This window comes from Protomyctophum parallelum (assembly GCF_964188405.1).
Source record: "Protomyctophum parallelum genome assembly, chromosome: 11".
NCBI classification, from domain to species: domain Eukaryota; kingdom Metazoa; phylum Chordata; class Actinopteri; order Myctophiformes; family Myctophidae; genus Protomyctophum; species Protomyctophum parallelum.
The window spans coordinates 43,996,832-44,141,010 of NC_139707.1; the positions used below are offsets into that span (position 1 = coordinate 43,996,832).

Below are 144,179 nucleotides of genomic sequence, written 5' to 3' on the forward strand. Positions count from 1 at the left end.
ATACCTTTCATCACATATCAATGATTTATTTTTCTTTGAAAAACTAAAAAGGGATCTAGAATATATCTACATCGATAAAACTGTATTTCTTATATAGATAGAAACTTGAACCATACTTAATAATACTAGGTGTTTATATGCATAAAGTAGGTAGGTAGCAAATAGTTACACCTAATAATTATACATTTCAAACGTTCCTTCACAGATATACTGAGATTTGACAGTTTACAGCGGTCGAAAGTACTTGCGCGCTCTGCTTGCGCACTAGTTGGCCATTTATGGCCTACTAGTGTGCAACAAGCAAGTATGCACTCGACAGAGTGCAGTTCTAGTTTATAATCTACATCTAGCCAGTAGCCACAGTTAAATTTATTTTATTTTATAAAAAAAATAAAAAAGTATGGCACTCAATACCCAGCACTCAATACCCAATACTCATGTATGGCTGAATGGCATGAATCTCTGAGCGAACACTGCACAGCCAAGATTTGGCTCATGTGACTCCTGTTGCTATTCTCCATGCATTCATCAGGGCTGGTCGCACAGGAAACTGGCTGCTATCTACAAGCTCTTAAGGAGATGTTACCTTTTCTGGCTGCTTCAGGACATCACAATGTATTTTGAACAAGTTTGAATGAGGAACATTAAGGCGGTTGGTTGTCTGACAAGAGGTCGGGTTGTTTGAACAGTCGATAAGTCTTATATGGTTGCTGTCCATCCCAGCATGTGGAGAATTCAACATTGCCATGAGAGAAGTGACCTGCACAGCCTTCAAGACATCAAGCAAGCAGTGGTCCATAAGGACAGGTCAGCTGCTAGGATGGACCAGATATGCCAAGAATGTGCAGATCATCCTGAACTACTCTTCTGAACGAAAACCCTCCCGGGATTTGAGGGAACTGCATAGTCTGTTATATGGAGTCATAGCTGACAAGTCTGAATGTAGAAAGAGCAGTCAGTTGGTCATGCCATAACCTATGCAGGGCAAATCGATAGCAGAGCACACATTCCGCAAGATAGATCAGGTCACCACACTTGCTGCCTCAACTTACATTGCCATTGAAGGAGAACGTCTGGAGATTGACCCTAAACAGTTGTTCCAGCGCCTTGTTGTGGCAGGAACAGGGACTGTTAACACAAAAACCTTGTTCACATCAGGGGGGCAGTCAGACCTTAGAGTATATATATATTTACTCTATGAGTCAGACAGATATTTTGTGAAGCCATAAGGAAATCGGCATTTCCTGAAAATTCATATAATGGCCTGTTAGCTCCATAGGCATGTATTTGGGCCCAACTTCCGACCCGACTGTATTACCTTAATAAACATGGTCATGAATACTTTCTGCTTCCAGTCACTAGTTTAAAGTCTAATTTCTAATGTCATAATTTTCTTTTGGGAAAATTATGGTCCCATTTATTAAAAAAAATACCATAAAGTCGGGTATGTTCTGAGGGGCGTGGCTACCGTTACAATCTATGGGGATCCCCCACCCACTCTAGTCAAAATAAAAACCAACGAAGAAGAAGGGGGGAAGTCCCACCTCGTTGTCTGGGCCAGCATGGCTCAGCTGGGCCCAAACGGATCTAGAAAGATGGCGACTTACAATTCAAGGACTGACAGGCTTCATTTTACGTCCATATCAGACCCGGAGAACGCTTTGTCCATATTTTTTTTTACAGTCTATGGTTCACATACGAGTTGTCAGCTTACCCCACAGCTCTGTTTAATAAGTCAATGTCCAGATGATGTTGTCTACGCATGGTTGTCTACGCATGGTCCCTGATGGTGGTGCACACAGGTGGTGTCCAGGTTGGTCTATCTGCCTCCTGAAAGTCTCCCACCTTACCACCTACTAGGCAATTTTCTTGATCCAACCAAGTGGGACTGGTTGCTCCACAAAGGCCAGCATGTGGAGAATCTCAAGCCAGTGAGGATGCAGAGGGATGCTGCTTCAGCATCCTTACTGAAGGTATTCAGATGCAACTGCCACGGCAAGTGCGACAAAAACACCTGTTCCTGTCGCAAGAATGGACTGCTGTGCACCCTTGCTTGTGGTCACACTTTGACACGCTCTTGAATGGCTGGACAGAGTAATCACACAAACAGAAAGCCTCGCCAGTGGCCACAACGTTGGCTGGACAATCTGGAAGTCACTCAATAGACTGCGTGTGGAACAGGGGAGGTGCAAAGCACTGATGAAAGCCTGGAACTACACAACAGAAGACCCTTGCGGATGTCGACCAGTAGGCCTACAGAGTACAGACAATGTCCCACCTACTGGAATGTGCCGATGCCCCCCGGTGCAGTCCAGAAGACCTGGCAGAACCCACATCAGCTGTGGCCTGTGCCCGATATTGGCAGAACGACATCTGAGATTGCTACGGACTCGAAGAAGACCAAAATTAATAAATGGCCAAAATGTCAATACAATTAAAGTAAAAAAATGCTATAAATCAATTATTGGACTAATTCTACTGTAGGCTATGTCAAGCATATTCCTATGCTACTTAGTTTCAGTCCAAGCACATACTGCATTTCATAGTAGTTAAAGCATTGCAACAGTTAATTGAACTTATCGATTGAATAATTAATTTTATTTTAACTCACAACACATAGCAATGTGATGTGTTGTTAACTTGCTTGTTGTTAACAGGCTATGCTATTTTTCTTAAACATTGTGCAACACAGAAGAGAGCCTATGGGCCATATTTTGCGTGTCTTAAGTACCAGGTCTTATTACTTAACTTAAGACCTGGAGGCGTGGTAAATGCCATTTGGCTATTCTGAGTGGCCAAACAGCATTGACCATGCCTCCAGCCAGGTCTAAAGTTAAGTAATAAGACCTGGTAATCAGACTAATTAATTCAGCTTCTAAAAAACAATTTGTAAATGTTTCATGTTAATTTGTTGATACTAATATAAGAAATAAAAAATAGTAATAGTAAAATAGTAAATTTTAATAATAAAAAAAGGAACAATAAAATAATCACAACGAATAATCAATAGATATGCCCCCCTAGAACTGCTCAAAGGCTACAAGAAGCATGCTGGGTTTCTAAGATGTCTTCACATGGTATGAGTTATTTGGCCAAAAATGTTTTCCTGCCTTAATGCCTGCTCATGCAGTAACAGAGATTTCATTCATTACATATAAAAGTCACCAATATTACAAGCCTTACAAAAATATTTTTAATGACAGGTTTTATCCAATAGATGGCAGCATAAGCCTGGATATTTAAGTAATTTCAAATTGTTCAAGGACCATAATTTCTTTCAATTTTGTTATGTTCATATTTTGTGTTCTACTCCATGTGATATGGACAGGCCTGTACCAAATGACAGGCCTGTACCAAATTCATATGGTGATATGAAATAATAATAATAAAAGAATAGTTTAATGGAAAATATGAAGGTAAATAAAAAATGTTTTATATCCCAAATGTCCTACAGGGGGAGCAATATTAAAATAAATCTGAGATCCCCGGTCTACAAATGTGGAATTTCACACCACAGCAGACAAAGCAAGTCACATCACTGTTCACAATATGTAATTACATGATTTAAACCAGCTTTGGGGATGCACCCACACAACTCACCAGTCACTGAATCTTTCAATTTGTTGGTTACTTCTTTGGTCTTTCTCTGTAGGCTATGTCACTATATGGCCTACTTGTAATCCTATTTCAGATATTATGTAATCTTGACATATATACAGTAGGTACTGTAGGTCATCCAATTGCAAGAATCCGTATGAATTAGTGACGTCAACATCACAAATGGAAGGAAGAGGGGTAGCCTATCCATCTATAGGTTTGTATACTGTAGCCTAGTTTAATCACTTATAACAGGATTAACAGTAAGGTTTTCAACAACAAGAGCAAATCACAGCAATGTGACATTGTGATGATTTCTATGACTTACAAAACTTTTGTGAGAGTTAAGTCACAAAACGCTCTAGGTTGTCCAGAAATACAGAACTGACCGATATGCCCATATATGGGGATATACAGGGTATGGGCATATGACATCAGGGATCTACTTAAATAGTATTCAACAGGCCCTAGGCCTATTGAATAACTTGGCCTAATTCATGCAGTTGGCATGGTGAGAGCAACCATCTGAGGGCAGCACACCCTGGTGTCATATGCATGGAAGTGTGTTTTTATGCCAACAAAGAGGCCTGGTGGTGTGCAAGCTGCTGACACAAACATGGACAAAACCTCCCATTCTCCTCATATTGTCTCCGTGTCCGGACCTGGGAACTAGTTTACACAAAACATTTACATCACAATGACATGTTAATCCACCAACAAAAAAAAAAGCTGTCACAGCTTCCGTCCATAGCGTGTTTACTGCAGTCAATGTTAATTAGTCAATAATGTGCAATAAATTGGCTTGATTTTAATTCTGACAAGGTGTTGACATGGTGTGGGGTCTGACACTGCATGATTGATATGTAAGTAACAATGAGGATTGCATGCTGGTTGAACATGTGTTGCAACGTACGAACAATACAAGGCAGCTCAGAGAGTACAACAGAGAGAGTATTGAAAAAATAAAGATTTTGTCATTGATGTTCTTATTGAGTGATAAATAAAACAATTGTCAAATGGAATTTCCCTCTCAAGATTGAAAAGCATAATACAGTGAGCATTCCACTGTTGCCAAACATGTCAGTGACGAGTGCGACGACTGTGTCAGTTATTGACTTTCCCTTACACACATCGAAATGGGGGGTGGATGGATCCAAAAGGCAAATTGTAGTGTGGTGCTACTTTTTGCTTTGCGTGTCGTTTTCCATTTCACTGAGGTAAACGGTAAAGTGACATAATGCTGACTCAGCATTGCTGAGACAGCAGCAGAGAACAAATTAAGTAGGCTACACACAAAAAAGTAAGGAAACAAGAGGGAGGACATGAAACTAAAAAATATATACCAAAAAGGAGGAATTAAAAGTAAAAATAAATAAACCTTTGACGTGAGAAAAGATTTTCATATGGGTTTGAGGACATGGCCCTAGATGGGAAAAGAAAAGGAAGTAAAACCTTCAAATGACTTTATGCACAGTGATATAGGCCTACTGTATACAGTATAGTAGGCCTAGCTATTTTTCAGAAACCGAATTATTTTAATTGCCAGGAATGTTTGCACATAATGAGTGTTGTGCGTATTAAACTGAATCAACTGTATAGAACCATTTTCAATGATTTACAACTATTTAATAAAAATATAAGTGTTCGGGGGGAAATGAAAATGTTGAAAAACACAAGGGCCATTTAAACATATGAACAGTAAACCGAGATGTGGTAGGTGTATTCTACCTACATCCCTCGATCTCCATCATCCCTTGAGTTTGTTGGGTCACTCAATGACAGCTAATTAATGCATTGATTGTGTTAATGAGGACCAGGTCTTCTCTCTAGTCTCTACACTGGAGATTACGTTTGATCAACATTATGCCTACAGCGTTTATTTCTTCCCCTCTGTTCAATAATGTCTGCACCATGTCCCTGGAGGGCACAGAGCGCTGAGAGAAAGACAGACCGACAGTCACACCCTATGCGTGACTTCACTGAGCTGGCAGTGCTCCGTGTATCCTGCCCATTCCAAAAGGGAGGGAGGGGTTAAGAGATTTATGAGCTCACTCCAGGCAGGAATAACAACCCTTACAGTCTCATAGACGTGTTCCACATCACACCAGTCGTTTCCCCCAAGTTGCCCGAAGTTGATTTTATCCTCCAAACACGGCAGCTGGAAGCAGTAGAGAGCAAACACACTGCAGATCATCAATGCAAGCAATTAGCTAGGAATATACTGTATGTAGTTGAACTTAAGTGTGGTTAAACTTTGGTCACTTTGTAGGTCAATTTAGTCTTCAAGACACCTAAAAAGCCAACCATAAATAACATAGAATTAATCAGTTTTGGTCCTAAAATGCTATAGAATTTGTCTTATAGAATGCTGCTATAATTTCTCCCTATTAATGCATAACAATTTGGAAACGCAAAGTACCAGATGTAGACAGGATCATTTTCAACGGGATAGTGGCTACCAAGGAGGGAGGTGTAAATTAGTACATCAGAGAGGGAAACAACAGACCACCCTTCCTGTCTGTGTATGCGTGCAAGTTGTGTGTGTGTGTGTGTGTGTGTGTGTGTGTGTGCGCGCGAGTGAGAGAGAGACCATACATCTTCAGAGGTTCAAACATGGTGTGTATGTTGGGGTAAGGGGTGCATGGTTACTGGGAGCTAGAACCAGCAAAAACAGATGTTTTCCGATACTTTAAAGTGAATGCACACACACACACACACACACACACACACACACACACACACACACACACACACACACACACACACACACACACACACACACACACACACACACACACACACACAGTGTCAGTCATAGGGCAGAAACAGACCACCAATTCATGCCACCTGTCCTCTCCCTTCTCTCAAACAATCTAGGCCCTGTAGGCGTTAAAGAGAATTGGCTAAAGAAAGACATTAATTTGCTTTAAAGTCAATCAGTTTATTGCTCTTTTGCATATCCGTCACGTGTGCAGTATTGTATAAATGTTGTGGTCCATGTCCATGTGAACACTGTACAGAACTGTTGGCTTTACTTTGTAACAGACATGCTAGGTCTGGGTCAAAGCATTTCCCTATACTGTGCCAAGATAAAGAAGGAAGTCAAGTAAACAGGCGATTGTGAGAGTTTGAAGTGATGGATACTGCATTTAGCACGCCTACATACACTATTTCTACTTATACCCATTAATGCATGCTTACGTGCACACCACACACACACACACACACACACACACACACACACACACACACCAAGACCATCACAAAAAGACAACAGAAAACCCTTCACACCACCACAAAGTTGATCCCTCCCACCATTTTCAGGCCCCTCCTCTTCCTGTGGGAACAGTTGTGTTAGGATTTATGACCCTGGTTACCACCCCTAGAAACCTCTCAGTGTCTTTGCTCCTCCCTGGGTGGACAGGCCATCATGTTATCTGCACACTTCCCAGTGAACCCAAAAGCCTTTATATTATAGTTACTTCTCGAGATCTCAAAGAACAGGGTGGATAGTGTATATTCCACATTAGATGTGCTCCATCTATGCCATAGATAGAGCACATCTAATATGGAATATACGCTATAATAGATTCTACCATGGTGTCTGGGAATGCGATGCCAGGCAGTCAACCATATTAGGGCTTAAACAGCATCTAACCTGTACATTTTATTTCTGTTCACTGAGGATTACTAAGAGAAGAGTGTAAAAGGTCCTGCAATAAGTGAAGGCAGTGCAAGTGCTGTTGTACAAAAAAAAAAAGGAATGATTATTTTAAGTCACTTTATGACTGATTCCTAGTATTCTCTGTGCAAAACATGGGTAAGAGGGGTTAAGTCTATTACTCATTTAATGTTAGTAGTACCACAATATCATCATAAATCATAATCAACTTCAAAAATATGTATCTTTCCTTTGAATTAACTTGTGAAAGTAGAATCCTCTGATGCCGTATGAATGTCCATTTGCTGAGAGGGTAGCACTGTAGGATGCATAGTTGGTCGTGAGAAAGGCATTTGTCAGCGTTTAAAAAAATATACATACAAATATAGGTCAATGCCTTGCCTGCTCTGTACAATACAAACTGCATTTTTATGTGAGCTATCATTTAATGCAAAAGTTGACAAACGCACTCAAGCTGTCAGTTTCCTCCTCTTATATAACATCGATGGGGCTCATCGTTACTGGGGTATACTTGGGAGCCTGTCCGCTCTGCCTATAAACAGGCCGCAGTGGTCCATGCTTCATTGCTCCGAAATGCAGAGTTCGGTCGCCATTATCAGACTAAAACAGAAGTCAGGTCACATCTCCGCAATCAGCTGGATTCTGCTCCAGACAAGAAAAAAATAATTAAGGCAGCAACTTCCCCTCCAACACAGTCGAGAGCTGGGCTTGTTTCACTCCTGCTATCAGGTCCTGGAAGTGCAGAGGAATGGGCTTTCACTATCTACCTCCATGCCACATCTCCAGAGTTTAGTCAGTTGGACCGGTCCTGCCGTGCCCTGACCCTCTGGCTGAGAGATCAGTGGACCGCCCCGTTGTAGGACTTGCCGTACATGTTAAAGTCTGTCTCTACTGAGTGGGTAGAGATGGGCTGCTTGTAGAGAGGGTTGGAGGCCTGGGGAAAAGTGAGACATACAGTATAATGTTAGATGACACTTAGTGAAAATGAAAAAAAAATATATAGCAGTTCTACGAGCTGTTGTGAGATTGTAGATCAGCTATTTTTGGCAAAGAGAAAGAAAAAAGGAGGGGACAATGTATAGAGTCCTGAAGAACCAGGTCAATGAACTACAGGTAAGTGATTAAGTAGTTAAACCCTAGCCTCGATACCCAGGCTTTCATTTCGTCTGCGCGAAAGATGAAAGCCTGGAAAAAGCCGTGGGCTGAACCAGTCTAAAAGTGGGAGTCAACCCTTCCGGGTGGGCGTCGCTCTAAATGATGTGACGTAGCGCTGCACTAGGGGGGAGAGGAGGGGCCGGGGGTGACGGACAGATCGATGAGATCCAATCAGGGTGCGCGCATTTCTGAGGCGCGACCCGCCCCTCTAGACCAGAAATGTCTCTGTTTACGTCAGGCTAGTTAAACCCTATACTTCGTAGTGTGACAATTAGCAAAAACAGCTGATCTACAAGCTCAGTGCGTGTTGCAAAAATTCTGGATTGCAGTTTTAATACAATCCATGATGACAATCCATGATCCACTAAATCCCTTTGTCAGAAATAGACGATGTACAAGCTGTTGCATTGTGAGCTTGTAGATCTGCTGTTTTCACCAACTATTTGCCCCAGAGTAAGGACAGTATGGTTCGTGTGGCTACAATTATATTCAATTTCATCATCGTTCCGGCTTGCCGCTTTAAAAAACAAACGGAAACAAAACAACAACTGACAGCTCTAGCAGTCCAAGGGGCCTGATGCTTTCAATCAACGCATGGTGTTTACGGATGTGTCAACGGATGTGTCACATATTATGTTCTGTTCTCACTGATAATTATTTACAGCCATAGACCGCACATCAGATTCTGCTGCTGTCCCAATCCACAGAGAGCCATGGATGTGAGGGATGTGGTCCACATGTGCCTTAGTTTTAGACCGCAATGTAATGTATGCCCTTAAGTCAAAGTTGCACAGTTTTACAAAGACACAGACTTATTTGATCATAACACATCGTAAAATATCATACTCGTGTGTCTCATTTTAAGCGGTGTGTACCTCGCAATTGGAGCTGGTACGTTTCGCTGCAAATGCAGCTTACTAGAAGAGCATTGCATATAAACCTAAGTAGCAGCACCCGAGATGAGGGCAGAAATGTTTCAGATGTCGAGATTAGCAGGAGGGACATCCTCACCATCTCGTATCTCGCGCGGGAACGTGCGCTCTGGAAGCGCGCAAACTCTCGTCGGTCGTGGATGGTGATGACCAGCTTCCAGGCTGCCAACAATACGATGCCCACCAGCAAGATGCTGCCCACCACCGCTAGCAGTACGGTCATGGCATCAGGTGCTCCGCCACACTCTGTGAGAAGGTGGGCAGACAGGATGTTAGCCCATTCTGACCTGAGATCAGATTCATACGAGGTTTCCACTGGACACACACTGGTCTGATTAACCAATTCTGACCTGAGATCAGATTCTAAAAATGTCAGTCGCTCTTCGATTTTTCAAAAATAGCAGACCTACAAGCTCGTATCGCGCCACTCGGTGGCGCGATATGAGCTTGTAGATCTGCTATTTTTCAATAGCTAAAGCATAACATGATGCTAACACCAAAATGGGTGCCCGTTCAGAATGGGTTAGAAATCAGGAGTGGGCAATGTATCATTATAATCATATCAATATCGTGATACGAGACTAGATACAGTATCATCTGGGATCTTGGATGTCACGATATCATGATACCTATGGGTGACATGCACGGACAGATTTGGCACCTTTGGGTGCTTGGACTTGGACCTCAATGGAAATAAGCCACTGACTTTTTTTGCATCTATCCTTTTGATAGTGGTGTGACAATGGTGTATGTCAGACTCATTTTACGAGTGTTATATGTTTTTAACTTTTTATTATCAATAAAGAGCTCAAAGTCAACAGTGTGTTTTCTCCTGATTTTAATACGGTAATTAAGCCTTGTTTTATAATTTCAAAGAATTTGTGAAATAGACGATCTGCTATTTGCAAAACAAATTCAGACATTACATTTTTTTATATTTTCACCATATGATTTGACCAAACTATCAGTATATTAGATTTTTTCCATATTGCCCAGCCCTGTTAGAAATATTAGCCATAAATGAAACTGGGATAGCCTATTTAGTACAAATCAGCCAAAGGAATGTTTCAACTAATTTCACAGGGTCTTCTGTTCACCCCCTCTCTCCTTGTTGTGAGAACTAACAGTATTGGGAGCTCTGACCTGGCTCTTTGAGAGCTGTGAGGACGGACTGTCCATTGGCGTGCTCAGAGTACGTGAACTTCATGACACAGTCGTTCTCCGTCTTGTACAGACAGAGCACAGCGCCGGGGTCCTCGGATTCTGAAAGGAGACAGTATGGGAGAAAGAGAGTTTCAATCACGGCTGCTTTGACGAGAGGGAGAAATAGAGGGACAGAAGAGAGAAAAAGGAGAGAACAAGAGGGAGAGGATGGAGAGAAATTGGGAGGGGGCAAGCCAGCTCTGATTTGAGAAAAAGGAAAACACTTTATGGAGTGTCCACATTTCTTTCTTGTGAAGTCACTATTGGGAAGTGAATGCCTTCCCTGGTAGGGAAACCGAGGCTTTCAGTTCTATCTAAATCAAATATAATATCTGAAGCCCATTAGGGATTGTGAGGTCAGCAGACTCAGCCTGGCCTGACCCCCCCCCCCCCCCCCCCCCCTCTCCCCCCTCTAGTCTATTTTGTGCACGATGTTTCCGGAATGTACATGTGGAGACCATTAAGGGCAGTCAGATGTCTGAATGGGGAATGCAGTGAAAAGCTCATATCTGGGCCAGGGGCTGGCGGGGGCAACACGGAACTGTCTGAAAATAGTTTTAACTGGACTAACATTCACCAGCACCACGGTCTCTTCTGTGCTCGACTGCATCACAGTGCATTTACATAATTTAGTACTATACATTCCCAGACATTAGTCGAGTGTTCTCTGCTGGGCTGGGAGCAAAGTAGATTTTTTTAGGAGATGCCAGGACTTATAGAAAAATTGTTTACAGTCTGGACTCTGAGAAGTCTGACACTCTGGAAAATTTGAACATTTAAGGGCGTATTAAGCAAAGGAAAGGAAACGGTGAGACATACCACCCCTGAGAAGGTGGATTGAGGTATTCATTAAATTGCCGCTGCAGCCAAATTTTTGCATTTCATTGCAGTTTTCAGCTGTTCCATTTAACTTATTTATCATGCATAGTACATTAGGGGACACATTTTTATCAATATAATTTGTTCTTGTACAATAATGTGACACTGTATAATGCAATTGTTTATTTGTGTTGCTGTAATTAACACTTCTTTCACCAATGATGTTTGCACAGCATTCCGCAGACAATTTAGATCATTCATCACCAGTGTGAATAAAGCTTGCTACATGATCTTCAGAAATAGTATAGTAATAATAATAAATTAAACGCTGCTAGTGTATGGGATAGGACATTAAATACAAAATAATGCTGTATGTTGGGAATCCAGCTGTTGAGATGAAGCCTTCTGCCGTGCTGTGCACCCTCCTCATCTCTTCACTTAGTTATCGAGCAGTGCTCATATATTGTACTGCCCAAGTAGTTAGTATAATCATATTATAACTATTGTTATTCCTGTCCATAGAGAATGCGCCAGCCATTGTTTTCGTCAAATTATTATTTGATTGCAAAAGAGGACCCTTAATTAGTTCCAAGTAAAAACAACAACTTTGCAGTAATAAAACGTAACGAAAAGGCCTACTTAAGCAGTTGAGGGCAAATACTTCAATGGTGATGGCCAGTGAGCACCCAAATTGTACCCATGACAACCCAGCTCAGCTCAGGACTCCAATAATAGATTTATTCTGGTGGTGGTGGTGGTGTTGTTTTCTAGTTTTTTCTCAATGCAAGTGCAACCAGGTTTTTAAAAGTGGCACTTGGGGGACAAAGCTTAATAGCAGCAGGTAGAGTTCGCTGTTTGTTTAGTGGGTGGGGCATACCACCTATAGAGGGGAAACGAGGGAGGAGGGGGAGCGCACATAGAATTTCATACTTTAATGGGCTGCGTTCTTTGAACCAAATGAGGGGTTTGGCCTACACTGCCTGTTATTGCACCCTATCTCTGGGAGTGAAGATGTCCTTGGTGCCATAGACCAAAACCCACCACATAATAACATAAACATGAGGACAACCGCCCACTGTGCACAGGGTGTACCCTCATAACTAATTATAGAGATGTGTGTGACACGTTTCAATGTCTTCATGGCTGCCAATAGACAGGCCTTATAGTAGAGGCAATCTAAGAAAAAGAAAAAGGGGGTCAACCGAAAAGTAATTGCAACACAAAGTCTTTCAGGTTTTTTCTGTTTCATAAATATGTTAGTAATAACAAAGTCCTAAAAAGTCCAAATAGGTGACACAATTTCTCATTGACGCCCATGTTAAACAATGATTTAAACATGTTTTCTTGTATAATTTTCACACAAAAGGTTCAATACTGTCCACAATCAAACATAAACTGTGTTGGATGTAGTGCAGCTCTCAAAAAACTTAACCCTTCAGTGCCATTTCTGTATATTATGCATGTTTATGCACTCCGTTTTCATATTAATTTCATTATGTGAAACACTTTATGCTGGATTTTCTGTATGAAAGTGAAATATATAATAATAATAATAATAATAATTATTATTATTATTATGTATTCTCTTCAAAATGTTTTTATTGAAGCTATTTCAAGAATTTCCCCCTTCATATCCCAATTTGATAAGTGAGCCAATTCCCCGTTCCCCAGCCTCTCTACTCCATTTCTAATAACGTTCCCAATAAGTAATTGTGTGAAGATGGCCTCGGGTCTCTGAAACTCAGGCCGTCAATCTTCTTTTCACCTGACAGTGAAGGTTCTCACTAGAGAGGGTGTAACCGTGTAACAGGCGCCCTGACCATGTGTGGGGGTCATCACTGCATTATTATTATATTTAAAAAAATGTAATAGGCTATACTAATTCTAAACCCCAAAACAGTATATGCTTTATTCATTAACTGTCAAGTACATTTTTATTGTGGACCACATCTTAAGTTGCTGAGGACAATGAAAATCCCTGATCTGCATTATGCTTATCTTCATCGTGGAGATGCTGTCAAACTGCAGCTTCACTCTACAGACCAGCACAGCAGGCTCAGAAGTCTGCAGAATAGTGTTCCCTTCTCTCCCCAATGATCTGTTTAACATCTACATGACCTATACGGGATACAACATCTATGTCTGTATCTGGTTACGTGGACAACCTAGCCATCATGAAAGTGAGGACGCTGGCGTCGACTGTTCGCCGCTTCACCTCCCAATGTATGAATGAATGAACCATTGTAAGCGCTTTGAGTAGGCACATAGTGCATAGAAAAGCGCCATAAAAATGCAATTCATCATGCTGTGATGACATGTTGGTCATCACAGCATGATGGCTAGGTCGCTAGGTTTGGAAGCAAAGACAACAGAGTGGCTGTAGCTGAATGGGCAAAGAGCTTGCCTCGGAAGCAGAAGGTTTGATTCCCGGACCTGGTTTAGACCTTTAGCTAAGCCCCGCCCTCTCCTCATGGGTTGGACACTTTCAAGTCCATGATGTTTACACTTTAAATACTGGTTCATTTTTGGAAACAGACCTTCAAAATCTCTTCCAAATCCGTCAACAAGGCCTGCCGTATGCACTGGAAAATTATGTGCGCGACATTTTATTTGGTGGAGAGGTTTGTTTAACCCATTTTATGCTAATATGCTTAGCTGTGATTGGACCATAGCAGTTTGGGGAGGGGCTTAGCTAAAGGTCTGAGGGGTCCCTATGCAATACACTTCTAACAGGATCTAACAGGTTTCATTATTATTGAAGGTGGTAGCCTACCTCCGGAGGTTGAATCTGTAGCTCAGCATTGGAAAAATCAAACATGTTTGTTGACAACAAGTGCCTGGAATTCGAGTAAGCCCCACCTCAGCGTACATCTAGATAGGACACTGTCCTTCAAGCAAGAAGAAGTTAAGACACTGGATTTACAAATATCCACGCAAGCCCTGGATCTTCTCTGCAGCCAAATGCTACGCTAGCCAAATGCAGCACCCCACTCAAGTGCCGAAGACCACATGTCAAAAATGTTGAGGTTGCCATCAAAAACTCCCTCCACATCATAGCTGGTTGCCTGTAGCCCACCCTGTGTTCAACCTGCCAGTCCTCATGGGATGACACCAGGCACCGACAGGAGGCTGCTACCCTCGCCCTGGCAAGGAAAGCCCAGAAACATGACTGGAACATCCTGCATGCTACCACAACGACAACAGCACTTCCATGCAGACTCAAGCCCTGCAATGCCTTCAACGAGGCAGCATAAGAGATGCTCCGTTCTATCCCTGAGGACCTGTCTATCAATGCATGGCTGACGAGATCTTGGAAGCAGGAGTGGGAGACGGCTGGGTCCACACAAAGCCATCATTACTACCCAGGGGATGCCATCACAGTTGAAGGCAATGGACCCTCCTGAACCACTGGGGCTGAATGTTTCAAATCATCAATGAAGTGGGGCTTGGCATAAGCCTGCCTCTTCGACGTATATAGGACCAGAGGGCTATTTGATGTTAAACTGGACATCTGACAATACATCAGATCCCCTTGAGTAGCTTGAGTGGTGGTGCCACTATTGGACATATTGGATGTGGTCCACAGTACATTTATAACACAGTTAAAGTTAAGTTCCCATTTGCATTTTGTGGTTTAGTGATACAAAAATCACACCCGTGTGAAGTGAGGGGCGCTAATATGTTAAAGTCTAATGTTGATTAGGTGATGTAATGGTGATGTAAAACAAACGGTGCCAACACAAACTAACTGAACATAATATAGCCAACAGAAAGGGTCTTGAATGTTTTTAGTTTTTCTCTCCCACAAACGGCATCTAACACAGTTTCTGGTTGATTGTGGAAAGTTCTGAACCTTTTGTGTGGAAATTAGACAAGAAAACATGTTTAACATATAATTCAGCTGGTGCATGTGGACACAATAGTGGCGTATACTTAGCAGCTCAGTGTGTGAGTCTGTGTGTGTGTGTGTGTGTGTGTGTGTGTGTGTGTGTGTGTGTGTGTGTGTGCAGTGCACGCAAGCAGGGATTACTGTAACACATCAAAGGCGTGAAATGTCCTCACGTTCACTGAAATTCCTGAACGCCATACTGAATTTTGGCAGGGCAGAACCACAATAATGGTGAAATGGCTAATAAAAAGTGACAGTGGAAGAGCTATGTAATGCTTGGAGTGAAACTGTTACAGATGCCACAGATGTGAACACTCTTCTCTGCCTGCCTGCCAGCCAGCTGCTGCAGTGTGTGTGTGTGTGTGTGTGTGTGTGTGTGTGTGTGTGTGTGACACACGCATGCACACATGTAAGAGTTCTACTCACTGAGGGTTTCCACAGTGATGATTTCATCCTTGCACAGGCGCTGGCAGGTCTGATTGTCAGCGAGACGCCCAGAGTTGAAAATCCTGCATTCGATACACTCCCTAGAGGGCAGATATTAAATAATAATAACCATGTTCATCTTTCATTAAAAGTTTAAGAAATAACTCCACATTTAATTCAATTTAATCCACACATGCACACCATTTGAAGCCGAAAATCAAAAGCAGAATTTACATATGCGCTTCTGCTGCCAGAAGACATTTTACCAGGGTTCAGGTCACGCTTCATTCTGTGTCGTCTACTATCCGCCAGGTTAACAAATGTGATGTTCAGAGGAGGGAGGGCGGTGAAGACCCCATCTTGAAGGTTAAGGTCAGGTCAAGGGTTAGAGATCATTCCTTACAGATAGCCGTCTACCATGGAAAACCAGAGCCATGTGTGTCTATGGGATGGATTGAATACATAGAAGCCATTTCTCTTAGGCTTGATTCCTGAGAGGCACTGCAGCCCAACCTCAAAAGATTGTCTGGATGAGTGATGAGTTAACACGAGAATGCGACCTTTCATTTCTCTGTCACAAATGGCAGGCAAATGCATCTTAACATCTCTCTCTTAAGGGCTCCTTCTCTTCAAAGTAGAGATAGTTCTATCAGTGAGTTGTTTTGGCTTCATCCTTGACCCCGGAACTGCGGGTGACGGTTTGACTTTTGTGATAGTCATTCCACGTTCCAATAGTTCTGCCTTCTTTCAAATGCTATGAACCTTTTGACCCATCTGCCAATAATATGAATAAGCATGACTCTCTATTATAAACCTGAAAAAGCTTAAGACTCTCCTCCGGCCAATGTTTTGTTACCGTTACTCGCGTAATGTTCGCACCAAACTGCACACGGTTGACATTTTTGAACCATAGGTCATGTTGCTAGGGTTCCAGTCATGGCAATGTAAAATGAAAGTAACATGTAAGAGCATAGGGGCATGGGGTTGTAGCTTGGGCCATCTGTTAATGTTGAAGGTCACCGGTTCACCTCCCGGTCTCGTTTGTTGTAGTGACCCCGAGCAAGACACTCTGGGACACGACCCAACTGCTTCCCCAAAGCACTCGTAACCATCTGAGCAGACATCAGCTAGGTGAAGCTGAAACTCAATTTCCTCCATGGGAAAATCATAAGCCCTGTTTTCCCACATACTTTGCTCCCACCCCTCTCCCTCTTAAACATTTTAGTAATATTACAGCTGTTTTAATGAGATGGTTGGGCCCGGTTCTGGAACCCAACAAGTGGATTCAATCTTGGTTTCATTGGGATACACACAGCAACACCATATGCTTTGTATTTGCTTTTGACTATAGACCGATTCACAGAGGGGTGCCCTGGGCGCAGCCATTACTGAGGTGTAATACATGGAGCAGGTGCTCTGTAGACCAGGTGTAGCTAATCAGTGCTGCTGCACTTAATGGTACACCTCAGTAATGGCCGCACCCAGGAAACCCTCTGTGAATCGGTCTATAGATTCAAAACAAAAGTAGAAAGTATATTCTGAAGAAAAAAAAATGTGTTAGTTAAGTAAAAAAACAAACAAACATGCACATTCAGAAAATATTAATTAATTTGGCGACCACTCGAGGGGTTGGCGTCGCGACCCACATGTCGAGAACCCCTGCTGTATATGCGTTCATACGAGGAATCGGGACTTGAGCTCCATTACCTTTTAGTGCCACAGGCGTCGGGGCAGGTGGGGCATTTTTCGCAGGTTTCTCCGAAGGCCCCCGGCTCCGTGCACTGGCAGTGCCCGCACACACACCTGCCTCGCCCGCTGCAGATCTGACCGTCGTCTGAAATGCAGTACGACGTCTCCGTGGAACAGTTGCAGTTGTCACCAATGTAGCCGGCGTGGCACTTACACTCCCCACAGTGGCACTCTCCGTGGCCTGGGAAAGGAAGGAAGGAAAAAAAAACCCTTCAAACGTTACTCTGCCTCCGACCGTCTCTTCGAGCCAACTGTTAGCTGTCTGTTTATCTGTGTACATCATACCTCAGTGAGAACAGAACAACACTCCTTACAGTTTCAGATGTCCTATACACATCCTACCTTGTAATAGAACTGACTCAACATATATTATTCCGAAAATAAAACCCTAGGTGGACACATAACACATACACACATAGTTTACTTCAGGGATTCCTCTTGCCCGACCACAGGATCTGCCATGAGTTATTATTACCACCGTCATAATGACCATCCTATTTTCTCAAGACTTCCTGTCTGAGGAAGAGCCTGTTAGTTGCTATTTTTTTATTTGAATCCTGAAAGTTGTGGACAGACGATATATACTTGTTTGTACCATGAGAAATAACAAAATGATGTGTCGTGATATTGCAGAATGTAGATCTGCTATTTTCAGCGAACGTTTGCCTATTACATGTCCAGAATAGGGATGCTAGGGTTCATGTGGTTATAATAGAGGCAATGCTTCAGGCGGGGCGTGAGCCGTGTAGCCCTTATTGATACATCGATTCGTTTCAGTTGTCTATGTGGTTGTTCGTCGCACTGCACACGCTCTAGGACAAGAGGAAGCCTTGACAGATAAGACGGCAGCTGTAATCGGGGGAAGCATTGCTGGACAAGCGCTTTTCCACGCCAGTTGCTTCCCAAGACCCTCCACAAAGAACGCATTCATTAAGACATTATCACAGCTGGCAAAAGTGTAGATTGCGGGGAAATGGGGCACGCGACATGAACATCAAGACAAACACAAAGAATCGCAAGCTAGAAAACGTGTGAGAATTCAAGGTCTATATGTGGAGGAGAAGCGATTTTGCAGCTTGCAACAGGTAGGGAAAAAGCCTTAACATTGCCCTTATGTTCACATGAAGCTGTGAGATGATCAACCTGTAGCAATAGGACTGTCACATCCTAACCAAATAAACCCTGTATTCTATACTTCGTCCTCTCCGTTTTCCCCCTCTACAACAAATATCTCCGGTGAAAAGTTTGTAGATCTGCTATTTCCATCACATTTTCACCAATTATGAAATTCAGAATATAGGAAAAACTCTATTGCGACCTGAAAAAGTTCAGAGAGAGCCCCCGCATCCTCAGAGCGTTCTACAGCAGCACCAAAAGAGAGTGTTCTGACAAGTGGCACCACCGCCTGGTTCGGAAACTGCACCGCTGTTGAACGTAGAGCACTGCTGAGGGTGGTGCGAAGTTGCGAACAGTGCAGTGCATCGTGGGAGGGGAGCTCCCCCCCCCCACCCCTCCAGGAAATACATGAGACGTTCCGTGGCTATTGGCTAAGGCTACAAGTATCATCAGGGACATTCACCACCCCCAGCCGCAGCCTGTTCATCCCGTTACAGGAACATCGGGAGCAGTACTTTGAACGGTTTTTAGTTATCAGCAATTAGACTGCTGCACAAGAGCTAACTCTGATGCACAGACTGAACTGATTCACGTGTGTGTGTGTGTGTGTGTGTGTGTGTGTGTGTGTGTGTGTGTGTGTGTGTGTTGACAATAAAGATTGATTCTTCTGATTCTCATTCCGATAGGATTGCTAGGGTTCATGTGGTGGTCATATATACTTGGCAGTAAAAAAAACACACTCAGGTCAGATCAGATCACAGTATTCCCAGGAGCTGCTGTTAAAGTACAGGAAATGTCTCCTTTATAGAGGTTAACACCTCTGCGTAACGGTCATCTCACTAAAAGGTGCATACACAGCACTGCAAAGGTGGATGGTCTAACCTTCTGGAGGGTGCTAATGAAATCCAGGTGTTAGCCTGCCTTCAAGTTTACGGTAATAATGGACAGCGAATTCTGCGTGTGTAAGGGAGGAGACTTGGGTCACTTGGGTTAGCGTAAGCAACAGGGGGGCGGTGCCGACTGCAGCATTCTTCCCACAGCGGCATGTGTTTCATTCATTGTCTGTTCGTTGTTGATACAAATAGGCATACACTGACCGCATGGAGCCAGTATGAGTAATTTGTCTGAAATAGGACATAAAACATCACATACAGCGTAAAAATGCATTACAGCAATGCCAATAGTTTTATATCGTGATATATTGAAAAGAGAAGAATTTGGCACCGACAGAGAAGAATTTGGGTCGGTCACAAACTCCATCACCATTGTGAGTAAATGTTCTTTTTGTTCATCGGACAACAAACAGATTGTGGTGACACTGTCAGCCAAGCTGATAAAGAGTCAGATGATTTGTTTTATAATAAATACAGCTTTCAGTGATGTATAATAATAATGTTTTTAGACAATAATGTATTTTTTGTTGTTTTGGTGAGGGCTGCTTAAAACAGTTTGACTGCTGAAAACGATTTACCAGACTTTTAATCAACCCCCCTTCACTGCCGAGATTGTTGTATTACCTTTAGAGCATACGCTGAATTATTTGGGCTTTTAATCCGCGAAAATCGAGCGAAAAAAGCTTCCTCTGTTTGTTATGAACGACCGCACCACCCGCCATCTTGGTACACCCGGAAGACGCAGCACAGGACCCTCCTCCATGAGGCGTTGAACCCCATTCGTTTGCATTGGCCTCAATTTCCCAGAAGCCCTAGCAGCCCACAGCATGTGACGATTTCCGGTTTCATCGTCAAAACAAATGCATCTACTCTCTATCTCCGTGGCGAAGACGGATTTTCTATTTATTTTTTACATTACGGCGGATTAAACACATAAAACAAAAGGCGCGTATGTCCGATATGGCAGCGACATTAACCTGGAGTAATCCATTCCCGGCACGGAAACTGTTTAAGGCCTTAACTTCCCCTCGGGGATGAATAAATACCTACCTTCTTTTTTTAAAGATTAGTTTTCTTTGGCCTTTTGCCTTTGATTGATAGTTACAAGTGAAGATAGACAGGAAAGAGGGAGAGAATGCAGCAAAGGTCGTCATGAACGGGACTCGAACACGCAACCTGCTGTCAGGCCAGAGCCTATGTGGCATGCGCCTGGACCACTAGGCCAGCGGGCGCCCAATAAATACCTGCCTAACTAAATTTAAACTAAGCAGTATGTTTGCAAGGGAGATATACCATTGCAGACATTTTAAGACTGTTGACCAGGGTCCACCACGAGTCTATACTACTGATAGGCCCCTTACTGTCCCACCCGCAACACCACATCGCTTTGTTGAAAATAGTGAATCTACAAGTGGCATGCACAGATAGACAATTAGACACTAGGGGGTACTAGAGCACCCCCTGCCCTTTTGGCAATGTGCCCTTTTGAAAGAAAAAGAAAAAAAACCTTCTAATATATTATTTAGGCCCCAAAATCTCATAATAAATAAATTAAGGCAACTGGCTGGTTCCACGCGCTGCACAAGGTGCCCTTTTTTTCTTCACTTGAGCACCTGCCCCTCTAAATGTCTGTGCACGCCACTGCACAACACATGACACTGCAATGAGCTTGTAGATCTGTCATTTTTGTGACAGCTGTTAAAATATCCTTTATCATTCGACATTACTTCTTGTGGTAGTGCAAAAGAAGCAGTGCGGTAATGGTGGAGAGCCTTCTTCCAGGTGCAGTTCCAGAATGTTCAGTGTTCAACAGGGCTGAAACCTGAGTCACAAGAGGGCCACAGATCATCTGTACTCATGGGTCACAGATCATCTGTATACTCATGGGTCACAGATCCTTCTTTCTTTACTCATTTCAGGTCCAGCGAACCGTCATTCAGTGAGCACTGAAATCATGGATAAAAGCATTTTTATTGGGAGGATAAAAATTGAGAGAGAAATGCGAGATTCAAACGTCTGTTTTACCCTCTGTGTGGCTCAGCGGTAAACGTATCAGGAAAATGCTCATCAGGACTTAACCACGCCACAATCTTGCGTTCAATGTACTTTGCACCGTTTGCTGGATTTTTTTTATAAACTACCCATTATTTATCCTTGAGGGTGAACTTTTTGGAGGCTAAAGAAATACATTGTGCTGTCTTTGTGGCCTATACAGTATATAACATCTAAAACGTACAATTTATGTAAGAAGATTGCGCAAGATAATGACCAAAGATACAGTATACGCTCTGTTGGTGAGCGGGTATTTACAGGTTAAAGACAGCTGACCTGGCAGTTGGGTCATTGTTCAGAGCTCCGATGGCCTGAGGGAAAAGGCGCTTTATGTGTCTCTCTGTATAGTGGCTTTGTGACAACGAGTGGCATGCGTGGCATTAGGGCCTCAGTCAGTCACACAACCAGGCCTGAGAATGTGTCCTGAACAGGGGGCACTGCTGCTGGGATATCCACTGGTTGGGATGCAGGCAAGTTTTGTCTTGACAGTTTGGAGGATAAAAGAAGTTCAAGTGCTGCTTCTTTGTCAGATGCTCACTGTCAAACAAGTCATGACGAGCTGTTAACATACCTACACATTCTGCTCATATTGTCGCTGTGTGTGTGTGTGTGTGTGTGTGTGTGTGTGTGTGTGTGTGCGTGTGCAAGTGTGCATGTGGATATTGTTAAGGTTGCCACCCTTGACAGCCAGAACACTAGGCTGTTTTTCGCAACATGGATCATGTAGTCATTGTGATAACCATAACAAAATTTAACTGTTTGACTTTGAGTTGTATTGCTGAAGGTTTTCCAACCATGATGTGTGTGTGAATGTAACAGAGGAGAAATAGACTGTGTATGATTTAAATTTCAGGCAGCTATCTCTATTTACATTTATCCACTACACCTTTACTGTACATGCTGATTCAGCAGAGATATTTCCATACAAATAGATAGAACCATTCCCCCCATTCACTCGCCTATACACTACACTACAGTATGGCCCTGTTGTATTCAATTATGGTAAATAACCGGAAAGCATGATCCCATGTCCTATAGTACAGAATAGTACTGTAATTTGATCTTCTCACAGCAAAAAAACCTCATTCACAACATTGAGAGACTGGCACCTCGCCAAGAGAGAATTCGCAGCACTGAAGCATGCAAAAGTCTGACAGGAATCTAAAGCTCACATTCCGTAATCATCACAACATCTTGAAACAGATGTTTTGTACAAAGTAGTGCAAAACATATTTTCTTAGTGAGCTCTATAAGTCAGCTAATTTCTTTGTGGGTTATTGTCTGGTCATCATGACATGGCGCGATGGTGAGGACAAACACGGTGGATGGATGGTAAACACAGCTGTTTGAGGGGTGGAATGTGTTCCTTCCCCTATTCCCCCTGTTCGTCTGTCATAATGACGTTGCTCACAGGCCTCTGGGGAGCATTGTCCAGTAGCCTAGCCAAGCAACAAATTATTGTAACACGTCATTGTACGGCCGTGGAAAACGTGTTATTTTCGCGATACGCTCATACGACAAGGTATAACAACAGCAACAGCTTTGCACATAAACATCCAACAATGATGTCAGAAAAGTAAGAGGGAGTGACCGAGGGCACAAGGGAATGAAATACTCAACAGAATGGAATCAAGCCATGAAAAGAGACTTGGCCTGCGCTGTTTGTTGTGTGTTCTCCTGTGCTGCGGTAGGCAGGCTCTCCCTCTATTCAGTAGATATAGGTCACTGAGTTAATTCATACCTCGCATCAGTGCTGCTGCACCATGTAAACATCAGCGTTGAAAGAGAGAGAGAGAGAACACTGAAAAGGACTGACAGGGCTATCATAACTCAGAGCCTAAACTCCAGATGGCCTCAGACCAAGTCCAACCCATCCAGACACAAATGTATAGTATGGTCTAATGGCATTGCCCTGCTTTCAGTTCTTCAAACACATGTACCTAAACTATTGTCTTCATACAAGCACACGGCAAAAAGCACACACATTATGCTCGGAGGAGTTTTACTTGGCTAGTGATGAGCATTCCCAGGCCGCAATGCACTGGCCCCCAGAATGTGTAAGACCGAGTGAATTATAGGCTCTCTGTATGTTTGAGTACGTCTCGTCGTCTGGCATTATGTAAGGATAAATATGGAATCTAGAGCAGAGTTCAGCTTTCTGAGCCAAAGCAAGCCAGAACATATATATTTACACATTATCATCATCATCATCATCGTTGCCCAGTGCCCACAGTTTTAAAACCAATTGTACAGTACACTGAGCAAAGTGACAGGCCCATGTTTAGAAGACAAGAAGCCAGGCCATTAGTAGAAGCGACTGACAATGGCATATCAATGAGCAATGAGAAGAAAGTGGCTTCAGAATAAACAGGAGAAAGTAAACCCACGCAGCATGTTTTACAACAAGCCCACAAAATAAACTATAGTCCAATCCAACCACACTCTTACATTTCCAAATATGTCCTGCTTGCCACTTCAGAATGTCTAAAGAGTACTTGACTCATCATAAACTCATCTCGTATGGAAAGAGAGAGAGAGTGAGAAAGAAAGAAAGAAAGAGAGAGAACTGTCTAGTAGTTCAAAGCATAATGCTGATGCTTAATTTTTAGACACCATCTTACAACTACAGGCTTCACCCTCTTGATTGAAGATAATTCACTCAACTCTCCAGTTGTACCGTTCATTGTTCATTGGTAACAACATCAGCCATTGGGAGGGTGTTTGTCGCATCCACATTTTAGTCTACAACTGAAAAAGTTACATAATACCAGAACAATAATGGTAGTGAGATTATCTACATACAGTGTTTACACACAGACCAATGGCCTCTCAATCTAAACACATTCCAAGAAGACACAGTTTTCCTATATTTACATTAAGACTGAATTCTTTCTCTGGACTGGTTGACCCCCACAGAGCTGCAGGTCACCGGGCTGCCCTGAAGAACTCGGCAAACCCTCTTCCTGAATTCTTGTGTGACGCTGTGAGTGAGACTACATGCAGATGAGGGAATGTTGGTGTGATGCAGTTGGGCGACATGCAGGGGGAAGTGTTGGTGTGATGCTGTGAGGTTAAATGCAGAAGGACTGGCACGCTCTGTTATGTGAATAGAAGCTCCCCTCTCCCTCTCAATGTTGACAGAGAGAGAGAGAGAGAGAGAGAGAGAGAAAAAAATACTTCCTCGCTGGCAGCCACAGAGCCAACTATGTCCCAGAGGTGTGTGTGTGTGTGTGTGTGTGTGTGTGTGTGTGTGTGTGTGTGTGTGTGTGTGTGTGTGTGTGTGTGTGTGTGTCTCCCTCAGGTCTCTGTCATAAGAAGCATACTGTAGCTGTGCTTCCTGCTGTCAGCGGGGTTGGAGGAGAAGAAACAAAACAAAACAAAACAGTACTTTGAATATTTGGAATATTTGTGGTGTGCTTGAATTAGGCTAGCAGGGTTCACATGTGGAATTTGGAAGGAAATCTACTGCCCAACCAACATCTCCTGATTTTGATTTGACTGCCAGGTCCTAAAATATCATACCATGGTTAGAATTAGTCCTTGAGGTTGCATCGGAAAAAATAAAATAAAATAAAAAATAATAATGATTATATATATAAAAACTTTGAGAGATCATAATCATGTCTGAACTATATACATAATATTTTTCTTTTTGAACCACATCACAAAGAGTTGTTGTATACCAGACTATAAATATACCATTTAAGTAGTCTGGGTGTAGTTGGTTCTGGTCTGAAATTTAATAAAAAGGAACAAAATGAGAACTGGTGGGGTTCTTTGAACATTAATTTCAGGCAGGCTAGGCCTAGATATATCTATTGTAGCAGAGCCGGAGCGTCCCTCCCAGAGCCTGGGAAGACTTGAGTTTAATGAAGGCTGTGACAACAGAACACAATGTCACCAAAAACCACATGGCTTAATTATACAGTAGGCTGCGGGATTAGATTATATGTGTCGTCAAGACTCTTTGGTCATAACCTCAAAGTGTTAGCTCAGACAACTTCGTGTTGTACTAGTCTGACAGAGAACAAAGGTAATAAACAACAGACCCCCATCATGCTTTGCGGGAAAAAACGTGATCTGTGGTCCGTGCTATGCTAAAGTGGCTAGCAGTTTACATTGGCAGGGTCTCCTTTTAAGGGTTACAGTCTTTGTTGTGGGCGCGCGCCACACACACACACACACACACACACACACACACACACACACACACACACACACACACACACACACACACACACACACACACACACACACACAGAGATAATTCAGATAAGACTGCCAATTGAGGGATGGAAAAGCAAAGCGATGCATTCAAAACAAAGATAAAACCTCAAAAACAACTGACGGAGGCTTTTAGCCTTGACAAATCTCAGAGTGTAAACAAGCACTCCTCAGCTGCTTTTTACTTCAGCTCAACACTTAATGGCACCCAAAGCGCCACACTGACAACACAAGGAAAATGCATTTTCGTAATGTTACAGACGTCTAGATACTTGTTTTGGGACATGAATAAAACATACATGTAATTTATTTTGTTTTCCTTTTAGGCTTTGTAAATAAAAATTGCATAGGGCAGATATGACGCATAACTGAAATCTATAAAGTAATCAAAATAAACAATGTATTATGACCAAAATAGGCCATATCCTTAATAATTTAACACTTAAAATACCAAAAATAGCCGATCTACAAGCCCGGAAGCCCCACAACGCATTGCGATGCAACGCCTCTTCTCTGTTGTCACTCATGTACTGCCTCTGTTTGGCTCAAACATGGAACTAATCCTCTTTCAGTCCAAAAGGCCATCAACACATACTCACATTCAGGAGATAAGAAGAGAGACACAACAAAACAGAATCTTCTGTCCGTCTCAAAACGCCCAAGGTCATCCCCAGTCTGATGCTACTCTGCTGCATTGGAGGGAAATATGCTAGTAACGTGGAGGACGTGGGAGTGGTAATAAATGTCATTCAGTTTTAGTATTCCTATTTAGTGGACTAACCCTAACCCTTTAGGGAGGGTCAAACAAAAGAAGTGCAGTCAGACATAGTCAGTCAGTCAGTCAGTCACTTTTATGATTAAAAGTGGATGATACAATGTGGAACAGTGCCATCCGTTTTGGAGGCAAAAAGAATGCTGCAGCAACAACATCTGCTCAGATCATCCAGGCCAGATGTAGCAAAGCTGGAGCTTCCAGCAGCTCACAGGAAAACAGAGAAGCAAAGTGACGAGCTGATACACGGACTACTTCCATGAGCTCCTGTAAAGTTCATCTGAAACGCAAACGACACTAGCTGTCTCGCCTGTGCACACGCAGACACGCAAATGCACACACATTTCTACAACCTAATTGACCACTGCCCTTTCGGTTCCTTACCCTCACCTTAACCACACCACACCCATGCATAAATGTACCATTGTATCAATCTTTTCATCATTGTGCTCCATCACACCTAGGCCCACTTGGGGATTTCCTCGAAGAGTTGGATACTATGATCAGCTCATTCACGGAAGATGGCACTCCTCATTCTACACGGTGACTTCAACCTACTCATGGACAAGTATCTTCACGTTTCTTCTCTCCTGGCCTCATTAAACCTTTCCTTATCTGCAGGGGCGGACTTACCATTGGGCTAGGGTGGGCTACAGCCTGGGGGTCCCCGACAGGGGAAGGCCCTCGAAAAAAATAAATATATATATATATATTTTACGATTTGAAATTGTAAAGTATTGCAATCCAATTCAAGTGAGATTTATGTTTAGTTATTGTACATTTAATAGTATGGTTAAAACATTGAGAGCTTCTGCTCTGCTGTCTGCACTGCAGACAGTGAAGCTGTGTTGTGGAAAACCCTGCCAATGTCGCTGTGCATGGCAGCCTGCATTCAGCGACTAGTCTGTCTGTCTGTCTGCCTGCCTTTCTCTTTTGGGGGGGCTGGGTACCCCAAAATGACAGCGAAATTAGAACAAAATACGTCAATTTCCTTCGTACCTTCAAAATGCACCGCGCAGCTCAGGGGAGCCCTGAATATTTGTCTAGCCCGGGGGCCCTTGGGAGGGTAAATCTGGCCCTGCTTATCTGCTCCTATTCACACAGCTGGGAAAGGACTTCTCTACATCATGTCTAAACTCTCTATAACACCCCTTCGTTGGTCGCTGACCAACACTTTGTAAACTTCTCGATCTCTCTCGCCACACCTGTGTCCTTCACCTCCTTGGTTATCCAATATAAATTCTTTATTGGAAGCCCTCAGAGCTGAGCCAACACGTCTCCGAGCAGCTGACAGGAAGAGGCCCAAAACAGGCCAATGAGATTACCTCTTCCACATACATCCTCATCTCTGCCTTCTCCATTTCCTTATCCACTTCTATTGAAGTCTTTGTTCTACTGCACTAAGATTCATTCCTCTGCCTCTATCCCAAGGAAGCTCTTCTTAACGATGTCTTCCTTCCTAACCCCCTCCACTGGTTCACTTATCCTGCTCTAATGAAGCTTTCACCAAATTTTTGAAATGTGCTAGCTACTCCTATACGCAAAAATGTGTGACCCTCTGTATGTCGGTGGTGAAAAGAATTGTATTTACATGCACAAAGTGTCACTCTTGTGCAGCCCCACACACACACAAACACCCCCCAGACGGGTCTGATTTTAATAAGGTATTTGAAGCTCTTTCTACCTACTAACCAATCATTTGAACTCACCTGAGCTAACGCTAATCCTAACCCCCCCCCTCCCCCAACATACCAGACTGTTTTTCCTCCAAAATCAAGCATTATTATATACACCAGTACAACTTGCTTTCCTTTCTTTCCAAAACCGTTTAACGTGTCGTTTCTAACCAGCTCTCTCCACCTCTCACAGAACAACGTCCTGACTAGTCAGGATACTCAGGAATCAAACATGCCACTCCACTGAAATAGCACTTGCAGTCAAAGAGGCATGACATACATACAATATCTTGTTTGAGACAGACATTACCATCCCTGCTAGCATCGCTAAAAACACTGACCTGGGCACTTCTATATATCTGATGGGATCCCACACTTATAAATGTAAATGTCTGTGTAAGCTCATTAAATAAAACCACACATACGTAGGATTGTTACAGTATATTGAGCTGTTGTGGAATGAAGAAGAGATCAATTAATCAAGAGTTTTTCTATTACAAGGGGTCACCTGTGAGTGTGACACAATTCTATGGTAGAAATTAATTGAACATGTACAGTACAATATACACATACTGTACATAACATCACTGTCGGGTGGAAACCTTGTATGCCCAAAACCTAAAATAAAAAAATAAAAGTTACCGGTATATTAAAGTCTATATTTAAAAAAAAGTTGAAATATAGATATAAACGGTATCTGCCCGGCAATGATAAGTAAGTAACCTATTTCATATTTCTCTATTAACCAACTCCATATGCTTCAGTTCACCCCAACAGAGCCAACCATGTAGCCTATTCAAGTTTGCTCCGTTGTGTGTGTTCTGTAGTGCTCATAGATGTGGCTGGTATGCTCCCAATGCCAAGCTGTTCACAACAACTATATTACTGCCCAATGTGTGTGTGCGTGCATGTAAATATGCAGGCACAACAAGCTCTCTTTTGTAGGCTAAGTTAAACTGTTAGTGATCAGAAATGCATACACAGTCAATATGTAGGCTATAAGAAATGTAGGACAGTGGGGCAAAACCTCAAAATAGCCACAACCACAATGGTAAGGATGGGTTCTCTTTGCGAGCCAGCACAATAATATTATTTCACTGATAGCAGGCCACTGCTGACCTTCGAAATAAGCAGCCAGGAGATCTTATTAAAACTAAAAGAACATAGCGCAAGACGGTCAAGGTTGTGTAATTATGGACATCGGTGGCACTGACAGACATGTGATTTTGCGAGGCTCACATCGTATGACTGACAGACAATAGTTATTACTGACCAGGAGAATAATGTTTACTTCGGCATTCTCTTCAATCACTTGATGTCTGAACACCCTCCTTCTGTATGCAACTTGTAGTAAAGTGTAGGGTAAAAGACTATATAAAATAATGAGCCAAGGGTCAAATACACCTCTGAGCTCCAGTGATTACCTCTGTGACCCGACGTTAGGGCCAGTACATACCGAAAACAACCTACTATTTGGCACTGACGTTGATGATGCACTTAAAAGTAGCTGAGTTTGCATGTTGACAGAGACACACTGAGGCATCTGAATGAGATTTTTAGGGAGTGTGTGTGTGCATGTGTGTGTGTGTGTGTGTGTGTGTGTGTGTGGACAGTGATGGTTGCGATGTTTGTGTGCGAGTTAGACATGGTGGAACCGTGGAAGTGGATCTATGGTGGTGACTGGTGACCTGTTCTTAAGCCTGTGATTTACACTTTTGCACGTGCACCGACAACAGCAGATCTACAAGCTCACACTGCATCGCACAACAAATATATATATATATATATCATTCATTATTTATACGGCCAAACTTGTGTCCAACCACAAAGGCAGAAGAAATGCCAGATACACACGCAATGCCTCTTTTCACTTCACCTTCAGTGTCTAACCAAAACAGAAACTGTATTCTTTCAACCACGCGTTATTTGAACAAGTTCCTCTGAGGCCTCAACACATCAGTGCCAAGATGATCTCTATTGGTCTACCTTGAAGATCATGATCAGACATGCAGGACCGACATATTTCAATGCATGCAGAACACTAGCTAGCAAGCTGACAAAGCTGCTTGGCTCATTTATGGAGATTATAGCGTATGCGTTAGTGGATGTGGTGAAACAACATGACAAAGTGTGCTGGCAAACAGGTTATTAGTCCTGGGTACCTCTGTCCCAGTATCTATGCCAGTACAATCCAAGAACGTAAATTAGATACTGTAGGTGGCTCTGTCTCTAGTACCCATTCCACACAGAGAAAGAGCCAGAAGCTAGTTCACATAGCCTAATATTTATTTCTTCAACAACAGCAGCAGTGCACCCTGGGTTCCGCACACCATGCTTCCAAGCAAACAAAGATTTACACAGCTGTTCAACATTATCTAAACGTTAAAACAATTATTGGTTGCTGTTATATGGTGAAAATAACCAAACGCAGGAGCAGCACCCTCTAGAAGAGGAGTACTAATGCTTTAGAACCACCCAGAACTTTGCACTGTCCATAAGCTGGCTTGACTTCCCAGTAAGTTCTTCAAACAGATGCAGAGCGCACAAAATGAAAACCAAACACCAGTCCTTCTCACCTGATGCCATAAGCTGCCCACTTTTCTCAGGCACAGATACACGCATTGTGGGGGCGAATTTTAATTTGGCACTCAGATGTCAGTGTTTTTCCAGTGTCAGTGTTTTTCCGATATGATATCAATATATATCTCAATGCGATGTGATGACATTATTTAAGCATTCTTCTTGTTGGTTTTGGAAATAACTGTTTGAATATTGTGTTAATCTCCATTTACTGTACAACGGAAGTCCATGGGAGTGCTGTGTAGGGTAGTCTATTGGCCATATAGAACAGAAACAGAAAAGTCCCTAGGGTCCTCCTGAAGGATTCCGCTCAAGTGGTTAACGTTACATCAAACTACTAAATATTTATTTGTTTGGTATGTGCAAGGAAACATCTGTGACAAAAACATGGAAGATCATCTGTCTTAATAATGATCTCGCATACAAAGATAGATAGCCCTGTGTAGCCCATACGTAAAGTTCTCTGGCTGGAGGCTGTCTAAAGAGCCACTGTGATTCCATAACACCTGTCAACCTCAAAGACACCAGGGGCTCCATTTTCATTACCGCTTAAACCTCTTATCCCTAAACTTCTTTGCCTTTTATTTTTTTACTATTTTGAAAAACATTTTGAATAGTTCAACTAGCCAATCTACATTGACACATTGTAGATAGGCCATTTTAACTAGTCAAAAATGTTTAGCAAAATAGCTGTGACGAAAATAGAGCCCCAGATTTCTTATTATGAATAAAAGAGAAAAAAAGAAAGGTGAGCGCAATACAAATTCACCACCGCTGCTAGAACTTCAAAATATGGGAAAACACTGCATGTTGACACAAAACAATCCTCTATGAGCAGCACCAATGCATCATTTGGTTACCCCAAGTAGCCTGCCTGGTTATGGCTCATCCCAAACTATGGGAGACCTGCCCAACCACTGTGACCTAATGGCTGATGCACAAGCAACCACAAAGGCATAAATACAACTATTGCTGTCATATGTACAGTATATCTATATCCCACATAAAAGAAGAGTACGCCAAGTCAAATTATAACTGTATACACGAGTCCTGCCTTGGGGCTGCAGTAACCTCAGATTTGCGTGATATGGAGGCAGAATGTCTCTGTGCCCCGATGTGTTTGAAGTGTAAAGAGGTGCCCTGCAGCTGTAATGTGGTACGTTAATCCTTTCTTTCACACACAACCGTCCATGGGCCAGGTTCCCTTTACTCCCAATTCCTTGTCCTGTTTCAGTTCAATCTTTCACATTGCCAGCTCATTTGTAACTCACGCAAACAAACACACAAATGTCCTGAAGTGGAACCCACATCAAGTGTACCCAGATGGTACAATGAAAGCAAGAGCAGGAATCAGTGTGGTAGGGAAAGAGAAAGGGAGTGTGAAAGAGATTCAGCACACTACAATTTTAGTGCAACGTAACACCTGCAAGGCTCCAAGGTGCCTTATTGCCCGAACGATAGGGCTTGAGGAGGGGTGCATTTAATGTGGGAAAGAACTGAGAAAATGGTACCATTCAGAGCGAGCTCGGTGGGGCTTTTGTCTGCGACGGTCAGGTTCAGTCAAGTCCACAAAAGTGGAAAGGGGGGTGGATGGAGTGTAGGAGTATAGAGTGGAGGTGACATGCAGTGTTTGTTTTATCTCAGAGCCAAGGGACTGTTCACTACAGTAGTTGAACAGGTGGCGCTCACGTACAGTAGCTGCTACTACATCACAGGTGGGACTTCAAATAAACCCCACCACCATGCCTAATCGTTCCATGCATGTGTAACCATCTGAAAGAGTTGGTAGATCTTAGCAGGGTATCTGTGGAGTTTCATTATGAAAACAATAACAGGCATCAAGGCTTAACAGTCAAAGTCAAAGGGTTGAAAAGTTTAGTTTGAAAGCTGAATCCCACTTGAACTAATCTGCATTTCATCCTCTGCTGACAGTTGCAAGCATTTATTTGTGAAATACTGCTTACAATAGCCTGCTTATTGTGGCAGGGCTTGATCCTTTCTGGTAATTTGTTGATTTGAGATGGCATGGCCAGAAAAGGTTGGCTTTAACATTTATTTAAAGACCGACGTGGCCTATTTAATCGTTGATTAACTTTATCTATGCACAAGAGGAAATGAGTGGCACATGTTTTAAATGTTTCTAACTCCCTGTCTAAACCATATAGCATATACAGTAAAATCGTCAGTGTTTATTGTTCCAGATTTTACATTTAGCAAAATACAGATAAATAGTTTAATATACTGTACAGTATGAGCAAATTCATTTCTATAGTCTCACCTGCATTGCTCTATGCCTGCTGCTATACTTGGCCAAAGGCATGAGCTGATGATCTTTAATGTATGCGTTTTATAAAGGCCAAATACGCTTTGTTTATGACCAGAGTTTAAGTATGAGTTTTAAGTCCCTGTTTAAGTCCAAGGTAGGACTAAATCTCTCCACACTATGGGCTCCATTTTCGTCACCGCTATAAACCCCTTATCCCTAAACTTCTTTGCCTTTTTTTACTATTTTGAAAAACTTTTTTGAATAGTTCAACAAGCCAATCTACATTAACACGTTGTGAGCTTGTAGACTGGCCATTTTAACTATTCAAAAATGTTTTGCAAAATAGTAAAAAAAGGCAAAGAAGTTTAGGGATAAGGGGTTTAGTGGTGACGAAAATGGAGCCCCATATGTGCAATACACTGTATGCAACTGCTGATACAGTACTGTACATGTTAATGCTTCAACTACTGTACTGTATTAGTGAGTAACCAGTCAATCAATCAATTGTACACATCATCTCCACTCAAGTGTGGTTGATTGATACACACATGGCAGCCTATTATGCAACCTCGGGGAGGTCTAACAACTATAGGGTAACAATAAATCTAACAATTTAAACACAATTTAATTATTGCTGCATTTGCTACTAACAACAAATAAAACACTGATGTTCACCACTGCCACTGAAACCAAGGCACTTGATGAACTTCATCGGAACATTGGATTCAAACTGGCAGCTCGATGACGACCAGGCATACTTCCACAAAATGCTTTGCACATTTAGAACACAAATCTTGAATGTTCTCTCATGGGGTCGCTAGCACAAATTATTTTCAAATGTGGGGCTGTGGTCAAATACATTATGAAATTGGTGTCCTTTCCCTGAAAATTAGTCTTTAGTTTAGTAGCTCACAACTACAACTAAGCGAAGAAGCAGGAGCTAGACATACTTGCACAGTGTCGAATGTTTGACAATATGAGTATTACTTTGTGTTTCAACATGTCCGTGCTCTGGCTAGACCAACAACTTGGAACATCCCTACTAATCCGCCTGGAATCGAGAGTAGACTGCTGTGAAACTTGATTTTCAGATGTACGCTGACAAAATGCAGAATCAATGAGTAAATTATCTATATTATTGCAGTCACGGTCAAAACAACAACAATAATGATGACAAAGACACTGCTACCCTGACGACAGCTCCTACTTGCACAAAGCACAGTCACGCTAGGCCTAAACATGAATAAACACATATGTTCCCATTTATCCTCCAAATGAGCACACGTCACACACATACACACACACACACACACACACACACACACACACACACACACACACACACACACACACACACACACACACACACACACACACACACACACACACACACACACACACACACACACACACACACACACACACACACACACACACACACACAGAATCTCTGAGACAGCACATTTATTTATGGGTTAAAAGAGGGTTTGCGGGTAAATGTGCCAGTCTGAAAAATAAGGCCATGCTATTTCTGGCAATTGGAGACTGTTGAGCACTTAGATCATTATTTAGAACCAGCTGCAAAGCTCGCTGTGGGGATGTCAGGGGGGGGCAGGAGGACTACAAAGTCAAGATTTACTGAGGCCTTGTAAAACTCTACAGGCAAATGGAGCACGCGACTTATCCTGCATGTCTTGACTGGAGTATATTCTAATATATATACACGTATAATAAAGTATTGGAAGCGAGCGCACACTTGAAAATGACCTTGAATTGTATTATAACACATTACACACCAAGCATTCAGGGCTGCCCACAGAAAGACTGAGATACGAACGCTGACAGAAAGACCTGAAGGCTACTGGGGATAAGATTACCATGGTATAGATTAGAGACAGGCAGTCTCCCGAGTCCCGGTACAGGTCAGCTGACCCAGCACTCCCCCCACCCCTACTACACTTCCAGCCTCATGTCATACCTTCCCTCCCTCTCAGACACTGACACTGCATCTCCAACCTGTCAAGACTGCGGCTAACTTTAGAGACTGATTCATGGTTCTGAGGACCGGCCAGTAAATAGATGACAGTAAATGCAGGGCTCACAAAGGACAAATCCAGAGAGATCCTCCATGCACAAGAATGGACGTTTATCTTGCATCCTCAGATTCCTCACATCACCTTCCTCCACCATTTGGTTGTGTTCCCAACTTCCTAGATGTCTTTACTAGTCAGCCTGCCCTGCGTATAGTGCATATAATAGGGATTCTCAAACTGTGGTGTCCAAGTTGTGTGGCATTAATAGTTTGGGGTAGCTGGTGTTATTATAATTATGAAAAGAAAATACAAAACTAATATATATTTATTTTAGTTTTTTTAATTACCGTATATAAAATAAATAAATATAAGAAAAGACTTTGTAAACTTATATGTTTTAAATGTAAATGTACCAAAATGACTTGACTTAGGCCAGCAGCCTAACTACCTGGAGTGTAGCTTGTCATTGATACAATTATGCAGAACTGGTTAAAATCAGGGAAACTGTCCGGCAGTGAGACAATCACGAAAGAGGAGTTGCAATATCATTTAAAGTATTTTTTAAGGTGTCTGGCATTGGGGACGTAGAAGGGGGTGCACAACCCATTTAGGCCTGAGGCCGATTCTAAAAACGCCTCTAAATCCGAAGTTTTCCGAAAAACTTCAAATATTTATATAGCAGCATCAACATTTTTACATTTTTGAATACTGTACATACTGTACAGAACCCAAAAATGGGTTCCCGGCCTGAGGGGGTAAAACACCAAAAGGGGTTCCCGCCCAGAATGGGTTAAACATTTGGGAACGACAATCCTCTTGGTCTGATGTACAGATGACGACTAACATAACACAGTCAGCAAGCAACTGTGCAACACAGCAGAAACTGCATACAGTTCTCCAGCTCAATGACAACTTACTAAAGAGTAAAAAAAAAAAAACACAGCTATCTCCTACATTCATCGACTAGCATACATAATGGCTGAGTTGCGAATGATAAGAATGGTGAGTTTACCTAAGATGGCACAAAGATAGCTTGTCAAGATTGACCATCACAAAAACAAAGTTGAAGAAAAGTTGACGAGGATGGATGAGAGTAGCCTGGGCTAGGATGACAGGACTAATATAAATGTTGAGTTCGTCACAACTCCTGCCCAGTGGCCATAATAACAAGTTTTAAATACCGGTATGTTGGTATTTGAGAGTGTAGTTTAAAACGAAACACATGACATAAATATGAATTACTGTAGCCTATTCTTGCCCTCAGGTTTCTGCAAACTAGGTTCCATCTGATAAGAGTTTGCAGTTAAGTTAATGGGAATGCACTTTCCATTGCAGTCAGAACTGCAGCATCACTTCTAATCTTCCGCCGTAGTCTGAAAACCCACCTTTTCAGACTCCATCATGGCCCATAGCACTTACCCTACCCCCTTAGATACCATTTCTGTAGACCTAGATAGCATTTGATACAGACTTATACCATGTTATGTAGACAGCACTATAATTGCATTGTACTGTATGTAGTCATAGCACGTCATAGTACATATGTATAGCATAGTATAGTATATATGTATAGTTTATATGTATAGTTTCATTATATAGATATTCCACTGTTACTTTCTTAGCTTACGCATGTTTCATGATAAATGCTTTTTATGTGATGTATCCCATGCTTTTTTTTTGTTCTTGCTTATTGTAAGTCGCTCTGGATTAAGAGCGTCTGCTAAATGCCTAAATTGTAAAAATTGTAAATTGTTTCAGACAGTATCGTATTGGTGGCGACAAATTCCCTGGTCTATAAAGACACTCTTGAAGGCTGCAGGGTGTTACTGAGGTTTCGGCTGGCCACTACCTCATATCAACCACAATGCCTTTACAGCTCAGCCCAACAGCGAGCCAGCCAGGCCGTCAGATGTGAGCCACAACTGGGTGTGGAGTGTGGCCTGCTTCCTCTGTTGTGTGTCCTCACATTCAACCCTGACCAGGCCTGGGTAGAGCTTGCACAGCTGCTAAAGGCATCAAAAGAGTCTAGCCTGGGAGATAGAAGGAAAAGGACTCTTCCACAAACATAACACCACAATAAAGTAAACACAAACCAATATAGGACTGTATACTACAAAATAACCGACTCAATATGGCTCAATGCAAGTCATTATCTTATGACCTAAATGGCCATATGCTATGTGACTAAACGCAACATAAAGATAAAACATTTCACAGACATTTCAGAGGGGACAAACTAAGTGTTGTTAATAGGCACAAGTATTATATCTGTGTTTTACAAATCACACCTGTGTGAAGTGAGGGGCACATCATCATCTCATTCCTCCATCAGAATTTGCGTCCTCATCTTCGTCTTCAATGTTTGCATTACGCAATGTTTGCGTTTACACAAACACTCAAATTGTCCATTCATTGTGAATGGCATTTAATGTTTGTGTAGGACAAATTGAACCACCCTGAAGTAGCTTTAGGAAGAGTCCAGGCATGCTCCTGTGTAACCAGATGTCTTTTGTTTGTAAACCAGGATCCAATCACCTTGCAGTAGTCTGTGCCTGACTTTTGGCCCACTGACACAGCAAACTAATCAGACAGGATGATCTACAGAAGTAAATCGAAGGCCCTTCTGAGGAGGAACTGCCACAGCAGTGAGACTATTCAGGAAACATCCATGTATCCATGGGTACATTTTCTACTAGCCTCAATCTCTCCAAAACCCTGGACATTTTCATCACAACTGGCAACCCACCTATCCATTTATCAGTGTGAGACGCAATATCAGTTTCAGATAGAAGGGATGTTAGCTTGCCTTTCTGCCAAAGTTAACATGATGCACAGGGAAAAAAACTACAGCTCCTTTCAGGTTTTCTAGGGACAATCTATGCTGCCCTTCAAAGCCAAAGTGCAGTAACTGCATTTTCGGACACACCAACTTATTTGTGTATCTCAAAAGTCAAATTAGCCTTTGTGATTTTGTGGGATAAACAATTACCTCAAGAACATACAATTACAACAATGTAATATCAATTATATGCCAATATCTAATTTGGCTGACCAGTTGAAACACCTTTTTACTTTTTAATTGTTCGTATACTGCACTTCACTGGGAGAAAAGAAAATCACAGAGATCACAGTGCCCGCTGACTTCCTTTTTAATAAAACCTGCTGTGCCTTTAAGCCATTTATCGGACTGAACACCCAACCACCTCCAGCACTTTTCCCAGACACACTGCAAGTGAGCTGCTCTCAGCGGAGCGTGACCAATCCAGGTGGTGCACAATTCCATTTACAAGACATTTTAACAGGGCACAGGGACACAGAGCAGGCCTTCCCATTAAAACCTGTGGGCTTTTTTTGTTTTGTTCCTTTGAGTCACGCAAACACTGAATTGATTTTACAACACTGTTTATACAAGACACTTTGTGACAATTAACTAACTGATTCAGGGAATTGAGAGGAGCACAGTCAGAGGAGGGAGGCGTTTCCCTTCATTAGGAACTCATTATAGCTCCATGTTGAGCCAGCCGTGCTGAGGTAAGAGGTGCGTTCAGAGAGTACTGGAGTGTTAACATTTAATGACTGATTATGTATGATCAGCGGACAAAAATCGTCTCATCTGCCATTTCCAATGTTGCCGCTGACTAAACGAAAGGCGGCTGGGTATTTCTACTGGGTATAGATAAATAGAGCCATGCATTGTGCTGAGGGAGAGAGGACCAAAGCTGGCCCCACTCTGACAAAGCACTCTCTGTGGGTTCAGAGGAACAGCCATTGGCTTGGGGATGAGCCAGTGGGCCTCCATCCAGCTAGTGGATCTCACCCCAGAACTCACAGAGGCCGGGACCCAATGTTCTGGGAAGTGGAAACCCGACTGTTTAGTATGGCTGAGCAGATACGCAGAGCCAACCTGCCTGCTCGCATCAAGTCCCAGAGCTATGCGGAGCAGCGGACAGAATCAGGGACATCGACTCGAGATGGGAGAAATGTGGTCATCAGTGAGCGCATGCATTTGTTCATTAATAAAGCATGCAATAGTTGACTCGGTGTGAAAACATGGAGATCATAATTAATAAAGATAAAGGGGAATAATAGAAGTTTGGGAAGTTACTCCCACCAGAGTCTCTGGTTCTAGTGGTGCTGGATGTTGACTTTCACAAAGCATCTCTGTACAAAAAAACATCCTGAGCTAAGTCCAAGTTTCCTGCACAAAGATGATTGCAACTCTCAGGTCCTAGACGACCACCATATTACCAAAGAAGAAGACAATAAAATGCAAGCCGTAGCTTTAGAAACAGCCCACTCCAGCTGCTTTTCTAAGCCTCTTCATAGGAACTTGGCCAAAAGTCAAGCAGGTGAGCACTCAGAAGACAAAAATTACTCATGGGAGTGCCTGAAAAACAAAGACACACCTAAGGCAGGTATGGCTGTCTATATGTGAACATGACAAACATTTTGTTTCAAACCAAAACATAAGTGGCACTGAAAGATTTGCAGCCAACTTATTATGGCATTTGAAAGGTGCATTTTAACCTTCATTACCTCGACTGATCAGACTGATGTGGTGAACCAATACAAGCATTTATTAAATAAAACCTTCATTGTGCTAAAAGCCTAGGTGAGGACCAAGAATACCTCTTGCACAGTACCATTTAGTGTGGAAATAAATCAAAACAAGACAAGTGCTCCTCGTGTGTTACTACAGTTACAAATGGATACAAAAATGCAGAGGATTGTGCAAAGAGTGTACAAATAGGTCCCAAATTGTATAATCTAGTGCCGTTCTTCTTACCTGAGCAAAGGACGCCCTTGTGTCGGGCACAGGAGAAGTCATCGCACTCGCAGAAGCTACCATAGATCTTGCCGAACTCTGACTCGTAGCACAGGCATTGGTTGCAGCTGCACTCCCCTCTGCCACTGCAGACCTGCTTGCCCTCTGCCTCGCGGCAGGCGCTCAGGTGGCGGCTGCCCGCCTCGCCGTCCTGGCACTCACAGCGGGCCCCCAGGTATCCCGGCTCACAGCGACATGTTCCACAGTTGTAGGTACCTGTGTAGGTGGAGGTTTGGCAGATTAGATTAGAATATACAAGGACAGCAGGCCTACTTGGTGCCACGCATTCACTTTGGTTTGAGCCCAGTTACCGGTGGAGCTGCAAATGCTGCTGTTGGCCTGCGCTGTGCGGCTGCAACCACAGGCACATTGGTAATCCACGGTCAACTCCAGGCGGTCTTTGAATCCCACTGGCTTGATGGTGAAGCTCTGGTCGGTGCCAGGCGGAGGGCAGCTCCTGGCCTCCACTTTCACGTTGAAGGATACCTGGGGGGAAAGCGAGCCAACGGCGTGACAGTCAACAAATGGCCTACTCATGTTTCTGATAGTCTGACCAGAAATGGTACTGTATGACACCGAGTGAATTATAAGTGAAAGGGGATGAGTCGTGAAAGAGTTGTTCCGATACTGGTATCGGATACTGGTATCGGATACCCTTGACTCAGCATTTACATTTACTTGGAACCTTACACCACTTCTATAAAGCCCTTGGCAGCTCGACTACAGATGTGTTGTGAACTGTGTGCGACCCTGTGTTTGTGTTTACATGTGTAGCCATGACTCGTTGAAAAGGAAAGCTCACAGCGCAACACTCACAGATGATGTGACTCCCGACTTTGTAGATGAATCACAGCCAATCGAGGAAGACGACACAGGCCCTACACCCATTTGATTGCTCAGAGGAAGGAAAGGCGTTGGAGAAACCCAACCCTTGTGGTTTCTAGCCTGTCCCGGCATAAACAAGTGTTTTCGTCCCTGCTCTTCACTAAGATAGTGATACCACCACAGTCCTCCTCAAAACTGTCTGTCCCAACTATGGCGCGGGTGTTTTTCTTGGCTCGTCGGTATGCCCTCCCTACATATAAAAACGATGCGGCTATAAATCTGAACCACCGACGGTAATTCACACGTGTCAGCTTCACTCCGACACGTCTTATAAAACCTTATTCCAAAGTGCCAAAGGCCAAAAAAAGAACACAAGATATAAAACTTTTATCTGTAACTAAAGCATTTAAGCTTTATGGACTCCCCCACAGAATACAGAATAATAAAAAACAATATACATATCACTACTATTACAGCAGATATTGCAAAGACCAAGGGGACAAACAGTTTCTAGAAATATTTCTGTGGAGGTCAACTGTCTCATTTATCTACTTCGACAGTAAGAAGTCCAAGGGGCTGCTGGAGAGGTGACACGCTGTGCTTTGAAGCTTCCAACAGTTCTAGATCCCAGAGAGCCGTAGAACCTCTTGCTTTAGACTCAGACCCAAACCAAACACCCGGGACCTCATAGCCACAGTCAGACCTGTTGATGTTGGCAACATACAAATTAGTTCATAGATCTGTTCTCTTCCATGGAGAGAGCATCCACTTGTTATTCTGTGAATGGAAGAGCTCACGATTTCTAAACTCGCCTACTGTGATGTCTGATCTCATATTCCCTTGTGCTGTCCTCTCGGTGCAGCTGAGACACAGGGGAGAGGGAAGCGGTCACGCGGATGGTCGAGGTTACAACAAGCTCTTGCTGGGAGAGAAGCAGCGTGAGGAGTTGATACCAGTCTGCACTTCAAAAGGAAAGCTGTGCTCAATAATCAACCATAATATTATTATGCAGTAAACTTATGGACAAAACTAGCTAAAGTGCCCCTCGGGACGCAGGTCTCCACCAGGGCAAGTCAGGTTTAGATTAGATTAGATTCAATTTATTGTCACTGCACATAGTATACAAATACTTTGACAATGAAATGAATAGTGGCGTCCAACCAGAGTGCAATACAGTAATGCAATTGGTTGTGGCCTCCTGGTGGCACTATAATAGGCCAATGTGAAAAGGGTGCCATTTCTTCTTACGCCTTGGATGGCAATTGGCTGATTTGAGGCATTTTGTTCAAAGAAATGTGTTTTGCAAAAATCCACCTGCGTTAGAACAGGTCAATGTGAAAAGGGTGGGATATATTCCTCAGCCTAGTAGGAAAGTCTGTGAAAGATTTCATGTAAATTGCACGGACGGAGTGCAAAACATACTCTCCCCATGCCTTCGCCCTGGTGGAGACAATAAGCAGTGTTGAATAGTAATTTCAACGATATTCAAATCAATTCAAATTGTCATAGTGTCTTAGTGCACTGCACACTCCATCCAAAGGACTACCCTTGTTGGCAGCAACGGTCAAAAAGGCTTTACTCACAAATATTCAGTTAAGTTGTTGCATGCTATTTTTACCTTTTTATTGTTACCTACAGTAGTCCATAACCGAGTAGTCCTGCTGGGTGCTATATCCCCTAGCCTCTAGTTTCTGGAAGGCAACTGTCTGAAGGACATGACATACAAAACCAGAGTTGTCTTCTTTTCCATCGATATTGGGATATTTTGTGTGGCTGGCAGGAATATATGTTTAATTGAACAATAAAATGTGCACTTTTTTTTTACTCACAGTATTTTTACTGGCTTGTAACTAAATATTGTCCCATTACAAAAGTATTTTTATAAGTAGTTTGAACTATGCACTATAAGTAGTATAACAAAGTATTTTTCTAATGAGGGATAGCTAGCTAATGCTATACTGTTATTAAACACCTTCCAGTGTGAAGTAATTGGCAGCCCATTGCATTCAAAGTAGCTTCCCCAACACTGAAAATAAGTACCAATTCTACCAAAACACACTCATTATTGTGCGAGTATTCAGGCATTACAGCACAAAATATGTGTTGGGAGTTTCCTCTGACCAACATATATAGACAAACACAAGCCCTTTCAGGAGGACACTACGTAACGTGCGATTGAGGCAGCCAGAGGCCCCATCCTGTCCCTTCCGCATTCCTCCACTACATCGCGAGCAACTTAATGAACTAACAAGGGACACAATTTGATTCACGGGACATGTGAGTCACGAGCAAGCCACTACGCCCAATCAGGCGGCACGTCGTAGAGCAACGGAGGGCGCCCAAAACTAGTGGTGAAGGGATGGGAGGGAAAACGTCAGGAACGGAGGAGAAACGAGGGTGGGGGGGGGGGGGGGGGGGGGGTGGGCACTGATGATACACCTCAGCTGAACTCTGTGGAGGAAATTCCTGGTGGCTGAGCTGGCAGGCTCAGGAAGCAATGTGATTGAGATGATATTCAGGAACTGATAGGTTGACCTGCCAAATGTGCCAGAGATTAGACGATGAAGGGAGGAAGGCAGACAGTTGAAAGACTGTAGTGGTGTGATGCAATGTGAAATGGAGTAGGCTGGAACACAGAAGAATCACACAAATCGCAAGCTTAAAGCTCTATTCCTCACATATGCCCAAACGCTTGTATACCAGCATACAGTACAAGTGACTTCTACATAGAAGTGAAATGTTGGCATTCCGAATCCACACACGTATTTCCTGGTTCTTGAATCCCCAGAACATCCAGACCCCCAGGAACGCGCCCAGGGGGCCGGGCCGGTTTTTGGCGAGCCGCCCCGCGTCCGAAATGATTGAGAAATGACAGAGTTACCGTGTGGGGGTCCCCAAGGGGTCCCTCTAATGTACTGTACTCTGTACTGTACTGTCACTGTACTGTACTGTCACACCCGAAATCATCATATATACAGTTAATGTGTGTGTGTGTGTGTGTGTGTGTGTTAAGCTGCGCAACAGTGACACTTGGTTGTGAAAATCAACCAAACGCTATGTTCGTGCTCAGACCCAGCCAGCCAGCCAGCCAGGGACAGACCCAGGGAGCCAGAGACACACAAAGCTCCTTAATGAAGTGGTTGCACCACTTAAAAATTGGCCTACGTTTGGAGGTAAGCCGGAAGGGTAATAATTTTCATTGCACGTATTCCTACACTGGGCGACACCTGTCAGCAGGTAGTGTTTGGCGGGAGGAGCAGGACAAAGGCTCTAAGTCCTCCTGGTGTGGAGAAGTAATAATGTCAACTCCTTAACTCAAAAATCATGGCACTGTGCCTTTAAGACAAATGTCTCTCGAAATCAAATGAGAATCTCATGACCTGAGGATGGAGTCTGTCCAAATGGCTATCATTGTAACAGTGGAGAAATAATTCTGATGATGGCATTCTCATGACTGCCTGGCATTCATGTGAAACGAAAACAAAACCACAAGCTACAATCTAATTCAAAAGCTTCTCGTTATTTTTTTCGACAAAATTTCTCTATAGAGATTACGTGGAGCGTTAGCATAGACCCAACACCATCCACATGCAAGGTTCTATTCAGTAGTCCTATGGCTCTGAGAGTGTCGCAGTGAAAAGGATGCTGAATACGCTTTTTCCTTGCTGGGCTCTTTTGTGTGTTTCAAGGCAGTGTTTGTATCACAAACCCCCTTCTGCCCACTTTTGTCTGAGGTCATTGAGATGCAGCGTCAGGCTCGGTGGGGCACAGTGACTGACACCTGGGCTTTTGGCCACTTCCTCCATACGGAGCAGGAAGATTTGGCAAAGCAATAGCCTGCACCATAACCCTTGCCTCCCCCCCCCCCCCCCCCCCCCCAACCTCACTTCCCTAGATGAAAAAAGAAGAGCAGGGCCCCTCCGCCACCAAAGCTCTGGAGATGGTCTCTCACCCCTTTATTTTGTATACAACACCCACTGCCTACTCCCACGCCCTAGCCTCACATAACATTCTAGCAAATAAATGAAGAAGCTGCGGAACAAGTACGGGAGCACTCAATACAAAGCTCCATTGAGACCCGTGTGGAAAATAAAAAAAGGGCCTGCAGAAGGATTTGGACCGTACAAAATTCGAACGTGATTAAGACGTGCAATGATTTAGCGACATCCGACCTTTCTTTGTTTTCTTCCGTCACTTCAGTGAGACAAAATGAGGAAAGGGTGTTCCAACGTGGTGAATGCTCCCGTCATGTTGGACACAGGCCCGAGTAACAGCCGTGGAAAAAGACACTGGTCTTCTGCTATTCAATTTATCATTCCCCTTCCACGAAACAAACTCTGACTGAAGGCCTTCTTTGCATACCACTGCTCCTCATGTCCTCAGTCTCTACACCCCATTCATCCCAAGCACAAATTCCAAAATAGCTACTCCGCAGGAATGAAAAGCATAACTCGTGCCCTTGCCCAGGTCCAGTGCCCCGGAGAAGCACGGTTAATCATTATGGGTTCAACTCCCACTGTTCTCCTGGCCCCCTTCCTGTGGTCCCCTGTGGTTCTGGCCTCTTCTACAACCTTCTCCCTGAAAATAACCAACGACTGCCTCCGTCATCCTCCATTCAATGATGCACAATCACATTCCCAGACAGAGACCGCGGCTGCAGCAGGACCTGCAGAGAGCAGAGGCAGCACCAAGGAAATCCCAGAGATCCTTCTGGGGGGACCAATGAGTGAAACTTGGCCAGCCTCCCTTAGATGTGTTCACTGTTGATTGATTCCAGCCGAGACGCGCCGCAGCAGCGAATGTTCCCTTAGGAATGAGCAGCATCTGCCAATATAGCTGTGTGGTGGGGACAAATGGTCATTCCTTCTTTCAGATAGGAAAGAGGCTTTATCTGCATTGAATATCAGCACGTGTTGGCCTGGGCCGTGGCTCAGCGGTCCAGGCACCTTGGCCGGTAGTCCGAGTCTGGCAGTGTGCCGCAGGCTCGACTCCCGATCCCGACGGCCTTTACTGCATGTCACTCCCCCATCTCTCCCACCCCATCTCCCCCACCCCATTTCCTGTCAGCTTACTGTCTGTCCCTCTATAAAAATATAAAATAAAAGGCGAAAGCCGCAAAAGAAAACCCAGAAAAAAACAAAAAGAATATCAGCACGTGGCAAAGATAACCAAGAAGGCAGTTGTTTGAACCTAGACTAGAACAGCACAGGTCTCCACCAGGGCAGGTCAGGTTGTTGTGGCAATTTGTACAAAACGGGTACAAAGCGAGCTACTCCTGAAAAGTGTAAAAGTCAATCGCAGGCAATGAAGGTGGATTATGAGAAATCAAACAAACCTTGATTACATGACTATGGAGAGCATGTCTACCGATTTGCGTGAAATTTGGATAAAATCCGAAGGAGTAATATTAGAAAATGTGTTTTACATATGTCGGCCTCCTGGTGGCGCTATAAAGAGCAGATGTGAAAAGGCAAAGGTTTTTCCTTGGCCTCTAGGGAGTTGGCATTCAAATTATCCACAGATCTGTGCAGTTAGAGGTAAAAACACTTTTCGGCCAGTTATAGCGCCACCATGAGACTGAGTTGAAAATGTTCATGTGGCATTTCTTCCTCGGCCTAGTGGGAATGTGCGTGCACAATTTCACGGAAATCACACGATGTGTTCATGATTTGCAGCATTTTGTTTGAAACTGAGCACTCCTGCGAACTTAGCCAATCAGGATGGAGTCTGAGAAATCTGAAAGACCAGTTTCGTTGAATGGCTCTAGAGAGACTGTGTACCAACTTGCGTGATGTTTGGACAAAATCTGTAGGTGTACGTTCCAAAAACTTGTTTTTGCACAAAGAGGCCTCCTGGTGGCGCTATAACAGGCCGTTCTGGAAATGTTGGGGCAGAGGTTCATCGTTGGCATCCAGGGAGTGTGTGTGCAAAATTTGGTATCGACCGGGTTAACGGTGCCGGAGATTAGCTGTTCACAGACGGACGGACACACACACGGACGGACACACGGACGGACGGACGGAGTGCAAAACATACTCTCTCCCCATGCCTTCGGCCTGGTGGAGACAAAAATGTGTTTTTCAAAAGTCGGCCTGCACTATAACAGGCAGTTCTGTAAAACTTGGGGCAGAGGTTCATCGTTGTCATCCAGGGAGTGTGAATGCAAAATGTGTCAGCGACCGGGTTAACGGTGCCGGAGATGCAAAACATACCCTCTCCCCATGCCTTCGGCCTGGTGGAGACAAAAATAAACCTCAGCTACAATTTTAAGGTCGTTCATAGAGATGAGCACAAGAATGCAAGCCATGTCCTGCAGTGAACTGTCTGGCCAAGACAACTTAATACACTTGTTAGTCAAGTCAGGGTGATTTTCATTAAGCTGCGGTTAAAGATCTACACACAGGGCACATGTTGCCTCATTGGAAATGGTGGAGGACAACAATATATACACCTCATTCTCACTCCTCTCTCAGCCACCGCAGTTTGATCTCATGAGACAGGTGCTGCACTTCAAAGACATAAAGGTCACTCAGCGTTCGCTGCAGACTACCAAGTCGCAACTGGATGTCTTTGGTAGCTGCAGGATGCTTGGATGGGTATCTTTGGTAGCTGGATGCTTGGATGGGTATCCCACTCCCAGCAGAGGACAGTCCAGGTATACCCCCCGTACTGGTCGTAGTCAATCTGTCCACACAATACCCTTGGGGGGCATTATTCATTGTCTCCACCAGGCTGAAGGCATGGGGAGAGAGTATGTTTTGCACTCCCTCCGTGTGTGTGTGTGTGTGTGTGTGTGTGTGTGTGTGTGTGTGTGTGTGTGTGTGTGTGTGTGTGTGTTTTTGCACACACACTCCCTGGATGCCAACGATGAACCTTTGCCCCAAATTTGCCCCAAATAACGACCTGTTATAGCGTCACCAGGAGGCCGACTTTTGTAAAACACGTTTGTTTTATATTACAGATTCTGTCCAAAAATCCCGCAAATCGTTACACAGCATCTCTATAGACAAATCCACAGAGGGTTGCCTGGGTGCGGCCATTACTGAGGTGTACCATTAAGCACAGCAGCACTGATTAGCTACACCTGGCCTACGGAGCACCTGCTCCATGGATTACACCTCAGTAATGGCCGCGCCCAGGGCACCCCTCTGTGGATTTGTCTATAGTCATGTGTTCAAGACAGATCTGTCCGATATTTCATATTCCATCCCAATTGGCTAACATTGGCTTTCAAAGTTTGCAGGATTGGCCTGTTTTGAACAAAAAGCCAGAATATGATCAAATCATCAAGATGGCGGAAGATGGGTCATACATTTGAACTGAATGCCCAGAGGAGTTTGACAGAACGTTACAGTGAAAAGGGCGCCTGAGAGAGACTCACAGTATCTCCTATCTTCAGGTCAGAACACTTCCGGAGGCCCGGCAGTGGCTGTCCGTCCTGGCAGGTGGCCGTGAAGGACAGACTGATGTCCTCCGGGTGGTCCCACACGGTCAGCTCCACTTTGGAACGGATGTTCTGAGGAGAAAGGAGAGAGGACAGGACAGGATGTGAGGAAGACACAGGCAATGTTTGATGGCAGAACAGCGGAGGCCAAGGTTAGCATAGCAGAAGCCCTTTGAATTGTTTTAACCACTTAAAGGGATAGTTCAGATTTTTTTATGAAATATGTATGAAATACTACTAAATATGCAACTATATTAATTGATTGCCCGAGTCCCGTGGTGGGAGTTCTGCTCTGGTTTTGGTGAAATATTAAGTAGCTGTGTTTTTCTCCCAGAGCGCAGCAGACTCGGTGGCAAGGCTAGCTAGTTTCTTGGGACATTTGTGGTCGTAGTGACTACAGCATACCCATTTACACGCACCTCGACAGTGGGTGCAGAGCCAATAAGGCAATTATGGAAGGATTATTTTGGTAAAGAATTACTTTATTGAATAAACAAACGACAACGTTTCGATCTTGATAGATCTTCGTCAGGTCAGTAAGACCTGATGAAGATCTATCAAGATCGAAACGTGCATTAATGACGATAAAGAACACCCTCTTGTGTAATATCGCTTAATTATGACATGCCTATAATACGGACGATAAGGTTCATGTGATTATTGTGCCAGTAGTTTGTGTTGTAACCATTGAATCACTCTAAACCGCATATGGATGTAAAATGTTTCAAATGCCCTGAAACTGTGGAGCACAGTAATATGGTACCACACAACAATTTATAATGAAACCACCACCATCTGCCTGGTCATGATGGTTACTCAAATCTGTTTGCAGGCAGTGTGGAGAAAAAAAAGCGAAACACAGGGAATGTGAGAGAATCATTTGCCTTGGTTAGGCAGATTTATACAGCCAAGTCTGGCTTGTCTAGTCTTAAGCCAAAGCCACAAAGGACAAGCACTGCTCGAAACCGTACGGGCATATGTGCATGAGATGCTACAGCTGTGCTGTGTGCCAGCTTGATTTGCATCTGTGAAGCATATGCAGACCCAACCGTGTGTTCATTCATGTGCACTCCTCTTACCAGCTACATGATTGTGCCTAAATCAAAACAATACCTGATGTCACAGATAAACATGTTTGCTTGTGCAGGTTCACTCTCTCTTCTCTGACCATCACTTAAATGCAATCCAAGCAAACGGACAGTATTATTCTGCTCTAACAACAATTTATCAAGAAACAAAACAAAAAAAGGTTATGCAACACAACCTCACAACACTTGGCAAAGTCAGTGTAGCTAACAAATGTCAGTGTGGTGAATCTAATGTTGCACAGGGAATGTTAATGAGGTCCTGACTCACAACACTTCATTCTAACTCAGTCTCACACATTGAATATTGTGAGTCTTTGTTTCATACGTTTCAGTTACAGAGTTAACAGTGTGTCCTGATTCTTCATGGCTAAAGTTGCCGTACTTACTAGCCAAGCCAAGGGATTTTAGTGGGAACACTCCCACTAAGTTAGGAAAACATTTAGGGAAAGGCTTACGAAATGTAGAAAAGTTGTTTTTGGAAATTCTTTCCTTCTTCACTCAACAAACTAAATGTCAGCCTCAGTGTAGAAGTAACTAGAACATACGGTTTAGAGTGATTGCCAGCAAGACAAAGTAATTAACAGCGGGCAGATGTTGAGACAAAGGAGAGAGGGGAGACAAATGAGCGATCATGATTTACATTTAAATCGATTTATTTTAATCGAGTCCATTGAAAAGAATTGCAGTTTTCAACTGGGCCCAGTGTTAAGCAAGGACTGATTATATTTGTTTAATATTATTATTTACATTTCTACTGTTGTCCAAATGGACCTCAGAGTAGCACTGTTTTAAATCCTCTCTTCCCATAAATCCGTTTCTACTGAGGAATAATAATAATAATTACACATCTAAACATGTATTTCCCAATTGTTCTTGCATAAAACAGAGTTGTCAAAATAAATATTTGGCAAACTTATTCCAAATAAACATGTCTTTTGGATTAGATTATAATCATATGTTTACAATTCAGAGGAGGAATGTTAGCACCCCCAAAACAGAAGTGACCCTGCTGGAATACATTTCCTGTAAGACAATGAGCAGCAGGCGACTAAATAGAGACGATAAAACCATTACCATGACATGGACTGTCATGGTAATGGTTTTATCGTTTTATCGTAAAATGTCATTAGCACATTGTGATTTCCCCTGGTAGTTAATGGCAGACTACCTCACCCTTAAAAGGATGGTTAAAATAGCCATTTCATTACCTGGGTCTTACATGTATTAACATAGTGTTTGTACTATAAATAGAAAGGTTTTTTAACTTTTTTTGTAAATGTGAATATACAAATTTAACCAAATGAACTTGTTTCCTGGGATTTAAACCAGCCTACTGCTCAGCCAAGAGGCAATCCCTGTGGGACCAGGGGAGATATTGTACAGTTCGGGGCTCGGGCAGTACCACCTGTCAGCCAGGCCTATAACTGACACCAGAGTCTACAGTTCTCAATGGAAGAGTAGGAAACCCAACTCCAACCATTGCAGATGTGCTATCTATATTGTATTGTAACATACTCTACCATTACAGATTGGTTAAAACCATAGAGTATTAAAAGGATAGAGACTAAACTGGCGCGAAGCTCCGCCCCCTCCGCTATTCATGTCAGTGGAAGTTGCTCAGTGGCTTTTTGAAGCACCCGGAAGGCTGCTGGAAGTACCGTCTATTTCCGCATTTTTTCGCTGATTCAGCATTTGGGCACCAAATTTTGGTGCCCAAATGCGGAAGTGCAGCTGGGCTTTGACATTGAGCGCTCGGTTGCACGGGGTTTCCTCGTCAAGAATCCACGGGTCCGCCTGCAGTCCTTCCTCTTACCACTAGGGCCCAGCGCTTCAACATTGGAGTGCCTAGCTGCCCCCTTGGTTAAAAGTTAAAATAAGTTTCTAGGAATGCAGCTTCAACATTGCTCAGTTCCGCTTCCAGAGCCGTCTTTTTCTGCTTTCTAGAATGGCCTCCATGACCTTCTCACTACTTTACAGACAAACGACACAGTAGTTTTCCACTGTCACTGTTATGCCGTGGCCCCAGCCCCACGGGGGGAAAATAAACATCGTATTACAACACACAGACACGCCAAACCTTTTTCCTAGAAAGTGTTTAAATCTGCTTTCCTCTCCTGGATTTGGCTTTCTTTCTCTGTACTCTCTTTTGAATGTCACCCTTCACTATTTATTGCGTGCGCATGCACACACACCTGAAGTGACAAAGACATTGGTATTGTTTGTGTTTACTTACATTGTAGGCATTGATGATGAGCTGAATTATATTCTTAGAATCCTGGTCCAAAATCTCTACAGTAGTGCCAGGTATCAGCGCAGTAAAATTCTACATTTAGACAAAATATGATTAGTATGTTTGGAAATGTATGGAAGGTTTGATCAATAACAACAATATGTACATAAAAGAAAAGAAAATACCTTATATATGACATATAGGCGCTTGGTAACTGCGAATATGAGATAAATGTTATTTTCTGCCAGTTTCTCCCCCAGGAGAGCCAGAGAGGGATAATCCTAAACACAAGAGAAAGAGAGCAAAAAAGAGAGAGAGAGCCAGACAGACATGAGAGACATGCACTTCCTCTCGCAATAAAGATTCCCGTCAGGAAATTAGTAAAAGGAAGTCATTGGTCTTCCAATTTCGATGCCGAGTTTAAATTAGACTCCCCAGCCATGTCCTCTTTTTACGGTAAACAAAAAAACTATATCCCCAAAAAAGTGCGGAGAATTGAATTGTCATCCAAAACCAGTAATTAACAATCTTTACGTTTCAGTATTTTTGTCAATTGTGTTTTTTATCAATAGTGTGTCCAACTGTCCACACTGCATGTGGATTTTAATTAGAAACGGACAACGTTGTTCAGTAATAACCTACCGGTAATTCATTCATTTAGACTTAATTCTATGCATTATGGTACAGCTCAATCAGCCGCTCCAGAGAACCTGCTCAGAAGCCACTGGAACTGTTAAGAGTTAAATATACAGTTAATTTACAACATAACTAACAGTCCCTCCTTCTGCAAATCACTGACTGCACCTAGCTATCGCTGTAATAGGCAAACAAGCCATATTTGACTGTATAGCTATGTAATGTTTAAAATTAACTGTTCATTTAATTTTAGGTCAGTCAAATTAGGTCAGCCTTTTCTGAAAACTCATTTGATTAGGTAGGTTAATTCTACCTAATCAAATTGGCCATGAGTAAAGTTCCCAAATTAGTTATTTGGGCTTGGCTCAGAGCCAAGTAGAGTCTCGTAAACTCAGGATACTTCCATAACTCCTGGCTGTCTGTTAAAGGGGAGTGGCAACTGGCAAGGTCAAGATATTATGTTTAAGTAATCACACAAAGCAAAACCTGCCTAATTCCAAAGTCCACTCATATACAGATTCATCCTGAACAATGCTAGGGTGGCATAGCTGCTCCCGGCATAAAAAGTGTGCTTTGAAAAGAGCCACGGTTTCAGATTTCTCTGTGTGACTGTGTGTGTTGCAGGGTGTATTTGCTGCAAGAAAACCTGCTGTAATTTCTCTTAAAGGTGTAATTTGAAGAGTGAGTGGATAGCATAATAATTATTCACATTCATCGTTACGTAAATCACATCACTTTTGGATCAATATTTTTGCTTTTTATCTCTGCCAAACAGCAGGATCAAAAAGACAAGCTCAATCTTCTCCAGCCTTACCATCTTAGTCGAAGCACTGTACTCATTCTTGTCATCGAGGTGGCAATATCCGTCATGGGGCTGGACCAGGCCACCAAGCTTGCCATCCAAAGCAAGGTGAGGCACATCGTCTGTGGCGAACACCAGCAAGTGGAAGGCCTCTTTCCTCCAACCTATTCTGTCCTGATCAGGCAGAGGACACAATATATAGCATGATTATGATGACTCAGTAATTCTTTGTTAATTTAGAGTTGCTTTAGCATGCAGGAACACACACCAGTGACACCACATACTATACAGATGAAATATCACGTGGAAAGTCAGTTTATAAAAAGACCACACATCCAATAAGTAAGCCTTGCCGAGCCATGAGGCCCATAGGGCATGAGCCTATCTCCTGTTTCTGTAGTGTGAGGCAGCTTGATGTACAAGTACACCCCCTGGACATGACGCTATTATGTCACAGGGACTTACCCCAATCCAACCCTTGAAGTTGAGTGCCAAGCAAGGAGGCACTATGTCCTGTTTTTCAAACGTACGTTTTCTCATTCCAATAAAGCTCCTTTGAATTGAATTGTGTTCTATTTTTCAGAATCTTTGGTTTGACCTGGCCAGGGATCGAACTCCGACCTCCCAGTCTCAAGAATGAGACTCATGTGTATTTAGATAAGTGCCTGTGATGTCACAGGCACTGGTCTCACTTCCTTCTACATGTTGGACTACATGTTGACTACATGTTGTCTCAGAAATACAGCGCACCAATGCAGTGCACCAAAGCATTATGGTCATTATGGCTCAATTGAGCAATCCAGTCAAACACACAGACTACATTATTCTTCTCGACATGGGGTGCAATTTTCAAATTGTGCTACTGTTATCTACTACAAATACTATTATTCACCTGGTGCAACTCTTTCACTCATACTATTATTAAAAAGATGGCATTAACATTGAGTGACTGCGGTTTCTTCCAGCGGTGAAATGTCCCTTTAATAAAATGATAAACACAATACACTGAATAATCACTCCATAGTTCAGAGATACCCCATAACTTTTCACCATCTTGAGGACCAGCCAAACAACAGCAGCCAGAGTTTAACCCATCAGGCCCGGCCAGGCCATAATCAATGTGAAACAGTGGGGGACAATAGGCAGTGACAGAGCATTAGAGTGCTGACTATTGGCATGGCACTGAACAAACCTAACCTTTCAGCCAGCAGCAGAGGCATAAAGGCAGACATTTGTCATGGGATCGGACATTGTGTGCCAACATCATTGTACAATAGAAATGTGGGCTTTCCCGTTACACAGAAGCCTCTTTGATGAAGAACTATAGTCATGATTGTATTACTCAGCCTGGGCAGTTCAGTGTATGTTGTGCGAGAAGCTTTTAGTTTGATATCTAGACTAGGCCTGTCACTGAACCATGAACATTTCCTGTTGTTGAACATCTTTGCAGGGACATTTGTTTTTTCCCTAAGGAAACAAATACCACTGATAGTTCTTTGACTGCTACATTTTTCTGTTATCAAAGCATACGTGGGAGCCAATTTCTGCAACAGAGTAAAAATTTATCTTGCAATTATGACAAAAGAAAAAAATAGAATCCTGAGAAAATTGTGAGGGGGAACAAAAAACCTTTAGGTTTACTCAGTGGTGGAAATGGTCTTCCATAACATAGTCTTTCACAGTTACGTCCAAATAAATTATGGTTACAACAACTTCTGTCAAGTATTTTCCTGAACTACAATTGAAATAAGAATAGGCAACTTCAATTAAGCCTTTGGACTGCCCCCAGCCCAGCCTCCTAACCAGCCAATGTTTGAAATGTGTCAGTGGCAGTAAATTACAAGGCACGACCTACTTGGAGGGAGTCTTTCTCTTCCTGTAGAAAACAATTAAACTTGGAGCGGAAAACAAGGATATGACTGGGCCTGCCAATGATGACTCGTCCTCATGTTTAACCAGCTGCACCAGACTCCACTCCACTTCCTATCTAGTCTACCCCCCTGCAAGTTATTATAATTAACAGAGCAAATAGGACAGCAGTTCATAATGGGTGCATCTCAGTAGTCTAACAGCAGCTTCCTCACCATCTAACCTACAAAGTAACATCCTCTGTATTAATTTCACTCATAGTTACAAATGGATAAATTATCACTTAAGAATGTTGTGTGCTGCTGTGCACATACTGTATGGTTGGGCTATTGTACTACAATCAAGAGACATTTAATTTAAACTGTGTGAGGTACGGTACCCCATGCATATTTAAGCCAGGAAGTTCTGTCACCTTTCGGAAACACAACCTGCCTGACTGACAGCTAACCTTACAAACGGCAGCCTGCAGTATGGCGTCGAATCCGCCCTCGGGTGCATCTCGGTTGCGAGATACCATCTGCTTCTGCACCTCCTTGTTGAAGCTGTCCACCTCATCAGTCAGCGAGAGGATGTGGCGAAAACCGAAGGAAGGGACACAGTTGGGGAAAAGCTTGTATCTGTTTTGAAAAAAAAACAGAAAATATTCTTTACTTTGACAGTCATTAAAGGCAGTAAACATTTTTTTTTTATATTCTTTTCACCTTGACTACAGGCTGTTTTCCTGTAATGTTCTTTGTGCAAATTCAGATTTCTTCTATTGTCATATGTACAAACAAAACTACACACTGTCATGATTTGCTCTACAATAGTGCTGTTGTTCAGTCAAGGACATTATTCAGATGCCTGAAGGTCCTTGACAACATTGGGCTATTAAACCTTAGCCTTTATTGAGCAAGTGACGACAGTGTGCAGGTGTTTTGGATACTTTTTTCTGTAAGTGAATCAACTCCAACAACACACCTGTCACATTTTAAGTAGGCGCAAGTAACTTTTGATTGCCTATTATGTTCATTTAATGAAAACAATACGCATTGATAATAGATTCCATGTGATGCAAGCTTGTAGATCTGCCATTTTTGCCAAAATGATGTTAGCCTATTTTCACCTATTATGACATGTGCAGAATATGGACGGTACGCTAGATTTTATGTGGTTAAGAATCACATCAGTATTTTTGATTGGATTGGATAATGGATTGATTACCATCCACAATGATTCCCGTTCTATTTCCAGCTTAAGCCATTGCCTAAATGTAGACCATTCCATTTGGTGGGGTGTAGCAATGACAGAGGTGAGGAAAGAGAGAGATGTGATTGTGAAGTCCACATGGCATTCTGTGCCTTTAAATGCTTCCCTGCAGTGTTGCAATGTCTGTGTGACACAAACACACAATCCAATAACCTAGTTAGGAAGTGATGCGCGAGGCTGGCCGGCACGTTAGTGTGTGGAGTAATCTCACCTCCAGGGCAAATGTGGTATGCGGCTGCCTTTCAGCCTGCTCTCATCAACAACGCTTAGCATCAACGACACACACACACACACATGGCGTGGGTGGTCAGTAGCCACTTTTGAGAGCTGCTCTTCACTGCATCTTAGTCCGAATAACTACAAGCTACAGCTGTAAAATCTCTCACTATGCATCTTTCACGAATGGCTAAAAATAGAACTTGGGAATAAATTATTCATTTTCATACTCCAAACTGTCAAGAGAAAGAATGCGTGAGCAGCCCGCCAAGCAGTCTCAAGCTGATGCTTATTAACAGTGTATGACTGTATGTCCAACACGGTTATATGCCGAATTTAAATAAAAATAAAGAAATTCAAGTGACTGGGCCCTTTCCAAGCATGCTGCTAAATGTCCTGCTGTGCTTCCTCACCCATTGCATGGATTCTGTTGGTACTTGGGTGCTGTGTACGAGAAGGGGGACATGTTCTTATCCACAAAGGAGCCAAAGCCCAGCCTGAAGTTGCTGGTGAGTTTGCCCATTTCCTGAGCAAGCTTTGTGCCCAGGTTGCGGATGGTGTCCAGGTCATCTTTCATGGAGAGGGAGAGGTCCATCAAGTAGTAGAGATCCACTGGATAGTCCTCCACCTGCCGCACTTGCACCTCGAACTCTGTCGGGTCTCCTAGATAGGTGGATAGAAGGCGATATAAATGATTTCCAACACGTTAACGTCAGGTTTATGCTCAAATGACAAGTTTACAGGTAAGGAGCGGGTGACATTATTTTCCAATACAAGCTCCCGAGTCCCAAGGTTATGCAATTACGAAAACAGTCATACAAATGGAGAAGGAAAACAGTTTGTGAATACATAAATGATAACATGCATTCTCAAAATGAACAGTGAGTGTATATGTAAGTGCCATAAGTGATAGTGCCAGCGCACGCACGCACGCACGCACGCACACACACACGCACACACGCGCACACACACACACACACACACACACACACACAGTGAATAAGGCCATTCTAGATATTACTGAGTAGGCAGTTACAGATCCTACATAATGATGACTGTTACTTGATACCTGGCCGCAGGCTGAGGGAGATCTTCTGAGGCATAATCTGGATGACATCGTACTGGGTCGGCCCAGACCCTTTAGAGCTGAGGGGTGCATTCTTCAGTATGGAACTGGAGCTGCTGGGATACTCAATGAAACCTACTTCGCAGCCTCTTTTCTGAAGGTTCTCACTAAGGTCACATCGTGAGGTCAGTGTCCGCACCCTCCCAAAATCCTGTAGGACAGAAACCCACAAATCTGTCAACACAACAAGTAGTGATCATTATCGAAGAGTGAGTGGCAGAGAATGGCCAAAGGGGCCAAGTAGATGTTGTTCATTTGTTGCAGTGCGGCATGCTGGCTACATTCATCTTTCATTTGGGACTGTAAAGCTATTTAAGGTTTGGCAGGACATTGTTATGGACACTGCACGCAGTAACCTCGCATGTCATTGTTGTTGTTGAGTCTCTCTCGTTTTGAAAAGGGTTATGCCGAGTGCGTTCAAGTCAACAAGTGTCATCCATCATGCTAGTTTGCAACAAGATGCACAATTTTAAACATTTTCACTTGGTACCTCTTTTGCGCACCAGGCGCAACTGGGGTGAATGAGAAGGCATTCTTCACAAGATGTAGCGCTGCCACTCATACAGACGTTCAGACCTGAGCGCAGAAGAAAAATCAAAGTAGCCTACAAATGACAAAACCAAACAAAAGCCAAGGCAACAAGAAGTATGTGACATATATTGCTCCTGCAGCCATTCTACTCCACAGAGACAACTATGTGAAACCAATTGTTTATGGAGTTTGGTACAGATACAGTATGTATTATAACTATGAGCTCAGACTAGCCTTAGATCAAGACTATTATACATCTACGGCTAAGATAGTCTTGATCTAAAGCCCAAACCACACCAAAGGGTCGGGTTGGGACAAAACTGTTTAAGGTAAACCACACCAACCGTTTTGTTCCAACCCGACCCTTTGGTGTGGTTTGGGCTTAAGGCTAAACATGGACCAGTGTTGCCTGCTCATTGCTACAGCTAGACTGACAGTTTCAGCAAATGATTCTACAATATCTTGCTTAGCAAAACTGGCTCTGGCGTTAAATGGCTAACGCTAAATAGACCAGAGGTAATGGAAAAACATAGGCACATGGTTTTAATAATCGTACCTTGACCACTGTGTATAAATAATTCCAGAAGCATGCAGCACATAGTGATCCGCCACATCAACATCCCCGGAGTCCACATGTTGCCACTTGGCGTGTTGTTATTTTTTAAAATGTGTCAGCTCTCAGTGAATTTGTCGCCGATACCGTTCAGTAGTTCTTCAGTCGCCAGTCGGATCCCTTACAGATACAAGAGTGAATTGCACGTTGACCTTTTCAACTCTACTAAAGTGCTTGTTCTTTTCTGAAGATGAAGGCGCCATGCAAACAAGCATTAATATCCATTCTTCTACAATATTCCGCAAGTGAATTAGACGACACAATCCATGAACTGCCTCCTTGAAACCAAGTCAACTGATTTATGCTCGCTGGGCGCCTCTGCAGTCTTCCACGTCCATGGGTCACCCATAGTTGGTTAGAAGTTGAACTCAAGTCATTTCTCAACTGCACAAATATCTGATCACAGCCCGATACGCTGAAAAGCCTCCTGAATAATGATATAAAAAAACAAATCCACTCTAAACCCAGGCGTCTTGCTTTCACCCACAAAGTTTTGTTGTTCGTTCTCTCCCGGTTCGTATCCCAGTTCGAGTCTCCGCCCACTCCTAGCTGGGGGGTGGTGGGGGGCAAAGAATCACCATTAACTCTTTAATTACTCCAGTAGTGCTGTCTTGACATACACTTTACCAATGGCAATAGCAATAATTATAATGTACTTTAATCTTCCGATTCTAATCTGAAACAAAAATAAATCTCAGGACAAATTATTAATCAAGTTTAAGAGCAGAAAATCCATTAGACGTCGTGTTTACGACTTTGAATGCTGCAGTAAAATAAATGGCTATAAAAAAATAAAATCAATTATATGAAATTTATAGTAATTCTGACTAGGCATTCTGATCATATGAACAGTGATGAGATCTTGCATCATCTCTCTCTAAAGTCCAATGGGACCCGTCGCCACCTAGTGGAGAAACTGAGGAATGGTCAACACTCGGCCATAAACCTCCTTCATGTAAGCTCCCTGCAGTGTCTTGTTCTACTTATAGCAACACATCCTAGACCAGCGTTGACAATCCAATTAGGACTTGCTGACTAGTGACACATTTGTGCTGGTTCATACACACAGGACATCAATAAGAAAGTGCTGCTGAAACCACATTCAAGATTCAACTTAAAGTCAATTTATTCCTCACAAGGAAATAGAACACGGCATTGCTTGAAAGCCATTTACAATTTGCCGTCAACAAAAAATTGTTTTTTTTTCATTCCAATTTAAAAAAATATATAAAACAAAAAACTAATAAATCTGCAATGCAATTTTATGCAACAAGTCTAATAAAATAAAGCATAATTCTGATGCATGCAGTGTATACAAATGACAGCCAATGTTTTTTTTTACTCTTTGGCTTTTCCAATGTTTTTATATTAAACAAAACAAATAAATCTGCAATGCGATTTACGCAACAAGTCTAACAAAAATAAAATAAAACTGCATCTTTCTGATGCATGTATACAAACAACAGCCTGCATGAACAGAAGTCATCTAATTGTATTAAATTATGATAAACTCAGACTATATAACATCTGTATGGAAAGATCGGGTTATCCTTTGTCTCTGTCAAGTCTTAACACAATAAACGTCAATAAACTCAATAAACTGTCAGGATTTCTTTCAATGTATTAGAGTTTGGAAGCGCTCGTTGTAAATCCCAAACAAGTTGGGAATTACACATAGGCCTAAGGTATGTAGGAAATGGATTTAAGTGCTTCAGTGCTTCCAAACTTAATACAGAAAAATCATGACCGCACAAGTTTGACAGAAAGTTGCTCATAACGTGCCAACAATGGAAATCTGATAACCCACGCTATCCGCACAGCTGCAACGCGAGTTAATCGTAATTTATTACAATCAGGAGGGTTTTGCAACTTGGGACGCAGATGGCATCCAGCAGGTTGCCTATGCCACCTCATGGTGGTGCGGTGCGCGCCGTCAATAATTCGGAAGCCATGTTCTCAATTTCCCTGAGAGGTAAGCCACTGAGGACACCCCGATGTTTGACCCGTAGCTCCTTCAAAGCACCCACTATCGCCTGTCTCCCAACTCCTGGATGGCGCTCTTTCAGACGTGCCATCAAGGTATCGAAGCTGCCCATGGTGCCATAGTGTTGGGGCACAAATGTGCATCTGGCTGTGGGCAAGACGCACACTACCTTCACCTTCGGGCTGGAACGCAGCAACTGTTGGGGAATCATCTGGAGATTAGCGAGCGGATGAACAACATTAGAGACTGCAACACTATAGTGACATTGACGTCCCGATACTATTCATCTTACACATTATGTACACTATTGTGTACACTTTATACAATGAAGCATAATTCAGGTTTTTAGGTTGAGGTCAGCTGAACTCATTTCATCAAAACGTAGGCACTGGATTCGATTAGCAATGCCTGGAGAGCGCAAGCTGGTGATGCATTAAGAAGGGCACGGTTGCTGTGTCTCTGTACAGACTAGTGCGTGTGAAACGCAATAAACTAGAGATGCTATAATCGGTAGCCTATGGCCATTTCATGGTATAGAATCGGTCTCCCAATTAGTTTCACCGATATTGATGATGTGACCGTCAATGGCTTTGTACTTGCAGAGCAGCCAGTCTTGTCTCCGTCTTGCGTCAGCTGTTAGTGGGGGGCTTACCATTGACTTTCACCAGCTCTTAAATTAAGAGTGAAAATTCAGCAATCAGTTCAATATAAATATAATATATAGGAATCGGTTGTAATAGGAGTTTTAAGATAAAAATACTATCCACCTGTTGGTTGTCTGTCAGAGGACCTATTCTTACATGAGACCCATGTTTGACCACTACTGAACACACCTCCAATGTATTCTCTGCTCTCATCTGTGTATAAGAGAGAGCAATGTAAAGGGCTCATGAGGCTTGCATAGTTCTCCTCCCTGGGCTGGTGAAGACCACCCTTGTAATAAAAGGATCATTGTTTCAGTCCACTCTGTACCCTGTTTATTTCTTAAAGACTCTGATGTGAGTTCTAATTAATCTACGACAATTATGGTACCGCCCCTGGATATAATCCGATATCAGATATCGGTTATAATTTCAATATATTGCATCTCACTATTCACTGTATTCTTGTATCAGTAGAGGATATGCTGCTCTGTTATTTTTGTAACTACAGAACTAAGTGTAGATCTGTTCTTTTTAGGAGGTTTGGATGGTGTAGTTACCTCATCATGATGCAACTAGTCCAATTAGGGAGATCTATCGCTCTATTAGCTGTCCAGACCGCCTTCCATCCTTCTCCCACAGAAAAAGGCTACCGGTAAGTGATGTTACATATTATCAGCTTTGTTTTTGTAGCCCCCAGCCAAGACCCAGACCGCAACAGCCCTGCCAATCGGGCTCAGCCCTATTGGCACGACAGGTTGCGCGTTGGTCTGGCGAGTGGGAGGCCTTGGGTTCAATCCCCGCTTCTGCGCAATACATTTGCATTCGTTCATGTGCTAAAAGAGTGACTTTGACAGTAATTTCACCATGCAATGGAAGACAATGAGAAGCTATATTTGAATGATTCATTTCTAATCAACTGTGCAACAGAGCGATATATCTCGCCAATTGGACTAGTTACATCATGTCAAGATAAATACACAACCCAAACCTCTATCAATGTATCCCAACTTCATATACACAAGGCCCACAACTCAAGTGGGTTCTGATTCAGATATGATTGGGAACCCTGAAGGAGAGGATCATCTAATCACCTTAACTGCAGCGTTACTGGAATCAGTCTTTGAAGTTTTAGGTTTCAGGGGAACCTCTGATGGCCCAGGACTGCTGCTGCTGCTGACCACATCAGCCTGGAAAAACAAACGTTTTAGATTAACGCTCCTGCTGTCCTCTGGTGGCCATTTAAAGCATGACCGTCAACATTCATTTATCCAGATACAGTAAAGTCAAAATCTGCAGATCAGATGCCATTTTGGAGTATCAAAATGTATGGAGATGACATAAAAGGGTTCAGACTTGCCTCTGTCACAGTACAGCGTAGGTTGGAAGCCTGGAGGAACAAGCCTCTCTCCTTCTCTTCCCCTGTAGGAAATGTAAAGGACCATTATGGTATTACGGTAGTACACGTCTATTCACATCTTGTACAATAAGCCATTTGTGCTTTTCCTTAGTTGTTACCATTGCACAAAGTTATTAAAACAAACTTAATTGAGTACCAAACAATTCATTTCTCTCCTAAATCTTTTCTTTTCAAGTCAATCAGCACTTTAAAATATACAAAGATGTTCCCGACTTGCATCGGGAATGATTTTTATTATATTTTTTTAGCAATCCGCCAATCTGACGTACTTTCTCTGGTGACACACTCACGCATGCACAAAGGGATTCCGTGAATTTATAGAATAAAATTGAGTTGAGATTATGCATCAAACTAGTTTCAAGTTGTTGTTTTTACATCCGGAAACTCCTTTCCAGGACAGGCTTCAGACTCGCCTCCTCAGGAGATTAATTTGGCGTTCGGAACCAGTTGCGACCGCATGCCCTTGTGACCCCAGGCAGGCTTCAAAACCACAACCTTCAAGTAATCCCTGTAAATCCATTTTCGTACTGTACTGAAATGGATCCAATGTTTTGAAAAATTCAAGCAACCCACAGTATGCTTTGGGAAATGGCATTTGGGAAATGGTGGGCAGTAATATCAATAATAAGTAATATCAACTAATCATGGCAGAAGAATTACATCCTTTTGACCAAACTATGTTTTTGCAGTTGCAATAGACGCAGGTGTCCCGAAGGTGGAATATAAATTTTCCATAGCTTAGCTTGATTGTCCCGCAGTAGATTTAACCATAAACCCATCACACCTACATGAATGTCTGGTCATATCTGCTGCTGTGCTAGTCGAGCGAAGCTATATGAAATGGAAACAGGTATGTCACCTTTGGGAAACCTGGGAATACAGTTAGCGCCAATATAGTGTTTACCATCTTTTTTCTCTTTGGTTGTCTCTGCAGAAACCCCTTTGCGTTCAGCAGAAGAATCTAGGTCTTCCTCAGCGTCATACCATGCCTCACTTGTATTCATCCCTTGGAATTCACCTAGTGTTTATAAGGAAAGGACAAATTACAACATAGTAAACCAAACTCTACCAGTATCCTGACTGAGGACTAGGGGGGGGGGGGAGAGATCTTTTGGCATACATGTCTGTTCATCTCCTGGTCCACTGCTAGTTCCACTCTGCTTGGGAAGAGTTTCCACGCTCCCTCCTGTTCTGCGGTCCAACTTGATCTGGGGAGCTGGGTCTTTCTTTTCCTGTACAAGGTATCAGCCATTGGCACCGTTCAAACTAATGCACTGTTCAAACTAATGCAAGCCATTCTATGACTTCAAATCGATGATTTCAAACCTTTGACACGATTACGATTAATGAACAATTATTTGTTTTAAAAATTGTGAAACCATCAGATCTACATGCTCACATGTCACATTGATTCGAACTTGTAAATCGGCCATTTGCAATTGTTTGGCCATTGCACACAAAGTATAATACAGGGTGAGTTGTTAATCAGACAAATCAATTTAGTAGATAGTAAGACTATTTGAAGATTATATCTTGCTTATGTCAAATATTCCACACATCGCCCGTCTGGAAGCGAGTCGAAATGAATGATGGATCATCTGAATGTAATGCTCAGCTCTATATGAGAATAAGAAGTTTACAAAGTTTAACCCCACCACCATATAATTGGCAGGTAAATAAAACAACAACAAAAGGTATTTTCTACTGAAGATTGGTCACTTTTACAGTGGTAAAAAGGTTATGCTAGAAATTAGAATCCAGCAGGGCATACGGTATAGATTATGATTGGATAGATTATAGATAGAGCTTTGATTAATCATGTATGTACATGTATATCACAGTCTGTCGAATGAGGAATGTATTTATTCTGGACACATGCTGAATTTCATCAACCATCAGATGGTAGATGGACCTGGGATACAATCCAAAAGGGAAGCACGCACATCTCAGACAATTTAAAGGGTGCTGAACAAAACAATATACATACACAGAAAGAAGGTAGGATGTCCGCACATTTCTTTAAAGGGACATTCCACCGCTGGAAGAAACTCCAGTCACTCAATGTTAAAAACACAAGGTGCCCGAATCCCCTGCCGGCATGTTTTCGGACACCTCTGTAGCCCTTGCCACGTGAAAACTACAAGAAACTACAAATCGCGGGTCCTGTGACCGGCCATCTTAAACCAGAAGTAAGAGCCACATCCTGTCCGTCGCTCAATCGGCTTGATAAGTAACCTACTGGGAATTATCGGTTGATTTTCACTAAAATCCGTTAAATACAAGCAGATCGCAAAAAAATAAATCTAGTGTTGCAACTTAAGCAGAAAACATGTTTTTTATTATCTCACTAGCTTATCCACATGAACCCTAGCATCCCTATTCTGGGTATTTCCTAATAAAAATGCCTAGCGTGGAGCACAGGATTTACTGCTCTGGTGTCGTACACACACAGAAAGAAAATCAACCACACTCAGATTCAGTCCCGAGTAAAATACTGTATTGTGAATGTGGCCTTAAGAGTGTGGATTGTGCGACATACCTGAGAGCTTTTGAAGATCCCTACATGAACATTTCCATTTCCTCCAACTACTTTACAATCTTGCCTCTGTGGCTGCTGGGAGCTGTTATCATTCACATGGTAGGCCAACACACAACATAGTAAGTAGAGTAGACATTACAAAATGTCTGCTATTCCATGATGGAAACGATAGTTTTAGTTGAAACTATAGTGCCAACATACCTTGATGTAGGAACACTTCCCAATGTATCACCAATGATCTAGACAAAAATAATAATAAGATTAGACCAGTACAACAACCTGCGCAATTGTTTTGAATATTTGATACCACTGAGCTATCTGGCTGGGGCTGACCTGAGCAGGAACATAGCAGGACTCTGTACCAAGTGTGGAGGAGACAGACAAGGGTTTAAGCTGGTCCAGAGTTGCTCCTGCCTGGATCTTACATCTCATCTCATTGTAATCAGAGTCTAGTGTCTGCAGGACACTCGCAAGTTTTGCAGGGAGACTCCCCGACCTGCAGAGCACAGCAAGTAATGTAAAAAAGATTATTCACACTTTTCATACAGCCCATAATGCATTGTGATTGTGTGTGCGGCAGTTCCGGTTGCACACGGGGAGGGGTCGCGGGAGGTGACGAGGAGGGAAGCCTCGCCCCCACGGGGGAGAGGCTTCCCTCCCGTCCCATCCCACATTCCCGGCTGCTGTTAGTCTGTTCTCAACTCTATGGTTCCAACAGGGTGGTAAAATACTAAAAGGCTTGATGCTCCTGCACTCTTCACATTTGCCTTGTGTTTATCTGTCAGTGCATGCCGTTCAATGGAGCCTTTACCTTTGCTGCTGATGTCAATATCCGTTCTACACAAAGTGCAAAATTCATGGAAACTGTCAATCCGACTTTTCTTTATGAACTCTAGTTCATTGATCCATTCCTCATTAAATTAAGTCTTTCTTTTCGGCATATTTGTTTTTTTAATCTATCTCTGCACAAGCACATGGGAAAATAACGTTTATTATATTTGATTTCATTCATTCAAGTCATGATGAAGGAATGAGTTGAATGCGTGCTGCGTATATGCTGTGGCCCCGATGGTATATGGTCTTCGCTCGTAGCATTTTATTGAAGAAGACTTGAATCGGGTGTGATACAGCGTATGAAAGCAAACTTCCCAAGGATTATGGAGATGTTTTTATTTGTTTTTAAAGGTTGAGAAATTAAATAATTATGGCCGTTTCTAATCTCAACATTTTATTAAGAAAGCAGCAGTGAAGAGCGCTGTTGCCATGTCTCATAGAAACAAGTAAATAGGTATATAAAAATAATCCCAAAAGAAGAGCATATAACAGGGGTCTGTAACCTATTTTAAATAAAGTGCCATGTTTTTATTTTCTAGATAGTGAGTCTGCCATATCCAGATTAATTTTAATGACACCACAATAAAATAAAATAACATATTTTGATTGTCCACAAATATAAAGTTCTTCCTTCTTTTTAAATAATTTCTTGCTCATTGTTATAATGATCATTATATCATTAGAAAAGCCCAAATAACCACTTTAGAAACAAGAAAAGCAACCACAACTAGTACAACTACCAATATTTACAAGCAACTTTACAGAAAAAGAAGCCGCTTATAATAAACAGACATGGCAAGCCTCCCAGAGCCACTCGAGTGTAAAATCAAACAGTGCTTTTTGCATTTAAGAGGTGGTCAGACCTGTACGTCTTATCGTTATGCGCTGAGTGTCTGGCCACCCTAGGTCAGTGTTGTTTACTATTCGTTATTGTGAATGTGGGTGGGACAGTGGGAGGCGACAGTCTGGCCATGCAAGCGTGTAAAGTGTAAACAGTGTGACGCTACATCCGTGGTAGCATCCCACCGGATGGGCCGACTCTGTCCCCAGTGCGTTGGCGGGGAAAAGTGTGAATAGACAGTTCAAGTAGTACTGCATCCACATCTTAGCCAAACACTAGCATCCACCCTCTCCCATTTCTTATCAGACATATTCATGTACATTGTATTTCTAATTAATTGACTTTTGTTTCCAATGGTTTTTTTTAACTTATATACAGTTATATCAGATATATAATTAGCTGAGAAATTACAGTATTATCCATCAAGTTGTTTAATATGTGTCCGGATGAAGAAAACCGACAAATAACTGCCATTATCTGCATGAATACCAAACGAGTCACCCATTTATCCGGCGGAACTGCAGTGCTCAGCCTGGAATTCCTAAAGTAAGTACGGTAGTAGTAAATTATGCTTTAACAGCTAAAACTAACCTTATTCCTAACTTTAACCTCAGTAAAACTATGCCTTCCTAAACTTAACCCCAGTAAAACTATGCCTAACCCTACATGTATTTCTAACCTTATTCTCAGGAATAGACTGTGACAACCAGGTATAGTCTGGTGACCACCGGAGACACGGGTGACAGCCGGAATGTAGACGGCACCCGGGTGAGCAGTATGGGTTAGCGCCCCAGCCTGTGTCCTCCGTGAGGAGGAAGCCCAACAACCCTCGGTGAGGCCTTTGGGAGGGCCATGCAAGCAGCAAGCGGAACCGCAGCACCATGACGCTGCGGAACCATTGCCCACCACTCCTGAATGAACTGTCTGGTGCTGGGACTCTGGTGCAACGCACAGGTCCTCGCTCTACTCTTGGTGAGAGCAGGAGTGGACCTCAGGAGTCCAAGGAGTCTTGCTCTCGTTCACGGCAATGCAATTTGCAAAACAATATTGCGCTGAGTAGCGATTATCAAACGTGTTTGCAATGCCATACGTTGAAAGATCTGTTGCCCGTGGACAAGGCCTCCGTAAGTTAGATATTATCAGCATAGATGTTTGTCCGTATGTGATTAAGGATTGGACCAAGTTGCATTGGCAGCCATAGAAAATTCTTACCCTGGGCTAAAACCGGATGTGACATTTGTGGGCGTTCCTGTCTAGCGTGGTGTCAGTCTATTTCAAGGGGGAGTGGTTAAACCAGGCTAAGAAAACACCAGGTCTGTACAATTTAGTGCCGTGCTATATCCTACATTTTGTGAAAGGAATTAAGAACATCAACTAGGGTCCTAGAAATTTCATTTGCAAGTGCAGCCAATGCAATGTTTCTTAAAGATTTTTTATCACCCGATAAAACATACTGCTGTATGTTTGGGGGCCTTTTGATAGTTTGAATCTTTTTAAACCAACCAACCACCCAACACTCATGTGTGGTCTTTTCACTTCTGACCTCGATGGCTTGAGGAATAGACAGTTGCCGGCCACTTTATCAGATTTCTTACTGAGAGAGCACACAGTAGTGGTTCACACCATCTCCTATAGTTCTCTGCAGTGTTTAGAGGCAAGTTCTTCCCTCTAAACTAAGCACACAAAATGAAATGACATGAAATGACAATTTAACAAACTATGAAGATGAAATATGTGTGCCCGACAGTGAGGAAATGTGTAAGATTAGGGTATATTTTGACCTGTACTTATCCATTTCCTCTGGCCCCGGGTTGAACCAGTCTCTCTCAGCTGTATTATAGTAGCATCTCCAGCAGTGCTGCTGGCACATCCGATACTGCAGGGCCAGCAGGGACAGCTCTGCCTGCTTGGTACGGTCAGCACAGGCACAGCACCTCATGGCATCAGCGTCCGCTTTCATCAGTTCACCTGATCTGGAAGAGAAAATAACATTCAACCACTTAAACAATATACCCGGTACTTTGTTTACTAGAGTCCACAGGGGGTCTATAGTTGGTTTTTCCCGTCTAGAATCAAATCGTCATTGAAACAAGACTATTTACAAGCTCAATGTTGCAACCTGTAGTGTAGTGAGCTTGTAGAGCTGTATTTTTGTTGCCCAGTGTTCACCTTGATGACGTGTGATAAGTTACTGAAGAGAAATAATAAGACTAAGAAACGGCAGTGGTTTTCAGACTTTTTTTCACCCAACACACCAATGGGCAAGTCAAGTCTCAAGGTACACCTGGATATGATTCCCAGCCCTAGCAATGACACTGAACCCCCAACTAAAATCAATAATAATAAAATAAAATAAATTAATTAATTTGTTTTATACACAGTATATTGCAATAAAAATGTGTGGTTGTTACACCTGGCTTGTCTCACGGCACACACTGTGCACTAACCCACTGCACAACAGAAGCTTTCATGAGTACCTTGTCATTTTGGCCTTCAGTTCCTTAAATTCGACTTCAACAGATTTGAGTCGGGTGAAGACCTGCAAGGTTAAATGTTAGTAGTTAAATGTTTTTAGTTGGTTATGGATATGACCACCAACAGCAATTTCATTTCTACAATCTTCTCTACTACCTCCATCAGATAGTCCAGATCTGACATGTAGACTGCGGTATTGACTGATTTGTCAGCGGTGTCTGGGCCCATGGTCTCGGTGGCAACTGACTGACACGACGCCATGTTGGATTCTGTCATGACACAGGTATCACAGGTAGCAGTGGGTGTCAAAGGGGAAGTGGACTTCTCCACAGTGCTGCATTTGACTTCTGCAGACTTCTCAGGAGATGTTTTACCCATAAGAGCGTCAATGCTGACCACCACTTTACGGCTGTCTTGAGCCGAGTTAACTCCACTGACACGGGGGTTCATTTTACACTCAAGAATGCTCTCATCTTCCTCCATAATGCTGTGGAAATGGTCTGTCTCACTCTCACACACAGAAGTAGCCTCCTCCCCACTGGTTGCATTTGCAGTGTCGTCCTCCCCATTGTTTGTCCAGCTGGAATGAAAAAATGAGGAGGCAAAGATCACAGAATTTCTTTGTTTGACTTCATCGCCTTGCATGGTGCCCAAGTAGGCCAGTGCCAACAAGATATGCATACAAGTTGTCAAAGTGAGCGCATAGGACAAATTGTACATGAATTTGAACAGAGAAACTTACCTTAATGTACTGGTTTCACCATATTGACAGTAGCCACTCTGGGCTTGGGTCATGGTAGGTCTGTTCACCAACTCAAGCTTTGCTGTGCGACTGTCAAGTTCCACATCCAGAGAGAAGCTAGCCTTGGCAGATGGATCCTTGTATGCATTCACAAAGCTACAATTGCTGCTGTCCTTCTGAGACGCTTCATCCCAGAGCTGGGACAGTAGCTGGACCTACCAATTAGCACAGTTCTATTTATATTATTTTCACCAAAATGGGAATGGTCTGTCAACATTCATGTAGTACTACATCATTCCCCGCTTAAAGTTGGCATATACCTACCTTAGATGCATGCGCCTCCATGTCCGAGAGTCTTGGTTCCTTTACGAGATGACTGCTGTTGTAGACTGTCCAGAGGCTGTCCTGCGAGTTGATTGCAGCATCAGTGGGGTGCTGCCCTGGTCCAAGCTGATATCTTTGATATTGGCAGAGGGCTGTTGGGAAGCTGTCCTGTACATATGCTGGGGCATCAGTGGGGTGCTGCTCTCGTCCCAGCTGACAACTTGCTCCTTCGCTGCCGTTGCCACCACAGTATTCCAGCCTTCTCAAGTTATCAGTCACAGTGTTGGGAAGCAGATCAGACTCTCGATCTGTAGGAGTTAGAGTTGTCACTTGAACAAAAATGAACAAAAATAATGCTGTGTTCAGTGGCGAAAACACATGCTGGTTTGCTTGCAAGCTAGTCTAGTCGCAAGCAAATCTTGACTTAAATTCTTAAATCTACTTTCTGTGAAATTCTGTGCAGATGATAATTTCTTCAAAGTGTTGGAGTTTCAATAACTTCCTGCTGCATTATGTGCAATTTTGAAACAGGTGGTACTCAGCAGGACCATTCAGTGATTTCCAACAAGCACTTCCAAACTTAAACGCTTAGAAAGATTATCAACTGAACAGAATTTATTGACAGAAGCAGCTCATAACATGTCTATGGTGGAGTTTTATTAAACAAAAAATTCAAGCTTTCCACACAGCTGCAATGTTGGTGAGTTTAACGACGTCGTTTAATATAATGAGATTTTCTGTTTGGATAAGGGTTGGTACCGTATTGCAACTCTAGATTCCAGATATAAAAAATAGAATCTAAGAGTTGCTTGCGGCTAGTGCTAGTCTGTTTTCTTAAGCCAAATAAAATAGTGATCTTTAGAAATACTTGTTCTCATACATATGAGAACAAAAATGCTTCACACCAACAATGTTGGTGTCTGCAGTGCAGACGGACTTGAGGTGGTTCTGTTTGCACAGCATGAGCTGTATTTGGTTTTGAACGGAAAGCAGACAAACCATGTTCTAGGTGTCTTGGCCTTCAGCCACACGCTCAATGGAAATTACTCAAATACCAAACAGCAAAAGTGGAGAGGAAATTTGACTTCTGGGTCTTTGACTTGTCGCACCTTCAATTTAGAACAATCAGTGATGCAAAATGCACATCCTTAAGCCCTAACCACACCAAAGGGTCGAGGCGGTTTTAGTTTTGTCCCACACACGTCGTCCCACGTTGTCCCAAGTGACTCAATGCATGGAATTAAATTGGCCCAAACCACACTAAAGGGTCACCATGCAACTCCTTGCAACCGTTTGGACCCAAGGAGTTGCATGGCGACTTTTGGTGTGGTTAGGGCTTTAGACTCACTAAAATTGAGAAAGGACGCAATCATGTCACCCTCCGGGGATCCTGGGATGCAATACTGTACTCAGTACTGTACTCTAACGTTGTTTAAGTAATACTCATAAAGCCCTAACCACACCAAAGGGTTGAGATGGTTTTAGCGTTGTCCCTGCGGAGTGATATGTCTTGTTGCATGTTGACCCACGTTGACCCTAGTGATTCAACGCATGGAATTCAATGGCCCAAACCACACCAAAGGGTTGAGACGGTTTTAGCGTTAAATCCTTGCAACCGTTTTGACCCAAGGAGTTACATGGTGACCCTTTGGTGTGGTTAGGGCTTAAAATGTCCCTGGGACCCTTGTAAAAGACCACCCCTGGGTCCCGGGACCCATTACATTGAAAACCTATTTACATCACTGACAATATTAATGGAATACAGCACATCACCTGGTAAGCTTGTTGTCTCCTTTTGAATAGGTGTAGTACATTGTCTGCACTTCTCTCCTGGCCAGAGCTTCTCTCCACATGTCATACATGCATACACTTCATTCAATGTTGGCCTTCTGTACCAGAAAAAAAAAGTATAGTACAAGTAGCATACAGTTCACAACATATGAAAACATTCATCATTAGTCATTAGAAACATTGGCTTGGTACATACGTGTTGGATGAATTTGCTGAGTGGGAAGCATAGTAATCTCCAGCATCAACTGCAGAAGCAAATGTTACTCAATGTTATCCTTTGCCCAACCTTAAGAAAATGTGTGAAATGTGAAAATGTGTTTAAGATAATATGTTGGCTTGTGTTTGGTTCCCTATTTCACACACTCACGATTGACACAAGTGTATTCCCTGACCCTGCCTTCTAAAGCAGGATGTCTTTGCAGAAATTGTTGGAGGCCTCCTTCATCTAAGACAAGAGACAGGATATAACTTCAACTAAAGCACAACAAACACATGATTTGCTATATATGTCAATTAAGTCAACTTTTTCAACAGTCAACAAATTATGCAGTTTTTGCACATGCACTCTGACTGCAAACAACCTTGTATGAGTGTCCTGTCACTTGTAGACAAAGAGAGATACCAGCAAAGCAGTTTTGGGTCCGTTGACTCAAGGTATTGCGACGTTTTAACCAAATCATACAAAGACCTGTAAAATAAGAGAATAATAACACCTGCTCCTTTTATCATGGTAAATGCTGATTGTTATTCATCTAAAGTGGATACGACTACTTGTATACATTACATACTAGGGATGTCAGGGATGATATAATTTGCATAATAATAAATGCGTGTTCTGATCTTAAATCCCTTTATTTTAGATTGTTTTTAGTAATAGTACAACAAACATTACAGAGACTGTAGTTGTCACTGTACAATACTTTAAAACAGTTGTCATGTTGCACACATGCCTAAAATTGCTCTTATTTGCGCCGCCCAGCTTGTCACACTCCAGGCACGTTCTTGAGTTTAGTCCAGTTACCCTGGGTAAACATAGTACCTTTCCTTTCCTTTCATGAACAGCGCGCTCGGGCTCTGTTTTCTGTCGCAAAGTTCTCTGTTAATGGCTAGTTGGCTACAAGCCTACAACAGTAGCTTTGCGGTAGTCAAAATGTAAGCGAGTGACAGGCTGACAGCGAGACGAGATTAACACATGTCGACCGTATCAATGCAGAGACTAGCCCTCCAAGCAGAACCCAAATGCTACTGAAGTTTCTGACTTTTTGACGACACAGAGCATTGCGTCCTGTTGCAGCAGTACCATGCCACCTGGTACGCAGACTACATAAAACATAAACAACGTGTTTATGGCCTGTCTGCGCTCTTTTACGACATTTTTTCGTGTGAGGGTTTCTGACTATGTGAAGTACCCATACATGCTGCTGCGAATATCTCCTGTGGCGCGGAAGCCGTTAAGTATTTTTAATCTTTGTTTGACCGATTTGGTCGCTTTGATTCTTCTCTTCCTTCCTTGTTTATTGACACCTCATTGTACCGCCTATCTGGCTAGCTAGTGGCGCTATAGCTATGACAGAGCAGATCAGAGGCAGGGACGTAGCCGGCACAAGCCAACTGCACACCGGGAGGCGGTACAATAAACGGTAAACAAACAAGAAGAAATAAAGCGACCAAATCGGTCAAACAAAGATTAAAAATACTTAACGGCTTCCGCGCCACAGGAGATATTCGCAGCGGGATGTATAGGTACTTAAAGTTCACGAATTCAGAATAACACAAACAAAAAAAGAATGTCAAACGCCACAGATTCGATCTCAGAGAGAATATTTACGTCCGCGTTCTAGAATTCCCATACGAAAATATAGTCATGAACAGGGACCCTACATAAAACTCTTCCAAATTTCAGAAAAGCTTTATGGAGGGTCCCGAAAGGGGCTATGCAGAGACCTACGTTAGGAGCCACTGCCGCTTCCTCCTCCTCCTCCTCCCATCCGTCTTCCGAGTCTTCCTTAATAATAATAATAATAATAAAAGGCTTAGCCCATGCGTCCAGTGGCTTTATAGCTAGGTATAGGTTGCTCAGATCTGGACTGGATTTATTTATGTTTTGGACTAGAACCGGCGGGCCTCTGTACTGTAGACGCAGATGCATGCATCATGCAGATGCGATGCGTTGTTTATTAAGCCTACAACAATTTATTTATATTGTTAAATGTTGCTTTTTTTGTTTGTCTTTTAAAAAGGAGCATAAATAAATGTATAGCCTACCATTCGTCTACCAACTTTAATTATGTAGCCTTACCTGTCCAGAAAGAATCTCCTGCTGCCCAAGTCTAGTGAGAGGACAAAGAACCATAGTTACTAATTATTGCATTGACAAAAACTGTAGCAGTACAAAAAGAACAATCCATACACATTCCCCACATTTTGCTTGCAAGCAAAAACACTATTTTACAGAAAATTGCTACTGTATCACAGGGGTAGACCGACAGCTCACTTGAGAGTTCTATCGGGACTATCGGGAGTTGGGACTTACTTTGAAGTTGAATGTTCGTTCTTCCATTGTCATGATACAGAGGCTGCACAGCCATATTATATGGTGCCATTTGTGGCACAACCATGCCAGCAGAAGCATATGTGCTTGCATGTGCATGATGACTGTAGTTGACCGGCGGCATATAGGAATTATATGGAACCGGACACGACCACATGTTCTTGACGATCCGAATTTCCGAAATTGTTTCTATTTTAGCAGTAGCACTTCACACTAGATCACTATGGGGCACTTAGACCAAACTACTACTTTAAAGAATGCATAGAAAAGGATGGATTGTAAACTCACTATTCCGCAAAATAAAGAAAAAATATAATATATAGGACTACACCGGATAATAAACAACTGTTAATATTTAGCCAAACGATTCGTAAAGTATGCTCAGCTGAACTCCACGTGTGTTCGACTCAGGGTTCAACTGAAAGGGGGGTTACCGGGCTGATACCACTTCCTGGAGAATCACCTGTGGTTCTCAAAATGGGGTCCGGTGAGCGGGGACCCCGAATGGTCCTTGAGGAGGTTCCAGGGGGTCCCCAGACACAGCGAAATTACTTTATCAAGGCAAAAACACAATTCAAAACCGAATAACGCCATGTTATTTATTATGTAACTTCAGTCTACTCCCTGGCCTGGGTGGAATTTGAAAGATTGATGGTGGAACTCTTAAGTTGTACAGTTCTATTAACCTCTGGTTTAGCATAAATAGCATTAATTTCTCACCGACACTGTAAGAATAGCATTGCTGCATGGAACACACTCATTGACGTGTAGCCTATAGGCTAATTGTTGCTAGCCTAAACTATATCGTATCGTATGTCATCATTCATCACCGTCATTTAATTATTACCATTTACCATTACATTACCGCCTCTAAAACAATTGAAGTTAAGATCTCTAGTCTTGTTGTCACATTCAGCAAAGTTTAATATCAATCTGACAAAACTGTTTGCAACAAGTGGTAAATAAATGCGGTTAGTGTCGAGGATCGTAGATACTTTAATAGCCATTAATTTACCTCACTCAACTCGACCAAGTAAACCCGGCCGTGGCAGTGAATGAATGAATGTTTCATCGTATCAGGTCGATGTAGCGCACGCGCGCCGAAAACATCGAGCTTGTAGTCTGCATGAATTGATTGATTTAAGTATTTATTAACAGTTTTCTGAATTACAGTACATTTCAAGCACAACTCAATACAAAAACTGTCAACTGTGAGTGGAGGACCAATAAAGCACTACACGTGTTTACAAAAGAGGGTCCACCATGTTCAATTCATCATAGGAAGAATTTAAGAAGCATCCCGTTTGTTTGGTTTAGGCCAGAATAAAAAGTAGGCTATTCAAATGCATAATGATAATGTATGCTGGCCTATTGTCATAATGTTTAATGTTGGGGTGTCATACCTTTAGTTGGTTGTTGGTTGCTCTTGGTACCTACAGTCTATGGTTGGGGTAACAAATAATTTGAAGGCGTAGAAACACCATTCATCCACTGGAGGGCAGCAATGGTTTATTAGAGATACAATATAAAATATAATTCAGAATGACTTTCATGCAATTGACCACATCCAGAGCCATGTATATCGGCTCTGACCACATCGTATGTACTGTAGTCTGAAGAAAAACGGCATCTTGATTCAGGCAATAGATTATTGAACTCTACAAATGTTGTCTTCTCTTAAGTCTTAATACTGTGTGGATTTGGCTCATTTGGCTGGGTCCGACTCCGGTCAGGCCTCAAAGAGATCTGTACCACTACTAGTGTATCTGAATAATGTACACTTTAGAGAGAGTCTGCTAAATGCCTAAATTGAAAATTGTACATGGCTGAACATTTCCATTCCTTCACAGTAGGGGATTATCCTACAAAAGGCACTATATATTTGCACTTCATATGAACTCCACACTATTTCCTTTGGTGTGACCTAGGGTGGCCAGACGTCCGGTTTCACGCCGGACAGTCCGGTTTTAGACCCACCTGTCCTCCTCCCACCTCAACCTCTGGCCGGACACATAATTGTCCGGTTTTTTGTGATATACAGTGCTTGTGTCATTTACGTCGTCTGCCTGGGTATTAAAATCTCCGCAGCGCTGCTCAGCTCCGCCTCCGCAGCGAGCCGGCCACACTGTCTTAAAAAGAGAGAGGCTAGTGGAGACGTTAAGAGTGTTGCCATGTCCGCTTAATTATAAGCGACTTTAGGCTTGTTTTATATAATAGGCTACTAAGCCTAGTCAGGCTTCTTTTGGGCTTGTTTTCATAGACATGGTTGCTTGGTTCTCTTCCAAAACTGGGCAACACTGCCAGTGGGATGGTCGGTTTGTTTGTTGTGCTCTCACAATCACTTTAGTATAGAGCGCCGAAGTCCTGACGTAACTCGCTCATCCCGACGATTCCCCTGGTTCACGGAAGTAGTTTCTCTATGGAGAATAACATGGGGTGATCTTAATATCGTCTACTATAAGCGTTGTGGTCCAAAAATAAACAAGCTGTCTCGGCGTTATTGTCAGGGAGGTGTCTCTGTATCGTTTGCAACAGTCAGTCACTCATATATGATACAGTCTGCTTCTAGCGAAAATCTAACTAATTCAGCAGCAGTAACATTAGCGTTTTCTCTCAGTCAGTTGATTCTTCATATCCATGTGAGTGAAGCGGCCGGGATGACATGTTTATTTTTCAAACACAGTTCTTATATGAATCAATCTAAAACTCCTCCTATGGTGATTTCAATGCAACTAAACAAATACATGAACCTGGGGACTGACGCCCTCTACTGAAAGTGACGTCAGACTTCGGTGCTCTATAGTTAATGCAGAGACAAACAAACCAAATATGCCGAAATGAAAAACTACATTTAATGAGCAATGGAGCAAGGAACTCGACATCATAAAGACAGGGAGGCTGTGTGAACATATAGGCTACTGGCATCATTCTATGTCCCACACCGATGACCATAAAACTGTATAAAAAAACCCACAAGAAAGAGATTAAACATGAAACATATCTAAACATGAAATAAAATAAATGTATTCTAAAATGAATGGCCTTTGTGGTACCCTATAATTTAAAAAGGTTAATTTAATTAGCAAATATATGTTGTCTGTGGACATAATGCTGGAGATGATGGTGGTGAAAATCAGGTGCAATAGTAGTAGTAATAATATGAATATATGGGGGGGGGGGGGGGGGGGGGGGTCTGGGAGGGGGGGGGGGGTCGGGGGAGCGAGCCCCGCAAAAGTGTCCTCCTTTCTGAGGTCTTGCAGGTGGCCACCCTAGTGTGACCTGTATTTCACACCAAAGTAAAATATGTAGCCTAGTGGGTTTTAACCCAGAAATCAAAAAGCGTCAGATCGCATACACCTATGAGTGACTATGAATTATTAATAGGCAAAGTCTTGCTTTAGCACAGCCTACACTCCTACAGCCAGGTGAGCTGTGTTGTTTAGTCTTGAATTCCCAAGACTCTTCACAGAGACTCAATGCATACAAGGACTTTAAATAAAGATCAGTTATGAGTGATGACAGGAGACATCAAGAGAAATATACACATATATTGTATGTATGTCTCTCTCGCACGCACATATGCACACATGCACACACACACACACACACACACACGAGAGAGAGAGAGAGAGAGAGAGATGAACCAAACTTACCGGTAAGTCAAATAATAAAGTTAAGCAATTATACATCTGTGAATTATACTACTGTGTGTGTGTGTGTGTGTGTGTGTGTGTGTGTGTGTGTGTGTGTGTGTGTGTGTGTGTGTGTGTGTGTGTGTGTGTGTGTGTGTGTGTGTGTGTGTGCGTGTGCGTGCATGCATTGCATACACGTGTATACTTCATTTATTTACGTAAATCTATGCTTATAGCATAGGCTACCGGTATATATGTTCCTGTTCTAATTTTTGAGACACATTAAAAGAGTTTGTTTCAGATGAGGTCACTATTAGCTCCATGCTGGAATGTGACTATAAAAGTCATTTAACAACCCAGAAACCCACTGAAGTAATGTTTATCGTTTTATTATTGATTCACATTTGCTCCATGCTGTTGTATGATTCTTAACAACACAGTAAAGTAAAGTCAAGACCCCCCTTATTCAGATTAAGCATCTACTCCAAACCTATATCAAATAAATATTCAACTGATGTTCCTTTTCACATATCTTCACCTGTATTGTCAATGTCAAAGGTACCACTGCATTTGCAAAATTTGGAGATCTAAACATTTAAATATTTGATGTTAAATATTTGATCTGATATTTTCAATGAGGAAGAACATCTTAAGGCCTGCTCTAAATATACTGTACATTTATATGGACCTGAAATACCCATGCTTGTACATTCTTAAATGTCAAACAGGTTAAAGGTATATTCAGTGATTTCACTTAATTCAAATATCACTTATTTTTGTTTTATTGTGATAATCCTCTCTACTATAGAGTGTGCTGACCATATAAGGAGTTCCTCCCTGTCCCCAGTTAACCCCTGGGGGTCAAAAAACCTTAGGTTTCGTTTTTGGCTCTCTATCCTGATTGGATGAAAGGCTTAGGTCCCAGCCAAAAACGAAACCTAAGGTTTTTTGAGTGAAATCACTGAATATACCTTTAAAGTGTAGGTTATGCAAGGAGAAAGTCCATATTCAACATGGTTTAAAGTATGCCCTATTAATAAGTTAATGAATAGTTAAACTACTGCTGAAAGAAAATACATAAGATACACTGATATAGGCCTACATACAGCTATACCTTTGATTCATTTGGTTGAACTTAAGTGTTTGTGGGTGATGGGGTAATTATAAACAAAGAAAAGCATTAGTTTTACAAAAAGGCATGTGACTGGGGGAGGTCAAGAACAGTGACCGGCAGACCATCAGCTGACTTACTGCGTGGCGGCGGGGGAGAATGACGAAACACGCTAAGACCGCCGTCAATGAAGCGTAAAGGACAGTTTATTGTACCCAGTACAGATGATCATAAACTCTGCAGTGTAAGATACACATTGTGAGGAGAGGAAACTGAAGCCTATACAAGTGGCAGACAGTATCTGTGGTTGGGCAAGATATTTCCTCACCGTGGCCTTTGCTGGAGCCCTATCATTTACAGTGCAAACTTCACAGCCGAGATAATAACATCCTTTCATCCATTCTACAGCAAAACAGTGGCCTCTTAAAGAAACAGTCTGCAGTTACAGCCATCATAGGGACCCAGATTTTAGGTATGTTTGTTAGAGGCAAAACTATACAGCTTATACATTAAAATCAAATGGATGCAGCCTTATAGCAAAAATATATACTTTATATAAGTTTGACTTCCCCCCCCCCCCCCCCCCCATTAAGAAAAACAACAGAACTTTGAGAGGGGAAAATGCAGAGAACATCACAAATGTCTTCTTTGTCCAGAGAGAATAAAGCGATATGTTATTGGACAGTCTTTATTTGAGTAACACCATGCAAAGGAAAGCAGAAGTCTTATGTTGACAACCTGTGATTGGCAGAAAGGAGTCCAAGGACAAAGGTGTCACATTTCACCCTTCCTTTGTGCATGCAAAACGTCCTGATGCTCCTGCCATCCTGGTGCATCAGAGGAACTAGTACACTGCCAAGGAAACATTAAGCACCCAGATAGAATTAAAAAAGTAACAATGCATGATCATACATAATAAATTCTGAGGCATGTATAAATCTTCCAAAGCTTCTGGGACAATGTGTTCGTGTGTATCCCTTTTGAACAGTGGAGGCAGTGGAGTGATGAATTGGTTGTAGACTTCAGGCAATAAAGAAGGTAAGAGCTAATGAACAGGGTGTGTGTGTGTGTGTGTGTGTGTGTGTGTGTGTGTGTGTGTGTGTGTCTCTATCTCAGGTGCAGTCAGGGAGGTGAAATGGATGCAATGGCTCAATCCCTCATGGGTCAGTTCAGCAGAGGGAGAATATACTATTCTGGAATCTGGATCAAAGTCCCAGTGCAGTGGCTAGCAGGACTTACATCTCCAAGTTCTAAACCAAATTGTAGAAAAGCTGGCATACAAAAAAAAATCTTTACAGAAAGTAGCTCTGTGGGTTACAGTATCTAGTTTTTTTTGCAAATTAAAAGCCCTTTCATAGACCTTTTAGTTCAGAGATGGTTTCAGGAAAATAATAGAACCCCAAAAAAGGCAACTATAGAATAGTGCTGCATTCAGATTATCTTATCAGAATTAAAACTTTTTCCCCCTCCGTTATTTGACTTGGTACGAAACATGGATTGTCACAAAAATCTGAACTGCAACTACTCTTGCAGTCTTGCACACAAGGGAGTGTCCGTCAGGTCCTTCTCAAAGTTCATGTGGCCTCCGGCCTCGCTTCCTTTTGGTCTCCGTAGTAACAGCAGCCCCCCGCCTTACTTTGGGAGTCACTAAGGTGGGAAGAGCCACTGGAGTCCAATCTACCCTTATTCCTTTCACAACCCTCTCTCTCTCACACACACTAGACGACGGTGCAGCAGAAAAGCTGGCAGTTGGGTGCAGACGTTTGTCCTTGTTCATTCTTTATCTGGGGAGTTTGGAGTTTGAAACTGTATGTGGGCAGTCCGAAGAGGAGAAGGAACCATGAGAGGGGATAGGGCAGAGTATTTTCTTTCTTTTTTTTGTCACAGGCTGCTCAGCAGTTCCAGCTCTGGGCTTTAGAGTGGGTTTCTCGAGACCGTACATGTGTGTACGTTGTCAGCGATCCACTGTGCTTGTCAATAGCTATAGCCATCTGTGAAAGGCAGGCCTGCCACACACTGCTCCCCGGCCTCAAGCAGGTAAGGAGTGGTGTCATCATAGTGGGTGAGGGGCATCGTGTCATCGTCCACCGCTGCCAGGCTGTCTGGGTCAACCTTCAGGTTGGGCCTTTGGTTGTCTGGAAAGGCCATGGAGAACAGAGCCTCGGGATCGCACACAAACTTGTACACATACCGCTCACCAGCCACCTGAGGAGTGAAGTCATTGGGAGATGTTAACGAAGATTTTACTTTTACTACAGAATTTTCTAATGCATGCATCATTTTGTATGTTACACAAACTGTTCCAGGTTTTGTATTGCATTTCACATCATGTTAACTTAAACCAAAACAGACAACAACAAAAAAAAGGTCTCAGATTCTAAGTTCTCGACCAAAGACAATTTAGGCATTTAGCAGACACTCTTTCAGTAAGCAAGGCAAACACAAGCTAATACATTACAATGAAATACTGATGATCTTAGACTTTGTTTAATCGGTTGAAACCTGAGATGCCACGAGAGCACCCGGCCAATTAGAGACATTAATACAGTGGAGTAGTAACTGCTGCCTGCATAGACTGACAGTGAAACCACAAGACCTTGCAGTTTTGGCCTCCAAGGTTGTATTCAAATGTGTCCATTTCTGCTTTTATAGCTCCATGCAGCATGTTGTTGCCAAGGATAAATGAGAGGATGTGGGAAGGGGTTGGGCATCGTAGAAGACAAGAAAAGGGTGAACCTGCCTTTACCTTCTGCATAATTCCCTTCTCGTAGTAATAACGCAGTGAGCGGCTCAGCTTATCGTAGTTCATGGCCGGTCTGTTCTTCTGGATGCCCCAGCGACGAGCCACCTGAGACAATGAAGGACAATGCTTGGTCATTAAGTAGTTTACGTGGCGCACAATGAAAATATGTCTGCCTTTTAAATTCCACAAATTCTCCCATAGAGCAGCAGTCTTAAATTATATTGTGATTCATGTCTTGATTATGGTTAGAACTGGAAAGAATGACAGATTTCCCAAGCAGATTCTCTGCCAGAAGGAGGAGAGTGGTACACTGTAGTAGTTATACCTGTGCTGTATAATGCTAAATTAACTAACTGATAAAAGAGAGGATAAGAGTCCACAACATCAACATTTATAGTCTAAACCAGGTCTATCTACTAGACTAGAGAGTGGGTAGACTCACCTCTTCAGGCTCTATGAGTTTGAACTCCATGCCACGGCCAGTCCAGGCAATGAAGTGTCCATTGGCTGGGTCGTCCAGGAGGGTGACCAAGAACTGCCAGAGCTGTAAGGAGCCACGGCGCTGGTAAGGAGGGCCGTCACGATAAACTGAAGGCTCCTGCTTTACTTTGCCTACAGAGAGGGTACCGAATAGCCAAGATGGATGGGGGAGAAAAAGTGAGAAACAGGGAGGAGAAAGAGACGAGTGTCAATGAGTGTTGCACTCCGTCACTGCCACAGTGCTGTGAGGCATTCCTGGCAGTTGGTGGCTGTGAAGTGGGCCAGCTGCTTGTCCTTCAACTACAATGCCACCACCAAACACAAAGGCCTCTACTTTCTTACAGTGTGTACAGAGTGTGTACAATTACTGTAAGTTCTGATAAACTTCTCCTTACTCAAGTCACCCCCCTGCCCGTCTGTGGACAGTGAATGACATGGTAAACCACTTTTGATTAAGGTTGGATTTGTCATTCTTACCTTCCAGTCTCTCAGGGACCACGCAGGTGTCATCGTAGTATAGTTGAGGTTCTCTGTCGAATGAGAAGCCTGTCAATGAGAAGGGGAAACAGTTAAGGTGTGAGAAAGAGACCTCCCCTTTTGATGAGGCGGCCAGTGGCCTTGGTCCACCTGAGGATCCAAACTGCCCACAAAGCAATATGGCTGGGCAGCTTTCCAAGAATGGAAAATTCTATTGTACTAAGCTCATGCAGGGCCAGGGCCGTGTGAAATGTACTGCATGTGCAGAACAGATTCACTTGCCCTTGAGATGTCATTTAAATGCTGCTGACCTGTAGCATTCAACTAGACAGGAGCCCTGTTTCCTAACCCACCACAATGCTGCAGCATTCAGCAGCTCAATAAGGCACATAGTTTGGATCACCAACACAAAGGACTATGATAAATGTCTGGAGGCTTTACGAAATTATTATGACTAAGTAATCAAGCACACATGCACGTAATTATATGAAGAGTGCACAATACATGCACAACTACTTACTTTCATGATTGTTTTGGAAGAAGCCTCCTGCTCTCCCGAATGACGACTGACAGTTTGGCACTTCTGCAACACAAAGAACAAGTATATGTTTAGCTTACCCGCCTTCAATATTTTATCACCGTTCAACCACTAACTTGGGTATATTTGGCCTGGTTAAACTAAAGTTTGGGCAGTTTGTTTGTACTGGGGACATTTGGTCTGAGCTATATTGGTGACGTGTAGTTGTTCGAGCTGCTGGCACATATGGTGCTATGATGGAAACATGCAAGCTGCTCTGCCTCACCACTGTCCATCTCCATCTGTAGGCCCTTACACAACTGGCACTGACGCAATATCCGGGCCAAACAAAAAATAAAGCCTAGGCCACCCACTCGTGCACCCACACACGCATCTGGGAGTGGACTTAGTCCAGATTGGAGTGCTTTGCACAGCACGCAACATCAGTTGTATGTCCACCAAGCCTCTCAATAGGATTAGCACCGAGGTTGCTGTATTAAATCTCAATGACTATCAAGTTATGCCTGTCCCCCTAGGGGAGAGGTCAAGGCTCGCTTTCCGTTCGCTGTGTCACTGAAGCGCAGTCTGTCCCTTCCACGACTTCCCCATTATTCTATTTCCTGTCCTCTGATAAGAAAGCCAGGGATCCATTTTTGAGTGACTGCTTGCTTGACTTCTTATCCTTAACCCATTTCAAAGTATTGGATTGTGGGAAACAATCTGTAGCCGTTTCCATGCATGCTGTCACGACACACACACACACACACACACACACACACACACACACACACACACACAAACGCACAAAGACAGAGACAATGCGATTTGTCACACTCGTCATATGCTTGTCCAGAACAAAAAAACTCTCATCGAGTCATCAGGGACAATGAAATGTGCCACGGTGCTAAACTACTACACCCATACCCTCCACCCAGAGAGACCCTAGCCCCAGGATTCTGTGACGTACTAGAAACATAGAGGCTCTAAGAAGCTAAGAGGATTCGTTATTACATCACTAGCCTGCCTGTCTGTTCTATACTATACTACGATTTAAGGCTATGAGCACATGAACGTGTGGACAGAAGAGAAAAAGAGATAGGCTGTAGCAACAGAGTTCCATGAAAGGAGGGTGGTGATGCAGCGGAGAGACAACAGCGGGGATGTTGGCTCGTCAAGATCTAAAAGCATCAGATGCCATCTCATGAAGCTTATACCATATTAAACCTTTCTGTTCCGATTGCATAAGACAACTTTTCGCAGTTGTTGTTTAGCCTCTTCTCTAACAGTTAACAGTGTCCAGAACTTCCAAGTTCAAGTCAAACTGCTCTACTGCAGTTCACTCTAAGCCCTCTGTGGCCAGTGGCCCAGATCTATTCCAGGTAAGCCCACTGAAGTTATCTGCTCTGAACCTGGCTAGGTGACCCACTTACTTTTTGCCCTAGAAGACTTAAGCCATGCTAAGACCCACTTTTTCCTTTACTTGTGTGACTAGGGAGGAATGATGCAGATGTGGAGACAGAGACAGACAGACCGAAGGAGAGAGAAAGTGCATAATGCGCCTGCCTGGGACCCTGCAGTACGCTAAAACTCACAGCCATGTGTCATTGCCCAGAACAAACAGGGCAGGGCACATTCCTCACCCTCTGGCCATTTTATTCTCACGCAGCCCTGGATACTAGCTCTCATAGTCCACTTTGTCTGCTCCCAGACTATCTAAAACAACACGGAGTGAGTGAGAGGCAATGCACCGATTCTGTCAAAAGGGCAACAACCCATGAACCTCTGCTTTAGCGCAGTCCAACTAGTACTCCCCCCACTTAACCACTCACCAGAATCAAAGCAGTAGTCCCGCGGCTCTTGTTTGATGGCCATGGGGTGGAAGGCTGCTGGAGGCGGCCCAGCATGTCGCCCCGGCGGGCCCATGGTGGGCAAGCCTTGCTCTGCATATCGCGGGTCCAGCATCTCTTGTTTGAAGCCCTGCGGAGACACAGCAACCAAGGGCTCCGACATCTGCCGGTGGTACGGCGGCCGACCGTTACTGCCGGGGTGCTGGGGTATAAACTGGGAGCGTCCTTGGCTCTCTGCGGTGGGGAAAGGTAGACATGGCTCGGACATTTGCCGCTGGAACCTAAACGTTAGGAGATTGGGGGGGGATAGAGAAGGTGATGTAGATTAGACAACATAAGAGGAGAATACACACACTGTAACTGAGAATGTATAGAACACCTGAACGACTAGCCTGTCTTGTTCAATGCCCAACAAAGGGGCATTGAATATAGTATAGAGAGCGTCTGAACCTCTCTACCCTGCCCGAACCAACCAAAGGGCATTGGAGAATATACAGATAATATAGCTTCTGAACAAGTCAGAGCTGGGAGCAGCCAAACAGGCACACTGCACAGACATTAAGACCATGTGTCGGACGACTATAAAAAGAGAATCTCCATTCTAAGTAAGGAGATGGCTCCTAGGGTGTGAATGGCTGCCATTGGCCTCTGGTGCCTGTGCATGGTCTGTGCACATAAGAGATGGCTAAAGATTAAGCAGTAGTGGAGGGTTGCAGTGTGCATGTCAGGGGGAAGAGAATGTGCCTTGGCTGATTGAACACATTTTCATAAGATCAGATACTAAACTGCATCCAAAAGAGAAGCCTTCATCCTGCTAGCAAACAGCACCAACAGCTCCATTACTCTTTAGTGGTCTGTAACAGCCTGTCAACAGATGCTCATCTCCCCTTAAAGTCAGCAGTAGTTAAAGGTCATCAGGCTGACATAGACCCGCCAAGTCAGTACGGTGGACAGTGGTCCCCATAATGGAAACATGATGACGATATGATGTTAAATGCTCTAAATATACGCCTGTATATTTAGAGCATTTCAATATTCAGGGTCATTAGCTTATATGTTGGCAAACATGCTGGCTATTCAGAGGGCTGGCAGATCATGGTTATTTTGCAAATATTATAACTGCAATGTTCTACCGTGGAGAGATGTAAATTATGACCCGTTACCTGTGCTCAGGGCTGAAGTTGCTGGCATCTTGGCCAAGTGGTGTGCAGGGCACGGCAAACGGTGGGCTCTGGCTGTGGAGTGCGAGCGGTCGCTGGCTGTGATGTTGTGCGTGCAGCGGACGTGGCCCCGGATTCTGATTGGTTAGAGGAGGGTGAGGGGTCTGCTCGCTGAGAGGGTGTGTCCCTGCCGTGCCAGTGGGGCCACAAGGAGACACAGGCGTAGAGGGTGGAGTCAATGGTCTGAACCCAGGAATGGGCTTCTTGTCATAGGCACTGTGAGGGGAGGAAATGAGAAACAAGTCAACATGAGGAAGCATCATTAAAGAGAATGGAAACAATATGATAATTGAAGGCTAGCTTTAGCTTATGTGACAAACTGTAGGGCTACAATATAGGCAGTATATGGAATAAGCAAAAGCAAAAAAACTAACATCGTAATAAGCATAAAAGGGAAAAGCTCCAGCTCACCTGTAGCTGTAAAGGCACTTCTCTCCGTATGGCATGGGACTCCTGTCCTGGCGACAAGGAGAAAGCTCCTTGGAGGGAGTCAGCTCTCGTTTGATCTTCGCTGCTGGTGGGCCATGAAACATCACTGGAGCAGAGAGACAACACAGGGGACCGCATTAGATATACTGCAGATATCCTCTAACTGCATGAACAGAAAACTCAATGCTTATCTTAAGCGCATTTTGCTCTGGTGGATGGATAAATGGGTGTATGGAGAGTGTCCTTGTATCCTCCCTACTGACAGAGCCACTTAGTATCTATTTATCATGGTTTTTAATGATGGTTGACAGCAGGGTCTGGAAAGCCCCATCCATCCTCCATTGCTAGCTAGGTACCGTGATACTAACTGCACTATGCACATGCACGGATTGCACGCCATCACAGCTCTCTCTTCTCTGATTCCCATTATGTGGAGACCAGTCAATACCCATGAATCAGTGTGGCCGTAATTCAATGATTGTGAATGATTTTCCTCCCTAGTGCTGTAACCATTAGACACTGGCTGGAGCTCTCCGAGTATCGGCTGCAGTTTCCGGGGCGCCACATAATGGCCAGGCAGAAACTGGATCCCTGGGCACAGAGGAGCGGGAGCCAAATAAATCACCCTGGCCCTGGGTGCTGATAGACCTCGGGAGAGCCAACAATGGGCACGTGAGCTCCCCTCTGTGTGCTGTGAAACCCTCTGGCTAGGCTAGGGCAAAACTCCTCACAGAAAGGGGGTACCGGTACATTGAGGGGAGATTAGGCATCTTTTCCTTCTCTGGTCTGCCAGACAGGGTGTTCAGTTCATGGCATACTTGCTACTTTACCATGGAATCAGCTTGGCTGACACAGACAGACACTAGGCATGCATTTCACAAGTCACAGGTAAGGCAGTGATATTCATTCCATACATACATAACTTATAGAGGTTTCTGAACCACTCGTGCATTAACTAACTGAGGAAACGGGCAATGATAATGGACTAGGAGGTACACACTGTAAGAAAGGGGACAGGCTGCCATGTGATGCCCCGATGACTGCAGTGGCTATACGGAACAGTGCTATGAGCTGAGCATGGTGAATAGGCAGCTTGTGAGAAGGCTGGCCCCTTGCCTGGCCACAGGAGTCTCTGCCAATCGCACACAAACTCCTGAAAATTATAGTGCAGACACTTTATTGTGAACTGACAAAGCAGTCCCACAACCTTCTATAGGCCTCCCAGTACAAACTGAGATGTCAAGAGTATTAACCTCAATAATATATTGCCGCAAAACTGGCATGTCAGAGTATTAACCACAATAATATATTGCAGCAAAACTGGCATGTCAGAGTATTAACCTCAATAATATATCGCAGCCCGGCTAGGTTGGTGGTCAAATTGTAGCCCACTGCACCACCAGGACCAAACAGCAGCCCTGACAAAGACAGGCAGGCACCACACCCTGTCTCTGCCTCCTCCGCATCAGACAAAAACATAAACAAACTCAGAGAATGAGAGAGGAGGGGGAGAAGATCGTAAAATGTTCCATTGAACATAATTCAAATATTTCCCTTGGCTGCTGCCTAAACGGCTACATGCAGGGACAAACGGGCAGTGGTCTGGGGCAGTGTGCTTGCACTGGGGAGTGGGGTTCTGAGAGAGTTTGGGGAATGTGGGCTTGGGTTTGAAATTGGGTAGTAGGCAGCCAACATGTATACGCAATTTCTGGAGTGGCCCCACCCTCTGGAATCTAGCCTGCCTCCAGCTGCAGGGTCTGAGTGCAGGAAAGTGTGAAATCAGATTAGGGGCTTGGCTCATGTGATGCCCCATGCCAATCGGCTGATTAAACTCAAAATGGAAGAGGAGGGTTGGGATGGGTTTTAGTTGAAGGAAAGAGAGATGTTTTGAAGGTGAGAAGTGGTGTTAGGCTTTGGTGATAATGAAAGTGTAATTAATAAACAGAGGTCTTTTGAAAGAGACTCGACAAGACACATTGTCGTGTAAAATGTTGAAGTAGAAATTCCCTAATGCCGATTGACGAAGAAGATCCTGAACATCTTAATCATTAATAGGCATCCCATTTATAGAGTTTGTTGAGTAAATACACACAGACACACACACACACTCTCTCTCTCTCTTAGGATATGAAAAAAGTCAGGTACTCACAGCTATCTGACTGGAAATCTGGGACAAACTGTTCGTCATCAGGCACCTGGGCTGTTGGCGATACAGGAGAATGTCACACATGGGGAAGAAACAGAAACAGACACACTGCTGGTCCACTGTGCCTATCAATCTAATTATGACATTTTAAACAGAAAACAGCATGTTGTCCAGTCGCTTTGCAAGCGGCTGGCAAAAAGAACCTCAAGAGAAAACAAAATTGTGAAGGGGGATTTTGTCATCTCCAAGATTTTTGAGGGGCCCTCCTATATACAGCTTTTCGTCACAACTCATGTCACATCGGCTTTTTGTGTCAACACAAACATTAACTGCCATTGACAATGAAAGGATCATTTACGGCATACGTGTCTGAGCAAATCCGCCTTTTTAAACACAGTGCAACTGTTCCAATTCAGCTGGGGGCTTATCACATAAATTCGGTTGTCATACTACATGATCATGATAAGATCAGTTAAAGTTAGATAATGTTTTGTCATTATTACTTCATATAGATAGAGCACCCCTCACTTCACACGGGTGTGATTTTTATTTTATATATCTCTTCCAAACTTCCTGTAGAAATAATGAACCCTTTGCTTCTGCATCAAAACAGTGTGATAAGGGGGATCAATAACTTAAACAAAAACTAAGAAGTAAAATGGGCTTGCATGGGGGAATAAAAGAAAAGAAAAACGTTTCATATTTACAGGACTTTGTACTACTTGCCCCATTGATTGCACAGAAAACATGGATGAATATTTCACATTCTCATCAGGTTACTTGTTAACCTGAGCACTTGCCAAACTTCATCTAAATCCTAAAATGTTTCAGTTAATCTTCAATCTAACCACTTACTTTCCTTAACATCACATCCAGACTATTTGTTTTGAGGTGACTTTTTAGCATCCTGCACAACCATATTCCAAATGAAACTGTGTTTTTGCTGAGAACAAAAGAAATCCAGGGCTCAAAACGGAATCTCTAACAGATTGAATCTAACCGGGAGAAACTATATCTGAGCCATGCCTTCGGGCACAGCAACAGAAAACAACAGCGGAAATTAAAAGAATAAATGTATTAGAAACCTACCTTCTGCAATCCAGATTTCTTGCAGACGACTGAGGTCTTGAAAGAGTTCTGACAAGACAAAGACAAAATGAACATTAACATAACTTACACTATACAATTACAACTATACACTTATACTATACAATCGTAATTACATCGTTATAAAGCTGTGTTATGTTTACTCTCACAATACTGGGAATGAGCCATTAGCAATCCCTGCTCAATCCACATAATTTAATTACCAGTTTCTGAAAAGTGACTGCAGTGCAGGGTTCATCCATACTAAATGTTTTTTATTTACTTTTGGTACGTACTTAGAAAAGTGCCATATAAAAATAAAAAATGTCATGGGTGTGTGGATGAGATTTTGAAGCAATGAATTACCTTCTGTTTCCTGGGAGAGCTCTGTGTCCACAAACTTCCTTTTCCTGTCGGTGAGAGGCCTGCTGTAAGATGTGTCCTCTACACGAGTCTTCCGCTGCTGTGGGAGATAAAGGTGTAAATATCATATGCCCAGCAAAACCTGGTCCAGTTCAAAGCACTGCCTCGAAACACTACATCACATGCAACAGTCATTGAGGAAAAACAAGTCTAAACACGTCTGCTGTAGGGCATGCCTACATTCAAGAGACTCTGAATGCATGCATTTGTGAGCTAGATTTGTTCTGTGATGACAGTGCCCAGTCCATAAGCAGTCTATATGTAGCCTAATGTTGCCATCTTGATGTGAACCATGCATAGATAGCAGCATTGTTGGGATTGGCATGTGTGTTCACTTACATTGGGTGGGACCATAAATGGGACTTGCTGGTCATAGAATCCGTCCATGTTATCTGGGGCTTTGGGGTTCCCAGTTGGGGGAAGGGGGTGGGTTTTCGCTTTAAAGCGACAGCACCGTGGTCACTTTCTGGATCCGGTCAACTGCAGACAAAGGTAACATCAGGAGAAATAAATCACCAACAAATAACAATACTAAAATATTCACTTGATGTCCCATGCTACATGCAAGACTTTTCTCATTGGAATAAAATGTGGTTCCCTACACTGTGCATATCCTCATACACAGGACTTGTGGCCTGCATCATGCCTCTTATTGAAACAACAAACAGTTAATTTAACTGAAACATGCTGGTATAGACAAGGCTTCTCGATGTAAATACACCGTCATTAAGTGACGCACGTTAGCATGTTACATAACCAAACGCAGCCATCTGTGCTTATTTACGTTAATCGTCTTGGAAAGCAAAGTCCCATTATTTTAAGACCAGCCTTGTGTCTCATGTTCAGCTGCATGCTGTAACATTGTGATAACTAAATGTAATGTATCTCACACAACATCTTAAGTCATTACACTGCTTTTAAACGACACGTCCTTTGAGTGGGCTTTTGGGTGCACCGGTGGCCACTTGCAAAGTTCACTTCCACGGCGGTGGCTGCACCGCACCGGATTGATATGACACTACAATGAGCGAGTAGCTTCTGGACAATCATAATTACAATGTAGAGTTAAAACATCCGATATTCAACTAGGCTCCTTATGGGAAATGTCTGTGCGTAAAACCCGCTGAGGAGCGCGTTTGGCGAACTATTCATTTTAGGGTAGCCTCATATGGTCCCTCAGTCCCTACGCTCATTCTGCAGCTCCGAGATACAGAATGAGGCTATGGAATGAGCGACCATATGGGGCTAGTTTTAGGGCACATAATTGTTTCAGTAAATGTCCATTATCAATGAGTTTTAACAGCTTTTCTATGTCACAAAAGCCAATAATGGCATATTATTAGGTGCTTTATTGACGTTAGTCTTAAAATACCCAAACCCCATGCAAACACCGTAACACGCTAGGTTTAACATTAGATGCCCGCAGTTATTCCAGAAGATGAAGATCTAGCATTCTAGCCTATACCATAAAATGCAAATGAGAAAAATAGAAATTACAGCTCAAAATCCCGAGCGAGAAAGCAATCCAGGACCAGGGAGCATAGTTTAGCCGCAGTGTGCGCTTGTTTTGCCGAACTTTAGGCATATACAAAAGTTTGCATTTCACTTTAAGCAGAAGCAGATGATGATGGGGCCGCCACCGGGGGATGAAAATCACCCGACACCCCTCCTTTTCTCCACCCCTCCCCCACCCCCTCCCTCCCTCCACGGACTCTTGTTTTTCTCAATGAAGTGAAACTCGATCCCTGAGGAACACAAGATGAGGAAACCAAAAAAACTGACCCCTCCAGGCTCCAGCCCATTCATAAAATAACAAACAGTCGCCAGACCGCGCTGATAACCAAAGCTGATATCAAGAGAGATAACAACGCGTAAGGTGCAAATACTATGCATGTGCTTTAAACACAAAGTCCTGCTCGTATTCTTACTTACACAAAAAGCCCATAGAAAATGGTTGCCAAAGTAAATATTACTAGAGGAAGATGGCGTTGGAAAAAAAATGTATGTACGCACGAAATATTTATATCACTTTGTCATTGTCAAAACACTGACTGATAAAGTAGGCTTATATTGCAGCTTTAGGGGGCTTACCTTTATTATATTGCGTATATTCCGTCCCGTGTTGAAATGATCCACACAAAATTTGCGCCGTTGGCCGTCTGTGTGTCTGCACGGATAATAACACGACGTGCAGCCTTCGACTCGCGAAACTTGACTGAGCTTTTCGTTAATGGACCGGTCGGTTTTCCCCTGGGAAACTTGGAACACAGTAACATGCTCTGATTGGTTCAATCACAGTGTCCTTCAAAGCCGAGAAGCCAATGGTTTATCTGGAGGTGATGAATTATGCATTAGATGTCCTTGGACCAATCACAGAGTAACTCTGGCCTATTTTTATGAATGGTTGGATTTCATTCACTTTTCTTTTCTTTTTTTCAGCCATCCCTGCCGATAGCTTTTAAAGGGCCAGTTACATAGGAATTAAAAATGCCACATGGTACAGAAAGGTTAGGTTACTCAACATTTTTAACTTTTTACTGTTAAAACTAAAAGGTTACAGTCACATGATGGACTAATGTAACATTTTACTGTACATTTTCACTGTATACACTACACACACTACCTGTGTAGGTGTCACGGGTAAACAAGAAGGCAGTGACCTCTGCCTGTGTACTTACATTACAAAGGAGTGTCAATGACCGGAGTAACACTGAAGTAGGCCTAACACACACAAACACACACACTGACACGCACATACTAACCCAACTTCAGTCATCCAAAGGTATTGATTAATAATACAATTGATGCGAAATGTGTTTACAGTAAACATATTGTTTGGTGAGAATTGTCAAGATAAATGCCTTAAAAGGCCAGTCCAGAGATGCAAAGCAACTATAGTTGCAACTCCTTGCTACAAAACATTTTTAAGGCCAGTCCACACGAAAGCATTCAACTTCCATTGGGGATAATGGTTGTAAATAGCACTAGCATGTTGCAAGGAGTTGCATTGGTGTGGGCTGGCTTTTAGTGTATTCATTTTGTTGCATGCATGAAGTGAGTGGTAGATCTAGTGACAAAGTGAGTTTAATGTCGTTTAACATTCTTCAGATAGGATTTTTCTGTTTGGATGTATCGGCTGTCAAGGCCAGAAAGTAGTTTTTTTGCCACTCAGTAGGTGTTCCCGCATAACTTCGGGTGGGATGAATCTGTGCATATCCCTATAGGCCCTACTGTCTTTTCAATCACACCTGACTTGTGTGAAGTGAGGGGCGCTCTTATCATCGTAAATCATGTGACGTTACATGTCTATTTGCTCAGACACATATGACGCAAATTCTCCATTCATTGTCAATGGGAATTTGTGTGTGACAAAATACCGATTTGCTCAGATTCGGCCATAGTCACTAGCTTGCCCAATGTGATGACCTCATTTGTGATAACAGCTATGGCCGTTTTTTCCCAAGGCGTGTTTTTCGTGCAAAACTAATGCTTGCAATGGATTCAGAATCATGAACCCCCCCCTAGTTTGACACAACATGCTACTTAAAGCTTAATGACATTTTTTAATGTTTTGCCTTATAGCCTATAATGGTACCCCAACTTTCAATGCCTGAATTTACCTTGATCCACTAATAATATAATTCACACATTTATTCGTTATTTGGATGACCTTAATGATCATAAAAAACCTTGAAAGATTACTATTGCAATTTATTTTGGGTCAAACCTTAGATTACTTGTCTATTTGTTATGTTTCTAATCAACCAGACCTGATGGGTTCAAGACTCAAATAGGCTACAGTATATCTATATATATATATAGACACCCCTCACACCTTGAGGGGTGTGTGTGTGTGTGTGTGTGTGTGTGTGTGTGTGTGTGTGTGTGTGTGTGTGTGTGTGTGTGTGTGTGTGTGCGCGCGCGCGCGTGCGTGCGTGTGTGCATGCGTGTGTGAGAGACAGAAGCAGAGCTATACCCAAAAATGTCAGAGGTCACAAAGAACTATAAACCCTTGTCATTATCACCACTGTCAATTCTAAAACTGTAGTCCCACATATTACACAGACACTCGCTTGCATTACTGAGAATTTAAAACAAACCAGGGACAGTCAGCAGATGGTATGAAAACTATAATCCCCACAAAATCTGTGCAAGCAATGACACAGAGCTTATAAGCTTGTCTCAGGGACGATAATAGCATGAATAAATGAATCCATATAGAATATACTTGTCTCATAGGATATATAGAGCTATGTTTTGCTACAGAGCCTGAGGTCTTAGGCCAAGGGTGAACATATTGTCTTACACAGGATATGGGATTTTCACACATGTTTCGTAGAGGAAAATATAGCAGGGGGAGTTATGGGGTGGATGTTCTTTGATTGGCTAAAAATGTTGACTGTTAAATTCACATAAAAATGGAATAAAGGAGGCTCTCAAGTGTGTCTGAGGATGCACCTGACCCACGTGAGCAGGGGCACTTCCATCTATCCATCCATCCATCTTCAATCGCTTATCCGTAGTCAAGCCGCGGGGGCAACATCTCCACCAGAGAGCTCCAGACTTCTCTCTCCAGAGCAACATTATAGTGACTTCCTCCTGGGGGATCCCAAGGCATTCCAAGGGCAGTGTGACGATGTAATCCCTCCATCTCATCATCAATTTTTATTAAAGTGTCAAGTCACAACAAGTTGTCTCAAGACACTTTACAAACCAACAAAGATCCACCCAGAGCAAGCGAGCAATATTGCGACAGTGGTAACGAAAAACTCCCCTTTAGGAAGAAACGTCAGGCCATCTGCCTCGACCGTGTCGGGGGAGAGGGGGAGAGGGATAGTTATTACTACAAATAGTAGCAATAATAATAATGAATGAAATAGTGTAGGATAATATAATATGGTATAGCAATGTTGTCGGATAATAATAATATATAATGTATGAGAATAATTAAGATATAGTGTAGTGTAGTGGTAATATGATGGTGGTCCACGGTCACACTTTGGTGGGCTCCGTGGAGGGGCCTGGTCACATCTGGTCCAGGTCGTGCTCTGTGAGGAGGCCGGGTCCACGGTCACACTTCTGATGGGCTCCATGAAGAGGCCTGGTCCACGGTCACACTCAGCAGTCAGTTGGGGGTTCATATTAGAGGTCCACGGAACTGCGAAGTGGAAGACGAAAAGAGACTCCACGGATGTTGAGTTAGTGGCAGGCCTTATTGGAGCCTATAGTATACAGTGTTTATTACAAGCACTGCTGGGAGACAAACCCACACAAACAATGTACGAATTAGGCATTTAGCAGACGCACAACACAGGTGCGGGGTGCGGGTGCCTTGGTCTGCCCCGTGGTCTCCTCCCATTGGGAAGTGCATCGACTATCTCCCTAGGGAGACACTCGAGAGGCATCCTAACCAGATGCCCGAAACACCTAAGCTGGCTCCTTTCCAGGCAAAGAAGCAAGCAGCGACTCTACTCAGAGTCTTTCTCACGTGACTGCATTTCTCACCCTATCTGTAAAGGCCAATTCATAGTCTGGATTTTCAGTGGTGAGGTGACCACCGCTCCGTTGGTGAGCTGACCACCGGAGCTGAAATAACGTTGAGCGGTGGTGAGTAAATGCCAGCCACCCGTTGGAGAAAACTCATTCTGGCCACTTGTATTCGCGACCTTCATGAGTCATGACCATAGGTGAGAGTAGGAACGAAGATTTCTCGGTAGGCAGAGAGCTTTGCCTTCTGGCTCAGCTCTCTTTTTGTCACAACAGTGCGGTACAGCGACTGCAATACCGCTCCTGAACAAGACCCTGAGATACTTAAACTCCTTCACCTGGGGTAATGTCTCATTCTAGCCTGGGTAAACCCCTCCCCCCTCGCCAGATTTGCATTGGCGAGGGGGGAGGGGTTTACCCAGGCTAGTCTCATTCCTTACTTGGACTGCACAATCCATCGGTTTCCTGCTGAGATACCATATGGCCTCAGATTTAAAATAAAAAGTAGTGTATACTGTGTATAACAGTGACAACATCCACTGAATTATTCTCCTCTATCTTTATAGTGAGGATGTGGGTGGGTGGACGTGAGCGCCTGGAGGCGTGAGAGGAGTGAGCATATTGTGTTTCCATTTTGAATCTTTCCTTGTATAACTGTGACATATGCAAGCGGCGAGAGTGACAAGCTGCTTTTGTGTACATTAAGGGCTGGAGACGAGTAGGGCTTTATGTTGTGCGTCACAGACATGAAGAAGAGTGATAGGGGTGATTTAAGCCTGCTCAGACACTGACGCAGATCATTGGTGCCCACATCTCATGTGGGCTAAATCCTTAACAAGGTGTAGACTCTAGTCCGAAAACTTTACTGACCTGTAGTTACTAGTCACCAAACTCATGAACTGCTATCCTTCACACAATAGACCAAAGGTTCCCAAACTTGTCATTGCCACGGCGCCCCAAAATAGTCATATTTGGAACCGCTGCAATAAACATGAGATGGTTTTACAATATTCACTCTGTGTGATTATGTATTACATAATACATTCAGTTGCTTTTGGGGAAGGGCAGAATTTCAGAAGGCTTGTTTTGTTTACTTTATTTAATGTACAGCCCTTTGAGAATGTAACAGTGATTGAGGCCAATACTAAATAAATTTGACTTAGACTCAGATAATATATTGTAAGAATTTCCACGAATGAATGCCATCATCAATGTCTACCGACCAAACAGCAGCTACATGCGATGAGGCACACTAAATAAGTGGATCTGGCCATTATCATGGCATGTATGTCTCTGCCTGCAAATATCTGTCAATTTACACATTTAAAAAAAGAGTTAAAATGGGAAAGCGGAGCCGTGGGGCACAGGATGCTCTTCCAGAGAAGGACGAGATGTGACTTGCCAGCTATTAATAGCACATTGGGAAATAATTCCTGCCTTGTTATCTCAGCAGCCGCACTCAAGACGCCTCGCCAAAGGCAAACTCAAGCCTGATTTATACATTGTCGCAATGGTGAAAAACAGCAGAGTTCACAACATGACGCAGTGTGCCGAGAGCTTGAAGATCTGTAATTTAAAAAAAGCAGGCTTAAAGAGGCCCAGTTTTATAACCATTCCTTTATTCTCCGACTCTTATCTTTATTTATATACCCCCCTCACTCCAATAACTCCTCATTCCCTCCCCCTGGCTAATGTTTCAAATTTTCTTTGTCTCTTTCTAATCCTCTCCATCTCCATTTCTTCTGTTTATGCTCTTGACCAGAAATCAGGGAATGTAATGTAAAAAGTTATCGTTGTAATTTAATTCAAATTTTTGTGTTTCATTTCTCTGGATTTAACTGCCAGATAAAATGTTAACATGATATGGTCTTCGATTTATGTTTATTTCAGTATGACAGCACCAGTATATAAAGGTGCATTTCTCGGTGGATTGGGGGAGAGAGCATGATTCTTCTTGACCAAGAAGGGCCAAAGGTCATGAAGAGCTTGTTTCTGCAGGATTGTATAGCGGCATGGTTGTGGGAAATATGGGTGTGTCTTTATTGCCATTGTCTTCTTGTTTGTTCACTCAATCAACCTCAACATTAATTTCCTCACGCTAACCTGCCAGAACCTGAGTCATCATCTGTGATTAATGGGTGCTGATGTCTGTTTGAGTGCCAATTGATCCAAGAAAAATACAGGCATAGCTTCCTGTGGCACAGTCCACCCACACCAATACAGGAAACCAACATACTGTATATAATGATCTTATCATGAGTGAGTATATTATTGTAAAATGAAACAACAGAGGAATATAATTGAAAGGCACAGTTGGAGTACAAAAATGCTATGGCTGCAGTGCTAGAAATCTGTATCTGTGCATGTGCATATAACATAATGGTTGCATGAATGTGAAAGAGATCAAGGAAGAAGAGAGAATGCATATTCAACCTTTTTGTTTATCAATGTCCATCAAAAGGCCAACAGAGCGAACAGCAAGGAAACCACACAGAAAAATCCTCAGTGTTCATTTATCCATTTGTACATTGATACATATAAACGAACAGTCAGGATTTCACTGTGCAAATACAGACATACAGTAGACACTGGGTAGAGGGATGATATTGATTCTTCTCTCCTTGTTATCCAATCACAGACTAGAGTTTGGGGATTTTGTCTGCCCGTGACCCTGTATGGACTGACAGTTCAAAACCATACTCACCCTATTGGGGAACGATTGGGGGGGGAGGGAGTTAAATTAAGTCCTACTCTATGCAGGTCATCTGATTCGCTGGTCTCAGTTATATAGTATGATTGATTATCTTGTTTTTATAGAATAATCTCCCTGAAATATTGCAATTTATTATGTAATATGTTTAGTAGTCCCCTTCAAAAATACTGTTGTTGATGTGTCTTAACCAGCGACTTAATTCCCACCTCTGTTGACATGAACAGAAATACCCTCTCTATGAATTTTGTATCTGTGATTTGATAATATACATGTGGGATAACAACACTTCGGGGCTCTGCCGCATCTGCGCCTCTGATGTCACTCAATATCGCTAATCTGTCCCAGGCTGAGAATAGGACAGCACGGTCAGGACAGTAGTGTACGATAAACCAGGGAAGGTCGGGATACTGGAGGGTAAAAGGGGGTGGTTATACATGGGGACAGATGGACCCTGGCTATCTCTTCATTATCATTATTAAATGTTGATTAATGTGGATGTAGCTGCTAATTATTGTAAGAGGGATTTGCAGTTTGGACATATGCAGTGGTTGTAGGCAAATCAAGCAGCACTTGAACTACTGCAAATTGTACAGTAATGTGTAATTTAATCTACATTTGTTTTAGCCCACTGAACTGAGGGCACTTGAAAGTGAAACTTGCCCTGGGACCAGGCCAGTAGTCTACTAAACTAAGCCTGGTGAGTTAGCTGTACTGTCCTCCTGGGGAACTAATAACCTTAGATATCACTATTATCATAATAACACAATGGTAGGCCATTCTCTGCTGCTCAATGATGTCAACGTTATACGCAACACTGTACATTAACAACCTCTGCGGTAACAGTATCTCTACTGCCGAACCTGAGGTAATGGATGGCCTCTGGGTCTCCTGGGTTTGTCTAACCTCAGGTCAAATGCAACCTTCTACAGACCAGTTGCCGGTGACAAAACTAGACAGAACTAAATGACATGTGGGGGTTACGAAGGATTTGACCATAAATAACATGCAGTGGGTAATGTGTTTTTGCAATACAGAGATAACTAACTTTTCAATATTCCAATGCCATTTTATTTGTTTTTGCCAATACAAATAAAATGCACACACAGTAAAATCCTCAAGTGTTAATTCATCAATTTGTAGAGGTCCATTTGCTTACATTTGTACACTGTCTAAGTTAAACGACCACCCAGGATTTTATAGGGCACAGCTGTGGGCAGAGAGTGGGTCCATTTCTTATGTTAAGGCTATTGATTACTTCAAGGGACAAGACTAGCATGAATTGTGACACACATGGACTGGGGACTCCGACAGGCTGTGTGTGGGTGTTTATGTCACCGTCACTTGATCCAACAATAAATCTATAGATACTATATGATGGCGGACACTTCCTCCAGGGATTTCGTTTTTAATGTAAGACAGTTCATTGGCTGTCTTTATCTTTGCACAGTATCATCATAAAACATGCTACCAAAAAAGAAAAGAAAAGAGAAAATCACTACACATAGATATATCAGATAAATTGAGCTTTTAAGCAAAGAAAAATGTCTGATCCACAGAGGTGATGGTTATAGAGGAAAGGGGTTGCGACAATTGGCAGGCATGCGGTGGTGTGAGTTAACATCAGATAAAATATTATAAACAAATATGTACACTTAATAATATAACTTTTTAAAACCATTCTTTCATTAAATGAAAAGTAACTGTAAACATGCACTCATTTTCCCACCAGGTTGTCTCGCCGCCAGGCTCCATGGGGTCAACTCAACTAAAAGCAAGCTTCATAAGGCTGTATTGGAACAGTCTCTAGTATACAGCATGTTATTTGTGGAGTATAAAGGTTTTACCACATGTGTTATTAATTTACATTACATATATTGTCATATAAACAAAACAAAAAGAGCAGTTTAAACTGCAGTGAAAATGACCTGAAGAAGTTCAACCCAATCTCTGGAATGATGTTTTCTTATATGGAAAAGATTACATTTATGTCTTGGCAATGGTTAGCTAGATACACTGTTTTAATGGGGCCTGGATGCGAGAGTGGTGACTGTTTTAAAGGGAACTAGGGTAAAAAAAGGCATGGAAGCCTCAACCCTTGGAGCACAGTTTGTACCAGAACAACTTCTGTCGAACCATACTCTGCCCTGCACTTAAGACATACATCTCATATACAGTTTAGCAGGGAGGAAGGCAGATTCCCCCAAATCTAATAAGATATTAGATAGACCATGCACAATGAAATGTATTGTACTGTTTTAACACTGCTCCATTAACATTTGTTTATCTTATTCAAGATCTCCCTAGATTCTGTTTCAAATATGTATTTAGCTGATTTATTGATTTAACTTAAAAGGAAAGAACAAACCTGAAGTGAGCAGGTCAAAACCTGATATAAATGCATGTTTCATTGAATAGATCTCTGAATTAGATTGTGTGGGTAAAACTGCCTTCAGAGGCTTTCTGCACCAGCTCCTTTGTGAGCCATTGATAATGGTGACCCACTGAAGAATACTGATATGTGCTCCTCTAAGCTAAGTCTACATTGATAACAATTACATAATATTAAAATCACATTCATGTTTATATGTGCCCTACACCTACTTCCCAGATATATACAAATACTGTCTGCACATGTATTTGCCATATTGACAGTAATATGTTCATGTTCGATACAGTCTGTTTAATGTACCAAAGTTTAGTAACTAAACTAAGCGTTCTGTCGTTGCAGTGACAGGCAACATAACATGCTAGTATTTGTTATTTTCTCCTATTGATCACTTCTACACCTTTTCTGAGGCCATCACTTCCTTATTTGTAGTACCATATTGTCATTTGGTGAAGTCTAGTTTAGTCTAGATTGGGGGTCTAGTGTTTGTCAAGAACAAAACCTTAGCGCTCATAGATAGTAATCATTGCTATACTGTTCGTCCGGTAACAGGGTTCTCTATCTCTCCAGCTCTATAGTAAACATCTGCACCTGAAAATGTATTCTGTTGTGTTTATGTGTTTACAGGAGAGAAATTGAGGGAGACCCTTGTTGTTACCGATCAAACACTCATGGTTACCATTGGAATATAGAGCTATTTAACACTTATTTTAACAAAATAATATCACTTACACCCCATTAAAGCCAAATCATGAGTGAAATAAAAAAATGCCCAGCATTTTACAGTGGGTAATGGCCCTGGGTTGTCACAGTCCCTGCACCCTTGACATTGCCAGTTGATGTTTTGACACTATAATTAGAGCATAGAGTTTCACAGGAGGATTGATAGATCCTCCCTGAAATAGAGGGGTAATTTTAGATTCCCCCTGTCGGCGCTCTGGTAAATAAAACCCCTGGGGGCCCCGTTGTAGTACACCCCAGAGGGGATTCATTTCAATCCCTAACCTCACTACCAGTGTCCTCTGGCTGGGGGTCAGGACATCTGGCGTTTGGTGGCCTGGCCGGGGGGTGGCTTGGTGACAGGAGCCGTTGTTGATTCAATCTGGACACGTGTCTTTTGGTACGCAGCGAAGAAAACAAGACCCTTCAATCCCTAATTTCAGTCCGGTCCAATCCATTTATAACCAATTTATGTACAGCAACTGGACACCTGGCAAGCAGCGTAACTGTCCGGAGGTCTTGCTCTAGATCAGGGACGTCAAACTCAAATACACAGTGGGCCAAAATAAAGAAATTGGTACAAGTCGAGGACCGGACTGTGTTTCAACACACGGGCCATTTTTGTGTAGAGGGGTAGCTGAAAGTTGACCACAAGTGATATACTTTCACTGCTGATCAATAGTGAAGAGAAGACGCATGCTTGCGCTTGAGGGCCCTCGATACGTGACAATGCACTCGCAGTGCATTGTGGGACTTGTAGTATTATGGTGTTCCGTGCAATATACCAGAGGGCCAGTTCTAATACTAATTCAATATCATCCCGCGGACCAAAGATAATTCATTCACAGGCCTGATTTGGCCCCCGGGCCTTGAGTTTATATGTCAAACTCAAGGCCCGGGATTCTGCAGATGATCTAGAGTCTAGAATCTAGACTCTAGATCATCTGCAGAATCCCTACATGAATCCCCCACCCCAGGCCAGAGTTATGTGGCTTCTACCATCAACCTGTAAATGAAACATCCAAGTAGGGTATGCCCTACTACTACCATCAACTTGTAAAATTAAACGTATCAATATTGGATGAGGCTTCTTCCTCTCCTCAACCATGCTGTGCTTTTTGGTCTGCAGGGAGGCCTGTGGAGTGAGCGCTCTTACATGCACTCTGTTCCATTATTCATACGGGTTATACAAAGAGATGGCATCACACCCTACTTTTCTTATCCTCCTTCGGTATCTCACCTTATAACCTACTTCTGTCTCTGACTTGTTTTTCTCCTCATAACCCCTCACCCCTCACCCCTCACCAACATAGAGCTGAGGGCGTGAGGTTTGGGCTGAGAGTGGGGACCTAACACATTTTTTACTTTGGCAAGATGTTGGGACTAAAGCCACACCATGCACTGAGGACTTGGGACCGTGGTCCGGAGAGTAAATAGAAGATGGTGGATACACAGGAAAAGGTCGATATACCGAGAGTCTTTCGTTTCAGGAACAAAATGGGCAAGTGGGCATGTTGGTCCATTTGGTGGGCCTGTTGGTCCATTTAGTGGGCCTGTTTTGGTCCATTTAGGAATTAGTTGTCTCTAAGGATATTGACATTCGGAATGTTCTCCTGGTTGTTGTGTTCCTGTTAATGAAACTCCATCCCCCATTCACCCACAGCCATGGAACAGTCATTTTGTTGTGTGTATACTGTATGCGTGTGTGTGTGTGTGTGTGTGTGTGTGTGTGTGTGTGTGTGTGTGTGTGTGCGTGCCTCCTAATCACGGCTCCTGTTACGCTTCTTGAAGAAAAAGAATGGCGTCTTCTGAGGTGGACCCAGTAACATGGGCACCTGGTTCTTGCGTGTGATCTGGACCTATAAGATAACAAATCAACACAACACAACAGTGCGATAAAGAACAATCCTTTTGTTTCAGTCTCAAGTGTGAGTTGTGATTTCAAAGTTTAGCAACCGCCATTTTCGTCTCACAGCTTTATTTCTGACACATGGTGCACGGTTCTCAGGTCTCGTGGAAGGTTAAAAGTGTCGGGAGGATCGAGACTGCATGTGGATCTCAGACTTCATGTGGCCAGTCATCTCTATGATGTTAGGTCATCTCCATATTTAGGCAAAGTTCCATTGACATTGGGTATAAAATTAAAAGTAAAATTAAAAGTGCACAGGCTATATTTTTCAAAAACATATGTGAAAAGAAATTGGGGATTTATTTCCATGGCATTCTGGGAGCAGGCACAAGAACACAGACAGACAGACAGACAGACAGACAGACAGACAGACAGACACGTCTGTAAAAGTAAGCCCAGGGCGCTCAGGTGGCACATTGGTAAAGTGCCCGCCCACCCCCACAGAGGTTGTGGGATCCACCGTGGAGCATGCGACTTTGTATGCGAACACAACTGGCCCATGTTTGAGGGAGGGAAGCCGGGCGGGTAGGGTGAAATTGGTCATTGTACAGTACGTACTCCTACAGGCTGGGGGGCTATACTATAAATTTAGCCTGGGATCAATACCATTTTCGGTTCTCTGATCCGGTTGGAGCGGAAATAACTAACTAACGTCAGCAGGTGGCCGGAACCACCAACCAGAACCACCAGGTGCATGCTGTGCACCTGCAAAATAATTCCCCTAGGTTAAAAGTTGTTGAAATTGGTATATTTCTTTTGGTATAATAATTGTTTAAGTTCATCTTCTGTTTTAACTAGTAGCGCGACCAGCGACAATAAACTAATACTAATTGATTTGCATTATGTGGGGAACAAAAAATAATGCGATGAAAACTGGAACCAACCAATGGAACCAGTTTTGTTTCTCTAAACTGTATCACAAGGCTCAGTTTAGAACGAATACCAGGCTTTTCTCCGCGGTAGAAAGCCTGGTGACGCAAGGTTACTCTAAATGTAATAAAAAAAAGAGGAAGTCACACAGTACATACATGAGCGCAAGCACGCATGCACACGCACATGCGCGCACACACACACACACACACACACACACACACACACACACACACACACACACACACACACACACACACACACACACACAGTCACACACACACTTGTCGTTCAGACTCACCGCACAGGGGGGCTGCATCCAGGGCTCTCCATCAATCTGCATTGGCAGTGGTCTTGACGTCCTGCAGTATGGGTTGGTTACAGTGAAGAGTATGGAGTTAGGGAGGGAAGAAGGGGGGGTCAGATCACACACACCTCCGAGGCACGGAAGGCCTGTTCACACCATCCCAGGACAGAGTCAAACAGTGCACACTTTGTTCCCATGAGACCCAGTCCCAGACAGCACCACCCCTCCCTCTCTAAACTCACAGACCCACTGTACACACACACACACACACACACACACACACACACACACACACACACACACACACACACACACACACACACACACACACACACACACAGTATATGCTTGCCCAACACAAACACACACACACACACACACACACACACACACACACACACACACACACAAACACACACACACACACACACACACACACACACACACACACACAGTCACACACACACACACACACACACACACACACACACACACACACACACACACACACACACACACACACACACACACACACACACACACACACACACACACACACACACACACACACACACAAAGTTAGTTTAAGCCTTTCATGCGTAGGGAAACACAGTATGGGAGAATGACTGTGATGAATACTCTTTTACTCAGCTCTAGGAAAATATTAAGGGCAGCTCACTGAACAGGTGAGAGAGAGAGAGAGAAACTTGAACGTGAATATTGACCCTTTAAAATTGTCCAGTAACTGGCTCACTGTGGATGTTAAATGGGCCGAGCACAGCAAGAGTAACATAAAACATAAAAAGCTAGAAACTCTCTTTTAGACAAAATGGTGGCAGAACTGGAAGGCAGGCCGTGGTGACCTCAGGCCTGTCGGACAAATCATTTATCATCCTGTTTGATTGACATCAGTCGGTCGGTCATAGGGATTTGACATTTGTGAACCGAAAGAGGGCATAGAGCTGCTATGTTTGGTCTACAACGCTGTCGCATGATGAAGCATAAATTAGTGTGCTAAAAAATATATACAAATAAAAGGAGAATCTATTTAATTCATAACTGAATGAATTTTCTTTAACCCTATCTATCAGTATAGTTTATGGACAGGGCAACGGGTGTCAGAGCGTGGAAGAATGGAGTAGAGACAGGGAGGCGAGCAGTGGGAGATGATCTGATGATGAGGCAAACCTGATGGTAACATTGGCACACTGGGCCAGTCTGCGACCGGCACTTTTCAGTCCTGTGTAGATCTGACCCATCTCTATGGCACCCTCCAGCCCAACCACCTCCAACAGCTGGTCACTCAGGTCTGGTAGGAGAGAGACAGTGAGGGAGAGGTAGATATATAGAGAGAGAGAGAGAGACAGAGTATGGGTTAATATGGGTCACCACATGGCCACTGAAGCCAACTACATGAGAGGATCAGTCATAATACCTCATGTAATCTCACTGTAATCATGTGTCCTCCTGCATAGCAAATACATTCCTTTATACTACATGTCCTAGTTATGCATGGGTTTCACAGAGATATACAGTACATGCCCTGCACTAGGATTTAATACATGACAATGGAGACCATGTGAGTGGTCTTTCACTTCCACTCTCCTCTGGTTGTCTCTCCGCCTAACAGCACCATATCTACTGAGCAGTGCTACAAATGAAGAGGCCTGTCAGCTCCCCTTTACACAGAGTAATGCATTATCCATGTGACAACTAGCCAACCAACGCAGCACAGGGCCAACAGTAGTTTAAATGGAGGATCACTCACAAGGGCCACAGTGATTGGGATGGACTGTGGTGTGTTTTAGCTGCCCCCCTCCCCTATCTTCGGCTTCCAATATTTTCAGTTTGAGACACCACTTTTGGACCCCAATTTCCCTATTTAATCTCACTCTCTCTCTCTACGTCGTCCTCAGACGAGCCCTCCATCGGCGTCTCCAGTCATGTCGGTTCTCCATACATCCCGGCCAGCTCATTTGTGCTTTCTGCACCAGCATCTTCCTTTAGTAGGTCCACATAGGTAGGTGTGGGACGTCCTTTCGATCGATGCCCGTTTGTTGGTTCCCACAGTACAAGCTTTTTGTGTCGGTGGCAGTGGCCAGCTAGTCTCATCCTCCTTACTGCTATCTTCTCTGATACACAACATCTCACAATGCGAGATGTTGTGTATGTTGTGAGCTTGTAGATCCAGTTTTGAAACAAATTTAAGAGCAAGTGAAAGTGGTTGAGTGTGTCTGTGGGTTTCATGAATCAATGAAAAGTATTAACGAAAGCTTGTGACTAAAAAATAAATACGTTGGATCCATTTCCTGAAAGGTTAATAGTTACTGAGGTTTCTCATGATACTGCACTGATTTGGTTGGCTCCCTCTGTGTTGTACATAACTCCCAGATGACATCCTGTCAGAGCAGTTATTATGGAACGTAAAGCTGGATGGGCCGACCAACCTGAGACCACGCTTCTCACTTGCGGGGTGGATTTGACCACAGAATCCTGTGAGCCGATGCTATAGCGCAGGGACACAATTAGACCAGGAATGATTGGGTTAAATCTCTCTCGGTAACCCATATTCCAGGGCTAATTAAGCAGGTCAGAGTGGGGCTCTGAGACCTGATTAGCAAAGGCAGGCCGTTCAGTGGGCATGCACACTGGTGCCAGTTGAACACCTAAACATAACCCAGCCCAATTGCATGCGCATCAGAAAGCGGCAGCTCTCTCCTGACTGCCTATTGGGCCATACATACAACTGTATGGCAGCCTGTGTCTCGCTAGACAGTCAGAAGCAGTCCTATTGTACTGTATGTGTTTAGTTATCTTAGTCACTTAGTGTGTGTGTCACATTCTGTTCTCTACTGCAGCTAGCCAGCTACACATTCAAAATGATACAATGCAGATAATGGAAATAATGAAGGGCCGTGGAGAGTCAGTTCAAACTTACTAGGGTTTGCATCAGTGCAGGAGTAAACAAAGTCATCATGTGAGGAAGAGCCAATGGAACTGGTCAGACTTTTCCCTGAGGGTCTGGTTGCCATAGCACTGTCTAGTCCTGACAAGCAAGAACTTGCAGCTCTGCCTGTTTTGACTGGAACTGTATAGGCTGCAGGCCTGTCTGTCTGTTGCAATGTAAACATGTTAATAATTGCCCGATGTTGCCTGACCTAGCTTAGCCTGCTGGCTTTGTTTCAAACTCCAAAGAGGAAACGGTCATGTGTTCTTACTTTACACTATAGGGAGACTTTGTGCAAGGTCATGATGCAACACTGGACTCACGAGAAGGTGCTGGTGTGTGGGGTGTGTTGTGTTGTTGTGCTGTGAAGCATGGTGAATTATCATACTTCGCAATTCGCAAGTCAGGATAGTAAGAAAAGGATACGTGTGGAGGCAAAATTATTCACTGCAATGACTGCCATTCAGATTTGCTACAAGTCGTTGCTCCTTCCGATGTTTGAAACTCTCGTGCATTAAAATAATTTGTCAACCATTATATTATACTGAAGCCTATCTAATGGAGTTAAAATATGAATCAGGTTAGAGTACCCAGAATAATTCAACATCATCTTGGAATGGAAATTTAAATTAAGAAACATAGTATTCTCTTTAAGGCCACACTAAGCATGCATGTACAGCAGCTGAGCCACATTCCAATGAGTTATCAGTATCACATATGTGTGTGTGGACACATTGTTGTGTGTGTAGTGTATAATCACATGAACCCTAGTGTCCCTATTCTGGGCATGTCATAATAGCTGAAAATAGCAGATCTACAATCTCATAATGTGTTGGAAGCTTGTGGATTGGCTATTTATGGCGACTAGAGTTGGTGTAGAGGTGGAAAGGGTTTAACTAAAACGTATCATATTTGACATATGATTATTATTATTATTATTATTGCAAAATGTACACTACATTATCATATCTATCATATTCATTCTAGAGCAATGCATCACATTGCAAGCATGTGCAAGCATTGCAAGAGGAACGCTAATATTTATATTTTGGAGATTTAATTATCATTAATATTGGTTTGGCAAGCCAATACAAAGTATATATCTATCTTCTATTCTCTTTACGTGTGTGTGTGTACGTCTGTAATCCACGTAACTCGAGAACCGTTCGCCCCGCCGACTTCAAATTCGACACACGCGTTCCACACCACCACAGGGAGTGCAGTGTCCGGCATCGAGTCGGTCGGATACACAGTTATCCAGAACCACCACAAAAGGCTCTGGTCAGGCTCTGCCAGTGGACCTAATGAGTGAAGTCCCCTCACCTGTAGAGTCCATGGCGTCACATTGAGAGGCTTGTGGGGCTTGTGGTTAGGTTAAGGGTAGTTCACATTGAGCACTATTACTATATAACAATAACTATATACCTTAACTATTTTCACCATTGCATTTCTTATAGTTGTGGCGTGGACATTACCCTCCACTTCACCTGATAGAACAATTTTTAGGCTATTTTCATATATAGTTATAGTTATAGTGTCCGCCTGGTCAGCGTGAACAGCAGTTTAGGGTCCCAAGAACTGACTGCGTCTCTCGAACGCCCACAGAGCTTTCTAAGAAAATACAGTAGGATTCGGCATCCATTAATGACAAACCGGGCATTTGGTCAGTAAAGGATTAAGAGGGGGAAGGTTGCTATAATTAATGCACACGACAGATGGGAATTAAGAGAAGGTCTGGATGGATGGAAGGAGACAGTCTGCCGTTCTTCTGTGGCTAGAAACGGCAGAGCGTGTGGTTATATGTGCTATACAGACGTGGAGTAAAATGCAGTAAAATGTGACTTGCTCAGGATAGAAGACACCGTTGAAATTTCCCAACGATGCAGTCTTTATTCTGAGATTTCACGACACCCTCTAAAACGCCTTCATCGCGCAGCGTTCATTTTGAATCTCGAAATACACCCACCACTTCCTCCTATGACCAAAAATGGGCATGGCGTCGTCCCAGCGGGTGGGCGAGCCTGATGGCAGAGTATAACCCACCATGCTGATTCTCACCTCAGCCAATGTTTCCCGCCTCATCAGAGCTCTTGTGCTTTTGACTCTCATCATGCCAGCCAGCGCTGTTACGTCGCAGTGAGGTGGCACCCAGAATAGAACAGCCTCTTACATAACCCATTCTGACCTGAGATCAGATTCATACGAGGTTTCCGCCGGACACACACTGGTCTGACGAACCCATTCTGACCTGAGATCAGATTCTAAAAATGTCAGTCGTTCTTCGATTTTTCCAAAAATAGCAGACCTACAAGCTCGTATCGCGCCACTCGGTGGCGCGATATGAGCTTGTAGATCTGCTATTTTTCAATAGCTAAAGCATAACATGATGCCGACACCAAAATGGGTGCCCGGTCAGAATGGGATAAGCCGGGGGCCGCAGTGCATCATGGGATGGGATGGTGGTGCTCTGCCAAGCAGCAGGCATAGCTAGGTTTGTGTCACTGCTGTGCTTCACACAAATGTACTATACGTGTGCACTGCACAGCAGTAGTGTGTGTGTGCATGCACAGCACACCGCACGCACACACACACGCACAAAACATTCGAAGCGGGAGGAGCATCTTGCTGTTGGGAGTGTTGAGTTCATTAGAGACGTACAGTATACACACGAATGTACAGTTCCGTCATCAGATCATCACGCACTCTCACTCACTATATCTCACTATTTATATATGTATTATAATATAAAGCAAACAATCTAAATCAGAATACACTTATTGTGTGGAGATACGGGGAAAAGGTAATACATGTAAAACCAACACAAACCCCAATATTTATATTGCAGAAGAGAGCTATATAAATAATAAATAGGTTGAGGTCAACAGAGCTTCTTAATCCGGCACAGTTGAGAAGCAGGAGTTAGACTATTAAAGGGATCATGACATTAAAAAAAGTTTTTGTAATTTTTCGTATTTTTTGGGGCGGGTTTTCTGAGCTCAATCGCACCCAAAAAAACCTGAACTTTTATCCGCGTCTGCTCTCTGCTCGTCGGCAGTCTCCTCCATGAGAGTGTGGAGGTCGCGCTGCTGGGGCAGATAGGCGTGTGTACGGCTGCACGCATGCGCTTGGGTGCCGGCAGACTGCTGGGCGAGTGCTGTCGCTTTGGCATGGGATCAACTTTGACCAAAAAATGCACAATGAAAAACAGATATGGCCATGGTTCATGGCCATGGCCAGGGTTCATGGCAATATATATAGCGTGTCTTGAGTGTAGAGGGTTAGAGACTGTCATCATGGACTGACAACCATATATGGTTGAACCCGCGGCAGTGTGCCGCGGGTTCGACTCCCGATCCCGTCGGCCCTTACTGTATGTCACTCCCCCATCCCTCTCCCCATTTCCTGTCTGTCCCTCTATAAAAAATATAAAATAAAGGCAAAAGCCACAAAAAAAGTAAGAAGGGTAGACATTAAACTGAGGTTTCAACCTACACCTTTTTGGTCTAGCTGTTTTGTTCCGTTTTATTTTTGTTTGTTGTATGAAGTGTCATAATTGTATTTGTTACATGGCTAATGACCGAAATAAACTATTACTACTACTACTGCTACTACTACTACTAATTAGTGTATGGTCAAGTCAGACTGTAGCCTAAACATTAACCACTTGAACCCCAGCATCCATATTCTAGGCCCTAGAATCAGCTGTTTTTGGCTAATGTTCCCCCTAGAATCTAGGGGGAACATTAGCCAACAACAGCTGATCTACAACGCGTGATGTTGATGGAAAAAAGTCCAACTCAGGTCAGTTTCACTGAGAATAGAGTGTGTAAGTGGTTAACACATGGAGCCTGGAAAGTTTGGGAGAAAAACATCCACTGAGTGAAAATGCTACTGCTTTCTCGGCTGTCGTGGTAAAGACACAGCGGTTGGGCACAATGACACTTCCACAGACTGGCTTTTATGGAGCTACTCTGACATTCCCTGTTTGGACTGCTTGTTAGCATCAAGAGGCTAGAAATGACAGCTCGCCGTTTCTGCTGACACCCTGGAGCTAATATTCTCTGGAGACCTGCAGATGTAGAGGCAAATCATATTAATAAAGTATAGGTCTACTGAAATAAGTGAACTTAGCCTTCTAATAACCTGTTTTAGGATTAGCGTTATACAGTAAATACACGAGGGTCCACATTTATAACCTTTCCAACACATCTCTCTGCTGCTCACCACAACACAACCCTTTTCTCTCACAGAGAGCTATATAGCCTGTGAGACCTGACAAAAAATTGATCATATCATCATTTCAGGAGCAGTTTAATTAAGTGTACAAATAAAACCAAATGGACCCATTTGGTTACATTTATACACTCAGGATATTACAGCGCATGTATTTCCTTCCTCCACCCCCCCCCCATCGCTCCCAGGCCATCATGGAAGATGGAAGAGAAACTGGACCTCACCTCTCCAGCAACACACGGAAGTGAAGGTATAGTATGGGGGCGAGCAGCGCTCACTTGGCCTTTTGACGGAGTGCGCTATGTTACGACGACACGGTATAAAAATACACCATGTGCAACCCTGCAGCCCTTCACCGTCAAGCGGCCAGTAAAGGCTTGATGTTATGAAGCTGCAGTTTTTATTTCTCAGCCAGTCTTGTCAAACAATAAAAAAAAATCACACCCATGTGAACTGAGTGGTGCAAAATTCATTGGAACTTTCTGCCGGGGGGAAATGACAGCCATGGGAAATTGGGAATCATAGGCTACAGACAAGAGCCAATCTCATCAGCTTTGACAGACTCAGTCTTTAGTGATCTTTTTTGCTGCTGTCAGAAGGAATCCTGAGCATTCATTGACTTGGAGACTTGGAGATACGTAGGAGGTCATCTCACTCCCCTAATGTCCATCGACTCTGAGGCTGTTTGATACAGCTACTGTACTACCAGCATGCTTCACAGGCAGGGTTGGGGAAATCTAAGTAATTATAGACTCTGCTTTTCTGTCGTGTGAAAGGAAAACAATAAACGCTCCCTGGCTGCAGAGGGCCTGAAATAGCCCTCTCCTCCATCAAGGAGACACTGACAGAGCTAGAGTGTTGTGGGGGAGGACATGCAAGGGGTGTGTGTGTGTGTGTGTGTGTGTGTGTGTGTGAGACGTGTGAGTGTGTGTGTGCGTGTGTGTGTGCGTGCATGTGTTTGTGCGTGCGTGTGTGAAAGCGTGCGTGCACGTGTGCGTGAGAGAGAGAGAGAGGGAGAGAGAGAGGCTGTAGGATGGTGAGTAGAGATGCTAGAGAAGAGGAATGAGAAATGAACTAGAAAAAGTGTCGGCCTGGTGGAGACAAGGAGTCACAAAGGTGAGAGAGAAACTGGGGAACATGGTCACCTGAAATAGTGCAGCTCTATAACCTCGCGGCAATTCAACCCCATGAACAAAAGTCACTGCTTCTCCACCTATTTGCACTTGTGAGTCAAGGGGTGCCTCTGCCCTTGCACCGAAAGATATCGGTGTCAGACTGTGGCACATCTACAGTGTATGTTTTTGCTCTGCAGTCTGCGCTCACCATCTCCTGTAAAGGAAGTTGAGGAATTTGATCCAGGCACTGAAAAGGAAATGAATTGGGGAGGGGAAAGATGGAGCAGAGATTAAGGTTCGAGGTGGAGCAGGGCAATGCATGGAGTTTGCCTCCGGGGCTGCGTACATATATCCTTTTCGCCTCCTGGTCAAAGTGAATTTCTCCTCCACCACCCACCTGACTGCCATACACAACTGACTGAATCTCAGGCTTCAATTCAGTTCTACCACACAATTTTACATTATTTCCTCCATTGTGCTTGAAAACTGAACACACACGCACACAAAAAACTTTTTAAAAGTAAAGTAGGATTTCCTATTCCATCCGGTTGCTAAGGAATGTTGTTTATGAGAGCTGGATATGAGATGCAGCACCTAAATTTAGATCCAGCGAGAGCAGATATCTCAGTGAAATGTTTGCTACTGTACCAGCCTTCTGCAATGTGTATCTGTCTTAAGCTGTATTTTCTGTCCATGCAGTAGAGTCTACTGCTTGCTCTGAGTTGTCTACTCAGTCTACTCACTGAGTAGGCCAATTCAGAGCAAGAAACAAAGTCAATCAGAGGCTTAAGGATTCATCTGTGAGGTCAGAACCAGCCATGGGTCCGTTTGCTCACTTACCGTAACCTAGCTGATTGCATTATCTGCAGCAAAGAGCTTCAAAGGCATGATCTTGTTGCGGGCAGAGCAAACAACTGTCATTAACAATTAGTAGTAAGCCGTGCATGCAGGCATGTTAAGACACTAGGAGACAAGCATGTACGCACATGCATATTTAACTACAGTGGGATAAATACATGACACAATGTATATTCATAGCCACACACAAAGCCCCCACGCATGCACGCACGCACGTCTGTCAGAGAAACTAGAGATGTCCTACTCTGAGATTTGTTTCCTTATAGGATTAAATGGCAAAAGAACAAATTTAATGAAGGTTAAATCCTGTGGGACAACTCTGCAGTACAAAGATTCCCTCGCACACATACTTGCATGCACAATTGCCTTGGCATGCGCTTACACTCTCATAAATCCAGAAACTTTTAGCATTGTACTAAAGACACACAGTTAGAAAAGCAAAGATTTCAACAGAATCAACAGTGCAGTAACTACAAGAACTGGAAGGGAAAGTACGAGAGGCCTTTGTTAATCCCACATGGGAAATTCTGTTCGTCGCTGCTCAGATGAATGACATGTAAACATGGACATGAGGCAAACTGGTATGCATATGTATGCATGCATACATGCAAAGTGTGCGTGCGCATGCACACACATGAACATACATATGTGAACATGCACAATACACATACACACATACCTACACGCCCACATTACCATAATGCAGTCGCCCCCCAAAACAAGTAGTGTGCTTTGTGTGCAACCAGACTAGCATAATTATCCTTCAAAGTTATGGCCTGACAGCTTAAAAGCAACGATAATAATGAGTTTGCCAGAAGCAAAGTGTTTTGGCATTTGGCAATATTGCCAAATGTCATCCTTGCGAGGTCTGAAAGACAGCAGATAGGCAGGCCAGGAGGGAGAGTGGAATGTGCCAATGGCACTGCAGATAAAAAATAGCTACTGTATGGTATAAGATAACTATGTTTTCCATCACGTTCAAGTCCCGATCCCGACGACCTTCGCTGCATGTCTTCCACCCATCTCTCTCCCCATTTCCTGTCAAGCTACTGTAATCTATCAATAAAGGCAAAAGGCCACGAAGAAAAACAATGTGATAAATGTATTTAAGTGAATAATGTCAGTGTTTTAACAAAAACACTGTTGGAGCAAAGACTGTGTGCGGACTTCTCCTTCTCTGTGTGTATCTATCTCTTTTCCAGCACCAGCAAGGAACTGGATGTGTGCTAGCCACCTGCTTTTTAAATGTATTTCTGAACCCTAACACTAACACTAACCTCACATACTGTTTGGGTCTCTCCGTCGGTTTGTTTAGTTTGTCGGAACCACCCGCGACAATGCACGCCCAATCATGTCCTCCAACCAGAGGTTGGATTTAATGCACAGGTGGGTTTTACAGCATATACCACCCTGTTACTGTATATCTTATATAGACTATCTCCTCTGTGTGTGTATCCCTTCACCGCCTGTGTAAGTGAGAAAACTCTCCCCTGTGTTCTCTGGCATATGGGGCATATGGAAACATTGTCCTGCTTAGCCAGTCAGAACCTTTTGGATTTAGCAGTAAGGGCAGGCAGCTGTGCCAGCACAGGACAGGAGATGGCCATTGGACCACTGGGGGGAAGGGGGGGGGGGGGGGACTGTTTAGCTGAGAGGCTGGGAAGGTGACCGCATGGGGATGTGACGGTAAGTTACCGTACAGACATCCGTCTCAGTTACACGCACGCACGCACATAGGCACGCACAGACAGACAGACAGACAGACAGACAGACAGACAGACAGACAGACAGACAGACAGACAGACAGAGGCGCGGTTCGGTTGGCCAAGTCATAGACCGTGACATATGTGTGGAGTATGCGGAAGTGCCGTTTACGCCTCTGCTTTGGGGCCGTGATACATCACTTACTTTACCTGTGCGTTTTCAACCCAGCTTCGTGGGTCTTCGACTACCGGGCGTACTGGCCAATCATAGCAGGGCTTTCCTAGAACTGCCGCGATATCTGCACTGCGGCAATATCTGCACTCCCCCCCATAAAACAAGATGCACGGACAGCGGACACACGTTATTCACGGAGAAACGACTAAAACACGGAACAACAACACAACCTGCAAAACACAAAGATAAGTCACTGTCGGCAGACCGGTTGTGATTGCCAGACCAGACGAGGAAGCTGTGCGCTGCTCGGCAACTTCCCCAATGTAAACAATAGGGACTCAATTTCCCATAACCCTTTGCACAATGGCGCGGATGACCTTTTTGCGATGACGTCATCAAAACGCGTCTCATATCCCATTCTGTTCCGGTGGATTGCCCGTATGACTTAAAACTGATTAACAACATGGATTAAACAATGAAAACATAACTCGGGCAACGCGAATCGCAGGGAAAGTGTTAACGTCATTTATTCCCGTCCTCTGCTTCTCTCATTGCGCATGCCGCTCTCTTTCTGGTACAGAATAGCCCTGGAGTCTCCATGGAAATAAGTTTCAGCACAGTCAGCACAGTCAGAAGAGATGTAAAGCGGTGAAATGAAATACACATAAAATAAAGTATGTACAGTATATAAAACAATAAAGGAAAGTATAGAATGATTGGCACGATGTTAGATAGGTTTATATGGTTGAGGGTACAAAGTACAAGTTCTGCATAATGGATGGCCCCAACTTTTGATAAAAGAAAAACTTTTGATTGCCTGTGAAATATAAATATCCTCGGTAGAGACAGCTGAATCTTTCCAAAATGTTTTATTGCATAAAATGACAGGACATTATAAAAACGAATTCAACTGACACAGTTGCCGGGAACAACATGAACTAGAAACAAACATTCGCTTTTCAGAGCACAGAACTGGCCAGTGGCTGAGAAACACGTGGATTGTTCAATTAATTTATGTGACAAATAATAGCGTAGTTTGACAAAATAAGACGAAAGGACATTGCCAATAGTACAAGTCTCCTCTCCTCCCTTCCCCGATGTTTGAGGTCAATTTGTAGAAATCTAAAATAGCTGTTCAGTTGCTGCCACTGTCCTTGAGGCAATATCTGCCAGCATGGCTTGTCCCCAAGGTATAAACAAGGAACAAAGGACAGTCTTCTTACACGCCCGCAGGGAGCAGAAAGACTGCATACGTCCACGGCAGGACACAGATAGATACTGACATCCAACGCAACTCCTGCTGCCTGGTGGCACTGTGAGGTCACTGTGAAGCACTTTACCGTAGAGTGTTCTGCAAATACTGAGGTAGATGTGAAAACAGATGCCCTGGCTTGTGTTCCCAAACTGTTTCCTTTGGAAGTACACACTAGAAGTTGAAGTGTGTACACTCATTTGTTCCATATGCCAATGCTGGCCCAGTAGTGTGTGTGTGGGGGGGGGGGAGACAAGACCTCTCTTTATTGCTGTATAAATGACCTAATGTTTGGCCTGCTGTGTTTTGGCCATGAACGTGTCAGCGACACACAATAGATCTTTTGACACCCCATAGGGCACCATTCAGACCATGGATGGAAAACATTCAATCCATTTAGTACGACAGCAGCGCCAGGATTTAGGCCCTGTGTGGCACCTGAAGTCATTCTGTGGTGTGTACGGTATGTGTGTGTCCATGCACTTTTCGCTTCACTCACCTTGCACACAGAATTTGAGCCCCTTAGCGTCTGTGACCGTGCTGGCCGGCATCCTGTCCGGAACCTTCTTGCTCATGCGGTTGTAGTTGCGCCTCTTCTTGGTTTCGCCCCACAGGTTGGAGCCACCGTGCATGCTGGGAATGTTTAGGACAGCGATGCCCTCCAACGATGTATTACTGAGGTCCAAGATGATCCCATCGCACTGGGGACAGAGAGAGACAGTCAGCGAGAAAGACATCTATCGCATATACAGTGTACAACACTGCCCTGGCATAACAGAAAATTATACCTCTATATGCTCCCATGTGGGACATGATTGTCATATGTTTATTCACCCTAATATAATAACAGGGGGCTGAATAATCGGGAGGCTAGCGTTTCACATCGTATTGAAATCCTAAAATTTGATTTAGGAATGAAAGGAACGTTAATTTTACATGTATGGATTTTATATAACCCAACAGAGGTAATGCTGAGGCTTCAGCTAATGGATAGCTGGAATGTCAGAGTTGGACAGAGCACAGAGACTGTACTCACTTGGCCCAGCTGGTGTATCATGGATAACGGCAAGGGCAATTGATTTTCCACGATATGTTACATGGACAGAAGCTGAGTATACAATTCCAAGAACTGTATAACAGAGGAAGCTATAGCTGTAGAATAGTAAACAATGTAAGAGCAGATCAAAGGTCTATACAAGAGCTCAACGCTGAGATCAGAATAGAATTCCATTTGGCACCGTTTACCCAATTTGTCCAATGTTTGTCAAGCTCATCTGGATTCAACAGTCATTTAAACCAAATGAAAGAGAACATAAACAACACCTTGCCATGACTCATTGCACACCCTTGATGGTGGCAACCACAAATTATGTCATGTGTACATTATGTACTGTATATATGAAAAATACTGTGGGTGCTGCTGGACACACAGAATAATGATATACACTCATGCTTGCCTACACACAGAGGCCCACAGAATAACACTGCACACACGCATGCAAACACGCAGACGCACACACACACACACACACACACACACACACACACACACACACACACACACACACAATAAATCACTTCATTTCCACGGGGCATAGAATAATTATGACTTTAGAATAATTATAATCTGACAGAGGTCTGTTACTTGCGTGATAAGTCGTGTTATACAGCTCTGGGCCATAATAATAACACCAATAGGCTGGCAGGGTAGTTTAAAATAACACCCCAGATCTTTGTAAACTGGTAATGATTACCATTTAGTCACTATCATGGTAATCATTACCAGTTCACAGAGACCTGAGGTGGGTGGTACTAACAGGTCATGCTCTCTAGCTGAACTGTAATTATTAAAACAAGCCACTATTAGTTGTGCTTGTGAATGAGTGTCTAGCCGAGAACAAGAGAATGTGCAAACTTGGCAGTTCAGAACTCCAGCGCCTGAAACTGATAACATCTTTCTGTATACAGTGGAGTCACCTCTAAAGTTGAACCAATCGTTATCACACATTTCTGTTAAAACAAAGCACTTCCATATCAAGGCTAGAGTTTTTATGCTAGTCTGTGATGCGTTTGTGCATGCACATGGTATTTATTTAATTGTTTATTATTTTGTTAAATTTATTATTTTGATATGTTCAATTTCTCAACCATGCCATTCAGACATACTGTATTATCTAAGTTGAGCAAGTGATTTGGAATGGAATCCAGTGCTACCTTTGAGGCTCACTGTGTGTTGAGCACAAAGGTGATAACATTGGCAGAAAGAGGCATTGCGGGGTGTGTCTGCATATAGAGCTGAGAATAGCCCCACTTGGGAAATGTACAGCGTAAAACCCTTAGCGTTAGTTTTACCACATGAACCCTAGCATCCTTATTTTGGGCATGTCATAATCATAATAGTCGCCTATTATGATTCAGCGAAAATAGGCAAACATTCGCAGCGCTATTAGTTTGTACATCAGCTATTTTTGGTGAAGATATTTGGTGTAAAGGCAAAAAAGGAGGGTACAAAGTATAGACCCCTGTGAGACCCTGGTCAACAAAGTATATAGAATTTAAGTAGTTAATTATGTTAAATGAACACTGAGGATTTTACTGTAGTGTAAGTACTTAATTAAAATTCCCCTTAAAGCCTGAACGAAACTATAAACGTTTGCTGTATTTTAGAGCCTGTTACAGTATGTCACTGTAGAAAGAGAGATAAATCAGCTTGTTGACAGGCAGTATTTATATTACACCTAGCCAATTATTTTTTGGATGATGAAATGATGTTGGTTTGGTGGTGCAACAGTTGTAGTTAGTTTAAGCGTAGTGTTTAAGCCTTTTAATTTGAAATAGCTTTGATTTTGTTTTGATTTTTGCATGCCATAATGTTTGGTGGAGGACTCGCCCTCAGACGAGTCCTCCAGTCAGGGCATTTAGGAGCTTGGCACCCGTGCCCAGGCCTATATCTGGCGTTGTTTGAGGGTACATGGTACAGCATGGTTCGGTACTGGTAAAATCTTGATAGAGACCTGATTTAAATTGAAAAATAGGGGTAGGACCAGATAAGCATAGGTTTCATCCCTACTCCCTTTTGATCAATTACTGTTATTTTTTTGGTATTATGATTATTATTGTGCATTGTTTTGTGTTTTGCTTTGGTTTTAATGTTTTTAATGCATTATTATTGCGTATAATTTTTGTATTTTATTTTTGTCTTTTTAAAGCTGGTATCCAGACAGCCAGCAATGAGTAGAACGCTCCCAAAAAGAATTGTCATTGGTCGGAGAAAAAAGCCCGGTCGCAGTGACTAACCAATCAGGAAGCACACAGGCAAATCGACCAATGACAAAGCTTCTATAGGAAAATCTTTGAATGCAGATTGCGGCCCCTAGATGTGTCACAGAGACTAATTTTTTGGGGGAGCGTTTTGGGGGAGCCAGCAATGGCTGTCTGAATACCAAAAAAATAAAAAGGTCATTACAATTTTGACATATTATTGCTTATAGCAGCTTTAATGTTCGAAATGAACATCATTCATTCGGATTAACACGCAGGATTTCACAGTATACCAAGCAGCCTCACCTCCACCTCTATGCATTCGTTGAGCTTCTTGCACGTAGCAGATATGGTCTCAGTGGTGCCAAACTCAAAGTACCACAGCTTGTTCTTCATTCTGTACAGGAAAAGGGGGGAAAGAGAAGGAAAAAGAGTGACATGAGTCCTTGAACTGGCTAGTAATATTCACAGGTCTCACTGCTGCACGCTTTTAGGCTGCATATGTCAACCATGTTGTACTCCCACGGTATACTCTTTACTGTGTGATTGAGGACATACTGAAGCTGTCCGACACCCAAATTAATCTCGCGTCCCAAAACTGTCAGCATTGGAGAGCCGATGGCCATTTGACAAAGGACGTTAAAACACCCCAAGGCCCTTTCTCTGGAGGCAATGTTGGGGTAACCGCAGTGCTCACTGGATAATGAACCGTAGACAAACAAGTATGTGTCGCTGCAGTCCCTGTATGCCACAGCTGGTATGACAGGGCTGGAAAGACACTGGAGGAGATGATAAAAAATCATTCATGGTGAATGTTATTGTGTTGTAAGGAAGAATAGAAACCTACAGACATAATGGTCAAGAGGCATAGGTTACTTTTCGCGTCATCGTCATAGTTATTTTGTCTAAAGAGAACTGAGGTCGTTGTATTCTTTCTTCAATGGTTTCACTTTTGTGAATGACCAATGGTTGAATAACACAGCTTAGAGTCCAGGTGAAATCTCTGCCTGATGTTACCGTAAAACCTCAAATGCATTAACACACGCACGCACGCACGCACGCACGCACGCACGCACGAATGAACGCACACACGCACGCACACATGCACACACACACACACACACACACACACACACACACACACACGCACGCACACACACACACATGCACGCACACACTGCCCTGATGAAAGATTAACGGAGTGTGCAGCCAGGGGTTTTAGACAGACGGGAGTGGGGTGAATCACTGGCTCACTGGCTGACTGATGTGAAGGCTCAGGCCCCTGGAGGTTACCTGATACACCGGGAAGGAATCTGAGCACAGCATCTGACAAAGGAGAGAGGGAGGGCGTCTAACCATTCATATAGTCAGAGGTCCTCCATTGTTCAGCGATGACTGGACCTTATAATCTCCACTTAACTTGTTTCACCCTTTGTGATGGTGACCCCATTGCTCAGTAGAGTGCAGCAGATATCTTCGGCCGTTATTTTTTTACGACATCGGTATCGGTGTTATCTGTCAAAACATTGGCAAAGAGTGATGAGACTCTCCAATATTGGGATCCGCATCAAGTAAAAAAATCTGGCATTATTCGGGCTCTATTACACACACTACCACTTCCCCTGCTGACCAATATAATCCTGTTCTCAGTCATTTGAAATGCCAGCAAATCTACTTACTGGTATATTTAATGTAGGTGTTCTGTGTAAATGTGCACTGATTTTGAATCTGGCATATTCCGTACCATCAATGTCACGTCACCCTACCTTGTGAGAATGCCTGCATTGTTATCCTGGCACATGAGTGTGAATGCAAATTGTCACTTTACTGGTACATGGTGATCCTTACATAAGAGATATTAGTTCTATGAACAAAAACAAAAACAATGTTGGTTTAAAGTGATTTGCTGGAAAAAAAAGCACTTGGAGAGAGCATGGAGGAAAAAGCTTGTGCGTGTGTGTGTGTGTGTGTGTGTGTGTGTGTGTGTATTAGCAAACCAATATCTTGAAACACCAAACTGAGACCATGGACACCAACTAACACTAACCATAATTCTGCAAATCCATTCTCCAGATCAAGCGGAAAACACCAAATAATCCATGCAGGGCAGGATTAGGACGATACCCACTCATAATCAAAATAAAAAAGAGAGCATTTAAATTGTACTACCACCAGTCTTGCCATGGGCATGCTCTTGTCCGGCTGCTATGGGGATTTTGCATAGCGTCCCCTGATTTTGCTTAGCATGCTGCTTAGCAAACATCTTAGAGAGTGGGGCCATTAACACACCAAGTTTAACTGTATTTGTTGCAATAAATGGTTCAATCTACTTTGTCGTTGGTGATTGACCCTCCCTGCACACAGCTCGTTCTTTTTTGCTGCTGCGCTGCCGTCCTGCTGCTGCTTTGTGCTCTTTTTGTGCTCCCACCACCACCACCACCCCAGCATCCACCTGTGTGCTCTGTTTCTGTATTTAACCGACTCTTTCTTTGTCCTGTTCATATAAACAAACAATGACAGTGTGCTTAGGGTACCGACGGTACATTTATGGGGCATGGTACGTACATGAAAAGGCCTTGCTGCTGATAATGATGACAACATGGGTATTGATACAACAGGCTGGCTGCCATGTGGGTGTACAAGGCCAGTGTTGTGCCACGATACTGAGACCGAGCAGACGTTAGCAGATTTCTGTAGAATTCACCCCAAAAGATGTAAGTAATAGTATTGATTGGAGGAGCTTTAAATACTTGTTTCTGTTCTTTTAATCTGCTCTCAATGCCCACATTATTCAGCACAGGGCAAGACTAAAAATAAACCCTGTACAGTTTAAAGTTGAATCTTTATTTCAACCACTTGAATGTCATTCATTGCTCTCTATATATTTTTTTTTAATTATATAATTTTATATTGTTACGTACTGTATTAAGCCTCCCATATCTCTCTTTTCCTTCTAATTCCCTCCCTTTCTCTCCTCTCTTTCCACCTCAATACCTCCCCAGAAACCTCAGCTTTGTCAAATGAAGGGATTATGAGCATATCTGAAATCACAATTAGGCACAGTTTTCATTCTCAATGAGACAAGCTGCCTAACCTCATTAACTTGCTTCCACTTGACAAACCCTGCAAAAAAGAATGCAATTAACTCATGTTACCATACTCCTCGCTCCTGTGAACAGAAACAACACAGACGCACGCACGCACACACGCACGCGCGCGCGCACACACACACACACACACACACACACACACACACACACACACACACACACACACAGAATAGGAAGGAGCTCAGTGGCTCTTGTTGGAGTGTTTAAAAATGACTTGTTTTGTATTCCTGGAGGAAACTTCAGGTGTCACAGCAGCAACAACAGTGAGAAAGACACACTGCAGAGATACTGTAGAGAAGAGTCTTATACTGTAACTTCTCTCCTCACAAAGCCCAAGTGTTCTCTCGGAGAAGGGTGATTCATACCATATACCATCACATTCGTATACGTCGCGTGACGTGTTGTGAGCGAGCATATCTGTTCTTTTCGGCGCAGTACGCAACCAAGTATATACCTCAGGCAAAGAGACTCCCCAGTTCAGCGTGCAAGGCTGTGCTTGCATGCTGCCCCAGGGCTCTCGCTGGTGAGCAGAGGGGAATGGGTTCATACACTGGTTCACACTGGGCTCCCAGTGTCCTCGGCAAGGAGGATAAAAAAAACATTCCTATGACCACAACTGATCCCTCTGCCAAAACAAAGTATCCGTTAATTCGATTCTCCACCCTTTTATTGGTACAGTTGTGTAAGGAACTGATTGTAAGATAAACGTCTCTTTCTAAAGGTGCCCTGGTTTAAAAAGGAACCACAAAAACACGCAATGTTGACGGAATCACGTTTCATCTGGAGAGGAAGTCGAAGACTGGCAATATGGCGAGCCGAGGGGAAGGTAGAGAGAGAGAGAGAGGGGATGAGGGTGGAAGGGGGCGGGAGGAGGGGTTAAAAAAGCCACAAAACAGACACAAAGTGTTATGAAAACACGATTTGGCCGCTCCAGTAAGGCCCTGAGGGTGTAAGACCTCTGGGCCGGTACACCCGCCTATACTCCATCGCCCCGTTCATGCCCCTCCCGACCACACTGCCCCTGCCTAGAGATAAGCATCTCCCATAATCCTCTGTGAGTGTGGTGACCTTTCGACCCGCAACCCCTCTACCCCCACCCCTCGTCATTGCTCGCTCACTCACTCGCTCCCCCTCCATCTCTCTTTCTCTCCCCCCCCCCTCCCCCTCCCCCTCCCTCTCTCTCTCAGATCAGTAGGTGTTCACCTCTTCACTGACCAATCGGTAATGCTCTAGAAACACTGGTTCCCAAACACTGGGATTTTTTTTTTAATCAGCACAATGGGATTTTGTTTTTGATTATTATTTCAAAAACATTGACAAAAAACATTTTCATGAATTGAAAACCAAATCCAATGGCTTTCTTCTGTAATTAAAGAAATGCCCTGAATTTGAAAACAAATGAAATGAAAAATAGCAGATCTACAAGTTAGCCATGGCGCAGAGTGCGAATTACTGCACCCATAATAGCACTATGTCTTAAATCAAGACATATGACATGGCGGTAAGTAAGACACGCAAAATAGTAAGATCAAGGGGCAATTTCATGTCTACTCATATGAGAAGTGCTGTCAGTGGCTACACAGAATAAGTATATCCTTGTTAAGGTAATCCCTGCTTGAGGCTCCTGTGCCCCACAGTTATATAACCCCTGACTCCGCAGTGTGTGTGTGTGTGTGTGTGTGTGTGTGTGTGTGTGTGACATGTGTGTGTCATCCGCATGCATGTATTCTTGCATGTGTCTGTCTTGTCATGATGATGTGTGTCTGTCTTGCAGACAGCAAGACACGTGACTGTTTATTTCCCCCTCAGGACAGCAGAGGAAATGCAGCAGAGAAGAACAGACTCACAATGCCCCCTCTCTAAATGTCTCATGTGTGTAATAAGACACTAATATTAACGGGAACTATAGAGCCGTTACGTAAGGGCTTAGTAATAGTTTGTACTTGCAGGCTCTTGGTGGAGGCAGGAGGGATGTAGCATGGAGATACAAACTGATCGCACAACCACCAGAATAGATTGATTACATTGGATGAGTCAATGAAAAAACAAGAAAGCAATGATGCCACGCACTGGATGGATCGTGGGGGATAATGCCTATTGACAACGGATCGAAACACACATTCAGGTCACAGTGCCTATAGCTGGGTGTCTTTCCCTGTCATCCATCAGTGATTCACGTTGACGACAATACGTTGCTTGGAATAAAAGTAAAACTGAAGTTGTCTTTTGTAGCACTTATAACACTGTGTGCTGAGAAAGCTGCTGGTTCCTTCCTGGTTAAATGGGCAGAGATAAAGCTGCCCATATTTGAGTCTTTGACACACTCGAGGTGAACTTCTTGCAGAAATGAGTTTTGTCAAGTTTGTACCCCAAATAGGACTTATTTCCAGACAAAACTTAGATAGAGACACTTATTTCCAGACAAAACTTAGATAGAGACAATAGAGCCTTTATTTAGATTTTCTCTTTTCTGTGACCTCTGATCTGCCTCTGATGACTTACTTTGTTTCAAAGATTCAAAATACAATTTCAAACCCTATTAAAATTATTTGATTCAAGGCTAACAGTCCAGGAAATACCATCAGCCATGTTTAGCCAGTTAGCATGTTGCGATCCTTGTCAAATCCCTTTTCAAATCGATTAGAATTCCCTATGCTATGCCGTGTTTGCCAGGGGTGAATCGAACACCACGTGTCTGTTCTCACACGAGGGTGGTGGGCATTCCCTGCTGCTACAGTATGTATGTTATGTGAATGCATAGATAATCTGAATGACAATGCAGGCAGATTCTGAATTCTTAACTCCCCCGAGTCCCCATCTTTAAACCAACCCAGAATAACTTGAATTGGGGCACGGCCCACTATTATTTATTTATTTCACTGCAGACAGTCTACAAATTTAATTTAAAAGTATCCATAAGCCTTCAATTCACTTCATTATTTCAATGGACTAAAATATTTTTGAAGAGCACTAGCCCCTCCTATGCCTAGCTTTGTGTGTGTGTACCCCATATCTATGATTTGATTGGCAGTGATCACTCCATAGCAATGATTTGATTGGCTGAGCAAAGTACGAATTGAGGGAAAAGGGGGAACAGAAAAGTGAGGACGGAAAAGTGAGGACGCAAATTGTGATTGGCCAGCCCAGAATGAGATCATGTATGATGATAAGAGGCTCCAGTTTGGTGACAAGCTAGCTTGCCAGATTATGTGAGTGAAACAAGCGACCAGATCAATGAAAACAAGCCCAAAAGAAGCAACCAGTTTCACCACTTGAGCCCTATTACATATGCTATTTTCAAAAAGAATCATGAAAGCAAGCCCAAATAAGCAACTGCACTTAAATAAGCCCAAATTAAAGCAACGGGCAACTATGAATATTAAGCTATGTTACGCTTTTTGCAATTTGCATGGGGGGAAATAATGTTTCGTCGGGCGACTGGTTTTGTGCTGAATAAAAAACTGCTAGTCTGTTGCAATCTGACAGTTTTAAGCAGTCTTTGACTAGTCTGAACAAGTTTGCTTGGTGTGGAGTCACTTTTAAGCATTATGTTATACTTTAGCTAGCTATCGTATTGTAAGTGCAGACGGTGTGTGGGTCTTTGTGCACTTTCTGGCGCAAATCTTTGAATTATATATTATTTTAAAGCGAACGTTTTTAACTCAAATCTTTGGTTCTGGGGGGTCCCTGGAACAGAATGAGGCTCGCGGCCAATATTACATATAATTCTGGGGTCCAGAAAACTCATGATTTAGAAGACATTTGTAGAATCAGTTCTTTAAATGGTGACAAAGTGGACAAAGTGTATAGGCAAGAGAGTTTTTTAAATAAGACTTTGGGACTCTTGCATTATGCACTCTACAATATGCCGGGCCTCATGCCAGCTAAAGCTGTCCTCTATATTTTCATTGTGTAGCTGGGAAATGGATTGTCCGCTGGCCTTAACCAAGACCCACTATTGTTATTGTAATCAAACCAACAAAGGCATCCAAAGGTCTTTTTCTCATCCCCACACAAGAGCCATTCGACACTTCCTAATCCAAAACTTCCTCTCCCCATCCCCCCACCGGGGCTAAACACACACACGAACGCAAGCAGGCACGCAGGCGCACACGCACACACGCACACACACACACACACACACACACACACACACACACACACACACACACACACACACACACACACACACACACACACACACACACACACACACACACACACACACACACACAAAAGCTCAGAGCATTGTGGTCAGTCTGAGAGGTCATTAGCACCTGAGCTTTGGGCTCCTTGTGGTCTGGCTACTGTTGCTGTCATGCACTGATGGACTTCCATAGACTGAGGTGTCAGGAATCACACATGTCCCCTTCCACACCACACCCTCTGTCTCAATAGAGCAATGGGGAGAGAGGGTCAGTGTGTTTTGTGAGTGTCTGTGTGCACATGAGTGGGGGATGGTGTGTGTGTGTGTGTGTGTGTGTGTGTGTGTGTGTGTGTGTGTGTGTGTGTGTGCGCGTGTGTACTGTGTCACTGAAAAAGTCAGAGAGTGAAAAAGATATGGTGGGAGGGAGGTAGGGAGAAAGACAAATACAGAGGGGGAAAGGGTGATATTCAGACAGAGAGAGAGAGAGGGAAAGAGAGAGAACGTGGGAATCTGTGAATGACAGGGAGAAGACAGTAAAGAACGTTGCCAAGTGTAGCATGCAGCCTCTCACACGCTCAAGTCCCCGCCAGGTCAAAGGTGATTCATCATCTGATGACATCTTCACAGCCGTAGAGAAAGGGCGCTCTATCTCTAGCGCTAATTCTATTCAACTCCAAATTGGCATGGAGAAAAAGATCGGACACACACGCTGTCCAAACATCACTCAACGCTACAATGAATCAGTCACAAAATCACCATCCACTGTCTACTTCTGGCTGAAAGCGTTGAAAGAACGCAAGGAAGTGGTGAAAGAACATTGTAATAACAAAACGAAGAATAGTGTCTGCCATTGTACTATTGTAAATACTGTAGAAAAACATTACTCAGCGTGAGATTCAGTGGGGTGGATGCTGTTCATAGCCAAAGTAAAGCTTCGTACTTTGACAAACATTCTGGCTAGAAGCTACTATGTTGTTCTACTTTTTATTTCTTTGCAGTGGTTGGATCAGAGCTAAAATGCACATACTCACACAGCAATGGAGCTCAATAAAAAGGTAGCAAGTTATTGCACGGCAAATAACAACTACTACTAATAACAAATACTGGTGCCAAATGAAAACATTCACAATGTACATCATGTAGAATAATGCGTGTGAATGTACAGGCAGAATGAATGTACTTCAGAGAAGGAGAAGCCGATAGATTCTCCATTTGTCGAATAAGGGGTTTATAGGTCGATGCACCATTACATTTCGGTGAGTCTGCAAGTTTATTATATACTGAATGTGTCCTGTTCTCCACTCACGTCGATTGCCCTTTCCCTCTCTCTCTCTCTATCTCTCTTAACATATTTTCACTGGTCTAATGGATCAAAGAGAGAAGCTCCCCAGAGAATGAAGGTGTATTTCTTTTATCCTTCACCACTCTCTCCTCTTCCTCCTGCATGTGATGCTGGAAAACAGATCTGGGACGAAGGATGGAAACTTCAGGTATTAATAATTTAATTTCAAATGGTAAACAAGCCATCCCTCTCTCTCTCGCTCTCTCTCTCTCTCTCTCTCTCTCTCTCTCTCTGTGTCTCTCGTTCTCTCTCTCTTTCAGACATTTCTTTTCCATGCTCCTTTCTATAGTCTGTCTCTCTGTCTAATTAGCCACGGTGAACAGCAGCTGCGTGCACGCAGGTTGTCATGTAAACAACATGAAACACCGCCCGTGTTGTAAAAAGCCACAATGGAGCCTGGGCTCCAAAGTAAGTCCGAGCAGAGGCCCGCGCAAACAAGCTCTTTATTCTTTACCCAGTGCTATGACGAAGAGAAAGTACCCAGCACTCCACTGTCGCCAAGGCACGGCTTCAACATCAGTCTGTTTCTTATACTGCCTATGCCATATTGATATTGTGTATAATATAGCTGTTACCTTTGTGTGCCTTTCCATGTTTGTAGTGATATGTTAGAAAAGAGGGACTCTTGAAAAAACAAGAAAGTGGCCGCACACGCTAATAGCCAAAGTGCCAACATTTTATTAGGAAGCAGCAGATTATGATTGATTGACAAATAATTTGTCTTAATCTGCTGCTGTGTTGGGACGGATCGGCTATTTTACTTTCGCTTGGAGAGCACACACAGTCCTACCGCGACAATTACTACTTTGGCTATGAGTAAAGCTTGTTTCCCGAGATGCACTTTGGGACAAGGAATCTGAGATGAAGGCATTTGAAAGGAAGAGAAACAGTGCGAGTGGATGCCCACAGTGATCAATGATTTATTTATTCTTTTTAGATATTTGTTTGGCCTTTTTGCCTTTATTGATAGATTACAGTAGTTTGACAAGAAAGGGGGAGAGAGGTGGGTAGGAAGACACGCAGCAAAGGTCGTCGGGATCGGAACTCGAACCCACGACACACTGTCAGGCTGGATTACCAGCCTAGGTGCCTCGGCCGTACATACTGTAGATCGACGCCAATGGCGGTAGGCCAGATTAATTCAAAAGACGTAGATCTACGCCACGGCGGCAAATGTGTTCATTTGTCTTAGCAATTGTACTTTTCCAACTGCTAATCTTACTAGCACATCTTATAGTGGGATTTCTTGTACCTGTCTCTGCCTTTTGTATTTGGAAACTATTGCATCATTCGTTCCATGTGTTATCTTCACCCAAAGACTAAACTTGTCTTGTTAGCTGATGTTGCACAGTATAAACCTTTTCTTTCTCTCGGTGGCTTCAGCTTCGGCCTATGGTATATATCTCACTTGCAACACACACACACACACACACACACACACACACACACACACACACACACACACACACACACACACACACACACACACACACACACACACACACACACACACACACACACACACACACACACACACACACACAAAGAGCACACACACAAAGAGCACACACAAAGAGCACACTAGGGAGCATGCAGTCTCGCTGGCAAGTGGCAACATTGTAGCTGACTATGTAGGTTAGCTTTTAAATGTCCGAGAACAACAAAACACATCCACAAGCACACAAACATGCTCCACTGAGTGAGCGATCGCACGGCACGGCACACACGCGCACACGCATGCACGCACGCACACGCTCGCAAGCACAGACACACACACACACACACGCACGCACGCATGCACGCACACACGCACGCACGCACGTACGCACACACACACACACACACACACACACACACACACACACACACACACACACACACACAAACACACACACACACACACACACACACACACACACAGAAAAACATCACATTTGTGTGAAGTAAGGGGCGCCTCAGTTCTTTTAACAAACATTGTACTTGGCTTGGCTGCCATAAGACAGAATTTCCGATAGCCAAACATTGGAGGGGCTAGCGCCCCTCAAAAATGACCTTGGGGTCTGCCATCAAAGAGGACCAGACTTATCCGACCATGCACCATATAACCACCAGGCATACAGCTCAGGGCTATGGAGGGTGTACCGCTGTGTGCATTTGAAAGCATCTTCAGAGAGGAGAAGTGTGGCTGGAGAAAAGGCTCCTGGAATTGAAAGCAAGGAGAGATGAAAGGACTCGTAACGGTGCACCATAAAAACCCACTGGGATGGGAGGGGCACGACACTGTCTGTTGACACCATTTACTTCTTAAGATCCAAACAACAAACAAATCAGTTGGCTGGCCAACAACAGCAGGGGACTCAGCGGGACAGCGTGGCCAGTGATAACAAAATACATCCCAGTTCTTCTGCGGAGGAAGACCTCCATTATAATTGTCCATGCCTTTTCATAATCACAAACAATCGCAATACAATTATTGTTATTGGATAGTTGCAATTGTGTATTATATATGAACAGCACATGCCAGTGAGAAAGGAAGAGTTTGTTCTACTTTTGCTTTGGACATGTATGTTTTCTCATGCCAATAAAGAAAGACCTTTTAAATTGAAATTGATTTGTATTCATCTTAAGCACTACTGCTTGCAGGCACTTTAGACACACTTTATTACTTTATTTTACAGTTTATGGAATGTACTTATTTCTGGTGAAAGAACTTCACGATTGATAAGATGACACACATCTTTTTATTTGTAATGGTGGACATATAGCTCAGGTAAAAAGTTATGTTACAATATTATTCACTTCAGGGAGTATTAGGTTGGGAACTCATACTGAGGGCATGCACAAGTGAACGCAAGACCCTTAATCTTAGCCATAGCTAAACTGTAATTTCTATAAAGTTGGTTCATCGTGCCATCATGCCATCATCCAGTAAGATGTCTATTTTCTAATCTTCTGGCTTGTGACGAATATTTCTCTAGCTCTAACTTCCTCCCTGCCTTTGTGCTTTTCAGAGACAGCAGCCATGATGTAACATTTACTGTAATTAAAGGTTATCCACTCGTTCATTGCCATTTGAAGATACCTTTGATTGTGCTGGAATGATGGTGAGGGCTATTTAGTCGTTATGTCAGACAGTCACCAGGGAAAATACATTTAAAAAGTCCCATTTCTTCTACCATCTATACCTCTCATTTAATTTCATGTAGCCTGCCCTAGAATGTGGACAAAATACTGTTAGCTGCCTTTAACCACTCAAACCCTGGCATTCCTTTTTCCAAAATGTTCCCCACTTAAAAAAGAACAGATATACAAGCTCACATGAGCTTGCTATTTTCGCAAATTGATCATACAAAGTATATAAGGCTTAAGTTGTTAACAAGCACGGCTTGCTGCCTGCAATTAATGTTTTCTAAATGGCAACCAACGGACACAATACAAATCTCTCATTAGGCAGGGATTGGGAACAGTGTCAAAGTCAGACAGCTAGCTAGTGCATGCTAAAATGGCCAATTACGGCATTCACCTCTGTGGCTGTCTCAAGGCCAGAGTAAACACGAGTAACTTTACTAAGGAGTGAAGTGCTTGCATCTATGTTGTCCATCTATGGAAACCTCAAATACAGCCAATGTAACTAACCATGGACTCTGACATCTCTTTCACATCATTTCTAGGACAAACCAGCCAATGTATTGATCCAAAAACTCGGGTAGCTTTTGTCCTGGTATTGATTGCTGACCACTGTCAACTGTTTCAATTTCAATGTCCCCCTGTTCTAGTCTCCCATTTGACACAATTCTTATCTCTCTCACTCTACTTTTAAACTATACGTGTTACTTTTTAAACCTTACTCTCGTATTTGATTTTTCCCCCCCCTCATCAGCTGCATAACAGTTTTACAGCATGGCTCCTTGGAGGCTGTGTGCGTGGCTGCGTGCGTGCGTGCAAGACCGCAAACCACTGGATCGACCAAATATTTAACTTTTTAAAACTATATACTGGAAGTCAAATAACTCTAAATTTGAAAATCAATATGACATCACAGTGTCAATATGACATCATCAAGATGTCATCCGAGATCCTAAACTGAGTTCCCAGAAGCATAAAAACGTGAGGGTCGAATAACCAAGATCCACATGGAAGCCAGGCCACTATATTTGTAGCCTGGTTAATAAACCAGACCGGGGCCCAGGCCGTAGCGTAACGGTCTGGGCACCGGACTGGTAATCCAGTCGCAGTGTGCCGCGGGTTCGACTCCCGGACCCGACACGGCCTTTACTGCATGTCATCCCCCCATCTCTCTCCCGTTTCCTGTCAGCCTACTGTCTGTCCCTTCAAAAATCAATAAAAGCCGCAAAAAATAAAAATAAAAAAATAAAAAAATAAAAAATAAACCAGACCGAATCAGCCATTGGCAAAAGTAAATTGCCTGCCGGCGGATTACGGTCTGGAGAGGCTCAATTGTACGCCCATTTCCTACACCAGAGAAATGGGGCGGCCAATCGGGACACAGTATGCAATATGGGCGGGCTTTGGTACAGTGACTTTCAGTGCTTGAGACCTTTGACTGACAGTAGCTCTGACCAATTGCGTCAAAGAGAAAATGTTTCGGCCCAGGCCGTAGCGTAACGGTCTGGGCACCGGACTGGTGATCCAGTCGCGGTGTGCCGCGGGTTCGACTCCCGGACCCGACACGGCCTTTACCGCATGTCATCCCCCCATCTCTCTCCCGTTTCCTGTCAGCCTACTTTCTATCCCTTAAAAAAATCAATAAAGGCGTAAGCCGCAAAAAAATATCTTAAAAAAAAAAAAAAAAATAGAAAATGTTTCAACCCGCCCCCCCCTGGAAATGAAATCCAAGCTGAGCCTCCCCAGACTAATATCCTGCGGTCCGTGCGATATTAGTCTGGTTTATTAACCAGGCTACTATATTTGACCTATTAGTCTTGTTCTTTCACTGCTACAGCATGTGATCTGAGAGCAATCATTGTTCTCACCTGCTGTTGAACTTCTCTGGGTGTTTTTCTCTCATCAGGTGGAAGCGGTGGGCGATAGACGCGTCCTGTGGGAGAGAATGAATGTTACCTGGATGTTACCTCAGAAAACTACTGTTACCTCAGTTTGTAATTCAGACAAGTGTAAATTTAATGACACTGTCAAAGAATTAGCACTGAGGAGTTTACCGTGTACATATCACACACATACTGTAACACACACACACACGCACACACAAACGCACACACACACACACGCACACGCACACGCACACGCACACACACACGCACACACACTTCAAAAATGTGTTGAGTGGGTTTAATAATAATGAGAAAGATCATTGAATGAAAGGTCAGGTGGTGCTTGGGGCAGCTCAATCAGGACTCTGCCCTCCCCTTTGTTTAACCCCTGACCTTTGGGCCAGAGGTGGACTTCACCCTGATAAGTCATTACAAGGACCGTCTGCACAATGACAGCAGCATTCATTTATTCTCTGGAATAATGAACAGACTAACTAAAGATTTATTAAGTTGCTCTAGTCTACATGGTCGCCTGTCTAGAATACCAAACAGTGAACGTTGATGAGGCTTACATCGATGAAGGGGAGACGGGTGCAAATCAAAACATGTGTTCATGCCTCCTTCAGCAGATTTCCACCATTCGGTTGGTCAAGTCGATACCATAGCATGGAACTGCGCCGTTAAAATATGCTCCGAATTTAAAACAAAATGAGATTATTCAATCTCACAAATCCCATATCATCTTTTTATTGACAAGCTGGGGCTCCTGCTTACTGTTATTCCACGCTGTGCGGCGGTGCATCTGGTACTGGACTGGACACTTTAAACTCTGAGTGGAAGTGATCAGTCAAACAGACCACCCTTAAATTGACCCCACTTAACATGATGACCGGAGCCTGAGCTTGACCAGAGCCACCCAGATTCAACTTGCAGCTGTAGGGTGGCATCTGTCTCTCGCTAATACACGTCTATCTCACATATTAAGTTCAAAGAAGGTTCAGGGTGATACACGAGCATACAGATAATGTCAACCGGACCCCTCAAAGTCATACTGTGTGTAACTTTGTCAATTGAACAAAAGTTATTTTTGATATAATCTTGAGTGTACATGGTTTAATGAGATCAGATCAACATATGGAATGTCAGAACAGGAAGGATGCGTGGGGACAGATCAACATATCATGGAATGTCAGAACAGGCCTCATCTATATATATATGGAGATGTAAGGGCTTGAGGTCAGATGTAGAGTTGCTGGCCGGCTCTATATATGCAGATCTAGGTGATGATCCAGTCTTCTCCGTGTATGGCTATCCAGGGTTAAAAGAGGTCAGTGTCGTGATCTTCATCATATATATAGAGATGACCATGGTGGTGTGGCGTGTCCGAGGTGTGATGTCACGAGACATGATGTCACGAGGCGTGACCATATATGGAGGTGTGACTAACTGACGGGAGATGCAGGTTTTCATAGTAAATGGGGCGAGAAGTGTCCGAGCACAGGCGCTTTGGCATGCCATGGGGGGTCAGATCAACATATGGAATGAGAGAACAGGTCAGCTCCATATATGGAGATCTAAGGGTGGCAGCGGGGACAGTGTCATGAGTGTACAGGGTTTGATGAGCTCTGGCCATATATGGAGCGTCTTTTGAGTGTACAGGGTTTGATGAGGTCAGGTCAGGTTATCAACATAATGGAATGTCAGAACAGGTCAGCTCCATATATGGAGATCTTCAGAGCTCATGTATGGAAAGTGCCACTATGTTGGATGCATCAGGGATTTCTTAACAGATGAGGGGACGTTTTTTCCTGGAATAAACTGGTAGTTGGAGTGGCGGCCAAAGTGTCAAACGGAGACATGATACATAAGACAATACAGTTTGTTGCCACCGCGTCTAACGCATGGAGGCACCGTGACTGATGCCTTGATAATTACAGTGTCTGCTGCTTGTCTAAATGACTTTTCTCATTTACTACCTCCTCGCTCATTTGTGGCAAATAGAAAGTTCAGGCGATTTGACTCCTATGGTTAGTTTAGTTCGTTAGTTTCATTTATTGTCCACTTGTGGAAATTTGTCTTCGGTCTCAAACAACAGTAAAAACAAACAGCAACAACACTTACACAATTATCTTCATGGCAAAAATGCAGGACAACAGTGGCAAATACATAAAAATATATAACTTAATTGATCTGTCTCTTCCCAATGATTTTTGAGGCTAGGTTTTTTTTTAGCTATTCGCTGCAGCTTGCTTCTTCCTTTTACATTTAGATTGCCATACGACATTGCCATGTTAAAAGTTTTCACTGAAATTGAGTTTGCTGTCAATATATGTGCCTACATATAAAAAATTGTCTACTACCTCCACTATTTGTCCACTAATTGTAATGGACTGCACAGGTTCCACAGTTCTTTTGTTTTTGTCACATTGATCCCTAAGGAGCTTTTATCACACCAGTTCTGAAGAGATGACACAAGCAGGGGTAAAATCAATAAAAAGGACCCTGGCAAAGTGGGAGGGGACTTGGAGATGCTTTGACAGGGTGTTAAACAGGCTGATAGTGGCATCATCAGTTTCTCTCTGGCTTTTATAAGCAAATTGGAGATGATCTAAGCTTTTAGAAACCATTGCTGTAATTTGTCTGCTTATAACTCTTTCAAAACGTTTTCCCAAAATGGAAGTATAAGAGCAATATCGGGCCTGAAGTCTTTTAATTCAGTGGCTCCAGGCTTCTTGGGGAGAGGCACAATAGACAATACAAGACATTTTCCATAAATTGGGCATCGTTAGAGAGTCAAGCAAATACTGGAATAGCTTCAACACAGTTCATGAACATTTTCTTTCAACACTCTACCTCTAATAAGGCCATCTGGCCTTATTCGACGGACCATCAACTGACTGTGAAAAGGTACTCATTTATTCATAGAGAATAGAGAGCGTACAAATCGGCTACAATTCTCAGGCTTCTCAGAGAAATGACCTAACGTCTACATTGTTCTATCTCACCTGTCATTGTTACAAATCAGCAGTTATATTTAGACGCAGAGCTGCTGTACATGATTCAGTAGTGATCTGCACTGGCAGCTTCATATCAACCATATCCATTTCAGGTGGCAAGGTCTCTCTGCCCCTGACTGCCTGTTTACGAGTCAAATGCTCATTATATGCATGCGTCCTTTTAGAGTGGATGTGGAGATGTGTTGTAAGTAATGTGCTCATTTCTCATACGATCGTTTTATTTAAAGCTATTGTGTTGTGGTATGTCCTGTAGGTTTTTACTAAAAACTATATTAAAAGGAAAACCACCAGCATCAATACATGTCATTGTCTATTAACAACCATATGATTTAATAAACACTGACCTATTTCCCATTAATGGTCTTGGGTGAATCTTTATTCTTGTTTAGCTTTAGTTTAAAAACGTTGTTAAAATGTTACAACTATTTTAGATTTTCATACTTTATTTGAATCACAAATAACAGTTTCCTCAGCTTTGCAAAATGGTCGGCAGTAATGTCCTATAGTATACCAATGGGTCACAGTGTTAGACAACCAGTATTGCTATTTGTACATTTTAGATTCTTATAGAGCTAACAGCAGCCAGCTATCAACCTCCGCCCTCCATCATCTCCTTGCTGCATATTCTGTACATTTAATAGTAAAAGCCGAGGGAGGTGTTCTAACAGACGACACCAGTAGTGGGCACTGTGGGGCTGGCATCCTGCCACCCTGCCGGCCAATGCAGGTGTTTCATCGCTCACCAGAAGGTGAAAAGCCCAATGACAGCTGGTCATGCCCATTGACACGCGTCCTCACTTGTCACCCTGCAATCCATCCATTGGAGCTGTTCTCCCGAGGCTGCCCTCTGCATCAGAACCAGAGCTACAGTATAGCGCGCTTAGATCCCACAACATCAGCAAATATCAGGTCTTAAAAATAGCATCTCTATCTGCCTGCTGCTATAGGCTCAGTTAGGAATCTGATACTGGAGGTGTAACTACTGGTCTGTATAGTGTGTGCTGAACCAGAGACAAATGTGAGGCTGACTGTATGCCCACACAGCAAAAGCCAAAAAGCTAAAATTGTGTCCAAAAATGTGTCCTCCAACAATCATGCATTTTTGTGTTACTCGCTTCGCTCAACAAAGTCAGGTAGTAGCCATTTCCCTTTGCATAGACCTCCTCGCCCATGTGTCTTGTCAACATCGCTGTAGCTGAATTGGTGTAGTTCATTCATTATATTAAGTTAGTTTGGTTAAGGTTTAGGGGTTGGGTTAGACTTATGGTTAGTACATTTAAAAAATGTATTATATAAAAGGTCATAATGCTAATATTAACATAAAACGGGTCGAAAATGTGTGTTTTGTTTACCTCTGAAGGCCTGATGTGACTATTCCTCAATTACCCTGTATTGTATATAGTACTTGTCACTGCTGACACTTATTCTTGGTTTGTTAGGGAAGGTCTAGATGGGTACGTGTTCCGATAATTGTGAAGTCGATACACACTTATTTTCACCTGATAGTGAGGAGTTTTACCAGAATATAACCAGTGTTGTAGTCTATTTTTTTTCTCCAGATGGTATACCAGAATTATTCCCTGCGCGATAGAGCTTCCGTTGCTCCAGCTGTATGACGGAAGCATTTGGAAACTAGAAAAAGTGCCCCTCGGGGCACAGGTCTCCACCAGGCCAGGTCAGGTTGTGGCCTCCTGGTAGAGCTATAATAGGCCAATGTGAAATGGGTGCCATTTGTTCTTACACCATTGATGGCAATTGGATGCTTTGAGGCATTTTGTTCCAAAAATGTGTTTTGCAAAAATCCACCTGTTGGTGGTGCTATAACAGGCAAATGTGAAAAGGGTGGGATATATTCCTCAGGCTAGTAGTCTGTGAAAGACTTCGCGTAAGTTGCACGCTGTGATTCGAGGCTTTTTGTTGCAAAAGGGCCAATCCTGCACATTTTGAAAGACAATGTTAGCCAATTAGGATGGAATATGAAATATCGGATCCATCTTGAACACATGACTATAGAGATAGTGTGTAACGATTTGCGGGATCTTTATTGGACAGAATCTGGATAAAATAATTCCAAGCACAACCTCTGTTGGCACAGTAATAATAATAATGATGCTACTAAAATGCTACTATTATTATTATTATTATTATTTATTTATTAATTATTATTATTATCATTATTACTACTACGTATAATACAAGTGAGATAAAGAAGCACAAGCACTGTACACATGCTGTGCTTTGCGCAACCACATATTGTTCAGTCCATCTGTGTCCATGTCAGAGCTGTCGATAACAGGTGCTATGATGACTCATAAGACTGTTCACCATGAACCTATGAGAGCGTTGCAGTTGGTACAAACAATCGGAATTTTGAACATCGCACGGGTACTCTTATGCAAGAGGCAGAGGAAGGGACAGCCTACTGTATGTGTGTTGGTGTGCACGCACGTGCATCCGTGGCAAGAACACAGATCACTGATAAATAGAGAGAGGGTATACAACACAAGGCATGTCTACTTCCCTCTTGCTATGCCAATTGAGCTCGCTGCTGCTGGCTATCTCTTGCGGTGAACAGGGAAGCAAGTCCTCTCCTGCTTGTACATAATCTCCTCCATCAGGACTCTTGCCAGGCCCCTCGCACGGTACACGCACAAGGTGTGATGTGCAGGCCCACACAGGTGAATACGCCCCGGTGCAGTGGCACTGAAAACAACTACTTACTGTACATCTCTACCTGGCAAATTCATATATATCGCCAGGGTCCAATTTGCTCCTGGGATGGATATCGCCAGTATTATGTTATGTTATCCCAGCTTCTGGTCAGACTGAATTCAAAACAGGCATTTCCCTTTTGGGAAATACAGACTTGTCTGGTAGGTTTGATATATGTTTGATAATATCACAATTCAATAACGTGTCACAGCGGGTGACATTTTGGAGCTTGCAGATCAGCTATTTTCACTATTTATACAAAGAATGTATAGGTCTTAAGTGATTAAATGAACACTGAGGATTTGACTGTGTAACAGTCACGATGGACCACCATCTGCAAGCAATGTGTGATGTGTTTGTGTGTCTCAGTGCATATAATATAAGGTGTAGGTATACATGTGGTGTTTGTGTGTTCTATCTAGAAGGCTGCTCTCCTATCTTTAAGACAGGCCAGGTGTCACTCAGCACGGTCATTCATTACTGTGGTAACCTGGCCCCAAACTGGCAGGCGCTGACTTCCTGTCACTGATACTTCCCCTGACCTTCAGCGCGTGCCAGCACTCTCTCTCCTCCTGCACACACACACACACACACACACACACACACACACACACACACACACACACACACACACACACACACACACACACACACACACACACACACACACACACACTCTCTCTCTCTCTCTGTCCCATTGTTTAGCCTTGTTGTTGTCTGCGCAAATACTACTGGTACTGTACACCATAGACACATGAACACGTTTATGCTAGTTCTTTAACAAGGAGTTCAGGGAGTCAACGTTAACAGCGTTAATATAATAATGACATAATAATGACATAAACAAAACCAATATCGTATGCCAATGGGGGAATATTATCGCTTCAACTTGCAAATTACGTTGCATATTAACAGCGAGGAAAGTACCACTGGCCTTAATGTCAGCACCGATAATGCTAATGTCAGCCAGTCACCTCCCCTATTCTGCAGTGTAAATAAATTACAGACCAAATGAAAACCACACCTTCTTCCCTATGCACAACTTGCAGCGGACAATAATGTTCATCTCGTCTTTATCGCGGACATAAATCCCAAAATAATGAGAATACTTCCAAGTAGTGAATGAAACGCTTTGTGGTGTCAGTGTCTACTCCACCTCCATCTTTAGTTTGTTTACTTCTCTTGCAGTCTACCACTAGTCACACACTTGTTTGTTGTTCCGCGTTCCGGGCGGTTTAAGGCCTTGTATTATGCAAGTTATTTGTCATATCTACCCTATGCAATCTTTGTTGAGAAAGCCTAAAAGGCAAACAGATTTTCATATTAAATTAATTATATGTTCCGATATTCAACACCAAAAGGCCATCGTCAACTAAGATTTCATGACCCATAAGCACTAAGCAGGCAGAGCACCACAGTGCTGGTTACCAATGCCATGTGTGTAGGGACAGCTCCGGGTCCTACCTAACCTAAGGTTTCATCTCTGCAACATGCCAGCGAGATCAGCTTCCCCGGGAATGGCCAAACACGCGTCCACAAAAACCTGTACACTACACATGTGCGTACGTACAGACATATGCACATGACATACAGATAACAAATGACTACAGACAGACACACACCGACTCACACACACACCACAAACAACATATCTACTGTACATATTGTATATTATGGGTACCTCCACCCATGTCCACACATTTAGGGATCGTCTTCCTTGGCGTTTTAATGGCTGCTGGCGTGGTGTCATTTCCCCCTCTCTCTGTAAATACTCTCACAAGATTCTTTCGAGGCTGAGGGGCAAGAGAAGGCACCTCACGGAGAGATATTTTACCTGAATGCGCACACATGATGGCGTGAAATTAGTGCAGACTGAAAATGAATATAATAATAACATCAGAAAAATGTATTAATTATCTTCTCTTGCCTGAAATAATTTGGTATTTTCACATAATGGTGAAGCTAGTTCAGGCACATACACTTCAGAGGTTTATACGCATGTGCAGCCCCCTGTGTGGGCGATGTACAGTACTGTATGGTACGCTACGTGTCAAGCAGTCAACCAAATTGGCGATCTACCTAAGCTCACCTGATTCATTGCTGTCCACCACCATCACCAGCAGAACCAATAGCTCTGCTTTCCCTAAGGAAAACTACGGATGGCTGCAATTCGAAACTGGCCCCCGTAAAATCTAAATCCCCCCCCCACCCCCCTTTTCCCCTCACTGTATTTTTTTCTGTTTCTTTTCCCTTTTTACCTCCTATATGATGAATTCCTGTTCTGTTCTTTTGACTATATAGAAGTGTCTATCTGTACGTCTCTGTTTTGATGAATTGAACATGGTGAACCCTCTTGTAAACAAGTGTAATGCTTAATTGGGTCGTCCACTCACAGTTAACACAGTTAAGTCTTTGTATTGAGTTTGTGCTTGAAATGTACTGTAATTCTGCAAACTGTTAATAAATATTTCAATCAATCAATCAAAAAGGGTTCTGTTTTCCCATGGTTAACAGAGCCTGTACGCCAACATCATGTAATATTCACTCTTGTATTTACATTGTATAAAAAATGTAGCTATTATTGGTCTCAATCTAGTCCTGAGTTATCCGACTCAACGATATTGTTGTGTAATGTTCTTAGTGAACGTTTCTTTCTTTTTTAACCCTAATATAGAACATTGCACTAGTTCAGGCATGCACCAAGTCAAAACAGCCCCATGCTATCCGCTCTCTATTTCAACTTGTAACTTTTACGCTTGAGCTAAGGCAGTATGACAGTATGACAGTACTACTACAGGATGTATTAACATACTCTATCATACAAATGTGTCAATATAACCTTTTATTCACTAAATAAACCAGATGTTCAACATCTCTCATTGCAACAAGGACAGCTCATCCGTGAACAAACTCCCCTGCCTCCTTCTGTATGTAGCATTTAGGTTTTCACTATGTCAGCATCGACATTCAATATAGGTTGTGATCTCAGAGTCTGTGTCATGCTACGTTTGCACAATTGTTCTAAAGCATCACAGAAGCAAAGTCACACTACCAAATATAATATAATATCCTTGCAATAAATGGTGTCTGACTGACGTCCAGAATACACACTCAAAGGCAAAAGAAGACTGCAATATGAAACCGTAGAAGGAAACAAGGATTTGAAACTGAAACCATAACATAAGCAGAGGTCTCATATAACCGCATCTATCCTTATCTTAGTCTTACGGTTGTGGATGCTGACGTTGCCGTTTGCTGCCTAGCAAAACACAAACCCACAGGCCTGACCTGATGATGAACGCACCCACACACAGATCGGCCTCCTCTGCACAAAGTCAACTTACCGGGATGCATTTCAACAATGGCCATAACAAATTAATTGTTGGTCCATATTCAATGGACTGACATATTTGTTCATGTGCTCAAACTCTACTGCAATATAATTCTACAGGGAGACTATTTTGGATGATCAATTCATATTCAGTGTAATATTATGTTAACAGCAGAAAAAGACAACTCTTGGCGCAAACGGTCTAATTCCGCAATAGATTACATTTGAATCTGTAGCCTTGGGTGCTTTGGACCTGGACAGCCATATGTTCCCCACTATTTTGACCATAAATAACAATTTTTGCCCTATATGACGAATAGTGGGACGAGCCAAACTACAAGCGTATGACTGTATGACATAACGCCGCAGCGCGTTGGGAAGGCAGGAAACGCTATAACCCAATATGGTTATTGAACCAGAGATTCATAATGATTACATAACTGGTGTGAGTCAGTCGTTGGGTTTGTTCAGGTGTCATTTACGCCCAGATAAGCGGCCATCTGTCCCCAGGACTCCTGGAGGCACATGCGATCTGTCGCTTAGTTGAATGGCCATGCCACAGTGGAGAGTGTGGAGTCACAGCATTATGCCCCCGACACGCTGAAAGAGTTGGACGCACTCGTTGTCAAATGCACCCATTGCTTAAATTGACAGCAGCCGCTTAGAGCTGATTATATTTTGGAGTGCCAGCGTGTGACACTGTATATATGGCCGCAGTACTTCACAGGCACAACACTATGACCATATAAGTATATACACATACTAGCTCTGCGCAAATCTGTATGACAGGCATGCACAACAT

The 144,179-nt window shown here is 43.1% G+C and overlaps 4 protein-coding genes and 1 long non-coding RNA gene across 9 annotated transcripts in view; all 5 read right to left on the reverse strand.

The window, feature by feature from the left end:
- Positions 1-4,397: 4,397 nt before the first annotated feature.
- itgb5 (integrin, beta 5) lies at positions 4,398-59,022 on the reverse strand. 2 transcript variants are annotated; one of them, XR_014570003.1, is made up of 17 exons: positions 58,461-59,022; positions 57,864-57,949; positions 57,317-57,524; positions 56,661-56,910; positions 55,232-55,400; positions 52,927-53,088; positions 51,662-51,757; positions 51,480-51,569; positions 48,096-48,230; positions 40,201-40,375; positions 39,851-40,105; positions 17,411-17,633; positions 15,704-15,804; positions 10,510-10,629; positions 9,446-9,612; positions 6,017-8,213; positions 4,398-5,941 (listed from the first exon to the last, which is right to left on the reverse strand). XR_014570003.1 is itself a non-coding variant. In XM_083777420.1 (16 exons), exons 1-16 carry the CDS (start codon positions 58,537-58,539, stop codon positions 8,118-8,120), a joined length of 2,412 nt encoding a protein of 803 aa, XP_083633546.1. In that variant the 5' UTR covers positions 58,540-59,022; the 3' UTR covers positions 4,398-8,117. The 2 variants fall into 2 exon arrangements, 1 of the variants encoding a protein (XP_083633546.1); XM_083777420.1 differs by having other exon boundaries at positions 4,398-8,213.
- A 680-nt stretch (positions 59,023-59,702) lies between these two features.
- Positions 59,703-69,348, reverse strand: rbm44 (RNA binding motif protein 44). The gene is made up of 4 exons (XM_083776821.1): positions 69,254-69,348; positions 68,564-68,749; positions 62,291-62,318; positions 59,703-60,712 (listed from the first exon to the last, which is right to left on the reverse strand). Exons 1-4 carry the CDS (start codon positions 69,259-69,261, stop codon positions 60,428-60,430), a joined length of 507 nt encoding a protein of 168 aa, XP_083632947.1. The 5' UTR covers positions 69,262-69,348; the 3' UTR covers positions 59,703-60,427.
- Positions 69,349-72,135: 2,787 nt separating this feature from the next.
- On the reverse strand, positions 72,136-72,555 carry LOC310867188. The gene is made up of 3 exons (XR_014569983.1): positions 72,476-72,555; positions 72,305-72,353; positions 72,136-72,206 (listed from the first exon to the last, which is right to left on the reverse strand). It is a non-coding gene; the product is annotated as an uncharacterized lncRNA (long non-coding RNA).
- Positions 72,556-80,074: 7,519 nt separating this feature from the next.
- etv5a (ETS variant transcription factor 5a) lies at positions 80,075-92,986 on the reverse strand. 4 transcript variants are annotated; one of them, XM_083776675.1, is made up of 13 exons: positions 92,862-92,986; positions 91,110-91,250; positions 90,714-90,807; positions 90,351-90,398; positions 89,265-89,315; positions 87,098-87,221; positions 86,630-86,902; positions 85,449-85,747; positions 83,623-83,685; positions 83,103-83,171; positions 82,588-82,757; positions 82,149-82,250; positions 80,075-81,607 (listed from the first exon to the last, which is right to left on the reverse strand). In XM_083776675.1, the coding sequence occupies exons 2-13, from the start codon at positions 91,155-91,157 to the stop codon at positions 81,377-81,379; spliced, it is 1,572 nt and encodes a 523-aa protein (XP_083632801.1). In that variant the 5' UTR covers positions 91,158-91,250; positions 92,862-92,986; the 3' UTR covers positions 80,075-81,376. The 4 variants fall into 4 exon arrangements, with proteins under 4 accessions (XP_083632801.1, XP_083632799.1, XP_083632800.1 ...); XM_083776673.1 differs by having other exon boundaries at positions 82,143-82,250; XM_083776674.1 differs by having other exon boundaries at positions 90,714-90,810.
- Positions 92,987-103,692: 10,706 nt separating this feature from the next.
- dgkg (diacylglycerol kinase, gamma) overlaps positions 103,693-144,179 on the reverse strand; it is a 91,526-nt gene continuing 51,039 nt past the window's right edge. Inside the window, 6 exon segments of the mRNA XM_083776960.1 lie at positions 103,693-103,935; positions 105,157-105,217; positions 106,351-106,471; positions 117,945-118,146; positions 121,013-121,103; positions 134,300-134,364. Coding sequence (XP_083633086.1) covers positions 103,837-103,935; positions 105,157-105,217; positions 106,351-106,471; positions 117,945-118,146; positions 121,013-121,103; positions 134,300-134,364 — 639 coding nt within the window. The 3' untranslated portion in view covers positions 103,693-103,836.

Excerpts from the sequence above, each read along its gene's own strand:
- rbm44 (XM_083776821.1), bottom strand. Across the intron at positions 62,319-68,563 it reads GGGCCAGAGGAAATGGATAA|CAGCAGCAGCAGTCCTGGGC; the intron begins GTACAGGTCAAA and ends TGATGTGGTCAG. Across the intron at positions 60,713-62,290 it reads GCAGTCCTGGGCCATCAGAG|ATGATTCCCCAACAGTTGCT; the intron begins GTTCCCCTGAAA and ends GCTAATCTCCAG.
- itgb5 (XM_083777420.1), bottom strand. The coding sequence starts at position 58,539 with ATGTGGACTCCGGGGATGTTGATGTGGCGGATCACTATGTGCTGCATG. Across the intron at positions 56,911-57,316 it reads CTCCCTCAGCCTGCGGCCAG|GAGACCCGACAGAGTTCGAG; the intron begins GTATCAAGTAAC and ends CCACCTATCTAG. Across the intron at positions 55,401-56,660 it reads CAACAGAATCCATGCAATGG|ATACAAGCTTTTCCCCAACT; the intron begins GTGAGGAAGCAC and ends TTTTCAAAACAG.
- etv5a (XM_083776672.1), bottom strand. The coding sequence starts at position 91,157 with ATGGACGGATTCTATGACCAGCAAGTCCCATTTATGGTCCCACCCAAT. Across the intron at positions 90,399-90,713 it reads GCTCTCCCAGGAAACAGAAG|AACTCTTTCAAGACCTCAGT; the intron begins GTAATTCATTGC and ends TTGTCTTGTCAG. Across the intron at positions 86,903-87,097 it reads AAGTGCCTTTACAGCTACAG|TGCCTATGACAAGAAGCCCA; the intron begins GTGAGCTGGAGC and ends CTCCCCTCACAG.